Genomic DNA, 144,179 nt, shown 5'->3' with positions numbered 1-144,179 from the left:
ATTCAAGTTCAACGGCAGTTCGTTCCTAATTGGAGTGGTTGGTGTATTCCATACTTCTAGCGATTGGATTTCACTCAAAACTCACCAAATGACTCCTCCCACCATATTATGATGTTGCCCAAGTTAGGGGCTCGATCCGAAATCAATAGGTGTTCCAAATTGGACAATTCAAGTTCAACGGCAGTTCGTTCCTAATTGGAGTGGTTGGTGTATTCCATACTTCTAGCGATTGGATTTCACTCAAAACTCACCAAATGACTTCTCCCACCATATTATGATGTTGCCCAAGTTTTGGGCTCGATCCGAAATCAATAGGTGTGAGAAATTGGACAATTCAAGTGCAACGGCAGTTCGTTCCTAATTGAAGTGTTTGGTGTATTCCATACTTCTAGCGATTGGATTTCACTCAAAACTCACCAAATGACTCCTCCCACCATATTATGATGTTGCCCAAGTTTTGGTCTCGATCCGAAATCAATAGGTGTTTCAAATTGGACAATTCAAGTTCAACGGCAGTTCGTTCCTAATTGGAGTGGTTGGTGTATTCCATACTTCTAGCGATTGGATTTCACTCAAAACTCACCAAATGACTCCTCCCACCATATTATGATGTTGCCCAAGTTTTGGGCTCGATCCGAAATCAATAGGTGTGAGAAATTGGACAATTCCAGTTCAACGGCAGTTCGTTCCTAATTGGAGTGGTTGGTGTATTCCATACTTCTAGCGATTGGATTTCACTCAAAACTCACCAAATGACTCATCCCACCATATTATGATGTTGCCCAAGTTTTGGGCTCGATCCGAAATCAATAGGTGTTCCAAATTGGACAATTCAAGTTCAACGGCAGTTCGTTCCTAATTGGGGTGGTTGGTGTATTCCATACTTCTAGCGATTGGATTTCACTCAAAACTCACCAAATGACTCCTCCCACCATATTATGATGTTGCCCAAGTTTTGGGCTCGATCCGAAATCAATAGGTGTGAGAAATTGGACAATTCAAGTTCAACGGAAGTTCGTTCCTAATTGGAGTGGTTGGTGTATTCCACACTTCTAGCGATTGGATTTCACTCAAAACTCACTGCATGACTCCTCCCACCATGTTATGATGTTGCCCAAGTTTTGGTCTCGATCCGAAATCAATAGGTGTTCCAAATTGGACAATTCAAGTTCAACGGCAGTTTGTTCCTAATTGGAGTGGTTGGTGTATTCCATACTTCTAGCGATTGGATTTCACTCAGAACTCACCGAATGACTCCTCCCACCATATTATGATGTGGCCCAAGTTATGGGCTCGATCCGAAATCAATAGGTGTGAGAAATTGGACAATTCAAGTTCAACGGCAGTTCGTTCCTAATTGGAGTGGTTGGCGTATTCCATACTTCTAGCGATTGGATTTCACTCAAAACTCACTGCATGACTCCTCCCACCATATTATGATGTTGCCCAGGTTTTGGGCTCGATCCGAACTCAATAGGTGTGAGAAATTGGACAATTTAAGTTCAACGGCAGTTCGTTCCTAATTGGAGTGGTTGGTGTATAACATACTTCTAGCAATTGGATTTCACTCAAAACTCACTATATGACTCCTCCCACCATATTATGATGTTGCCCAAGTTTTGGTCTCGATCCGAAATCAATAGGTGTTTCAAATTGGACAATTCAAGTTCAACGGCAGTTCGTTCCTAATTGGAGTGGTTGGTGTATTCCATACTTCTAGCGATTGGATTTCACTCAAAACTCACCAAATGACTCCTCCCACCATATTATGATGTTGCCCAAGTTAGGGGCTCGATCCGAAATCAATAGGTGTTCCAAATTGGACAATTCAAGTTCAACGGCAGTTCGTTCCTAATTGGAGTGGTTGGTGTATTCCATACTTCCAGCGATTGGATTTCACTCAAAACTCACCAAATGACTCCTCCCACCATATTATGATGTTGCCCAAGTTTTGGGCTGTTGCTTCGATTCAGCTGCACCAAAATGGTTTCAACTGCATCCTCAACTTGTGATACTCGCAAGTGCACGAGCCGTTTGGTTGTATAGCATATGTAAGTGCGAGGTCGATCCCGCGAGGATTGGTGATTGAATGATCCAATTTGTTTCCCCTACACAAAATAGAAATGAAAAAAAGAAAATAAATAAAACAAGAAAAAAAAGAAATAACTCAAGCAAATAAGTTCCCAAGTTCAATTAGATTAATGGATTGATTCTAGCTAAAGTATGATTAAGCCATGGTGTTTGGTCAAAACCTTGTGTTCCTAATTCCCTAATTTGATCATTTGTTGTCTAACCTAAAACTAAGCATTAGGAACCCATTAAGCATAGAAGAACATTTTAAACAACCAAGTATGTATCTAATCCCTGTTGTCGAATGTCCATACATACTCTTCCTATCCATAGTTCAATTCGAATTAAAGCATGGTGTCTACTCTTAATTCAAACCAAGATAGCTAACATGCAAGCCTAAATGGTGATCAATCATTCAAACTAGCATATTAACTTATAAGCATAATGAATAAGAACAAAAATCATAATTGAAACTTGGAAACTAATTAAACTTGAATACTTAAGAAAGAATGTACATTACAAATAAAAGTAAAGTAGAACTTGAAAAACTTAAGGAGAATTTCAGCACAAATATTTCATTACAACAATTGAAAACTAGAAAGGAAACTAAGAGAATTTGAGGGAGAGAAGGGAAGGGAGCTCTAGAGAAGCGTTTGAGAGCTCCCCCCCTTGGGGTGTGTTTTGAAGCTTGAAGGCTTCTCTATTTATAGGGCTAAGAGGGAGGAACATCATGATGGATTCCCACACCATCCTTCATCTTTTGCTGCTGCACCTCAAGCATCTTCACATGGGTTCAAAGGTGATCAGATGTGGCTGCCTTTGCTGCCAACCCATGTGGTTGCCTTTTGGTTGCCAACCCATGTGGTTGCCTTTTGGTTGCTGAAAAACGAGTTTTCTGAACCAGTCTTGGTGTAGGAAGGCCAGAGGTTTCAAAACGTATCCAATGGTGCTCAAATTTGGATATGTTATACTAGACACCCATTGGAACAACTTCTATGAAGAAAGTATTCCCATCGGAGTAATAGAAGTGTGTGTTTTGGGCCTTGCAAGTTGGCAGCCGAACAGAGACTGGAATTGACTTCATTTTATTTCTTTGCTTTACATGCATGCACATGCTTTCTCTATAATAACTCCAGCATGTACCAACTTGCTCCTTTAGAATTTCATAGCTGGAATGCCTCCCCACTTCACTCATTATGTTGGATCCAAAGTCAGTTGCAGCATGGGTGAGGCACATGGCTTAAAGGAGGAGATAAGGCTCAAAGCTGGCAGCTGCAAATCCTGCTGAGCAAGGTTGGGTGTTGGACGGGCTGAGCACTCCACAAATGTCCAATTGGGCTGAAATTTGGATATGTTGTAGTAGACACCCATTGGAACAAGTTTCATGAAGATCTTCACCTCATTCGAGCCCTATAGCATGCTGATCCAAGGCCAAGAGGTTGACCTACGAAATTGGGCTGGAAAGGGGTTGTAGCCAAAATGTGTTTGTCTTTAAGCTCATATTCCTCATATGCCAATCAGCCCTTAACATGCATGGATTGCATCAAATTTTATCTCTTGCTATCTTAACCTACAAAACACACAAACATAGGTAAGTGACTCAAAATAAAGAGAAACTAAGCAAAATCACTAAGTAAAGAAGGCATGCAAGTGTATGAAATTATGGACTTATCAAAATAGAAAATGAATTAAAAGCACAAGTTTAACTCAATAACATAACCAAATCATAAGCTAGAAGGGTACAAAATGATATACAATTATGAACCGATCAAATACCCCCAAACCTAGATTTTGCTAGTCCTCGAGCAAAACAACACAAAACAAAGTTAAAAACAAAACAAGAAGTTAACTAGACCACTTTCGTAGGTAACTCGATTGCATTGAGCGTATGCAACAAGCCTTTAAACCTCTAGGCATCCCTAGTAGGAGGAGTTGTGTCTCCTGAGGGTTTAACAGAAACGATACCCACAAACGTTTTACTAACTCTACAAAACAAGGTGGTTAGAAAACTTATTAGATTTGTTAGTCCTTAAGCAAAATAAAATAAACACAAAAACCAAAATAAAAATAATTACAAAACCAAAATAAATAAATAAATAAATAAAAAAAATAAAAAGTAAACTCAAAACAATCTTTCCGAACATTTTCTGAAGAGAAATGACTCATGCACATAACTCAAAAGTTTTAACAATAAAAGCTCAATTTTAGATAATATTTACAAGGCGGCAAAGTTCAAAACACAACATGCTCAAAGTGTAGTAGTGTGATAGCCAAATGCAACAAATTCCCCAATCTTAGTTTTTACACAATTTCAAAAATCATACAAAGCACAAGTTCAACTTCAAATCTCACCAAAGTTGTCCTCTCACAAATGAATCACTCAAAAGAGGGCTACAATGCATCACTCAGTTATAAACATGAGATTAGAGTTAAACCATAAAGGACTTAACTCAAAATAGGAAGATGAAGAACTTGCATTAATATGATCTCAAGAAGGATGCCAAACACTTAAAAGTAAGAAAATGCTTGCAATTCAACCATATGACATTTAAGATCAATTTAGGTCTTTATTATAGGTTGTAATGGGGCCAAGGGTGTAAGGTGAGTGAGAAATGAAAGGTATGGATAATACAAAGTCCAAGGAACTCACAATGTAAGAGCATAAAATAAAATTGTTTACAAGACTTCGAATCATCACTATTAGATTTTTTCTTTTACATGATCAAAACTCCTTATACCTTCATTTACAATGGTTTACACTCCTTTCCAAACACCAAATTATTTTGAAGGCCCAAAAATGAATTTTTAATCAACCACCACTTAATCACAACTTTTTTTTTTTTTTTTTTTTCTTTATGTAATATCCCTTCCCAAACTTAGCATGAAAAACACATCCGAATTAGAGCTCATGAGTTCCTTAGAAAGGTAAATATTTATTTTTCGGGCTAAGGTGAGGAGATATAATTGGTAAAATGAAAGAAAAGGTTTACATGTAGGCTCAAAATGGTTAACAATGGAAAATCATGCTTAAGCATGCATAAGGTTAGCTTGAAAGGCACAAACGATCCAAAGAGGGCCTTAATATCACTTCTTAAATGTCATGAAATCAAATTGCATAAGAATGAATGACTTTTAAGTGTTCAACCAAATCAATGAATAATGAGATCAAACAACAACTTTGATGACAAGAAAATAAGAATATGTGTATAACACTCATGAAATGAAGCACAAGGCTCAAAAGCTCACATTATATGGTTATGTAAGTCTAATTTATGCTTGATACAATTCTTTGGGTCATGCAAATCCTTTAATTGGAAAATTATGAAACAAATGGTAAGTGCAAAGAAGGTTTCGAACATATCATGCTAGAACGATGCCAAATTAATTAATTTTTTATTTTTTATTTTTTTTACAACAAAAAATAATAATAAAAAATAAATAAAATTCAATTTTCATTTAAGTCATGCAAACATTTATCACAATCTCATCAAATGTGTTCGGAAAGTGAAATAAAATCAAAATAAAACAAGACTCAAAATAAAAATAAAAAATAAAAGCAAGACTTAAACAAAATAAAATAAAAATAAAAACAAGCAAATAAAAAAAAATTTAAATTAAGGAAAAACCAAATTTACAAGTTAAACTCCAATACCCCCAAACCTAGAAATGAACATTGTCCTCAATGTTTAAAATTTAGGCACAAGCAATGTCAAAAATAACAAATGAAGGTATTAAAGCAATAAAAAATCACAAAACACACAAGAGTTAAAATACAAAAACAAAATAATTACAAAATAAAAATTACAAAACAAACAAACAAAAGAAACGAAACAGTAAAACACTCGAAACAGAAAGCCCTAAACAAACAGTCTTACGCAAACCAAAACCCAAACGATTGAAAGCCCAACCCAAAAGAAAATTAACTCACTTTGAAACCTAAACAACGGTGAAAACCCGACCCACAATGAAATCCGAAGCCCACACATTTTTTTTTTTTTTTTTTTTATTTTTAAGAAGAAACGTGAATTGGGAGCGCAAAGGCGGGATTTCTGAAAAGAGAAAATGTGGTCCCTAATGCCTCGGTTCCTGGGAAGTCACGGGCAAAAGAGGTGAGGGACGTGTCGGCGCGCAGAGGCCGCTTTCACATCCCCCAAGCCAGAATTATTGGCCTCTTGGGTGAAGCGGGACGACTTTTTCACTTTGAAGGTTGTGAAAGGTGAAAATGCAATTAAGGGGAGGTTGGGAAATGGGTGCGGCGACAAATAGAGATAAGCCGTAAGGGCCGCACAGAACTCAGAACTGCAACGGCTAGGGTTTAGCAGACTAAGTCTATAAAAGGTAAAAAGAAAGGGTGAAAAACACAAACTCAGAAACACACAAAAGAGAAAAGAAAGAAGAACAAAGAGTGAGAAATCAAATGGCCTCTTCCTACCCTTTTTCGTTGGATCTCAACCTAGCTCCACCGACTCAAACACGAGGCCAAGCAGCGGCACCAGTATGGATGCCCTACTTTGCTTCCGCACGGGGGCCTGTGACAGTAACTGACTCAATACTCCTGGACAACGATGTTGCCATTGGAGTAGCTAGAAATTTAGTGACTCCTAAAGATATACGTGTGTTTGGGACAAGAGATGACAACCGGGTCGTGAGCGATGCCCTAGCACTGAGCGTGCAGAGTACGGCAACAGTCGCAAGTTTGGGTCATCGCCTACTTGCGAAGTCCCATGAGGTAGAGGTGCTAAAAGGTCAGTTGGCGGCGGAGCGAAGTATGGTTGAAGAGTGCCAGAGTGTTATAAAAAGCTTGAAAAGGGAGAGGGCAAGAATAGTGGAGGTGAATCGACACCAGCTAGAAGTATTGCGGGACGAGAATAAAAACCTATCAAAAATGGTAGAGTTGTACTCTCGCGACATGCGAAAACAGCTGGAGGACCTAGACCGACCGGGTAAACGCAAGCAAGCAGATCGTGAGAGTAGTTACGCTCAAGCTAAGATTGCGATCTTTGGGAGCTCAAGTGGTGAGCCCCAAGAGGCTGTGCATGAAGCCCAGGAAGAGGACAGCCAGAGGGCCAAACTCAAAGCTCCAATGGTCGAGACACCGAGCACTGTGAAGAAATGATTTCCTACTGCATTATTGTTGTTTTTATTTTATTTTGTTGTTTTTGTAATTTCGTTATTTTATTTCGGAAATAAAAGTAAAGTTGCAGAAGGAAAAAGAAAACGGAAAAGAAAGCACAGTTCCCTAACTAAAATAAAATAAAGATGATAGCCGAAAGGGAAAAGCAAAAACACAAAGCTCTAGAAAATGAAAGTAACGGGCAAAAACACAAAACACCAGAAAACACGGAAAAAAGAAAAGTAAAGTGAAAGTTAATGTGCTCCCCCTTGAAGCGATTAGGTCGAGCATGCCCGGGAAATCCGAAATGGTGTTGGCTCTCTCTCATCAGCATATGTCTATTTAAACCACACCTCTGCAAGCGGATGATACCCAGCATTTCTTCCTGCAAACTCAAGGAAAAACATCAAAAAATTCAGAAGCAAAACAAATGGCATCCTCATGTAGTCATCTTGATGATCTAAACCTTGAGCTCTCACTTGCACCACCGAATGCCCAGACAAGGGCTTCTCCAACTCCTGTCTTCCCAAACTCCACATATCATCACGGCACGGCCTCAAACTTTGCTGAGGCAATACCGAACTTTGCTGAGGCAATGCCGAACAGAGCAGTGCTGCTCGGTGGCATGATTGGCAGTATACTCACACCGGCAGATCATCTGCATGTGGCACGTAGGTCTGACAAGATGGCAGTGGATGAGTCCCACTCTTTATCTGTGCTCCATGCGGTCTCGGCTACCAATTTGGGCATGCGATTACTGGCGAGGATGCGGGAGTGCACAGCGCTGAACGAGGAAGTGGCTTCCTTGAAGGCTATGGTGGCAGATTTGCAGAAGCGGCTTTACTGTGCCAATCAGCATGTGGAAGCACTGCAGAGAAAGAATGAGGACCATGTAGAGCTGCTGCAGATTCTACAAGTGCGAGACAATAGAGGCAAGCCATGATGATGATGAAGATGAAGATAAAGAAGATGAAGAAGAAGAAGAAGTTTTTTTTTTGTTTTTGTTTTTGTTTTTTTTGTTTTTGTTTTTGTTTTAGTTTTTTGTTTTGTTTTTGTTTTTAATGCAGAGTTTGAAATAAAATAAAAATGTGTTTTAACACTCAGAAATAAACTAACTAACCATACCACGTAAATAAAATACATAAACTAACTTAACAAAACAAAAACAAAAACAAATACTCAACAGAAAAGATAACAAAGAAAATATAAAAAAAAACTTAATTTAAAAACACACGAATATACAAGCAACTCACGGATGACCAGTTAAGGGCCTCAGAAAACACAGCCAGGGGATCCGGGAAGGTTGGAGGGGTCACAATGGTCCCGCTTAAAACCCAAACTTCTTAGACACCGAAGGTGTCGCCTAAAGAACTCCTAGACACTGTATTGACGGAAGTGCTCACTGGGGTTACCATAAGTCAGCTCATATGAAAAATCTTTTTAAAATTTTTAAGATAAAAAAAAAACAAAAACAAATTAAGATAAAATGAAACAACAAACCATAAATGAAAATGAACTGAGTACTCTAAACAAACTCAAACAAACGAAATAAATTGTTGTACTAAAAGAAACAAACCAAGAAACCAAAGAAAAACACAAACAGCACTTTCTATCACCTATTTATCACCATTTGGACAGATTCGTTTCTCTGTTTTTCAGCTTCGACCTGTGTTCAGTTTTTAGGCCATAACTTTCCAACCGCAAGTCCAAATTTCACGTTCTTTATATGGTTGGATTCAGCACAGAAAAATAAAGAACCCAACTTGTCCATTAACGTCATTAACTTTAAAACAAGAAATTGTGCAGTTAAGAAAAAAAAATAAAATAAAGTAGGAAAGGCAAATAGAATCAAACAATGTTACCGATCCCCGGCAACGGCGCCAAAAACTTGTTGCTTCGATTCAGCTGCACCAAAATGGTTTCAACTGCATCCTCAAGTTGTGATACTCGCAAGTGCACGAGCCGTTTGGTAGTATAGCATATGTAAGTGCGAGGTCGATCCCGCGAGGATTGGTGATTGAATGATCCAATTTGTTTCCCCTACACAAAATAGAAATGAAAAAAAGAAAATAAATAAAACAAGAAAAAAAAGAAATAACTCAAGCAAATAAGTTCCCAAGTTCAATTAGATTAATGGATTGATTCTAGCTAAAGTATGATTAAGCCATGGTGTTTGGTCAAAACCTTGTGTTCCTAATTCCCTAATTTGATCATTTGTTGTCTAACCTAAAACTAAGCATTAGGAACCCATTAAGCATAGAAGAACATTTTAAACAACCAAGTATGTATCTAATCCCTGTTGTCGAATGTCCATACATACTCTTCCTATCCATAGTTCAATTCGAATTAAAGCATGGTGTCTACTCTTAATTCAAACCAAGATAGCTAACATGCAAGCCTAAATGGTGATCAATCATTCAAACTAGCATATTAACTTATAAGCATAATGAATAAGAACAAAAATCATAATTGAAACTTGGAAACTAATTAAACTTGAATACTTAAGAAAGAATGTACATTACAAATAAAAGTAAAGTAGAACTTGAAAAACTTAAGGAGAATTTCAGCACAAATATTTCATTACAACAATTGAAAACTAGAAAGGAAACTAAGAGAATTTGAGGGAGAGAAGGGAAGGGAGCTCTAGAGAAGCGTTTGAGAGCTCCCCCCCTTGGGGTGTGTTTTGAAGCTTGAAGGCTTCTCTATTTATAGGGCTAAGAGGGAGGAACATCATGATGGATTCCCACACCATCCTTCATCTTTTGCTGCTGCACCTCAAGCATCTTCACATGGGTTCAAAGGTGATCAGATGTGGCTGCCTTTGCTGCCAACCCATGTGGTTGCCTTTTGGTTGCCAACCCATGTGGTTGCCTTTTGGTTGCTGAAAAACGAGTTTTCTGAACCAGTCTTGGTGTAGGAAGGCCAGAGGTTTCAAAACGTATCCAATGGTGCTCAAATTTGGATATGTTATACTAGACACCCATTGGAACAACGTCTATGAAGAAAGTATTCCCATCGGAGTAATAGAAGTGTGTGTTTTGGGCCTTGCAAGTTGGCAGCCGAACAGAGACTGGAATTGACTTCATTTTATTTCTTTGCTTTACATGCATGCACATGCTTTCTCTATAATAACTCCAGCATGTACCAACTTGCTCCTTTAGAATTTCATAGCTGGAATGCCTCCCCACTTCACTCATTATGTTGGATCCAAAGTCAGTTGCAGCATGGGTGAGGCACATGGCTTAAAGGAGGAGATAAGGCTCAAAGCTGGCAGCTGCAAATCCTGCTGAGCAAGGTTGGGTGTTGGACGGGCTGAGCACTCCACAAATGTCCAATTGGGCTGAAATTTGGATATGTTGTAGTGGACACCCATTGGAACACGTTTCATGAAGATCTTCACCTCATTCGAGCCCCATAGCATGCTGATCCAAGGCCAAGAAGTTGACCTACGAAATTGGGCTGGAAAGGGGTTGTAGCCAAAATGTGTTTGTCTTTAAGCTCATATTCCTCATATGCCAATCAGCCCTTAACATGCATGGATTGCATCAAATTTTATCTCTTGCTATCTTAACCTACAAAACACACAAACATAGGTAAGTGACTCAAAATAAAGAGAAACTAAGCAAAATCACTAAGTAAAGAAGGCATGCAAGTGTATGAAATTATGGACTTATCAAAATAGAAAATGAATTAAAAGCACAAGTTTAACTCAATAACATAACCAAATCATAAGCTAGAAGGGTACAAAATGATATACAATTATGAACCGATCATGGGCTCGATCCGAAATCAATAGGTGTTTCAAATTGGACAATTCAAGTTCAACGGCAGTTCGTTCCTAATTGGAGTGGTTGGTGTATTCCATACTTCTAGCGATTGGATTTCACTCAAAACTCACCAAATGACTCCTCCCACCATATTATGATGTTGCCCAAGTTTGGGGTTCCATACGAAATCAATAGGTGTGAGAAATTGGACAATTCAGGTTCAACGGCAGTTCGTTCCTAATGGGACTGGTTGGTGTATTCCGTACTTCTAGCGATTGGATTTCACTCAAAACTCACCAAATGACTCCTCCCACCATATTATGATGTTGCCCAAGTTAGGGGTTCGATCCGAAATCAATAGGTGTGAGAAATTGGACAATTCAGGTTCAACGGCAGTTCGTTCCTAATGGGAGTGGTTGGTGTATTCCGTACTTCTAGCGATTGGATTTCACTCAAAACTCACCAAATGACTCCTCCCACCATATTATGATGTTGCCCAAGTTTTGGGCTCGATCCGAAATCAATAGGTGTTCCAAATTGGACAATTGAAGTTCAACGGCAGTTCGTTCCTAATTGGAGTGGTTGGGTTTTTTCATACTTCTAGTGATTGGATTTCACTCAAAACTCACCAAATGACTCCTCCCACCATATTATGATGTTGCCCAAGTTTTGGGCTCGATCCGAAATCAATAGGTGTGAGAAATTGGACAATTCAAGTTCAACGGCAGTTCGTTCCTAATTGCAGTGGTTGGTGTATTCCATACTTCTAGCGATTGGATTTCACTCAAAACTCACCAAATGACTCCTCCCACCATATTATGATGTTGCCCAAGTTAGGGGTTCGATCCGAAATCAATAGGTGTTCCAAATTGGACAATTCAAGTTCAACGGCAGTTCGTTCCTAATTGGAGTGGTTGGTGTATTCCATACTTCTAGCGATTGGATTTCACTCAAAACTAACCAAATGACTCCTCCCACCATATTATGATGTTGCCCAAGTTTTGGGCTCGATCCGAAATCAGTAGGTGTGAGAAATTGGACAATTCCAGTTCAACGGCAGTTCGTTCCTAATTGGAGTGGTTGGTGTATTCCATACTTCTAGCGATTGGATTTCACTCAAAACTCACCAAATGACTCCTCCCAACATATTATGATGTTGTCCAAGTTTTGGGCTCGATCTGAAATCAATAGGTGCGAGAAATTGGACAATTCAAGTTCAACGGCAGTTCGTTCCTAATTGGAGTGGTTGGTGTATTCCATGCTTCTAGCAATTGGATTTGACTCAAAACTCACTGCATGACTCCTCCCACCATATTATGATGTTGCCCAGGTTTTGGGCTCGATCCGAACTCAATAGGTGTGACAAATTGGACAATTTAAGTTCAACGGCAGTTCGTTTCTAATTGGAGTGGTTGGTGTATAACATACTTCTAGCGATTGGATTTCACTCAAAACTCACTATATGACTCCTCCCACCATATTATGATGTTGCCCAAGTTTTGGTCTCGATCCGAAATCAATAGGTGTTTCAAATTGGACAATTCAAGTTCAACGGCAGTTCGTTCCTAATTGGAGTGGTTGGTGTATTCCATTCTTCTAGCAATTGGATTTCACTCAAAACTCACCAAACGACTCCTCCCACCATATTATGACGTTGCCCAAATTTTGGGCTCGATCCGAAATCAATAGGTGTTCCAAATTGGACAATTCAAGTTCAACGGCAGTTCGTTCCTAACTGGAGTGGTTGGTGTATTCCATACTTCTAGCGATTGGATTTCACTCAAAAATCACCAAATGACTCCTCCCACCATATTATGATGTTGCCCAAGTTTTGGGCTCGATCCGAAATCAATAGGTGTGAAAAATTGGACAATTCAAGTTCAACGGCAGTTCGTTCCTAATTGGAGTGGTTGGTGTATTCCATACTTCTAGCGATTGGATTTCACTCAAAACTCACCAAATGACTACTCTCACCATATTATGATGTTGCCCAAGTTTTGGGCTCGATCCGAAATCAATAGGTGTTCCAAATTGGACAATTCAAGTTCAACGGCAGTTCGTTCCTAATTGGAATGGTTGGTGTATTCCATACTTCTAGCGATTGGATTTCACTCAAAACTCACCAAATGACTCCTCCCACCATATTATGATGTTGCCCAAGTTTTGGGCTCGATCCGAAATCAATAGGTGTTCCAAATTGGACAATTCAAGTTCAACGGCAGTTCGTTCCTAATTGGAGTGGTTGGTGTATTCCATACTTCTAACGATTGGATTTCACTCAAAACTCACCAAATGACTCCTCCCACCGTATTATGATGTTGCCCAAGTTTTGGGCTCGATCCGAAATCAATAGGTGTTCCAAATTGGACAATTCAAGTTCAACGGCAGTTCGTTCCTAATTGGAGTGGTTGGTGTATTCCATACTTCTAGCGATTGGATTTCACTCAAAACTCACCAAATGACTCCTCCCACCATATTATGATGTTGCCCAAGTTTTGGGCTCGATCCGAAATCAATAGGTGTGAGAAATTGGACAATTCAAGTTCAACGGCCGTTCGTTCCTAATTGGAGTGGTTGGTGTATTCCATACTTCTAGCGATTGGATTTCACTCAAAACTCACTGCATGACTCCTCCCACCATATTATGATGTTGCCCAAGTTTTGGGCTCGATCCGAACTCAATAGGTGTGAGAAATTGGACAATTTAAGTTCAATGGCAGTTCGTTCCTAATTGGAGTGGTTGGTGTATAACATACTTCTAGCGATTGGATTTCACTTAAAACTCACCAAATGACTCCTCCCACCATATTATGTTGTTACCCAAGTTTTGGGCTCGATCGGAAATCAATAGGTGTTCCAAATTGGACAATTGAAGTTCAACGGCAGTTCGTTCCTAATTGGAGTGGTTGGGTTTATCCATACTTCTAGTGATTGGATTTCACTCAAAACTCACCAAATGACTCCTCCCACCATATTATGATGTTGCCCAAGTTTTGGGCTCGATCCGAAATCAATAGGTGTTCCAAATTGGACAATTCAAGTTCAACGGCAGTTCGTTCCTAATTGCAGTGGTTGTTGTATTCCATACTTCTAGCGATTGGATTTCACTCAAAACTCACCAAATGACTCCTCCCACCATATTATGATGTTGCCCAAGTTTTTGGCTCGATCCGAAATCAATAGGTGTGAGAAATTGGACAATTCAAGTTCAACGCAGTTCGTGCCTAATTGGAGTGGTTGCTGTATTCCATACTTCTAGCGATTGGATTTCACTCAAAACTCACTGCATGACTCCTCCCACCATATTTTGATGTTGCCCAAGTTTTGGTCTCGATCCGAAATCAATAGGTGTTCCAAATTAGACAATTCAAGTTCAACGGCAGTTCGTTCCTAATTGTAGTGGTTGGTGTATTCCATACTTCTAGCGATTGGATTTCTCTCAAAACTCACTCCATGACTCCTCCCACCATGTTATGATGTTGCCCAAGTTTTGGTCTCGATCCGAAATCAATAGGTGTTCCAAATTAGACAATTCAAGTTCAACGGCAGTTCGTTCCTAACTGGAGTGGTTGGTGTATTCCATACTTCTAGCGATTGGATTTCACTCAAAACTCACTCCATGACTCCTCCCACCATATTATGATGTTGCCCAAGTTTTGGGCTCGATCCGAAATCAATAGGTGTTCCAAATTGGACAATTCAAGTTCAACGGCAGTTCGTTCCTAACTGGAGTGGTTGGTGTATTCCATACTTCTAGCGATTGGATTTCACTCAAAACTCACCAAATGACTCCTCCCACCATATTATGATGTTGCAAAAGTTTTGGGCTCGATCCGAAATCAATAGGTGTTCCAAATTGGACAATTCAAGTTCAACGGCAGTTCGTTCCTAATTGGAGTGGTTGGTGTATTCCATACTTCTAGCGATTGGATTTCACTCAAAACTCACCAAATGACTCCTCCCACCATATTATGATGTTGCCCAAGTTAGGGGTTCGATCCGAAATCAATAGGTGTGAGAAATTGGACAATTCAAATTCAACGGCAGTTCGTTCCTAATTGGAGTGGTTGGTGTATTCCATACTTCTAGCGATTGGATTTCACTCAAAACTCACCAAATGACTCCTCCCACCATATTATGATGTTGCCCAAGTTTTGGGCTCGATCCGAAATCAATAGGTGTGAGAAATTGGACAATTCAAGTTCAACGGCAGTTCGTTCCTAATTGGAGTGGTTGGTGTATTCCATACTTCTAGTGATTGGATTTCACTCAAAACTCACCAAATGACTCCTCCCACCATATTATGATGTTGCCCAAGTTTTTGGCTCGATCCGAAATCAATAGGTGTGGGAAATTGGACAATTCAAGTTCAACGCAGTTCGTGCCTAATTGGAGTGGTTGCTGTATTCCATACTTCTAGCGATTGGATTTCACTCAAAACTCACTGCATGACTCCTCCCACCATATTTTGATGTTGCCCAAGTTTTGGTCTCGATCCGAAATCAATAGGTGTTCCAAATTAGACAATTCAAGTTCAACGGCAGTTCGTTCCTAATTGTAGTGGTTGGTGTATTCCATACTTCTAGCGATTGGATTTCACTAAAAACTCACGAAATGACTCCTCCCATCATATTATGATGTTGCACAAGTTTGGGGTTCCATACGAAATCAATAGGTGTGAGAAATTGGACAATTCAGGTTCAACCGCAGTTCGTTCCTAATGGGAGTGGTTGGTGTATTCCGTACTTCTAGCGATTGGATTTCACTCAAAACTCACCAAATGACTCCTCCCACCATATTATGATGTTGCAAAAGTTTTGGGCTCGATCCGAAATCAATAGGTGTTCCAAATTGGACAATTCAAGTTCAACGGCAGTTCGTTCCTAATTGGAGTGGTTGGTGTATTCCATACTTCTAGCGATTGGATTTCACTCAAAACTCACCAAATGACTCCTCCCACCATATTATGATGTTGCCCAAGTTTTGGGCTCGATCCGAAATCAATAGGTGTGAGAAATTGGACAATTCCAGTTCAACGGCAGTTCGTTCCTAATTGGAGTGGTTGGTGTATTCCATACTTGTAGCGATTGGATTTCACTCAAAACTCACCAAATGACTCCTCCCAACATATTATGATGTTGCCCAAGTTTTGGGCTCGATCTGAAATCAATAGGTGCGAGAAATTGGACAATTCAAGTTCAACGGCAGTTCGTTCCAAATTGGAGTGGTTGGTGTATTCCATACTTCTAGCAGTTGGATTTCACTCAAAACTCACTGCATGACTCCTCCCACCATATTATGATGTTGCCCAGGTTTTGGGCTCGATCCGAACTCAATAGGTGTGAGAAATTGGACAATTTAAGTTCAACGGCAGTTCGTTCCTAATTGGAGTGGTTGGTGTATTCCATACTTCTAGCAGTTGGATTTCACTCAAAACTCACTGCGTGACTCCTCCCACCATTTTATGATGTTGCCCAAGTTTTGGTCTCGATCCGAAATCAATAGGTGTTCCAAATTAGACAATTCAAGTTCAACGGCAGTTCGTTCCTAATTGGAGTGGTTGGTGTATTCCATACTTCTAGCGATTGGATTTCACTCAAAACTCACCAAATGACTCCTCCCACCATATTATGACGTTGCCCAAATTTTGGGCTCGATCCGAAATCAATAGGTGTTCCAAATTGGACAATTCAAGTTCAACGGCAGTTCGTTCCTAACTGGAGTGGTTGGTGTATTCCATACTTCTAGCGATTGGATTTAACTCAAAACTCACCAAATGACTCCTCCCACCATATTATGATGTTGCCCAAGTTTTGGGCTCGATCCGAAATGAATAGGTGTTCCAAATTGGACAATTCAAGTTCAACGGCAGTTCGTTCCTAATTGGAGTGGTTGGTGTATTCCATACTTCTAGCGATTGGATTTCACTCAAAACTCACCAAATGACTCCTCCCACCATATTATGATGTTGCCCAAGTTTTGGGCTCGATCCGAAATCAATAGGTGTTCCAAATTGGACAATTTAAGTTCAACAGCAGTTCGTTCCTAATTGGAGTGGTTGGTGTATTCCATACTTCTAGCGATTGGATTTCACTCAAAACTCACTCCATGACTCCTCCCACCATGTTATGATGTTGCCCAAGTTTTGGTCTCGATCCGAAATCAATAGGTGTTCCAAATTAGACAATTCAAGTTCAACGGCAGTTCGTTCCTAACTGGAGTGGTTGGTGTATTCCATACTTCTAGCGATTGGATTTCACTCAAAACTCACTCCATGACTCCTCCCACCATATTATGATGTTACCCAAGTTTTGGGCTCGATCCGAAATCAATAGGTGTTCCAAATTGGACAATTCAAGTTCAACGGCAGTTCGTTCCTAACTGGAGTGGTTGGTGTATTCCATACTTCTAGCGATTGGATTTCACTCAAAACTCACCAAATGAATCCTCCCACCATATTATGATGTTGCCCAAGTTTTGGGCTCGATCCGAAATCAATAGGTGTTCCAAATTGGACAATTCAAGTTCAACGGCAGTTCGTTCCTAATTGGAGTGGTTGGTGTATTCCATACTTCTAGCGATTGGATTTCACTCAAAACTCACTCCATGACTCCTCCCACCATATTATGATGTTACCCAAGTTTTGGGCTCGATCCGAAATCAATAGGTGTTCCAAATTGGACAATTCAAGTTCAACGGCAGTTCGTTCCTAACTGGAGTGGTTGGTGTATTCCATACTTCTAGCGATTGGATTTCACTCAAAACTCACCAAATGACTCCTCCCACCATATTATGATGTTGCCCAGGTTTTGGGCTCGATCCGAAATCAATAGGTGTTCCAAATTGGACAATTCAAGTTCAACGGCAGTTCGTTCCTAATTGGAGTGGTTGGTGTATTCCATACTTCTAGCGATTGGATTTCACTCAAAACTCACCAAATGACTCCTCCCACCATATTATGATGTTGCCCAAGTTAGGGGTTCGATCCGAAATCAATAGGTGTGAGAAATTGGACAATTCAAATTCAACGGCAGTTCGTTCCTAATTGGAGTGGTTGGTGTATTCCATACTTCTAGGGATTGGATTTCACTCAAAACTCACCAAATGACTCCTCCCACCATATTATGATGTTGCCCAAGTTTTGGGCTCGATCCGAAATCAATAGGTATTCCAAATTGGACAATACAAGTTCAACGGCAGTTCGTTCCTAATTGGGGAGGTTGGTGTATTCCATACTTCTAGCGATTGGATTTCACTCAAAACTCACCAAATGACTCCTCCCACCATATTATGATGTTGCCCAAGTTTTGGGCTCGATCCGAAATCAATAGGTGTGAGAAATTGGACAATTCAAGTTCAACGGCAGTTCGTTCCTAATTGGAGTGGTTGGTGTATTCCATACTTCTAGCGATTGGATTTCACTCAAAACTCACCAAATGACTCCTCCCACCATATTATGACGTTGCCCAAATTTTGGGCTCGATCCGAAATCAATAGGTGTTCCAAATTGGACAATTCAAGTTCAACGGCAGTTCGTTCCTAACTGGAGTGGTTGTTGTATTCCATACTTCTAGCGATTGGATTTAACTCAAAACTCACCAAATGACTCCTCCCACCATATTATGATGTTGCCCAAGTTTTGGGCTCGATCCGAAATGAATAGGTGTTCCAAATTGGACAATTCAAGTTCAACGGCAGTTCGTTCCTAATTGGAGTGGTTGGTGTATTCCATACTTCTAGCGATTGGATTTCACTCAAAACTCACCAAATGACTCCTCCCACCATATTATGATGTTGCCCAAGTTAGGGGTTCGATCCGAAATCAATAGGTGTGAGAAATTGGACAATTCAAGTTCAACGGCAGTTCGTTCCTAATTGGAGTGGTTGGTGTATTCCATACTTCTAGTGATTGGATTTCCCTCAAAACTCACCAAATGACTCCTCCCACCATATTATGATGTTGCCCAAGTTTTGGGCTCGATCCGAAATCAATAGGTGTGAGAAATTGGACAATTCAAGTTCAACGGCAGTTCGTTCCTAATTGGAGTGGTTGGTGTATTCCATACTTCTAGTGATTGGATTTCACTCAAAACTTACCAAATGACTCCTCCCACCATATTATGATGTTGCCCAAATTTTGGGCTCGATCCGAAATCAATAGGTGTTCCAAACTGGACAATTCAAGTTCAACGGCAGTTCGTTCCTAACTGGAGTGGTTGGTGTATTCCATACTTCTAGCGATTGGATTTCACTCAAAACTCACCAAATGACTCCTCCCACCATATTATGACGTTGCCCAAATTTTGTGCTCGATCCGAAATCAATAGGTGTTCCAAATTGGACAATTCAAGTTCAACGGCAGTTCGTTCCTAACTGGAGTGGTTGGTGTATTCCATACTTCTAGCGATTGGATTTCACTCAAAACTCACCAAATGACTCCTCCCACCATATTATGATGTTGCCCAAGTTTTGGGCTCGATCCGAAATCAATAGGTGTTCCAAATTGGACAATTCAAGTTCAACAGCAGTTCGTTCCTAATTGGAGTGGTTGGTGTATTCCATACTTCTAGCGATTGGATTTCACTCAAAACTCACTCCATGACTCCTCCCACCATGTTATGATGTTGCCCAAGTTTTGGGCTCGATCCGAAATCAATAGGTGTGAGAAATTGGACAATTCAAGTTCAACGGCAGTTCGTTCCTAATTGGAGTGGTTGGTGTATTCCATACTTCTAGTGATTGGATTTCACTCAAAACTCACCAAATGACTCCTCCCACCATATTATGATGTTGCCCAAATTTTGGGCTCGATCCGAAATCAATAGGTGTTCCAAATTGGACAATTCAAGTTCAACGACAGTTCGTTCCTAACTGGAGTGGTTGGTGTATTCCATACTTCTAGCGATTGGATTTCACTCAAAACTCACCAAATGACTCCTCCCACCATATTATGACGTTGCCCAAATTTTGTGCTCGATCCGAAATCAATAGTTGTTCCAAATTGGACAATTCAAGTTCAACGGCAGTTCGTTCCTAACTGGAGTGGTTGGTGTATTCCATACTTCTAGCGATTGGATTTCACTCAAAACTCACTAAATGACTCCTCCCACCATATTATGATGTTGCCCAAGTTAGGGGCTCGATCCGAAATCAATAGGTGTGAGAAATTGGACAATTCAAGTTCAACGGCAGTTCGTTCCTAATTGGAGTGTTTGGTGTATTCCATACTTCTAGCGATTGGATTTCACTCAAAACTCACCAAATGACTCCTCCCACCATATTATGATGTTGCCCAAGTTAGGGGTTCGATCCGAAATCAATAGGTGTGAGAAATTGGACAATTCAAGTTCAACGGCAGTTCGTTCCTAATTGGAGTGGTTGGTGTATTCCATACTTGTAGCGATTTCATTTCACTCAAAACTCGCCAAATGACTCCTCCCAACATATTATGATGTTGCCCAAGTTTTGGGCTCGATCTGAAATCAATAGGTGCGAGAAATTGGACAATTCAAGTTCAACGGCAGTTCGTTCCTAATTGGAGTGGTTGGTGTATTCCATACTTCTAGCGATTGGATTTCACTCAAAACTCACTCCATGACTCCTCCCACCATATGATGATGTTGCCCAAGTTTTGGGCTCGATCCGAAATCAATAGGTGTTCCAAATTGGACAATTCAAGTTCAACGGCAGTTCGTTCCTAATTGGAGTGTTTGGTGTATTCCATACTTCTAGCGATTGGATTTCACTTAAAACTCACCAAATGACTCCTCCCAACATATTATGATGTTGCCCAAGTTTTGGGCTCGATCTGAAATCAATAGGTGCGAGAAATTGGACAATTCAAGTTCAACGGCAGTTCGTTCCTAATTGGAGTGGTTGGTGTATTCCATACTTGTAGCAATTGGATTTCACTCAAAACTCACTGCAAAACTCCTCCAACCATATTATGATGTTTCCCCAGTTTTGGTCTCGATCCGAAATCAATAGGTGTTCCAAATTAGACAATTCAAGTTCAACGGCAGTTCGTTCCTAATTGGAGTGGTTGGTGTATTCCATCCTTCTAGCGATTGGATTTCACTCAAAACTCACCAAATAACTCCTCCCACCATATTATGATGTTGCCCAAGTTTTCGGCTCGATCCGAAATCAATAGGTGTTCCAAATTGGACAATTCAAGTTCAACGGCAGTTCGTTCCTAATTGGAGTGGTTGGTGTATTCCATACTTCTAGCGATTGGATTTCACTCAAAACTCGTCAAATGACTCCTCCCACCATATTATGATGCTGCCCATGTTTTGGGCTCGATCCGAAATCAATAGGTGTGAGAAATTGGACAATTCAAGTTCAACGGCAGCTCGTTCCTAATTGGAGTGGTTGGTGTATTCCATACTTCTAGCGATTGGATTTCACTCAAAACTCACTCCATGACTCCTCCCACCATATTATGATGTTGCCCAAGTTTTGGTCTCGATCCGAAATCAATAGGTGTTCCAAATTAGACAATTCAAGTTCAACGGCAGTTCGTTCCTAATTGGAGTGGTTGGTGTATTCCATACTTCTAGCGATTGGATTTCACTCAAAACTCACTCCATGACTCCTCCCACCATATTATGATGTTGCCCAAGTTTTGGGCTCGATCCGAAATCAATAGGTGTTCCAAATTGGACAATTCAAGTTCAACGGCAGTTCGTTCCTAATTGGAGTGTTTGGTGTATTCCATACTTCTAGCGATTGGATTTCACTCAAAACTCACCAAATGACTCCTCCCACCATATTATGATGTTGCCCAAGTTAGGGGTTCGATCCGAAATCAATAGGTGTGAGAAATTGGACAATTCAAGTTCAACGGCAGTTCGTTCCTAATTGGAGTGGTTGGTGTATTCCATACTTGTAGCGATTTCATTTCACTCAAAACTCGCCAAATGACTCCTCCCAACATATTATGATGTTGCCCAAGTTTTGGGCTCGATCTGAAATCAATAGGTGCGAGAAATTGGACAATTCAAGTTCAACGGCAGTTCGTTCCTAATTGGAGTGGTTGGTGTATTCCATACTTGTAGCAATTGGATTTCACTCAAAACTCACCAAATGACTCCTCCCACCATATTATGATGTTGCCCAAGTTTTGGGCTCGATCCGAAATCAATAGGTGTTCCAAATTGGACAATTCAAGTTCAACGGCAGTTCGTTCCTAATTGGAGTGGTTGGTGTATTCCATAGTTCTAGCGATTGGATTTCACTCAAAACTCACCAAATGACTCCTCCCACCATATTATGATGTTGCCCAAGTTTTGGGCTCGATCCGAAATCAATAGGTGTGAGAAATTGGACAATTCAGGTTCAACGGCAGTTCGTTCCTAATTGGAGTGGTTGGTGTATTCCATATTTCTAGCGATTGGATTTCACTCAAAACTCACTCCATGACTCCTCCCACCATATTATGATGTTGCCCAAGTTTTGGGCTCGATCCGAAATCAATAGGTGTTCCAAATTGGACAATTCAAGTTCAACGGCAGTTCGTTCCTAATTGGAGTGTTTGGTGTATTCCATACTTCTAGTGATTGGATTTCACTCAAAACTAACCAAATGACTCCTCCCACTATATTATGATGTTGCCCAAGTTAGGGGTTCGATCGGAAATCAATAGGTGTGAGAAATTGGACAATTCAAGTTCAACGGCAGTTCGTTCCTAATTGGAGTGGTTGGTGTATTCCATACTTCTAGCGATTGGATTTCACTCAAAACTCACTCCATGACTCCTCCCACCATATTATGATGTTGCCCAAGTTTTGGTCTCGATCCGAAATCAATAGGTGTTCCAAATTAGACAATTCAAGTTCAACGGCAGTTCGTTCCTAATTGGAGTGGTTGGTGTATTCCATACTTCTAGCGATTGGATTTCACTCAAAACTCACTCCATGACTCCTCCCACCATATTATGATGTTGCCCAAGTTTTGGGCTCGATCCGAAATCAATAGGTGTTCCAAATTGGACAATTCAAGTTCAACGGCAGTTCGTTCCTAATTGGAGTGTTTGGTGTATTCCATACTTCTAGCGATTGGATTTCACTCAAAACTCACCAAATGACTCCTCCCACCATATTATGATGTTGCCCAAGTTAGGGGTTCGATCCGAAATCAATAGGTGTGAGAAATTGGACAATTCAAGTTCAACGGCAGCTCGTTCCTAATTGGAGTGGTTGGTGTATTCCATACTTCTAGCGAATGGATTTCACTCAAAACTCACTGCATGACTCCTCCCACCATATTATGATGTTGCCCAAGTTTTGGTCTCGATTCGAAATCAATAGGTGTTCCAAATTAGACAATTCAAGTTCAACGGCAGTTCGTTCCTAATTGGAGTGGTTGGTGTATTCCATACTTCTAGCGATTGGATTTCACTCAAAACTCACCAAATGACACCTCCCACCATATTATGATGTTGCCCAAGTTTTGGGCTCGATCCGAAATCAATAGGTGTGAGAAATTGGACAATTCAAGTTCAACGGCAGTTCGTTCCTAATTGGAGTGGTTGGTGTATTCCATACTTCTAGCGATTGGATTTCACTCAAAACTCACTCCATGACTCCTCCCACCATATTATGATGTTGCCCAAGTTTTGGTCTCGATCTGAAATCAATAGGTGTTCCAAATTAGACAATTCAAGTTCAACGGCAGTTCGTTCCTAATTGGAGTGGTTGGTGTATTCCATACTTCTAGCGATTGGATTTCACTCAAAACTCACCAAATGACTCCTCCCACCATATTATGATGTTGCCCAAGTTAGGGTCTCGATCCGAGATCAATTGGTGTGAGAAATTGGACAATTCAAGTTCAACGGCAGTTCGTTCCTAATTTGAGTGGTTGGTGTATTCCATACTTCTAGCGATTGGATTTCACTCAAAACTCACTAAATGACTCCTCCCATCATATTAAGATGTTGCACAAGTTTGGGGTTCCATACGAAATCAATAGGTGTTCCAAATTGGACAATTCAGGTTCAACGGCGGTTCGTTCCTAATTGGAGTGGTTGGTGTATTTCATACTTCTAGCGATTGGATTTCACTCAAAACTCACCAAATGACTCCTCCCACCATATTATGATGTTGCCCAAGTTGGGGGCTTGATCCGAAATCAATAGGTGTGAGAAATTGGACAATTCAAGTTCAACGGCAGTTCGTTCCTAATTGGAGTGGTTGGTGTATTCCATACTTCTAGCGATTGAATTTCAATCAAAACTCACCAAATGACTCCTCCCACCATATTATGATGTTGCCCAAGTTTTGGGCTCGATCCGAAATCAATAGGTTTTCCAAATTGGACAATTCAAGTTCAACGGCAGTTCGTTCCTAATTGGAGTGGTTGGTGTATTCCATACTTCCAGCGATTGGATTTCACTCAAAACTCACCAAATGACTCCTCCCACCATATTATGATGTCGCCCAAGTTTTGGGCTCGATCCGAAATCAATAGGTGTGAGAAATTGGACAATTCAAGTTCAACGGCAGTTCGTTCCTAATTGGAGTGGTTGGTGTATTCCATACTTCTAGCGATTGGATTTCACTCAAAACTCACCATCTCCTCCCACCATATTATGATGTTGCCCAAGTTAGGGGCTCGATCCGAAATCAATAGGTGTGAGAAATTGGACAATTCAAGTTCAACGGCAGTTCGTTCCTAATTGGAATGGTTGGTGTATTCCACACTTCTAACGATTGGATTTCACTCAAAACTCACCAAATGACTCCTCCCAACATATTATGATGTTGCCCAAGTTTTGGGCTCGATACGAAATCAATAGGTGTGAGAAATTGAACAATTCAAGCTCAACGGCAGTTCGTTCCTAATTGGAGTGGTTGGTGTATTCCATACTTCTAGCAATTGGATTTCACTCAAAACATAGCAAATGACTCCTCCCACCATATTATGATGTTGCCCAAGTTTTGGGCTGATCCGAAATCAATAGGTGTTCCAAATTGGACAATTCAAGTTCAACGGCAGTTCGTTCCTAATTGGAGTGGTTGGTGTATTCCATACTTCTAGCAATTGGATTTCACTCAAAACACAGCAAATGACTCCTCCCACCATATTATGATGTTGCACAAGTTTGGGGTTCGATCCGAAATCAACAGGTGTGAGAAATTGGACAATTCAAGTTCAACGGCAGTTCGTTCCTAATTGTAGTGGTTGTTGTATTCCATACTTCTAGCGATTCGATTTCACTCAAAACCCACCAAATGACTCCTCCCACCATACTACGATGTTGCCCAAGTTTTGGGCTCGATCGGAAATCAATAGGTGTGAGAAATTGGAAAATTCAAGTTCAACGGCAGTTCGTTCCTAATGGGAGTGGTTGGTGTATTCCATACTTCTAGCGATTGGATGTCACTCAAAACTCACCAAATGACTCCTCCCACCATATTATGATGTTGCCCAAGTTTTGGGCTCGATCCGAAATCAATAGGTGTTCCAAATTGGACAATTCAAGTTCAACGGCAGTTCGTTCCTAATTGGAGTGTTTGGTGTATTCCATACTTCTAGCGATTGGATTTCACTCAAAACTCACCAAATGACTCCTCCCACCATATTATGATGTTGCCCAAGTTAGGGGTTCGATCCGAAATCAATAGGTGTGAGAAATTGGACAATTCAAGTTCAACGGCAGCTCGTTCCTAATTGGAGTGGTTGGTGTATTCCATACTTCTAGCGAATGGATTTCACTCAAAACTCACTGCATGACTCCTCCCACCATATTATGATGTTGCCCAAGTTTTGGTCTCGATTCGAAATCAATAGGTGTTCCAAATTAGACAATTCAAGTTCAACGGCAGTTCGTTCCTAATTGGAGTGGTTGGTGTATTCCATACTTCTAGCGATTGGATTTCACTCAAAACTCACCAAATGACTCCTCCGACCATATTATGATGTTGCCCAAGTTTTGGGCTCGATCCGAAATCAATAGGTGTTCCAAATTGGACAATTTAAGTTCAACGGCAGTTCGTTCCTAATTGGAGTGGTTGCTGTATTCCATACTTCTAGCGATTGGATTTCACTCAAAACTCACCAAATGACTCCTCCGACCATATTATGATGTTGCCCAAGTTTTGGGCTCGATCCGAAATCAATAGGTGTTCCAAATTGGACAATTTAAGTTCAACGGCAGTTCGTTCCTAATTGGAGTGGTTGCTGTATTCCATACTTCTAGCGATTGGATTTCACTCAAAACTCACCAAATGACTCCTCCCACCATATTATGATGTTGCCCAAGTTTTGGGCTCGATCCGAAATCAATAGTTGTTCCAAATTGGACAATTCTAGTTCAACGACAGTTCGTTCCTAATTGGAGTGGTTGGTGTATTCCATACCTGTAGCGATTGGATTTCCCTCAAAACTTACCAAATGACTCCTCCGACCATATTATGATGTTGCCCAAGTTTTGGGCTCGATCCGAAATCAATAGGTGTTCCAAATTGGACAATTTAAGTTCAACGGCAGTTCGTTCCTAATTGGAGTGGTTGCTGTATTCCATACTTCTAGCGATTGGATTTCACTCAAAACTCACCAAATGACTCCTCCCACCATATTATGATGTTGCCCAAGTTTTGGGCTCGATCCGAAATCAATAGGTGTTCCAAATTGGACAATTCAAGTTCAACGACAGTTCGTTCCTAATTGGAGTGGTTGGTGTATTCCATACCTGTAGCGATTGGATTTACCTCAAAACTCACCAAATGACTCCTCCCACCATATTATGATGTTGCCCAAGTTTTGGGTTCGATCCGAAATCAATAGGTGTTCGAAATTGGACAATTCAAGTTCAACGGCAGTTCGTTCCTAATTGGAGTGGTTGGTGTATTCCATACTTCCAGCGATTGGATTTCACTCAACACTCACTAAATGACTCCTCCCACCATATTATGATGTTGCCCAAGTTTGGGGCCCGATCCGAAATCAATAGGTGTGAGAAATTGGACAATTCAAGTTCAACGGCAGTTCGTTCCTAATTGGAGTGGTTGGTGTATTCCATACTTCTAGCGATTGGATTTCACTCAAAACCTACCAAATGACTCCTCCCACCATATTATGATGTTGCCCAAGTTTGGGGCACGATCCGAAATCAATAGGTGTGAGAAATTGGACAATTCAAGTTCAACGACAGTTCGTTCCTAATTGGAGTGGTTGGTGTATTCCATACTTCTAGCGATTGGATTTCACTCAAAACTAACCAAATGACTCCTCCCACCATATTATGATGTTGCCCAAGTTTTGGGCTCGATCCGAAATCAGTAGGTGTGAGAAATTGGACAATTCAAGTTCAACGGCGGTTCGTTCCTAATTGGAGTGGTTGGTGTATTCCACACTTCTAGCGATTGCATTTCACTCAAAACTCACCCCCACCATATTATTATGTTGCCCAAGTTTTGGGCTCGATCCGAACTCAATAGGTGTGAGAAATTGGACAATTTAAGTTCAACGGCAGTTCGTTCCTAATTGGAGTGGTTGGTGTATTCCATACTTCGAGCGATTGGATTTCACTCAAAACTCACCAAATGCCTCCTCCCACCATATTATGATGTTGCACAAGTTTGGGGTTCGATCCGAAATCAATAAGTGTGAGAAATTGCACAATTCAAGTTCAACTGCAGTTCGTTCCTAATGGGACTGGTTAGTGTATTCCATACTTCTAGCGATTGGATTTCACTCAAAACTCACCAAATGACTCCTCCCGCCATATTATGATGTTGCCCAAGTTTTGGGCTCGATCCGAAATCAATAGGTGTTCCAAATTGGACAATTCAAGTTCAACGGCAGTTCGTTCCTAATTGGAGTGATTGGTGTATTCCATACTTGTAGCATTTGGATTTCACTCAAAACTCACCAAATGACTCCTCCCACCATATTATGATGTTGCCCAAGTTTTGGGCTCGATCCGAAAGCAATAGGTGTCAAAAATTGGACAATTCAATTTCAACGGCAGTTCGTTCCTAATTGGAGTGGTTGGTGTTTTCCATACTTCTAGCGATTGGATTTCACTCAAAACTCACCAAATGACTCCTCCCACCATATTATGATGTTGCCCAAGTTTTGGGCTCGATCCGAAATCAATAGGTGTTCCAAATTGGACAATTCAAGTTCAACGACAGTTCGTTCCTAATTGGAGTGGTTGGTGTATTCCATACCTGTAGCGATTGGATTTACCTCAAAACTCACCAAATGACTCCTCCCACCATATTATGATGTTGCCCAAGTTTTGCGCTCGATCCGAAATTAATAGGTGTTCGAAATTGGACAATTCAAGTTCAACGGCAGTTCGTTCCTAATTGGAGTGGTTGGTGTATTCCATACTTCCAGCGATTGGATTTCACTCAACACTCACTAAAGGACTCCACCCACCATGTTATGATGTTGCCCAAGTTTTGGGCTCGATCCGAAATGAATAGGTGTTCGAAATTGGACAATTCAAGTTCAACGGCAGTTCGTTCCTAATTGGAGTGGTTGGTGTATTCCATACTTCTAGCGATTGGATTTCACTCAAAACTCACCAAATGCTTCCTCCCACCATATTATGATGTTGCACAAGTTTGTGGTTCCATCCGAACTCAATAGGTGTGAGAAATTGGACAATTTAAGTTGACCGGCAGTTCGTTCCTAATTGGTGTGGTTGGTGTATTCCATACTTCTAGATCTTGGATTTCACTCAAAACTCCCCAAATGACTCCTCCCACCATATTATGATGTTGCCCAAGTTTTGGGCCCGATCCGAACTCAATTGGTGTGAGAAATTGGACAATTCAATTTCAACGGCAGTTCGTTCCTAATTGGAGTGGTTGGTGTTTTCCATACTTCTAGCGATTGGATTTCACTCAAAACTGTCCAAATGACTCCTCCCGACATATTATGATGTCGCACAAGTTTGGGGTTCGATCTGAAATCAATAGGTGTGAGAAATTGAACAATTCAAGTCCAACGGCAGTTCGTTCCTAATTGGAGTGGTTGGTGTATTCCGTACTTCTAGCGATTGGATTTCACTCAAAACTCACCAAATGACTCCTCCCACCATATTATGATGTTGCCGAAGTTTGGGGCTCGGTCCGAAATCAATAGGTGTGAGAAATTGGTCAATTCAATTTGAACGGCAGTTCGTTCCTAATTGGAGTGGTTGGTGTATTCCATACTTCTAGCGATTGGGTTTCAAGCAAAACCCACCAAATGACTTCTCCCACCATATTATGTTGTTTCCCAAGTTTTGGGCTCGATCCGAAATCAATAGGTGTCAAAAATTGGACAATTCAATTTCAACGGCAGTTCGTTCCTAATTGGAGTGCTTGGTGTTTTCCATACTTCTAGCGATTGGATTTCACTCAAAACTGTCCAAATGACTCCTCCCAACATATTATGATGTTGCCCAAGTTTTGGGCTTGATCCGAAATCAATAGGTGTGAGAAATTGGACAATTCAAGTTCAACGGCAGTTCGTTCCTAATTGGAGTGGTTGGTGTATTCCATACTTCTAGCGATTGGATTTCACTCAAAACTCACCAAATGACTCCTCCCACCATATTATGATGTTGCCAAAGTTTTGGGCTCGATCCGAAATCAATAGTTGTGAGAAATTGGACAATTCAAGTTCAATGGCAGTTCGTTCCTAGTTGGAGTGGTTGGTGTATTCCATACTTCTAGCGATTGGATTTCACTCAAAACTCACCAAAAGACTACTCCAACAATACTATGATGTTGCCCAAGTTTTGGGCTCGATCCGAAATCAATAGGTGTTCCAAATTGGACAATTCAAGTTCAACGGCAGTTAGTTCCTAATTGGAGTGGTTGGTGTATTCCATAATTCTAGCGATTGGATTTCACTCAAAACTCACCAAATGACACCTCCCACCATATTACGATGTTGCCCAAGTTTGGGGCTCGATCCGAAATCAATAGGTGTGAGAAATTGGACAATTCAAGTTCAACGGCAGTTCGTTCCTAATTGGAGTGGTTGGTGTATTCCGTACTTCTAGCGATTGGATTTCACTCAAAACTCACCACATGACTCCTCCCACCATATTACGATGTTGTCCAAGTTTGGGGCTCGATCCGAAAGCAATAGGTGTGAGAAATTGGACAATTCAAGTTCAACGGCAGTTCGTTCCTAATTGGAGTGGTTGGTGTATTCCATACTTCTAGCGATTGGATTTCACTCAAAACTCACCAAATGACTCCTCCCACCGTATTATGATGTTGCACAAGTTTTGGGCTCGATCCGAAATCAATAGGTGTGAGAAATTGGTCAATTCAATTTCAACGATAGTTTGTTCCTTATTGGAGTGGTTGGTGTATTCCATACTTCTAGCGATTGGATTTCACTCAAAACGTACCAAATGACTCCTCCCACCATATTATGATGTTGCCCAAGTTTTGGGCTCGATCCGAAATCAATAGGTGTGAGAAATTGGGCAATTCAATTTCAACGGCAGTTCGTTCCAAAATGGAGTGGTTGGTGTATTCCATACTTCTAGCGATTGGATTTCACTCAAAACTCACCAAATGACTCCTCCCACCATATTATGACGTTGCCCAAGTTTTGGGCTCGATCCGAAATCAATAGGTGTTCCAAATTGGACAATTCAAGTTCAACGGCAGTTCGTTCCTAATTGGAGTGGTTGGTGTATTCCATACTTCTAGCGATTGGATTTCACTCAAAACTCCCCAAATGACTCCTCCCACCATATTATGATGTTGCCCAAGTTTTGGGCTCGATCCGTAATCAGTAGGTGAGAGAAATTGGACAATTCAAGTTCAACGGCAGTTCGTTCCTAATGGGAGTGGTTGGTGTATTCCATACCTCTAGCGGTTGGATTTCACTCCAAACTCACCAAATGACTCCTCCCACCATATTATGATGTTGCCCAAGTTTTGGGCTCGATCCCAAATCAATAGGTGTGAGAAATTGGACAATTCAAGTTCAACGACAGTTCGTTCCTAATTGGAGTGGTTGGTGTATTCCATACTTCTAGCGATTGGATTTCACTCAAAACTCACCAAATGACTCCTCCCACCATATTATGATGTTGCCCAAGTTTTGGGCTCGATCCGAAATCAATAGGTGTGAGAAATTGGACAATTCAAGTTCAACGGCAGTTCGTTCCTAATGGGAGTGGTTGCTGTATTCCATACTTCTAGCGATTGGATTTCACTCAAAACTCACCAAATGACTCCTCCCACCATATTTTGATGTTGACCAAGTTTTCGCTCGATCCGAAATCAATAGGTGTGAGAAATTGGTCAATTCAATTTCAACGGCAGTTCGTTCCTTATTGAAGTGGTTGGTGTATTCCATACTTTTAGCAATTGGATTTCACTCAAAACTCACCAAATGACTCCTCCCACCATATTATGATGTTGCCCAAGTGTTGGGCTCGATCCGAAATCAATAGGTGTGAGAAATTGGACAATTCAATTTCAACGGCGGTTCGTTCCTAATTGAAGTGGTTGGTGTATTCCATACTTCTAGCGATTGGATTTCACTCAAAACTCACCAAATGACTCCGCCCACGATATTATGATGTTTCCCAAGTTTTGGGCTCGATCCGAAATCAATAGGTGTTCCAAATTGGACAATTCCAGTTCAACGGCAGTTCGTTCCTAATGGGAGTGGTTGGTGTATTCCATACTTCTAGCGATTGGATTTCACTCAAAACTAACCAAATGACTCCTCAAACCATATTATGATGTTGCCCAAGTTTTGGGCTCGATCCGAAATCAATAGGTGTCAAAAATTGGACAATTCAAGTTTAACGGCAGTTCGTTCCTAATTGGAGTGGTTGGTGTATTTCATACTTCTAGCGATTGGATGTCACTCAAAACTCACCAAATGACTCCTCCCACCATATTATGATGTTGCCCAAGTTTTGGGCTCGATCCGAAATCTATAGGTCTTCCAAATTGGACAATTCAAGTTCAACGGCAGTTCGTTCCTAATTGGAGTGGTTTGTTTATTCCATACTTCTAGCGATTGGATTTCACTCAAAACTCACCAAATGACTCCTCCCACCATATTATGATGTTGCCCAAGTTTTGGGCTCGATCCGAAATCAATAGGCGTTCGAAATTGGACAATTCAAGTTCAACGGCAGTTCGTTCCTAATTGGAGTGGTTGGTGTATTCCACACTTCTACCGATTGGATGTCACTCAAAACTCACCAAACGACTCCTCCCACCATATTATGATGTTGCCCAAGTTTTGGGCTCGATCTGAAATCAATAGGTTTGAGAAATTGGACAATTCAATTTCAACGGCAGTTCGTTCCTAATTGGAGTGGTTGGTGTATTCCATACTTCTAGCGATTGGATTTCACTCAAAACTCACCCAATGACTCCTCCCACCATATTATGATGTTGCCCAAGTTTTGGGCTCGATACGAAATCAAAAGGTGTGAGAAATTGGACAATTCAAGTTCAACGGCAGTTCGTTCCTAATTGGAGTGGTTGGTGTATTCCATACTTCTAGCGATTGGATTTCACTCAAAAGTCACACAATGACTCCTCCAACCATATTATGATGTTGCCCAAGTTTTGGGCTCGATCCGAAATCAATAGGTGTGAGAAATTGGACAATTCAAGTTCGACGGCAGTTCGTTCCTAATTGGTGTGGTTGGTGTGGCGATTGGATTTCACTCAAAACTCACCAAATGACTCCTCCCACCATATTATGATGTTGCCCATGTTTTGGGCTCGATCCGAAATCAATAGGTGTTCCAAATTGGACAATTCAAGTTCAACGGCAGTTCGTTCCTTATTGGAGTGGTTGGTGTATTCCATACTTCTAGCGATTGGATTTCACTCAAAACTCATCAAATGACTCCTCCCACCATATTATGATGTTGCACAAGTTTGGGGTTCAATCCGAAATCAATAGTTGTGAGAAATACGACAATTCAAGTTCAACGACAATGCGTTCCTAATGGGAGTGGTTGGTGTATTCCATACTACTAGCGATTGGATTTCACTCAAAACTCACCCAATGACTCCTCCCACCATATTATGATGTTGCCCAAGTTTTGGGTTCGATCCGAAACCAATAGGTGTGAGAAATTGGACAATTCAAGTTCAACGGCAGTTTGTTCCTAATTGGAGTGGTTGATGTATTCCACACTTTTAGCGATTGGATTTCACTCAAAACTCACCAAATGACTCCTCCCACCATATTATGATGTTGCCCAAGTTTGGGGCTCGGTCCGAAATCAATAGGTGTGAGAAATTGGACAATTCAAGTTCAACGGCAGTTCGTTCCTAATTGGAGTGGTTGGTGTATTCCATACTTCTAGCGATTGGATTTCAATCAAAACTCACCTAATGAATCCTCCCACCAGATTATGATGTTGCCCAAGTTTTGGGCTCGATCCGAAATTAATAGGTGTTCGAAATTGGACAATTCAAGTTCAACGGCAGTTCGTTCCTAATTGGAGTGGTTGGTGTATTCCATACTTCCAGCGATTGGATTTCACTCAAAACTCACCAAAGGACTCCACCCACCATGTTATGATGTTGCCCAAGTTTGGGGCTCGATCCGAAATCAATAGGTGTTCCAAATTGGACAATTCAAGTTCAACGGCAGTTCGTTCCTAATTGGAGTGGTTGGTGTATTCCATACTTCTAGCGATTGGATTTCACTCAAAACTCACCAAATGACTCCTCCCACCTTATTATGATGTTGCCCAAGTTTTGGGCTCGATCCGAAATCAATAGGTGTGAGAAATTGGACAATTCAAGTTCAACGGCAGTTCGTTCCTAATTGGAGTGGTTGGTGTATTCCATACTTCTAGCGATTGGATTTCACTCAAAACTCACACAATGACTCCTCCAACCATATTATGATGTTGCCCAAGTTTTGGGCTCGATCCGAAATCAATAGGTGTGAGAAATTGGACAATTCAAGTTCGACGGCAGTTCGTTCCTAATTGGTGTGGTTGGTGTGGCGATTGGATTTCACTCAAAACTCACCAAATGACTCCTCCCACCATATTATGATGTTGCCCATGTTTTGGGCTCGATCCGAAATCAATAGGTGTTCCAAATTGGACAATTCAAGTTCAACGGCAGTTCGTTCCTTATTGGAGTGGTTGGTGTATTCCATACTTCTAGCGATTGGATTTCACTCAAAACTCATCAAATGACTCCTCCCACCATATTATGATGTTGCACAAGTTTGGGGTTCAATCCGAAATCAATAGTTGTGAGAAATAGGACAATTCAAGTTCAACGACAATTCGTTCCTAATGGGAGTGGTTGGTGTATTCCATACGTCTAGCGATTGGATTTAACTCAAAACTCACCAAATGACTCCTCCCACCATATTATGATGTTGCCCAAGTTTTGGGCTCGATCCGAAATCAATAGGTGTGAGAAATTGGACAATTCAATTTCAACGGCAGTTCGTTCCTAGTTGGAGTGGTTGGTGTATTCCATAATACTAGCGATTGGATTTCACTCAAAACTCACCCAATGACTCCTCCCACCATATTATGATGTTGCCCAAGTTTTGGGTTCGATCCGAAACCAATAGGTGTGAGAAATTGGACAATTCAAGTTCAACGGCAGTTTGTTCCTAATTGGAGTGGTTGGTGTATTCCACACTTTTAGCGATTGGATTTCACTCAAAACTCACCAAATGACTCCTCCCACCATATTATGATGTTGCCCAAGTTTGGGGCTCGGTCCGAAATCAATAGGTGTGAGAAATTGGACAATTCAAGTTCAACGGCAGTTCGTTCCTAATTGGAGTGGTTGGTGTATTCCATACTTCTAGCGATTGGATTTCACTCAAAACTCACCTAATGACTCCTCCCACTAGATTATGATGTTGCCCAAGTTTTGGGCTCGATCCGAAATTAATAGGTGTTCGAAATTAGACAATTCAAGTTCAACGGCAGTTCGTTCCTAATTGGAGTGGTTGGTGTATTCCATACTTCCAGCGATTGGATTTCACTCAAAACTCACCAAAGGACTCCACCCACCATGTTATGATGTTGCCCAAGTTTTGGGCTCGATCCGAACTCAATAGGTGTTCGAAATTGGAAAATACAAGTTCAACGGCGGTTCGTTCCTAATTGGAGTGGTTGGTGTATTCCATACTTCTAGCGACTGGATTTCACACAAAACTCACCAATGACTCCTCCCACCATATTATGATGTTGCCCAAGTTTTGGGCTCGATCCGAAATCAATAGGTGTTCCAAATTGGACAATTCAAGTTCAACGGCAGTTCGTTCCTAATGGGAGTGGTTGGTGTATTCCATACTTCTAGCGATTGGATTTCACTCAAAACTCACCAAATGACTCCTCCCACCATATTATGTTGTTGCCCAAGTTTGGGGCTCGGTCCGAAATCAATAGGTGTGAGAAATTGGTCAATTCAATTTCAACGGCAGTTCGTTCCTAATTGGAGTGGTTGGTGTATTCCATACTTCTAGCGATTGGATTTCACACAAAACTCACCAAATGACTCCTCCCACCATATTATGATGTTGCCCAAGTTTTGGGCTCGATCCAAAATCAATAGGTCTTCCAAATTGGACAATTCAAGTTCAACGGCAGTTCGTTCCTAATTGGAGTGGTTGGTGTATACCGTACTTCTAGTGATTGGATTTCACTCAAAACTCACCAAATGACTCCTCCCACCATATTACGATGTTGCCCAAGTTTGGGGCTCGATCCGAAATCAATAGGTGTGAGAAATTGGACAATTCAAGTTCAACGGCAGTTCGTTCCTAATTGGAGTGGTTGGTGTATTCCATACTTCTAGCGATTGAATTTCACTCAAAACTCACCAAATGACTCCTCCCACCATATTATGATGTTGCCCAAGTTTTGGGCTCGATCCGAAATCAATAGGTGTGAGAAATTGGACACTTCAAGTTCAATGGTAGTTCGTTCCTAGTTGGAGTGGTTGGTGTATTCCATACTTCTAGCGATTGGATTTCACTCAAAACTCACCAAATCACTACTCCAACAATATTATGATGTTGCCCAAGTTTTGGGCTCGATCCGAACTCACTAGGAGTGAGAAATTGGACAATACAAGTTCAACGGCAGTTTGTTCCTAATTGGAGTGGTTGGTGTATTCCATACTTCTAGCGATTGGATTTCACTGAAAACTGTCCAAATGACTCCTCCAACCATATTATGATGTTGCCCAAGTTTTGGGCTCGATCCGAAGTCAATAGGTGTGAGAAATTGGACAATTCAAGTTCGACGGCAGTTCCTTCCTAATTGGAGTGGTTGGTGTATTCCATACTTCTAGCGATTGGATTTCACTGAAAACTTTCCAAATGACTCCTCCCAACATATTATGATGTTGCCCAAGTTTTGGGCTCGATCCGAAATCAATAGGTGTGAGAAATTGGACAATTTAAGTTCAACGGCAGTTCGTTCTTAATTGGAGTGGTTGGTGTATTCCGTACTTCTAGCGATTGGATTTCACTCAAAAATCACCAAATGACTTCTCCCACCATATTATGATGTTGCCCAAGTTTTGGGCTCGATCCGAAATCAATAGGTGTTCAAAATTGGACAATTCAAGTTCAACGGCAGTTCGTTCCTAATTGGAGTGGTTGCTGTATTCCATACTTCTAGCGATTGGATTTCACTCAACACTCACCAAATGAGTCCTACCACCGTATTATGATGTTGCACAAGGTTTGGGCTCGATCTGAAATCATTAGGTGTGAGAAATTGGTCAATTCAATTTGAACGAAAGTTTGTTCCTAATTGGAGTGGTTGTTATATTCCATACTTCAAGCGATTGGATTTCGCTCAAAACGCACCAAATGACTCCTCCCACCATATTATGATGTTGTCCAAGTTTTGGGCTCGATCCGAAATCAATAGGTGTTCCAAATTGGACAATTCAAGTTCAACGGCAGTTCGTTCGTAATTGGAGTGGTTGGTGTATTCCATACTTCTAGCGATTGGATTTCACTCAAAACTCACCAAATGACTCCTCCCACCATATTATGATGTTGCCCAAGTTTGGGGCTCGATCCGAAGTCAATAGGTGTGAGAAATTGGACAATTCAAGTTCAACGGCAGTTCGTTCCTAATTGGAGTGGTTGGTGTATTCCAAACTTCTAGCGATTGGATTTCACTCAAAACTCACCAAATGACTACTCCCACCATAATATGATGTTGCACAAGTTTGGGGTTCGATCCGAAATCAATAGGTGTGAGAAATTGGACAATTCAAGTTCAACGGCAGTTCGTTCCTAATGGGAGTGGTAGGTGTATTCCATACTTCTAGCGATTGGATTTCCCTCAAAACTCAACAAATGACTCCTTCCACCATATTATGATGTTGCCCAAGGTTTGGGCTCGATCCGAAATCAATAGGTGTGAGACATTGGAAAATTCAAGTTCAACGGCAGTTCGTTCCTAAATGGAGTGGTTGGTGTATTCCATACTTCTAGCGATTGGATTTCACTCAAAACTCACCAAATGACTCCGCCCCCCATATTATGATGTTGCCCAAGTTTTGGGCTCGATCCGAAATCAATAGGTGTTCCAAATTGGACAATTCAAGTTCAACGGCAGTTCGTTCCTAATGGGAGTGGTTGGTGTATTCCATACTTCTAGCTGTTGGATTTCACTCAAAACTCACCAAATGACTCCTCCCACCATATTATGATGTTGCCCAAGTTTTGGGCTCGATCCGAAATCAATAGGTGTTCCAAATTGGACAATTCAAGTTCAACGGCAGTTCGTTCCCAATTGGTGTGGTTGGTGTATTCCATACTTCTAGCGATTGGATTTCACTCAAAACTCACGAAATGACTCCTCCCACCATATTATGATGTTGCCCAAGTTTTGGGCTCGATACGAAATCAATAGGTGTGAGAAATTGGACAATTTAAGTTCAACGGCAGTTCGTTCCTAATTGGAGTGGTTGGTGTATTCCATACTTCTAGCGATTGGATTCCACTGAAAACTCACCGATTGACTACTCCCAACATATTATGATGTTGCCCAAGTTTTGGAATCGATCCGAAATCAATAGGTGTGAGAAATTGGTCAATTCAATTTCAAGGACAGTTCGTTCCTAATTGGAGTGGTTGGTGTATTCCTTACTTCTAGCGATTGGACTTCACTCAAAACTCACCAAACGACTCCTCCCACCATATTATGATGTTGCCCAAGTTTTGGTCTCGATCCGAAATCAATAGGTATGAGAAATTGGACAATTCAAGTTCAACGGCAGTTCGTTCCTAATTGGAGTAGTTGGTGTATTCCATCCTTCCAGCGATTGGATTTCACTCAAAACTCACCAAATGACTCCTCCCACCATATTATGATGTTCCCCAGGTTTGGGGCTCGATCCGAAATCAATAGGTGTGAGAAATTGGACAATTCAAGTTCAACGGCAGTTCATTCCTAATTGCAGTGGTTGATGTATTCCATACTTCTAGTGATTGGATTTCACTCAAAACTCATCAAATGACTCCTCCCACCATATTATGATGTTGCCCAAGTTTTGGGCGCGATCCGAAATCAATACGTGTGAGAAATTGGACAATTTAAGTTCAACGGCAGTTCGTTCCTAATTGGAGTGGTTGGTGTATTCCATACTTCTAGCGATTGGATTTCACTCAAAACTCAACAAAGGACTCCAACTACCATATTATGATGTTGCCCAAGTTTTGGGCTCGATCCGAAATCAATAGGTGTTCCAAATTGGACAATTCAAGTTCAACTACAGTTCGTTCCTAATAGGAGTGGTTGGTGTATTCCATACTTCTAGCGATTGGATTTCACTCAAAACTCACCAAATGACTCCTCCCACCATATTATGATGTTGCCCAAGTTTTGGGCTCGATCGGAAATCAATAGGTGTTCCAAATTGGACAATTCAAGTTCAACGGCAGTTCGTTCCTAATTGGAGTGGTTGGTGTTTTCCATACTTCTAGCGATTGGATTTCACTCAAAACTCACCAAATGACTCCTCCCACTATATTATGACGTTGCCCAAATTTTGGGCTCGATCCGAAATCAAATGGAGTTCCAAATTGGACAATTCGAGTTCAACGGCAGTTCGTTCCTAATTGGAGTGGTTGGTGTATTCCATACTTCTAGCAATTTGATTTCACTAAAAACTCACCAAATGACTCCTCCCACCATATTATGATGTTGCCCAAGTTTTGGGCTCGATCTGAACTCAATAGGTGTGAGAAATTGGACAACTTAAGTTCCACGGCAGTTCGTTCCTAACTGGAGTTGTTGGTGTATTCCATACTTCTAGCGATTGGATTTCACTCAAAACTCACCAAATGACTCCTCCCATCATATTATGATGTTGCACAAGTTTGGGGTTCCATACGAAATCAATAGGTGTGAGAAATTGGACAATTCAAGTTCAACGGCAGTTCATTCCTAATTGCAGTGGTTGATGTATTCCATACTTCTAGTGATTGGATTTCACTCAAAACTCATCAAATGACTCCTCCCACCATATTATGATGTTGCCCAAGTTTTGGGCGCGATCCGAAATCAATACGTGTGAGAAATTGGACAATTTAAGTTCAACGGCAGTTCGTTCCTAATTGGAGTGGTTGGTGTATTCCATACTTCTAGCGATTGGATTTCACTCAAAACTCAACAAAGGACTCCAACTACCATATTATGATGTTGCCCAAGTTTTGGGCTCGATCCGAAATCAATAGGTGTTCCAAATTGGACAATTCAAGTTCAACTACAGTTCGTTCCTAATAGGAGTGGTTGGTGTATTCCATACTTCTAGCGATTGGATTTCACTCAAAACTCACCAAATGACTCCTCCCACCATATTATGATGTTGCCCAAGTTTTGGGCTCGATCGGAAATCAATAGGTGTTCCAAATTGGACAATTCAAGTTCAACGGCAGTTCGTTCCTAATTGGAGTGGTTGGTGTTTTCCATACTTCTAGCGATTGGATTTCACTCAAAACTCACCAAATGACTCCTCCCACTATATTATGACGTTGCCCAAATTTTGGGCTCGATCCGAAATCAAATGGAGTTCCAAATTGGACAATTCGAGTTCAACGGCAGTTCGTTCCTAATTGGAGTGGTTGGTGTATTCCATACTTCTAGCAATTTGATTTCACTAAAAACTCACCAAATGACTCCTCCCACCATATTATGATGTTGCCCAAGTTTTGGGCTCGATCTGAACTCAATAGGTGTGAGAAATTGGACAACTTAAGTTCCACGGCAGTTCGTTCCTAACTGGAGTTGTTGGTGTATTCCATACTTCTAGCGATTGGATTTCACTCAAAACTCACCAAATGACTCCTCCCATCATATTATGATGTTGCACAAGTTTGGGGTTCCATACGAAATCAATAGGTGTGAGAAATTGGACAATTCAAGTTCAACGGCAGTTCGTTCCTAATTGCAGTGGTTGGTGTATTCCATACTTCTAGCGATTGGATTTCACTCAAAATTCACCAAATGACTCCTCCCACCATATTATGATGTTGCCCAGGTTTTGGGCTCGATCCGAAATCAATAGGTGTGAGAAATTGGACAATTCAAGTTCAACGACAGTTCGTTCCTAATTGGAGTGGTTGGTGTATTCCATACTTCTAGCGATTGGATTTCACTCAAAACTCACCAAATGACTCCTCCCGCCATATTATGATGTTGCCCAAGTTTTGGGCTCGATCCGAACTCAATAAGTGTGAGAAATTGGACACTTTAAGTTCAACGGCAGTTCGTTCCTAACTGGAGTGGTTGGTGTATTCCATACTTCTAGAGATTGGATTTCACTCAAAACTCACCAAATGACTCCTCCCATCATATTATGATGTTGCACAAGTTTGGGGTTCCATACGAAATCAATAGGTGTGAGAAATTGGACAATTCAAGTTCAACGGCAGTTCGTTCCTAATTGGAGTGGTTGGTGTATTCCATACTTGTAGCGATTGGATTTCACTCAAAATTCACTAAATAACTCCTCCGACCATATTATGATGTTGCCCAAGTTTTGGGCTCGATCCGAAATCAATAGGTGTGAGAAATTGGACAATTCAAGTTCAACGGCAGTTCGTTCCTAATTGGAGTGGTTGGTGTATTCCATACTTCTAGCGATTGGATTTCGCTCAAAACTCACCGAATGACTCCTCCCACCATATTATGATGTTGCCCAAGTTTGGGGCTCGATCCGAAATCAATAGGTGTGAGAAATTGGACAATTCAAGTTCAACGGCAGTTCGTTCCTAATTGGTGTGGTTGGTGTATTCCATACTTCTAGCGATTGGATTTCACTCAAAACTCACCAAATGACTCCTCCCACCATATTATGATGTTGCCCGAGTTTTTGGCAGGATCCGAAATGAATAGGTGTGCGAAATTGGACAATTCAAGTTCAACGGCAGTTCGTTCCTAATTGGAGTGGTTGGTGTATTCCATACTTCTAGCGATTGGATTTCACTCAAAACTCACCAAATGACTCCTCCCACCATATTATGATGTTGCCCGAGTTTTTGGCAGGATCCGAAATGAATAGGTGTGCGAAATTGGACAATTCAAGTTCAACGGCAGTTCGTTCCTAATTGGAGTGGTTGGTGTATTCCATACTTCTAGCGATTGGATTTCACTCAAAACTCACTAAATGACTCCTCCCACCATATTATGATGTTGCCCAAGTTTTGGTCTCGATCCGAAATCAATAGGTGTTCCAAATTGGACAATTCAAGTTCAACGGCAGTTCGTTCCTAATTGGAGTGGTTGGTGTATTCCATACTTCTAGCGATTGGATTTCACTCAAAACTCACCAAATGACTCCTCCCACCATATTATGATGTTGCCCAAGTTTTGGGCTCGATCTGAACTCAATAGGTGTGAGAAATTGGACAATTTAAGTTGAATGGCAGTTCGTTCCTAATTGGAGTTCTTGGTGTATTCGATACTTCTAGCGATTGGATTTCACTCAAAACTCACCAAATGACACCTCCCACCATATTATGATGTTGCCCAAGTTTTGGGCTCGATCCAAAATCAATAGGTGTGAGAAATTGGACAATTCAAGTTCAACGGCAGTTCGTTCCTAATTGGAGTGGTTGGTGTATTCCATACTTCTAGCGATTGGATTTCACTCAAAACTCACCAAATGACTCCTCCCACCATATTATGATTTTGCCCAAGTTTTGGGCTCGATCCGAACTCAATAGGTGTGAGAAATTGGACAATTTAAGTTCAATGGCAGTTCGTTCCTAATTGGAGTTGTTGGTGTATTCCATACTTCTAGCGATTGGATTTCACTCAAAACTCACCAAATGACTCCTCCCACCATATTATGATTTTGCCCAAGTTTTGGGCTCGATCCGAAATCAATAGGTGTTCGAAATTGGACAATTCAAGTTCAACGGCAGCTCGTTCCTAATTGGAGTGGTTGGTGTATTCCATACTTCTAGCGATTGGATTTCACTCAAAACTCACCAAATGACTCCTCCCACCATATTATGATGTTGCCCGAGTTTTTGGCAGGATCCGAAATGAATAGGTGTGCGAAATTGGACAATTCAAGTTCAACGGCAGTTCGTTCCTAATTGGAGTGGTTGGTGTATTCCATACTTCTAGCGATTGGATTTCACTCAAAACTCACTAAATGACTCCTCCCACCATATTATGATGTTTCCCAAGTTTTGGTCTCGATCCGAAATCAATAGGTGTTCCAAATTGGACAATTCAAGTTCAACGGCAGTTCGTTCCTAATTGGAGTGGTTGGTGTATTCCATACTTCTAGCGATTGGATTTCACTCAAAACTCACCAAATGACTCCTCCCACCATATTATGATGTTGCCCAAGTTTTGGGCTCGATCTGAACTCAATAGGTGTGAGAAATTGGACAATTTAAGTTGAATGGCAGTTCGTTCCTAATTGGAGTTCTTGGTGTATTCGATACTTCTAGCGATTGGATTTCACTCAAAACTCACCAAATGACACCTCCCACCATATTATGATGTTGCCCAAGTTTTGGGCTCGATCCAAAATCAATAGGTGTGAGAAATTGGACAATTCAAGTTCAACGGCAGTTCGTTCCTAATTGGAGTGGTTGGTGTATTCCATACTTCTAGCGATTGGATTTCACTCAAAACTCACCAAATGACTCCTCCCACCATATTATGATTTTGCCCAAGTTTTGGGCTCGATCCGAACTCAATAGGTGTGAGAAATTGGACAATTTAAGTTCAATGGCAGTTCGTTCCTAATTGGAGTTGTTGGTGTATTCCATACTTCTAGCGATTGGATTTCACTCAAAACTCACCAAATGACTCCTCCCACCATATTATGATGTTGCCCAAGTTTTGGGCTCAATCCGAAATCAATAGGTGTGAGAAATTGGACAATTCAAGTTCAACGGCAGTTCGTTCCTAATTGGAGTGGTTGGTGTATTCCATACTTCTAGCGATTGGATTTCACTCAAAACTCACCAAATGACTCCTCCCACCATATTATGATGTTGCCCAAGTTTTGGGCTCGATCCGAAATCAATAGGTGTGAGAAATTGGACAATTCAAGTTCAACGGCAGTTCGTTCCTAATTGGAGTGGTTGGTGTATTCCATACTTCTAGCGATTGGATTTCACTCAAAACTGACCAAATGACTCCTCCCACCATATTATGATGTTGCCAAAGTTTTGGGCTCGATCCGAACTCAAGAGGTGTGAGAAATTGGACAATTTAAGTTCAACGGCAGTTCGTTCGAAATTGGAGTGGTTGGTGTATTCCATACTTCTAGCGATTGGATTTCACTCCAAACTCACCAAATGACCCCTCCCACCATATTGTGATGTTGCCCAAGTTTTGGGTTCGATCCGAAATCAATAGGTGTTCCAAATTGGACAACACAAGTTCACCGGCAGTTCGTTCCTAATTGGTGTGGTTGGTGTATTCCATACTTCTAGCTATTGTATTTCTCTCAAAACTCACCAAATGACTCCTCCCACCATATTATGATGTTGCCAAAGTTTTGGGCTCGATCCGAAATCAATAGGTGTTCCAAATTGGTCAATTCAAGTTCAACGGCAGTTCGTTCCTAATTGGAGTGGTTGGTGTATTCCATACTTCTAGCGATTGGATTTTACTCAAAACTCACCAAATGACTTCTCCCACCATATTATGATGTGGCCCAAGTTTTAGGCTCGATCCGAAATCAATAGGTGTTCCAAATTGGACAATTCAAGTTCAACGGCAGTTCGTTCGTAATTGGAGTGGTTGGTGTATTCCATACTTCTAGCGATTGGATTTTACTCAAAACTCACCAAATGACTTCTCCCACCATATTATGATGTGGCCCAAGTTTTAGGCTCGATCCGAAATCAATAGGTGTTCCAAATTGGACAATTCAAGTTCAACGGCAGTTCGTTCGTAATTGGAGTGGTTGGTGTATTCCATACTTCAAGCGATTGGATTTCACTCAAAACGCACCAAATGACTCCCCCCACCATATTATGATGTTGCCCAAGTTTGGGGCTCGATCCGAAATCAATAGGTGTGAGAAATTGGACAATTCAAGTTCAACGGCAGTTCGTTCCTAATTGGAGTGGTTGGTGTATTCCATACTTCTAGCGATTTGATTTCACTCAAAACTCACCAAAGGACTCCTCCCACCATATTATGATGTTGCGCAAGTTTTGGGCTCGATCCGAAATCAATAGGTGTTCGAAATTGGACATTTCAAGTTCAACGGCAGTTCGTTCCTAATTGGAGTGGTTGGTGTATTCCATACTTCTAGCGATTGGATTTCACTCAAAACTAACCAAATGACTCCTCCCACCATATTATGATGTTGCCCAAGTTTTGGGCTCGATCCGAAATCAATAGTTGTGAGAAATTGGACAATTCAAGTTCAACGGCAGTTCGTTCCTAAATCGAGTGGTTGGTGTATTCCATACTTCGAGCGATTGGATTTTACTGAAAACTCACCAAATGACTCCTCCCATGATATTATGATGTTTTCCAAGTTTTGGGCTCGATCCGAAATCAATAGTTGTTCCAAATTGGACAATTCAAGTTCAACGGCAGTTCGTTCCTAATTGGAGCGGTTGGTGTATTCCATACTTCTAGCGATTTGATTTCACTCAAAACTCACAAAATGACTCCTCCCACCATATTATGATGTTGCCCAAGTTTGGGGCTCGTTCCGAAATCACTAGGTGTGAGAAATTGGACAATTCAAGTTCAACGGCAGTTCGTTCCTAATTGGAGTGGTTGGTGTATTCCATACTTCTAGCAATTGGATTGCACTCAAAACTCACCAAACGACTCCTCCCACCATATTATGATGTTGTCCAAGTTTTGGGCTCGATCCGAAATCAATAGGTGTTCGAAATTGGACAATTCAAGTTCAACGGCAGTTCGTTTCAAATTGGAGTGGTTGGAGTATTCCATACTACTAGCGATTGGATTTCACTGAAAACTCACCAAATGACTCCTCCCACCATGTTATGATGTTGCCCAAGTTTTGGGCTCGATCCGAAATCAATAGGTGTTCGAAATTGGACAATTCAAGTTCAACGGCAGTTCGTTCCTAATTGGAGTGGTTGGTGTATTCCGTACTTCGAGCGATTGGATTTCACTGAAAACTCATCAAATGACTCCTCCCACGATATTATGATGTTGCCCAAGTTTTGGGCTCGATCCGAAGTCAATAGGTGTTCCAAATTGGACAATTCATGTTCAACGGCAGTGCGTTCCTAATTCGAGTGGTTAGTGTATTCCATACTTCGAGCGATTGGATTTCACTCAAAACTCACCAAATGACTCCTCCCACCATATTATGATGTTGCCTAAGTTTTGGGCTCGATCCGAAATAAATAGGTGTGAGAAATTAGACAGTTCAAATTCAACGGCAGTTCGTTCCTAATTGGAGTGGTTGGTGTATTCCATACTTCTAGCGATTGGATTTCACTCAAAACTCCCCAAATGACTCCTCCCACCATATTATGATGTTGCCCAAGTTTGGGGCTCGATCCGAAATCAATTGGTGTGAGAAATTGGACAATTCAAGTTCAACGGCAGTTCGTTCGTAATTGGAGTGGTTGGTGTATTCCATACTTCTTGCGATTGGATTTCACTCAAAACTCACCAAATGACTCCTCCCACCATATTATGATTTTGCCCAAGTTTTGGGCTCGATCCGAAATCAATAGGTGTTCCAAATTGGACAATTCAAGTTCAACGGCAGTTCGTTCCTAATTGGAGTGGTTGGTGTATTACATACTTCTAGCGATTGGATTTCACTCAAAACTCACCAAATGACTCCTCCCACCATATTATGATGTTGCCCAAGTTTTTGGCTCGATCCGAAATCAATAGGTGTGAGAAATTGGACAATTCAAGTTCAACGGCAACTCGTTCCTAAATGTAGTGGTTGGTGTATTCCATACTTCTAGCGATTGGATTTCACTCAAAACTCACCCAATGACTCCTCCCACCATATTATAATCTTGCCCAAGTTTTGGGGTCGATCCGAAATCAATAGGTGTGAGAAATTGGACAATTCAGGTTCAACGGCCGTTCGTTCCTAATTGGAGTGGTTGGTGTATTCCAAACTTCTAGCGATTGGATTTCACTGAAAACTCACCAAATGACTCCTCCCACCATATTATGATGTTGCCCAAGTTTTGGGCTCAATCCGAAATCAATAGGTGTTCCAAATTGGACATTTCAAGTTCAACAGCAGTTCGTTCCTAATTGGAGTGGTTGGTGTATTCCATACTTCTAGCGATTTGAATTCACTCAAAACTCACCAAAGGACTCCTCCCACCATATTATGATGTTGCCCAAGTTTGGGGCTCGATACGAAATCAATAGGTGTGAGAAATTGGACAATTCAAGTTCAACGGCAATTCGTTCCTAATTGGAGTGGTTGGTGTATTCCATACTTCTAGCGATTGGATTTCACTCAAAACTCACTAAATGACTCCTCCCACCATATTATGATGTTGCCCAAGTTTTGGGCTCGACCCGAAATCAATAGGTGTGAGAAATTGGTCAATTCAATTCCAACGACAGTTCGTTCCTAATTGGAGTGGTTGGTGTATTACGTACTTCTAGCGATTGGATTTCACTCAAAACTCACCGAATCACTACTCCCACCATATTATGATGTTGCCCAAGTTTTTGGCTCGATCCGAAATCAATAGGTGTGAGAAATTGGACAATTCAAGTTCAACGGCAATTCGTTCCGAAATGGAGTGGTTGGTGTATTCCATACTTCTAGCGATTTGATTTCACTCAAAACTCACCAAATGACCCCTAACTCCATATTACGATGTTGCCCAAGTTTTGGGCTCGATCCGAAATCAATAGGTGTTCCAAATTGGACAATTCAAGTTCAACGGCAGTTCGTTCCTAATTGGAGTGGTTGGTGTATTACATACTTCTAGCGATTGGATTTCACTCAAAACTCACCAAATGACTCCTCCCACCATATTATGATGTTGCCCAAGTTTTTGGCTCGATCCGAAATCAATAGGTGTGAGAAATTGGACAATTCAAGTTCAACGGCAATTCGTTCCTAAATGTAGTGGTTGGTGTATTCCATACTTCTAGCGATTGGATTTCACTCAAAACTTACCAAATGACCCCTCCCTCCATATTACGTTGTTGCCCAAGTTTTGGGCTCGATCCGAAATCAATAGGTGTGAGAAATTGGACAATTCAAGTTCAACGGCAGTTCGTTCCTAATTGGAGTGGTTGGTGTAGTCCATACTTCTAGCGATTGGATTTCATTCAAAACTCCCCAAATGACTCCTCCCACCATATTATGATGTTGCCCAAGTTTGGGGCTCGATACGAAATCAATAGGTGTGAGAAATTGGACAATTCAAGTTCAACGACAATTCGTTCCTAAATGGAGTGGTTGGTGTATTCCATAATTCTAGCGATTGGATTTCACTCAAAACTCACCAAATGACCCCTCCCTCCATATTACGATGTTGCCCAAGTTTTGGGCTCGATCCGAAATGAATAGGTGTTCGAAATTGGACAATTCAAGTTCAACGGCAGTTCGTTCCTCATTGGAGTGGTTGGTGTATTCCATACTTCACGCGATTGGATTTCACTCAAAATTCACCAAATGTCTCCTCCCACCATATTATGATGTTGCCCAAGTTTTGGGCTCGATCCGAAATCAATAGTTGTGAGAAATTGGACAATTCAAGTTTAATGGCAGTTCGTTCCTAATTGGAGTGGTTGGTGTATTCCATACTTCTAGCGATTGGATTTCACTCAAAACTCACCAAATGACTCCTCCCACCATATTATGATGTTGCCCATGTTTTGGGCTCGATCCGAAATCAATAGGTGTTCCAAATTGGATAATTCAAGTTCAACGGCAGTTCATTCCTAATTGGAGAGGTTGGTGTATTCCATACTTCTAGCGATTGGATTTCACTCAAAACTCACCAAATAACTCCTCCCACCATATTATGATGTTGCCCAAGTTTGGGGCTCGATCCGAAATCAATAGGTGTGAGAAATTGGACAATTCAAGTTCAAAGGCAGTTCGTTCCTAATTGGAGTGGTTGGTGTATTCCATACTTCTAGCGATTGGATTTCACTCAAAACTCACCAAATGACTCCTCCCGCCATATTATGTTGTTGCCCAAGTTTTGGGCTCGATCCGAAATCAATAGGTGTGAGAAATTGGACAATTCAAGTTCAACGGCAGTTCGTTCCTAATTGGAGTGGTTGGTGTATTCCATACTTCTAACGATTGGATTTCACTCAAAACTCACCAAATGACACCTCCCACCATATGACGATGTTGCCCAAGTTTGGGGCTCGATCCGAAATCAATAGGTGTGAGAAATTGGACAATTCAAGTTCAACGGCAGTTCGTTCCTAATTGGAGTGGTTGGTGTATTCCATACTTCTAACGATTGGATTTCACTCAAAACTCACCAAATGACACCTCCCACCATATTATGATGTTGCCCAAGTTTTGGGCTCGATCCGAAATTAATAGGTGTGACAAATTGGACAATTCAAGTTCAACGGCAGTTCGTTCATAATTGGAGTGGTTGGTGTATTCCATACTTCTAGCGATTGGATTTCACTCAAAACTCACCAAATGACACCTCCCACCATATTACGATGTTGCCCAAGTTTTGGGCTCGATCCGAAATCAATAGGTGTGAGAAATTGGACAATTCAAGTTCAACGGCAGTTCGTTCCTAAGTGGAGTGGTTGGTGTATTCCATACTTCTAGCGACTGGATTTCACTCAAAACTCACCAAATGACTCCTCCCAACATATTATGATGTTGCCCAAGTTTTGGGCTCGATCCAAACTCAATAGGTGTCAGAAATTGGACAATTTAAGTTCAACGGCAGTTCGTTCCAAATTGGAGTGGTTGGTGTATTCCACACTTCTAGCAATTGGATTTCACTCAAAACTCACCAAATGACTGCTCCCAACATATTATGATGTTGCCCCTGCTTTGGGCTCGATCCGAAATCAATAGGTGTGATAAATTGGACAATTCAAGTTCAACGGCAATTCGTTCCTAATTGGAGTGGTTGGTGTATTCCATACTTCTAGCGATTGGATTTCACCCAAAACTCACCAAATGACTCCTCCCACCATATTATGATGTTGCCCAAGTTTTGGGCTCGATCCGAAATCAATAGGTGTGAGAAATTGGACAATTCAAGTTCAACGGCAGTTCGTTCCTAAGTGGAGTGGTTGGTGTATTCCATACTTCTAGCGATTGGATTTCACTCAAAACTAACCAAATGACTCCTCCCACCATATTATGATGTTGCCCAAGTTTTGGGCTCGATCCGAAATCAATAGGTGTGAGAAATTGGACAATTGAAGTTCAACGGCAATTCGTTCCTAATTGGAGTGGTTGGTGTATTCCATACTTCAAGTGATTGGATTTCACTCAAAACTCACCAAATGACTCCTCCCACCATATTATGATGTTGCCCAAGTTTTGGGCTCGATCCGAAATCAATAGTTGTGAGAAATTGGACAATTCAAGTTTAATGGCAGTTCGTTCCTAATTGGAGTGGTTGGTGTATTCCATACTTCTAGCGATTGGATTTCACTCAAAACTCACCAAATGACTCCTCCCACCATATTATGATGTTGCCCATGTTTTGGGCTCGATCCGAAATCAATAGGTGTTCCAAATTGGATAATTCAAGTTCAACGGCAGTTCATTCCTAATTGGAGAGGTTGGTGTATTCCATACTTCTAGCGATTGGATTTCACTCAAAACTCACCAAATAACTCCTCCCACCATATTATGATGTTGCCCAAGTTTGGGGCTCGATCCGAAATCAATAGGTGTTCCAAATTGGACAATTCAAGTTCAACGGCATTTCTTTCCTAATTGGAGTGGTTGGTGTATTCCATACTTCTAGTGATTGGATTTCACTCAAAACTCACCAAATGACTCCTCCCACCATATTATGATGTTGCCCAGGTTTTCGGCTCGATCCGAAATCAATAGGTGTGAGAAATTGGACAATTCAAGTTCAACGGCAGTTCGTTCCAAATTGGAGTGGTTGGTGTATTCCGTACTTCTAGCGATTGGATTTCACTCAAAACTCACCAAATGACTGCTCCCAACATATTATGATGTTGCCCCTGCTTTGGGCTCGATCCGAAATCAATAGGTGTGATAAATTGGACAATTCAAGTTCAACGGCAGTTCGTTCCTAATTGGAGTGGTTGGTGTATTCCACACTTCTAGCGATTGGATTTCACTCAAAACTCACCAAATGACTCCTCCCGCCATATTATGATGTTGCCCAAGTTTTGGGCTCGATCCGAAATCAATAGGTGTGAGAAATTGGACAATTCAAGTTCAACGGCAGTTCGTTCCTAATTGGGGTGGTTGGTGTATTCCATACTTCTAGGGATTGGATTTCACTCAAAACTCACCAAATGACACCTCCCACCATATGACGATGTTGCCCAAGTTTGGGGCTCGATCCGAAATCAATAGGTGTGAGAAATTGGACAATTCAAGTTCAACGGCAGTTCGTTCCTAATTGGAGTGGTTGGTGTATTCCACACTTCTAGCGATTGGATTTCACTCAAAACTCACCAAATCACTCCTCCCACCACATTATGATGTTGCCCAAGTTTTGGTCTCGATCCGAAATCAATAGGTGTTCCAAAATGGACAATTCAAGTTCAACGGCAGTTCGTTCCTAATTGGAGTGGTTGGTGTATTCCATACTTCTAGCGATTGGATTTCACTCAAAACTCACCAAATGACTCCTCCCACCATATTATGATGTTGCCCAAGTTTTGGGCTCGATCGGAAATCAATAGGTGTGACAAATTGGACAATTCAAGTTCAACGGCAGTTCGTTCCTAAGTGGAGTGGTTGGTGTATTCCATACCTCTAGCGACTGGATTTCACTCAAAACTCACCAAATGACTCCTCCCAACATATTATGATGTTGCCCAAGTTTTGGGCTCGATCCAAACTCAATAGGTGTCAGAAATTGGACAATTTTAGTTCAACGGCAGTTCGTTCCAAATTGGAGTGGTTGGTGTATTCCATACATCTAGCGATTGGATTTCACTCAATACTCACCAAATGACTCCTCCCACCATATTATAATGTTGCCCAAGTTTTCGGCTCGATCCGAAATCAATAGGTGTTCCAAATTGGACAATTCAAGTTCAACGGCAGTTCGTTCCTAATTGGAGTGGTTGGTGTATTCTATACTTCTAGCGATTGGATTTCACTCAAAACTCACCAAATGACTCCTCCCACCATATTATGATGTTGCACAAGTTTTGGGCTCGATCCGGAATCAATAGGTGTGAGAAATTGGACAATTCAAGTTCAACGGCAGTTCGTTCCTAATTGGAGTGGTTGGTGTATTCCACACTTCTAGCGATTGGATTTCACTCAAAACTCACCAAATGACTCCTCCCACCATATTATGATGTTGCCCAAGTTTTGGTCTCGATCCGAAATCAATAGGTGTTCCAAATTGGACAATACAAGTTCCGGCAGTTCGTTCCTAATTGGAGTGGTTGGTGTATTCCATACTTCTAGCGATTGGATTTCACTCAAAACTCACCAAATGACTCCTCCCACCATATTATGATGTTGCCCAAGTTTTGGTCTCGATCCGAAATCAATAGTTGTTCGAAATTGGACAATTCAAGTTCAACGGCAGTTCGTTCCTAATTGGAGTGGTTGGTGTATTCCACACTTCTAGCAATTGGATTTCACTCAAAACTCACCAAATCACTCCTCCCACAGTATTATGATGTTGCACAAGTTTGGGGCTTGATCCCAAAGCAATAGGAGTGAGAAATTGGACAATTCAAGTTCAACGGCAGTTCGTTCCTAATTGGAGTGGTTGGGGTATTCCATACTTCTAGCAATCGGATTTCACTCAAAACTCCCCAATTGACTCCTCCCACCGTATTATGATGTTGCCCAAGTTTGGGGTTCCATCCGAAATCAATAGGTGTGAGAAATTGGACAATTCAAGTTCAACGGCAGTTCGTTCCTAATTGGAGTGGTTGGTGTATTCCATACTTCTAGCGATTGGATTTCACTCAAAACACACCAAATGACTCCTCCCACCATATTATGATGTTGCTCAAGTTTTCGGCTCGATCCGAAATCAATAGGTGTTCCAAATTGGACAATTCAAGTTCAACGGCAGTTCGTTCCTAATTGGAGTGGTTGGTGTATTCCATACTTCTAGCGATTGGATTTCACTCAAAATTCTCCAAATGACTCCTCCCACCATATTATGATGTTGCACAAGTTTTGGGCTCGATCCGAAATCAATAGGTGTTCCAAAATGGACAATTCAAGTTCAACGGCAGTTCGTTCCTAATTGGAGTGGTTGGTGTATTCCATACTTCTAGCGATTGGATTTCACTCAAAACTCACCAAATGACACCTCCCACCATATTATGATGTTGCCCAAGTCTTGGGCTCGATCCGAAATCAATAGGTGTGAGAAATTGGACAATTCAAGTTCAACGGCAGTTCGTTCCTAATTGGAGTGGTTGGTGTATTCCATACTTCTAGCGATTGGATTTCACTCAAAACACACCAAATGACACCTCCCACCATATTACGATGTTGCCCAAGTTTTGGGCTCGATCCGAAATCAATAGGTGTGAGAAATTGGACAATTCAAGTTCAACGGCAGTTCGTTCCTTGTTGGAGTGGTTGGTGTATTCCACACTTCTAGCGATTGGATTTCACTCAAAACTCACCAAATGACTCCTCCCACCATATTATGATGTTGCCCAAGTTTTGGTCTCGATCCGAAATCAATAGGTGTTCCAAATTGGACAATTCGAGTTCAACGGCAGTTCGTTCCTAATTGGAGTGGTTGGTGTATTCCATACTTCTAGCGATTGGATTTCACTCAAAACTCACCAAATGACTCCTCCCACCATATTGTGATGTTGCCCAAGTTTTGGGCTCGATCCGAAATCATTAGGTGTGAGAAATTGGACAATTGAAGTTCAACGACAATTCGTTCCTAATTGGAGTGGTTGGTGTATTCCATACTTCTAGTGATTGGATTTCACTCAAAACTCGCCAAATGACTCCTCCCACCATATTATGATGTTGCTCAAGTTTTGGGCTCGATCCGAAATCAATAGGTGTTCCAAATTGGACAATTCAAGTTCAACGACAGTTCGTTCCTAATTGGAGTGGTTGGTGTATTCCATACTTCTAGCGATTGGATTTCACTCAAAACTCACCAAATGACACCTCCCACCATATTATGATGTTGCCCAAGTTTTGGGCTCGATCCGAAATCAATAGGTGTTCCAAATTGGACAATTCAAGTTCAACGGCAGTTCGTTCCTAATTGGAGTGGTTGGTGTATTCTATACTTCTAGCGATTGGATTTCACTCAAAACTCACCAAATGACTCCTCCCACCATATTGTGATGTTGCCCAAGTTTTGGGCTCGATCCGAAATCAATAGGTGTGAGAAATTGGACAATTGAAGTTCAACGGCAATTCGTTCCTAATTGGAGTGGTTGGTGTATTCCATAATTCTACTGATTGGATTTCACTCAAAACTCACCAAATGACTCCTCCCACCATATTATGATGTTGCCCAAGTTTTGGGCTCGATCCGAAATCTATAGGTGTTCCAAATTGGACAATTCAAGTTCAACGGCAGTTCGTTCCTAATTGTAGTGGTTGGTGTATTCCATACTTCTAGCGATTCGATTTCACTCAAAACTCACCAAATGAATGCCACCACCATATTATGTTGTTGCCCAAGTTTTGGGTTCGATCCGAAATCAATAGGTGTGAGAAATTGGACAATTCAAGTTCAACGGCAGTTCGTTCCTAATTGGAGTGGTTGGTGTATTCCATACTTCTAGCGATTGGATTTCACTCAAAACTCACCAAATGACACCTCCCACCATATTACGATGTTGCCCAAGTTTTGGGCTCGATCCGAAATCAATAGGTGTGAGAAATTGGACAATTCAAGTTCAACGGCAGTTCGTTCCTAATTGGAGTGGTTGGTGTATTCCACACTTCTAGAGATTGGATTTCACTCAAAACTCACTAAATGACTCATCCCACCATATTATGATGTTGCCCAAGTTTTGGTCTCGATCCGAAATCAATAGGTGTTCCAAATTGGACAATTCAAATTCAACGGCAGTTCGTTCCTAATTGGAGTGGTTGGTGTATTCCATACTTCTAGCGATTGGATTTCACTCAAAACTCACCAAATGACTCCTCCCAACATATTATGATGTTGCCCAAGTTTTGGGCTCGATCCAAACTCAATAGGTGTCAGAAATTGGACAATTTAAGTTCAACGGCAGTTCGTTCCGAATTGGAGTGGTTGGTGTATTCCATACTTCTAGCGATTGGATTTCACTCAAAACTCACCAAATGACTCCTCCCACCATATTATAATGTTGCCCAAGTTTTGGGCTCGATCCGAAATCAATAGGTGTTCCAAATTGGACAATTCAAGTTCAACGGCAGTTCGTTCCTAATTGGAGTGGTTGGTGTATTCCATACTTCTAGCGATTGGATTTCACTCAAAACTCACCAAATGACACCTCCCACCATATTATGATGTTGCCCAAGTTTTGGGCTCGATCCGAAATCAATAGGTGTTCCAAATTGGACAATTCAAGTTCAACGGCAGTTCGTTCCTAATTGGAGTGGTTGGTGTATTCTATACTTCTAGCGATTGGATTTCACTCAAAACTCACCAAATGACTCCTCCCACCATATTGTGATGTTGCCCAAGTTTTGGGCTCGATCCGAAATCAATAGGTGTGAGAAATTGGACAATTGAAGTTCAACGGCAATTCGTTCCTAATTGGAGTGGTTGGTGTATTCCATACTTCTACTGATTGGATTTCACTCAAAACTCACCAAATGACTCCTCCCACCATATTATGATGTTGCCCAAGTTTTGGGCTCGATCCGAAATCTATAGGTGTTCCAAATTGGACAATTCAAGTTCAACGGCAGTTCGTTCCTAATTGGAGTGGTTGGTGTATTCTATACTTCTAGCGATTGGATTTCACTCAAAACTTACCAAATGACTCCTCCCACCATATTATGATGTTGCACAAGTTTTGGGCTCGATCCGAAATCAATAGGTGTGAGAAATTGGACAATTCAAGTTCAACGGCAGTTCGTTCCTAATTGGAGTGGTTGGTGTATTCCATACTTCTAGCAATTGGATTTCACTCAAAACTCACCAAATGACTCCTCCCACCATATTATGATGTTGCCCAAGTTTTGGGCTCGATCCGAAATCAATAGGTGTGAGAAATTGGACAATTCAAGTTCAACGGCAGTTCGTTCCTAATTGGAGTGGTTGGTGTATTCCACACTTCTAGCGATTGGATTTCACTCAAAACTCACCAAATGACTCCTCCCACCATATTATGATGTCGCCCAAGTTTTGGTCTCGATCCGAAATCAATAGGTGTTCCAAATTGGACAATACAAGTTCACCGGCAGTTCGTTCCTAATTGGAGTGGTTGGTGTATTCCATACTTCTAGCGATTGGATTTCACTCAAAACTCACCAAATGACTCCTCCCACCATATTACGATGTTGCCCAAGTTTTGGTCTCGATCCGAAATCAATAGTTGTTCGAAATTGGACAATTCAAGTTCAACGGCAATTCGTTCCTAATTGGAGTGGTTGGTGTATTCCACACTTCTAGCAATTGGATTTCACTCAAAACTCACCAAATGACTCCTCCCACAGTATTATGATGTTGCACAAGTTTGGGGCTTGATCCGAAATCAATAGGAGTGAGAAATTGGACAATTCAAGTTCAACGGCAGTTCGTTCCTAATTGGAGTGGTTGGTGTATTCCATACTTCTAGCGATTGGATTTCACGCAAAACTCACCAAATGACTCCTCCCACCATATTATGATGTTGCCCAAGTTTTGGTCTCGATCCGAAATCAATAGGTGTTCCAAATTGGACAATACAAGTTCACCGGCAGTTCGTTCCTAATTGGAGTGGTTGGTGTATTCCATACTTCTAGCGATTGGATTTCACGCAAAACTCACCAAATGACTCCTCCCACCATATTATGTTGTTGCTCAAGTTTTCGTCTCGATCCGAAATCAATAGGTGTTCCAAATTGGACAATTCAAGTTCAACGGCAATTCGTTCCTAATTGGAGTGGTTGGTGTATTCCACACTTCTAGCAATTGGATTTCACTCAAAACTCACCAAATGACTCCTCCCACAGTATTATGATGTTGCACAAGTTTGGGGCTTGATCCGAAATCAATAGGAGTGAGAAATTGGACAATTCAAGTTCAACGGCAGTTCGTTCCTAATTGGAGTGGTTGGTGTATTCCATACTTCTAGCGATTGGATTTCACGCAAAACTCACCAAATGACTCCTCCCACCATATTATGATGTTGCCCAAGTTTTGGTCTCGATCCGAAATCAATAGGTGTTCCAAATTGGACAATACAAGTTCACCGGCAGTTCGTTCCTAATTGGAGTGGTTGGTGTATTCCATACTTCTAGCGATTGGATTTCACTCAAAACTCACCAAATGACTCCTCCCACCATATTACGATGTTGCCCAAGTTTTGGTCTCGATCCGAAATCAATAGTTGTTCGAAATTGGACAATTCAAGTTCAACGGCAATTCGTTCCTAATTGGAGTGGTTGGTGTATTCCACACTTCTAGCAATTGGATTTCACTCAAAACTCACCAAATGACTCCTCCCACAGTATTATGATGTTGCACAAGTTTGGGGCTTGATCCGAAATCAATAGGAGTGAGAAATTGGACAATTCAAGTTCAACGGCAGTTCGTTCCTAATTGGAGTGGTTGGTGTATTCCATACTTCTAGCGATTGGATTTCACGCAAAACTCACCAAATGACTCCTCCCACCATATTATGATGTTGCCCAAGTTTTGGTCTCGATCCGAAATCAATAGGTGTTCCAAATTGGACAATACAAGTTCACCGGCAGTTCGTTCCTAATTGGAGTGGTTGGTGTATTCCATACTTCTAGCGATTGGATTTCACTCAAAACTCACCAAATGACTCCTCCCACCATATTATGATGTCGCCCAAGTTTTGGTCTCGATCCGAAATCAATAGGTGTTCCAAATTGGACAATACAAGTTCACCGGCAGTTCGTTCCTAATTGGAGTGGTTGGTGTATTCCATACTTCTAGCGATTGGATTTCACTCAAAACTCACCAAATGACTCCTCCCACCATATTACGATGTTGCCCAAGTTTTGGTCTCGATCCGAAATCAATAGTTGTTCGAAATTGGACAATTCAAGTTCAACGGCAATTCGTTCCTAATTGGAGTGGTTGGTGTATTCCACACTTCTAGCAATTGGATTTCACTCAAAACTCACCAAATGACTCCTCCCACAGTATTATGATGTTGCACAAGTTTGGGGCTTGATCCGAAATCAATAGGAGTGAGAAATTGGACAATTCAAGTTCAACGGCAGTTCGTTCCTAATTGGAGTGGTTGGTGTATTCCATACTTCTAGCGATTGGATTTCACGCAAAACTCACCAAATGACTCCTCCCACCATATTATGATGTTGCCCAAGTTTTGGTCTCGATCCGAAATCAATAGGTGTTCCAAATTGGACAATACAAGTTCACCGGCAGTTCGTTCCTAATTGGAGTGGTTGGTGTATTCCATACTTCTAGCGATTGGATTTCACGCAAAACTCACCAAATGACTCCTCCCACCATATTATGTTGTTGCTCAAGTTTTCGTCTCGATCCGAAATCAATAGGTGTTCCAAATTGGACAATTCAAGTTCAACGGCAGTTCGTTCCTAATTGGAGTGGTTGGTGTATTCTATACTTCTAGCGATTGGATTTCACTCAAAACTCACCAAATGACTCCTCCCACCATATTATGATGTTGCACAAGTTTTGGGCTCGATCCGAAATCAATAGGTGTGAGAAATTGGACAATTCAAGTTCAACGGCAGTTCGTTCCTAATTGGAGTGGTTGGTGTATTCCATACTTCTAGCAATTGGATTTCACTCAAAACTCACCAAATGACTCCTCCCACCATATTATGATGTTGCCCAAGTTTTGGGCTCGATCCGAAATCAATAGGTGTGAGAAATTGGACAATTCAAGTTCAACGGCAGTTCGTTCCTAATTGGAGTGGTTGGTGTATTCCACACTTCTAGCGATTGGATTTCACTCAAAACTCACCAAATGACTCCTCCCACCATATTATGATGTCGCCCAAGTTTTGGTCTCGATCCGAAATCAATAGGTGTTCCAAATTGGACAATACAAGTTCACCGGCAGTTCGTTCCTAATTGGAGTGGTTGCTGTATTCCATACTTCTAGCGATTGGATTTCACTCAAAATTATCCAAATGACTCCTCCCACCATATTATGATGTTGCACAAGTTTTGGGTTCGATGCGAAATCAATAGGTGTTCCAAATTGGACAATTCAAGTTCAACGGCAGTTCGTTCCTAATTGGAGTGGTTGGTGTATTCCATACTTCTAACGATTGGATTTCACTCAAAACTCACCAAATGACTCCTCCCACCATATTATGATGTTGCCCAAGTTTTGCGCTCGATCCGAAATCAATAGGTGTGAGAAATTGGACAATTCAAGTTCAACGGCAGTTCGTTCCTAATTGGAGTGGTTGGTGTATTCCACACTTCTAGCGATTGGATTTCACGCAAAACTCACCAAATGACTCCTCCCACCATATTATGATGTTGCCCAAGTTTTGGGCTCGATCCGAAATCAATAGGTGTTCCAAATTGGACAATTCAAGTTCAACGGCAGTTCGTTCCTAATTGGAGTGGTTGGTGTATTCCATACTTCTAGCGATTGGATTTCACTCAAAATTCTCCAAATGACTCCTCCCACCATATTATGATGTTGCCCAAGTTTTGGGCTCGATCCGAAATCAATAGGTGTGAGAAATTGGACAATTCAAGTTCAACGGCAATTCATTCCTAATTGGAGTGGTTGGTGTATTCCACACTTCTAGCGATTGGATTTCACTCAAAACTCACCAAATGACTCCTCCCACCATATTATGATGTTGCCCAAGTTTTGGGCTCGATCCGAAATCAATAGTTGTGAGAAATTGGACAATTCAAGTTCAACAGCAATTCGTTCCTAATTGGAGTGGTTGGTGTATTTCATACTTCTAGCGATTTGATTTCACTCAAAACTCACCAAATGACTCCTACCACCATATTATGATGTTGCCCAAGTTTTGGGCTCGATCCGAAATCAATAGGTGTTCCAAATTGGACAATTCAAGTTCAACGGCAGTTCGTTCCTAATTGGAGTGGTTGGTGTTTTCCATACTTCTAGCGATTGGATTTCACTCAAAATTCTCCAAATGACTCCTCCCACCATATTATGATGTTGCACAAGTTTTGGGCTCGATACGAAATCAATAGGTGTTCCAAATTGGACAATTCAAGTTCAACGGCAGTTCGTTCCTAATTGGAGTGGTTGGTGTATTGCATACTTCTAGCGATTGGATTTCACTCAAAACTCACCAAATGACTCCTCCCACTATATTATGATGTGGCACAAGTTTTGGGCTCGATCCGAAATCAATAGGTGTGAGAAATTGGACAATTCAAGTTCAACGGCAGTTCGTTCCTAATTGGAGTGGTTGGTGTATTCCATACTTCTAGCGATTGGATTTCTCTCAAAACTCACCAAATGACTCCTCCCACCATATTATGATGTTGCCCAAGTTTTGGGCTCGATCCGAAATCAATAGGTGTGAGAAATTGGAGAATTCAAGTTCAACGGCAGTTCGTTCCTAATTGGAGTGGTTGGTGTATTCCACACTTCTAGCGATTGGATTTCACTCAAAACTCACCAAATGACTCCTCCCACCATATTATGATGTTGCCCAAGTTTTGGGCTCGATCCAACATCAATAGGTGTGAGAAATTGGACAATTCAAGTTCAACGGCAATTCATTCCTAATTGGAGTGGTTGGTGTATTCCACACTTCTAGCGATTGGATTTCACTCAAAACTCACCAAATAACTCCTCCCACCATATTATGATGTTGCCCAAGTTTTGGGCTCGATCCGAAATCAATAGGTGTGAGAAATTGGACAATTGAAGTTCAACGGCAATTCGTTCCTAATTGGAGTGGTTGGTGTATTCCATACTTCTGGTGATTGGATTTCACTCAAAACTCACCAAATGACTCCTCCCACCATATTATGATGTTGCCCAAGTTTTGGGCTCGATCCGAAATCAATAGGTGTTCCAAATTGGACAATTCAAGTTCAACGGCAGTTCGTTCCTAATTGGAGTGGTTGGTGTATTCCATACTTCTAGCGATTGGATTTCACTCAAAACTCACCAAATGACTCCTCCCACCATATTATGATGTTGCCCAAGTTTTGGGCTCGATCCGAAATCAATAGGTGTTCCAAATTAGACAATTCAAGTTCAACGGCAGTTCGTTCCTAATTGGAGTGGTTGGTGTATTCCATACTTCTGGCGATTGGATTTCACTCAAAACTCACCAAATGACTCCTCCCACCATATTATGATGTTGCCCAAGTTTTGGGCTCGATCCGAAATGAATACGTGTTCCAAATTGGACAATTCAAGTTCAACGGCAGTTCGTTCCTAATTGGAGTGGTTGGTGTATTGCATACTTCTAGCGATTGGATTTCACTCAAAACTCACCAAATGACTCCTCCCACCATATTATGATGTTGCACAAGTTTTGGGCTCGATCCGAAATCAATAGGTGTGAGAAATTGGACAATTCAAGTTCAACGGCAGTTCGTTCCTAATTGGAGTGGTTGGTGTATTCCATACTTCTAGCGATTGGATTTCTCTCAAAACTCACCAAATGACTCCTCCCACCATATTATGATGTTGCCCAAGTTTTGGGCTCGATCCGAAATCAATAGGTGTGAGAAATTGGAGAATTCAAGTTCAACGGCAGTTCGTTCCTAATTGGAGTGGTTGGTGTATTCCACACTTCTAGCGATTGGATTTCACTCAAAACTCACCAAATGACTCCTCCCACCATATTATGATGTTGCCCAAGTTTTGGGCTCGATCCAACATCAATAGGTGTGAGAAATTGGACAATTCAAGTTCAACGGCAATTCATTCCTAATTGGAGTGGTTGGTGTATTCCACACTTCTAGCGATTGGATTTCCCTCAAAACTCACCAAATAACTCCTCCCACCATATTATGATGTTGCCCAAGTTTTGGGCTCGATCCGAAATCAATAGGTGTGAGAAATTGGACAATTGAAGTTCAACGGCAATTCGTTCCTAATTGGAGTGGTTGGTGTATTCCATACTTCTAGTGATTGGATTTCACTCAAAACTCACCAAATGACTCCTCCCACCATATTATGATGTTGCCCAAGTTTTGGGCTCGATCCGAAATCAATAGGTGTTCCAAATTGGACAATTCAAGTTCAACGGCAGTTCGTTCCTAATTGGAGTGGTTGGTGTATTCCATACTTCTAGCGATTGGATTTCACTCAAAACTCACCAAATGACTCCTCCCACCATATTGTGATGTTGCCCAAGTTTTGGGCTCGATCCGAAATTAATAGGTGTGAGAAATTGGACAATTCAAGTTCAACGGCAGTTCGTTCATAATTGGAGTGGTTGGTGTATTCCATACTTCTAGCGATTGGATTTCACTCAAAACTCACCAAATGACACCTCCCACCATGTTACGTTGTTGCCCAAGTTTTGGGCTCGATCCGAAATCAATAGGTGTGAGAAATTGGACAATTCAAGTTCAACGGCAGTTCGTTCCTAATTGGAGTGGTTGGTGTATTCCATACTTCTAGCGATTGGATTTCACTCAAAACTAACCAAATGACACCTCCCACCATATTACGATGTTGCCCAAGTTTTGGGCTCGATCCGAAATCATTAGGTGAGAGAAATTGGACAATTCAAGTTCAACGGCAGTTCGTTCCTAATTGGAGTCGTTGGTGTATTCCACACTTCTAGCGATTGGATTTCACTCAAAACTCACTAAATGACTCGTCCCACCATATTATGATGTTGCCCAAGTTTTGGTCTCGATCCGAAATCAATAGGTGTTCCAAATTGGACAATTCAAATTCAACGGCAGTTCGTTCCTAATTGGAGTCGTTGGTGTATTCCATACTTCTAGCGATTGGATTTCACTCAAAACTCAGCAAATGACTCCTCCCACCATGTTGTGATGTTGCGCAAGTTTTGGGCTCGATCCGAAATCAATAGGTGTGAGAAATTGGACAATTCAAGTTCAACGGCAGTTCGTTCCTAAGTGGAGTGGTTGGTGTATTCCATACTTCTAGCGACTGGATTTCACTCAAAACTCACCAAATGACTCCTCCCAACATATTATGATGTTGCCCAAGTTTTGGGCTCGATCCAAACTCAATAGGTGTCAGAAATTGGACAATTTAAGTTCAACGGCAGTTCGTTCCTAATTGGAGTGGTTGGTGTATTCTATACTTCTAGCGATTGGATTTCACTCAAAACTCACCAAATGACTCCTCCCATCATATTATGATGTTGCACAAGTTTGGGGTTCCATCCGAAATCAATAGGTGTGAGAAATTGGACAATTCAAGTTCAACGGCAGTTCGTTCCTAATTGGAGTGGTTGGTGTATTCCATACTTCTAACGATTGGATTTCACTCAACACTCACCAAATGACTCCTCCCACCATATTGTGATGTTGCCCAAGTTTTGGGCTCTATCCGAAATCAATAGCTGTGAGAAATTGGACAATTCAAGTTCAACGGCAGTTCGTTCCTAATTGGAGTGGTTGGTGTATTCCATACTTCTAGCGATTGGATTTCTCTCAAAACTCACCAAATGACTCCTCCCACCATATTATGATGTTGCCCAAGTTTTGGGCTCGATCCGAAATCAATAGGTGTGAGAAATTGGAGAATTCAAGTTCAACGGCAGTTCGTTCCTAATTGGAGTGGTTGGTGTATTCCACACTTCTAGCGATTGGATTTCACTCAAAACTCACCAAATGACTCCTCCCACCATATTATGATGTTGCCCAAGTTTTGGGCTCGATCCAACATCAATAGGTGTGAGAAATTGGACAATTCAAGTTCAACGGCAATTCATTCCTAATTGGAGTGGTTGGTGTATTCCACACTTCTAGCGATTGGATTTCCCTCAAAACTCACCAAATAACTCCTCCCACCATATTATGATGTTGCCCAAGTTTTGGGCTCGATCCGAAATCAATAGGTGTGAGAAATTGGACAATTGAAGTTCAACGGCAATTCGTTCCTAATTGGAGTGGTTGGTGTATTCCATACTTCTAGTGATTGGATTTCACTCAAAACTCACCAAATGACTCCTCCCACCATATTATGATGTTGCCCAAGTTTTGGGCTCGATCCGAAATCAATAGGTGTTCCAAATTGGACAATTCAAGTTCAACGGCAGTTCGTTCCTAATTGGAGTGGTTGGTGTATTCCATACTTCTAGCGATTGGATTTCACTCAAAACTCACCAAATGACTCCTCCCACCATATTATGATGTTGCCCAAGTTTTGGGCTCGATCCGAAATTAATAGGTGTGAGAAATTGGACAATTCAAGTTCAACGGCAGTTCGTTCATAATTGGAGTGGTTGGTGTATTCCATACTTCTAGCGATTGGATTTCACTCAAAACTCACCAAATGACACCTCCCACCATGTTACGTTGTTGCCCAAGTTTTGGGCTCGATCCGAAATCAATAGGTGTGAGAAATTGGACAATTCAAGTTCAACGGCAGTTCGTTCCTAATTGGAGTGGTTGGTGTATTCCATACTTCTAGCGATTGGATTTCACTCAAAACTAACCAAATGACACCTCCCACCATATTACGATGTTGCCCAAGTTTTGGGCTCGATCCGAAATCATTAGGTGAGAGAAATTGGACAATTCAAGTTCAACGGCAGTTCGTTCCTAATTGGAGTCGTTGGTGTATTCCACACTTCTAGCGATTGGATTTCACTCAAAACTCACTAAATGACTCGTCCCACCATATTATGATGTTGCCCAAGTTTTGGTCTCGATCCGAAATCAATAGGTGTTCCAAATTGGACAATTCAAATTCAACGGCAGTTCGTTCCTAATTGGAGTCGTTGGTGTATTCCATACTTCTAGCGATTGGATTTCACTCAAAACTCAGCAAATGACTCCTCCCACCATGTTGTGATGTTGCGCAAGTTTTGGGCTCGATCCGAAATCAATAGGTGTGAGAAATTGGACAATTCAAGTTCAACGGCAGTTCGTTCCTAAGTGGAGTGGTTGGTGTATTCCATACTTCTAGCGACTGGATTTCACTCAAAACTCACCAAATGACTCCTCCCAACATATTATGATGTTGCCCAAGTTTTGGGCTCGATCCAAACTCAATAGGTGTCAGAAATTGGACAATTTAAGTTCAACGGCAGTTCGTTCCTAATTGGAGTGGTTGGTGTATTCTATACTTCTAGCGATTGGATTTCACTCAAAACTCACCAAATGACTCCTCCCATCATATTATGATGTTGCACAAGTTTGGGGTTCCATCCGAAATCAATAGGTGTGAGAAATTGGACAATTCAAGTTCAACGGCAGTTCGTTCCTAATTGGAGTGGTTGGTGTATTCCATACTTCTAACGATTGGATTTCACTCAACACTCACCAAATGACTCCTCCCACCATATTGTGATGTTGCCCAAGTTTTGGGCTCTATCCGAAATCAATAGCTGTGAGAAATTGGACAATTCAAGTTCAACGGCAGTTCGTTCCTAATTGGAGTGGTTGGTGTGTTCCATACTTCTAGCGATTGGATTTCACTCCAAACTCACCAAATGACTCCTCCCACCATATTATGATGTTGCCCAAGTTTTGAGCTCAATCCGAAATCAATAGGTGTTCCAAATTGGACAATTCAAGTTCAACGGCAGTTCGTTCCTAATTGGAGTGGTTGGTGTCTTCTATACTTCTAGCGATTGGATTTCACTCAAAACTCACCAAATGACTCCTCCCACCATATTATGACGTTGCACAAGTTTTGGGCTCGATCCGAAATCAATAGGTGTGAGAAATTGGACAATTCAAATTCAACGGCAGTTCGTTCCTAATTCGAGTGGTTGGTGTATTCCATACTTCTAGCGATTGGATTTGACTCAAAACTCACCAAATGACTCCTCCCATCATATTATGATGTGGCACAAGTTTGGGGTTCCATCCGAAATCAATAGGTGTGAGAAATTGGACAATTCAAGTTCAACGGCACTTCGTTCCTAATTGGAGTGGTTGGTTTATTCCATACTTCTAACGATTGGATTTCACTCAACACTCACCAAATGACTCCTCCCACCATATTATGATGTTGCCCAAGTTTTGGGCTCGATCCGAAATCAATAGGTGTTCCAAATTGGACAATTCAAGTTCAACGGCTGTTCGTTCGTAATTGGAGTGGTTGGTGTATTCCGTACTTCTAGCGATTGGATTTCACTCAAAACTCACCAAATGACTCCTCCCATCATATTATGATGTTGCACAAGTTTGGGGTTCCATCCGAAATCAATAGGTGTGAGAAATTGGACAATTCAAGTTCAACGGCAGTTCGTTCCTAATTGGAGTGGTTGGTGTATTCTATACTTCTAGCGATTTGATTTCACTCAAAATTCACCAAATGACTCCTCCCACCATATTATGATGTTGCACAAGTTTTGGGCTCGATCCGAAATCAATAGGTGTGAGAAATTGGACAATTCAAGTTCAACGGAAGTTCGTTCCTAATTGGAGTGGTTGGTGTATTCCATACTTCTAGCGATTGGATTTCACTCAAAACTCACCAAATGACTCCTCCCATCATATTATGATGTTGCACAAGTTTGGGGTTCCCTCCGAAATCAATAGGTGTGAGAAATTGGACAATTCAAGTTCAACGGCAGTTCGTTCCTAATTGGAGTGGTTGGTTTATTCCATACTTCTAACGATTGGATTTCACTCAACACTCACCAAATGACTCCTCCCACCATATTATGATGTTGCCCAAGTTTTGGGCTCCATCCGAAATCAATAGGTGTTCCAAATTGGACAATTCAAGTTCAACGGCAGTTCGTTCCTAATTGGAGTGGTTGGTGTATTACATACTTCTAGCGATTGGATTTCACTCAAAATTCTCCAAATGATTCCTCCCACCATATTATGATGTTGCCCAAGTTTTGGGCTCGATCCGAAATCAATAGGTGTGAGAAATTGGACAATTGAAGTTCAACGGCAATTCGTTCCTAATTGGAGTGGTTGGTGTATTCCATACTTCTAGCGATTGGATTTCACTCAAAACTCACCAAATGACTCCTCCCACCATGTTATGATATTGCCCAAGTTTTGGGCTCGATCCGAAATCAATAGGTGTGAGAAATTGGACAATTCAAGTTCAACGGCAGTTCGTTCCTAATTGGAGTTGTTGGTGTATTCCATACTTCTAGCGATTGGATTTCACTCAAAATTCTCCAAATGACTCCTCCCACCATATTGTGATGTTGCCCAAGTTTTGGGCTCAATCCGAAATCAATAGGTGTGAGAAATTGGACAATTGAAGTTCAACGGCAATTCGTTCCTAATTGGAGTGGTTGGTGTATTCCATACTTCTAGCGATTGGATTTCACTCAAAACTCACCAAATGACTCCTCCCACCATGTTATGATATTGCCCAAGTTTTGGGCTCGATCCGAAATCAATAGGTGTGAGAAATTGGACAATTCAAGTTCAACGGCAGTTCGTTCCTAATTGGAGTTGTTGGTGTATTCCATACTTCTAGCGATTGGATTTCACTCAAAATTCTCCAAATGATTCCTCCCACCATATTATGATGTTGCCCAAGTTTTGGGCTCGATCCGAAATCAATAGGTGTTCCAAAGTGGACAATTCAAGTTCAACGGCAGTTCATTCCTAATTGGAGTGGTTGGTGTATTCCATACTTCTAGCGATTGGATTTCACTCAAAACTCACCAAATGACTCCTCCCACCATATTGTGATGTTGCCCAAGTTTTGGGCTCAATCCGAAATCAATAGGTGTGAGAAATTGGACAATTGAAGTTCAACGGCAATTCGTTCCTAATTGGAGTGGTTGGTGTATTCCATACTTCTAGCGATTGGATTTCACTCAAAACTCACCAAATGACTCCTCCCACCATATTGTGATGTTGCCCAAGTTTTGGGCTCGATCCGAAATCAATAGGTGTTCCAAAGTGGAAAATTCAAGTTCAACGGCAGTTCATTCCTAATTGGAGTGGTTGGTGTATTCCATACTTCTAGCGATTGGATTTCACTCAAAACTCACCAAATGACTCCTCCCACCATATTGTGATGTTGCCCAAGTTTTGGGCTCAATCCGAAATCAATAGGTGTGAGAAATTGGACAATTGAAGTTCAACGGCAATTCGTTTCTAATTGGAGTGGTTGGTGTATTCCATACTTCTAGCGATTGGATTTCACTCAAAACTCACCAAATGACTCCTCCCACCATATTGTGATGTTGCCCAAGTTTTGGGCTCAATCCGAAATCAATAGGTGTGAGAAATTAGACAATTGAAGTTCAACGGCAATTCGTTCCTAATTGGAGTGGTTGGTGTATTCCATACTTCTAGCGATTAGATTTCACTCAAAACTCACCAAATGACTCCTCCCACCATATTGTGATGTAGCCCAAGTTTTGGGCCCGATCCGAAATCAAGAAGTGTTCCAAAGTGGACAATTCAAGTTCAACGGCAGTTCATTCCTAATTTTAGTGGTTGGTGTATTCCATACTTCTAGCGATTGGATTTCACTCAAAACTCACCAAATGACTCCTCCCACCATATTGTGATGTTGCCCAAGTTTTGGGCTCAATCCGAAATCAATAGGTGTGAGAAATTGGACAATTGAAGTTCAACGGCAATTCGTTCCTAATTGGAGTGGTTGGTGTATTCCATACTTCTAGCGATTGGATTTCACTTAAAACTCACCAAATGACTCGTCCCACCATATTGTGATGTTGCCCAAGTTTTGGGCTCAATCCGAAATCAATAGGTGTGAGAAATTGGACAATTGAAGTTCAACGGCAATTCGTTCCTAATTGGAGTGGTTGGTGTATTCCATACTTCTAGCGATTGGATTTCACTCAAAACTCACCAAATGACTCCTCCCACCATATTGTGATGTTGCCCAGGTTTTGGGCTCGATCCGAAATCAATAGGTGTTCCAAAGTGGACAATTCAAGTTCAACGGCAGTTCATTCCTAATTGGAGTGGTTGGTGTATTCCATACTTCTAGCGATTGGATTTCACTCAAAACTCACCAAATGACTCCTCCCACCATATTGTGATGTTGCCCAAGTTTTGGGCTCAATCCGAAATCAATAGGTGTGAGAAATTGGACAATTGAAGTTCAACGGCAATTCGTTCCTAATTGGAGTGGTTGGTGTATTCCATACTTCTAGCGATTGGATTTCACTCAAAACTCACCAAATGACTCCTCCCACCATATTGTGATGTTGCCCAAGTTTTGGGCTCAATCCGAAATCAATAGGTGTGAGAAATTGGACAATTGAAGTTCAACGGCAATTCGTTCCTAATTGGAGTGGTTGGTGTATTCCATACTTCTAGCGATTGGATTTCACTCAAAACTCACCAAATGACTCCTCCCACCATGTTATGATATTGCCCAAGTTTTGGGCTCGATCCGAAATCAATAGGTGTGAGAAATTGGACAATTCAAGTTCAACGGCAATTCGTTCCTAATTGGAGTGGTTGGTGTATTCCATACTTCTAGCGATTGGATTTCACTCAAAACTCACCAAATGACTCCTCCCATCGTATTATGATGTTGCACAAGTTTGGGGTTCCATCCGAAATCAATAGGTGTGAGAAATTGGACAATTCAAGTTCAACGGCAGTTCGTTCCTAATTGGAGTGGTTGGTGTATTCCATACTTCTAACGATTGGATTTCACTCAACACTCACCAAATGACTCCTCCCACCATATTGTGATGTTGCCCAAGTTTTGGGCTCAATCCGAAATCAATAGGTGTGAGAAATTGGACAATTGAAGTTCAACGGCAATTCGTTCCTAATTGGAGTGGTTGGTGTATTCCATACTTCTAGCGATTGGATTTCACTCAAAACTCACCAAATGACTCCTCCCACCATATTGTGATGTTGCCCAAGTTTTGGGCTCAATCCCAAATCAATAGGTGTGAGAAATTGGACAATTGAAGTTCAACGGCAATTCGTTCCTAATTGGAGTGGTTGGTGTATTCCATACTTCTAGCGATTAGATTTCACTCAAAACTCACCAAATGACTCCTCCCACCATATTGTGATGTAGCCCAAGTTTTGGGCCCGATCCGAAATCAAGAAGTGTTCCAAAGTGGACAATTCAAGTTCAACGGCAGTTCATTCCTAATTTTAGTGGTTGGTGTATTCCATACTTCTAGCGATTGGATTTCACTCAAAACTCACCAAATGACTCCTCCCACCATATTGTGATGTTGCCCAAGTTTTGGGCTCAATCCGAAATCAATAGGTGTGAGAAATTGGACAATTGAAGTTCAACGGCAATTCGTTCCTAATTGGAGTGGTTGGTGTATTCCATACTTCTAGCGATTGGATTTCACTCAAAACTCACCAAATGACTCGTCCCACCATATTGTGATGTTGCCCAAGTTTTGGGCTCAATCCGAAATCAATAGGTGTGAGAAATTGGACAATTGAAGTTCAACGGCAATTCGTTCCTAATTGGAGTGGTTGGTGTATTCCATACTTCTAGCGATTGGATTTCACTCAAAACTCACCAAATGACTCCTCCCACCATATTGTGATGTTGCCCAGGTTTTGGGCTCGATCCGAAATCAATAGGTGTTCCAAAGTGGACAATTCAAGTTCAACGGCAGTTCATTCCTAATTGGAGTGGTTGGTGTATTCCATACTTCTAGCGATTGGATTTCACTCAAAACTCACCAAATGACTCCTCCCACCATATTGTAATGTTGCCCAAGTTTTGGGCTCAATCCGAAATCAATAGGTGTGAGAAATTGGACAATTGAAGTTCAACGGCAATTCGTTCCTAATTGGAGTGGTTGGTGTATTCCATACTTCTAGCGATTGGATTTCACTCAAAACTCACCAAATGACTCCTCCCACCATATTGTGATGTTGCCCAAGTTTTGGGCTCAATCCGAAATCAATAGGTGTGAGAAATTGGACAATTGAAGTTCAACGGCAATTCGTTCCTAATTGGAGTGGTTGGTGTATTCCATACTTCTAGCGATTGGATTTCACTCAAAACTCACCAAATGACTCCTCCCACCATGTTATGATATTGCCCAAGTTTTGGGCTCGATCCGAAATCAATAGGTGTGAGAAATTGGACAATTCAAGTTCAACGGCAATTCGTTCCTAATTGGAGTGGTTGGTGTATTCCATACTTCTAGCGATTGGATTTCACTCAAAACTCACCAAATGACTCCTCCCAACGTATTATGATGTTGCACAAGTTTGGGGTTCCATCCGAAATCAATAGGTGTGAGAAATTGGACAATTCAAGTTCAACGGCAGTTCGTTCCTAATTGGAGTGGTTGGTGTATTCCATACTTCTAACGATTGGATTTCACTCAACACTCACCAAATGACTCCTCCCACCATATTATGATGTTGCCCAAGTTTTGGGCTCGATCCGAAATCAATAGCTGTGAGAAATTGGACAATTCAAGTTCAACAGCAGTTCGTTCCTCATTGGAGTGGTTGGTGTATTCCATACTTCTAGCGATTGGATTTCACTCAAAACTCACCAAATGACTCCTCCCACCATGTTATGATATTGCCCAAGTTTTGGGCTCGATCCGAAATCAATAGGTGTGAGAAATTGGACAATTCAAGTTCAACGGCAGTTCGTTCCTAATTGGAGTTGTTGGTGTATTCCATACTTCTAGCGATTGGATTTCACTGAAAACTCACCAAATGACTCCTCCCACCATGTTATGATGTTCCCCAAGTTTTGGGCTCGATCCGAAATCAATAGGTGTGAGAAATTGGACAATTTAAGTTCAACGGCAGTTCGTTCCTCATTGGAGTGGTTGGTGTATTCCATACTTCTAGCAATTGGATTTCACTCAAAACTCACCAAATGACTCCTCCCACCATATTATGATGTTGCCCAAGTTTTGGGCTCGATCCGAAATCAATAGGTGTTCCAAATTGGACAATTTAAGTTCAACGGCAGTTCGTTCCTAATTCGAGTGGTTGGTGTATTCCATACCTCTAGCGATTGGATTTCATTCAAAACTCACCAAATGACTCCTCCCACCATATTATAATGTTGCCCAAGTTTTGGGCTCCATCCGAAATCAATAGGTGTTCCAAATTGGACAATTCAAATTCAACGGCAGTTCGTTCCTAATTGGAGTGGTTGGTGTATTCTTTACTTCTAGCGATTGGATTTCACTCAAAACTCACCAAATGACTCCTCCCATCATATTATGATGTTGCACAAGTTTGGGGTTCCATCCGAAATCAATAGGTGTGAGAAATCGGACAATTCAAGTTCAACGGCAGTTCGTTCCTAATTGGAGTGGTTGGTGTATTCCACACTTCTAGCAATTGGATTTCACTCAAAACTCACCAAATGACTCCTCCCACAGTATTATGATGTTGCACAAGTTTGGGGCTTGATCCGAAATCAACAGGAGTGAGAAATTGGACAATTCAAGTTCAACGGCAGTTCGTTCCTAATTGGAGTGGTTGGTGTATTCCACATTTCTAGCGATTGGATTTCACTCAAAACTCCCCAATTGACTCCTCCCACCGTATTATAATGTTGCCCAAGTTTGGGGTTCCATCCGAAATCAATAGGTGTGAGAAATTGGACAATTCAAGTTCAACGGCAGTTCGTTCCTAAGTGGAGTGGTTGGTGTATTCCATACTTCTAGCGACTGGATTTCACTGAAAACTCACCAAATGACTCCTCCCAACATATTATGATGTTGCCCAAGTTTTGGGCTCGATCCAAACTCAATAGGTGTCAGAAATTGGACAATTTAAGTTCAACGGTAGTTCGTTCCTAATTGGAGTGGTTGGTGTATTCCATTCTTGTAGTGATTGGATTGCACTCAAAACTCACCAAATGACCTCTCCGATCATATTATGATGTTGCACAAGTTTGGGGTTCCATCCAAAATCAATAGGTGTGAGAAACTGGACAATTCAAGTTCAACGGCAGTTCGTTCCTAATTGGAGTGGTTGGTGTATTCCATACTTCTAACGATTGGATTTCACTCAAAACTCACCAAATGACTCCTCCCACCATATTATGATGTTGCCCAAGTTTTGGGCTCGATCCGAAATCAATAGGTGTGAGAAATTGGACAATTCAAGTTCAACGGCAGTTCGTTCTTAATTGGAGTGGTTGGTGTATTCTATACTTCTGGCGATTGGATTTCACGCAAAACTCACCAAATGACTCCTCCAACCATATTATGGTGTTGCCCAAGTTTTGGGCTCGATCCGAAATCAATAGGTGTGAGAAATTGGACAATTCAAGTTCAACGGCAGCTCGTTCCTACTTGGAGTGGTTGGAGTATTCCATACTTCTAGCAATTGTATTTCACTCAAAACTCACCAAATGACTCCTCCCACCATATTATGATGTTGCACAAGTTTGGGGTTCCATCCGGAATCAATAGGTGTGAGAAATTGGACAATTCAAGTTCAACGGCAGTTCGTTTCTAATTGGAGTGGTAGGTGTATTCCACACTTCTAGCAATTGGATTTCACTCAAAACTCACCAAATGACTCCTCCCACAGTATTATGATGTTGCACAGGTTTGGGGTTTGATCCGAAATCAATAGGTGTGGGAAATTGAACAATTCAAGTTCAACTGCAGTTCGTTCCTCATTGGAGTGGTTGGTGTATTCCATACTTCTAGCGATTGGATTTCACTCAAAACTCACCAAATGACTCCTCCCACCATATTATGATGTTGCCCAAGTTTTGGGCTCGATCCGAAATCAATTGGCCTTCCAAATTGGACAATTCAAGTTCAACGGCAGTTCGTTCCTAATTGGAGTGGTTGGTGTATTCCATACTTCTAGCGATTGGATTTCATTCAAAACTCACCAAATGACTCCTCCCACCGTATTATGATGTTGCACAAATTTGGGGTTCCATCCGAAATCAATAGGTGTGAGAAATTGGACAATTCAAGTTCAACGGCAGTTCGTTCCTAATTGGAGTGGTTGGTGTATTCCATACTTCTAGCGGTTGGATTTCACTCAAAACTCACCACATGACTCCTCCCACCATATTATGATGTTGCCCAAATTTTGGGCTCGATCCGAACTCAATAGGTGTGAGAAATTGGACAATTTAAGTTCAACGGCAGTTCATTCCTAATTGGAGTGGTTAGTGTATTCCATACTTCTAGCGATTGGATTGCACTCAAAACTCGCCAAATGACTCCTCCCACCATATTATGATGTTGCCCATGTTTGGGGCTCGATCCGAAATCAATAAGTGTGAGAAATTGGACAATTCAAGTTCAACGGCAGTTCGTTCCTAATTGGAGTGGTTCGTGTATTCCATACTTCTAGCTATTGGATTTCACTCAAAACTCTCCAAATGACTTCTCCCACCATATTATGATGTGGCCCAAGTTTTGGCTTCGATTCGAACTCAATAGGTGTGAGAAATTGGACAATTCAAGTTCAACGGCAGTTCGTTCCTAATTGGAGTGGTTTGTGTATTCTATACTTCTGGCGATTGGATTTCACTCAAAACCCACCAAATGACTCCTCCCACCATATTATGATGTTTCCCAAGTTTTGGGCTCGATCCGAAATCAATAGGTGTGAGAAATGGGACAAGTCAAGTTCAACGGCAGTTCGTTCCTAATTGGAGTGCTGTATTCCATACTTCTAGCAATTGGATTTCACTCAAGACTCACCAAATGACTCCTCCCACCATATTATGATGTTGCACAAGTTTGGGGTTCCATCCGTAATCAATAGGTGTGAGAAATTGGACAATTCAAGTTCAACGGCAGTTCATTCCTAATTGGAGTGGTTGATGTATTCCATACTTCTAGTGATTGGATTTCACTCAAAACTCATCAAATGACTCCTCCCACCATATTATGATGTTGCCCAAGTTTTGGGCGCGATCCGAAATCAATACGTGTGAGAAATTGGACAATTTAAGTTCAACGGCAGTTCGTTCCTAATTGGAGTGGTTGGTGTATTCCACACTTCTAGCAATTGGATTTCACTCAAAACTCACCAAATGACTCCTCCCACTGTATTATGATGTAGCACAGGTTTGGGGTTTGATCCGAAATCAATACGTGTGAGAAATTCGACAATTCAAGTTCAACTGCAGTTCGTTCCTAATTGGAGTGGTTGGTGTATTCCATACTTCTAGCGATTGGATTTCACTCAAAACTCACCAAATGACTCCTCCCACCGTATTATGATGTTGCACAAATTTGGGGTTCCATCCGAAATCAATAGGTGTTCCAAATTGGACAGTTCAAGTTCAACAGCAGTTCGTTCGTAATTGGAGTGGTTGGTGTATTCCATACTTCTAGCAATTGGATTTCACTCAAAACTCACCAAATGACTCCTCCCACCATATTATGATGTTGCCCAAGTTTTGGGCTCGATCCGAAATCAATAGGTGTTCCAAATTGGACAATTCAAGTTCAACGGCAGTTCGTTCCTAATTGGAGTGGTTGGTGTATTCCGTACTTCTAGCGATTGGATTTCACTCAAAACTCACCAAATGACTCCTCCCACCATATTATGATGTTGCACAAGTTTTGGGCTCGATCCGAAATCAATAGGTGTTCCAAATTGGACAATTCAAGTTCAACGGCAGTTCGTTCCTAATTGGAGTGGTTGGTGTATTCCATACTTCTAGCGATTGGATTTCACTCAAAACTCACCAAATGACTCCTCCCACCATATTATGATGTTGCCCAAGTTTTGGGCTCGATCCGAAATGAATACGTGTTCCAAATTGGACAATTCAAGTTCAACGGCAGTTCGTTCCTAATTGGAGTGGTTGGTGTATTCCATACTTCTAGCGATTGGATTTCACTCAAAACTCTCCAAATGACTCCTCCCACCATATTATGATGTTGCCCAAGTTTTGGGCTCGATCCGAAATGAATAGGTGTGAGAAATTGGACAATTCAAGTTCAACGGCAGTTCGTTCCTAATTGGAGTGGTTGGTGTATTCCATACTTCTAGCGATTGGATTTCACTCAAAACTCACCAAATGACTCCTCCCACGATATTATGATGTTGCCCAAGTTTTGGGCTCGATCCGAAATGAATAGGTGTTCCAAATTGGAAAATTCAAGTTCAACGGCAGTTCGTTCCTAATTGGAGTGGTTGGTGTATTCCATACTTCTAGCGATTGGATTTCACTCAAAACTCACCAAATGACTCCTCCCACCATATTATGATGTTGCCCAAGTTTGGGGCTCGATCCGAAATCAATAGGTGTGAGAAATTGGACAATTCAATTTCAACGGCAGTTCGTTCCTAATTGGAGTGGTTGGAGTATTCCATACTTCTAGCAGTTGGATTTCACTCAAAACTCACCAAATGACTCCTCCCACCATATTATGATGTTGCACAAGTTTGGGGTTCCATCCGGAATCAATAGGTGTGAGAAATTGGACAGTTCAGGTTCAACGGCAGTTCGTTCCTAATTGGAGTGGTTGGTGTATTCCACACTTCTAGCAATTGGATTTCACTCAAAACTCACCAAATGACTCCTCCCACAGTATTATGATGTTGCACAGGTTTGGGGTTTGATCCGAAATCAATAGGTGTGAGAAATTGGACAATTCAAGTTCAACTGCAGTTCGTTCCTAATTGGAGTGGTTGGTGTATTCCATACTTCTAGCGATTGGATTTCACTCAAAATTCACCAAATGAGTCCCCCCACCATGTTATCATGTTGCCCAAGTTATGGGCTCGATCCGAAATCAATAGGTGTTCGAAACTGGACAATTCAAGTTCAACGGCAGTTCGTTGCTAATTTGAGTGGTTGGTGTATTCCATACTTCTAGCGATTGTTCATTCCTAATCCTTTTAATTCCATTTCAAGTTTGTGTGTTGGTTTTAGCAATTCATGACAGCTTAATAAAAATGGAGAGAGATGGCAACCTCAATCGTAAGAATGGGAAGTGTGGAGCAATGGGAGAAGTCGACCTCCAAGTGCATCCTGATCGGTTCATAATTGTATATCATTTTGTACCCTTCTAGCTTATGATTTGGTTATGTTATTGAGTTAAACTTGTGCTTTTAATCCATTTTCTGTTTTGATAAGTCCATAATTTCATACACTTGCTTGCCTTCTTTACTTAGTGATTTTGCTTAGTTTCTCTTTATTTTGAGTCACTTACCTCTATTTGTGTGTTTTGTAGGTTAAGATAGCAAGAGATCACATTTGATGCAATCCATGCATGTTAAGGGCTGATTGGCAAAGAGCAAGAGCTTAAAGACAAAACCAAAGTTGGGCCACACTTCTTGTCAGTCCAGTTTCGTAAGTCACCTTGCAGGTCTCATTTCAGCAATCTGCACAACTCGGATGAGGAGACATTCTTCATAGAAGTTGTTCAATTGGGTGTCTAGTATAACATATCCAAAATTCAGCCCAATTGAACATATGTGGAGTCCTTAGCCCGTCCAACACTGAACCATGCTCAGGAGGATTTGCAGCTGCCAGCTTTGAGCCTTGTCTCCTCCTTTAAGCCATGTGCCTCACCCATGCTGCAACTGACTTTGGATCCAACATAATGAGTGAAGTGGGGAGGCATTCCAGCTATGAAATTCTAAAGGAGCAAGTTGGTACATGCTGGAGCTATTATAGAGAAAGCATGTGCATGCATGTAAAGCAAAGAAATGAAATGAAGTCAATTCCAGTCTCTGTTCGGCTGCCAACTTGCAAGGCCCAAAACGCACACTTCTACTGCTCCGATGGGAATACTTTCTTCATAGAAGTTGTTCCAATGGGTGTCTAGTATAACATATCCAAATTTGAGCACCATTGGATACGTTTTGAAACCTCTGGCCTTCCTACACCAAGACTGGTTCAGAAAACTCGTTTTTCAGCAACCAAAAGGCAACCACATGGGTTGGCAACCAAAAGGCAACCACATGGGTTGGCAGCAAAGGCAGCCACAACTGATCACCTTTGAACCCATGTGAAGATGCTTGAGGTGCAGCAAAAGATGAAGGATGGTGTGGGAGTTCATCATGATGTTCCTCCCTCTTAGCCCTATAAATAGAGAAGCCTTCAAGCTTCAAAACACACCCCAAGGGGGGGAGCTCTCAAACACTTCTCTAGAGCTCCCTTCCCTTCTCTCCCTCAAATTCTCTTAGTTTCTCTTTCTAAGTTTTCAATTGTTGTAATGAAATTCTGAAATTCTGAAATTCTGATTAAGTTTTTCTTAGTTTCACTTTACTTTTCATTGTAATGTACATTCTTTCTTAAGTTTCAAGTTTAATTAGTTTCCAAGTTTCAATTATGGTTTTTGTTCTTATTCATTATGCTTATAAGTTAATAGGCTAGTTTGAATGATTGATCACCATTTAGGCTTGCATGTTAGCTATCTTGGTTTGAATTAAGAGTAGACACCATGCTTTAATTCGAATTGAACTATGAATAAGAAGAGTATGTATGGACATTCGACAACAGGGATTAGATACATGCTTGGTTGTTTAAATTGTTCTTCTATGCTTAATGGGTTCCTAATGCTTAGTTTTAGGTTAGACAACAAATGATCAAATTAGGGAATTAGGAACACAAGGTTATGACCACACACCATGGCTTAATCATACTTTAGCTAGAATCAATCCATTAATCTAATTGAGCTTGGGAACTTATTTGCTTGAGTTATTTCCTTTGTTCTTGTTTTATTTATTTTCTTTTTCATTTCTATTTTGTGTAGGAGAAATGAATTGGATCATTCAATCACCAATCCTCGTGGGATCGACCTCGCACTTACATATGCTATACTACCAAACGGCTCGTGCACTTGCGAGTATCACAAGTTGAGGATGCAGCTGAATCCATTTTGGTGCAGCTGAATCGACGCAACACATCCATGCTCGACCTAATCGCTTCAAGGGGGAGCATTTCAATCCTTTCTCTTCTTTGATTTCTGTTTATTTCCGTAATGGTGATAAATAGGTGATAGAAAGTGCTGTTTGTGTTTTTCTTTGGTTTCTTGGTTTGTTTCTTTTAGTACAACAATTTATTTCGTTTGTTTGAGTTTGTTTAGAGTACTTAGTTCATTTTCATTTATGGTTTGTTGTTTCATTTTATCTTAATTTGTTTTTGTTTTTTATCTTAAAAATTTTAAAAAGAAAAGATTTTTCATATAAGCTAACTTTTGGTAACCCCAGTGAGCACCTTCGTCAATACAGTGTCTAGGAGTTCTTTAGGCGACACCTTCGGTGTCTAAGAAGTTTGGGTTTTAAGCGGGACCATTGTGACCCCTCCAACCTTCCCGGATCCCCTGGCTGTGTTTTCTGAGGCCCTTAACTGGTCATCCGTGAGTTGCTTGTATATTCGTGTGTTTTTAAATTAAGTTTTTTTTTTTTTTTCTTTGTTTTCTTTTCTGAGTTAGTTTATGTATTTATTTATGTGGTATGGTTAGTTAGTTTATTTCTGAGTGTTAAAACACATTTTTATTTCACTTCAAACTCTGCATTACAAAAAAACAAAACAAAACAAAACAAAACAAAACAAAACGAAAAAAAAAAAAAAAACAATAACAACAACTTCTTCTTTTTCTTCTTCTTCTTCATCTTCATCATCTTCATCCTCATCATCATGGCTTGCCTCTATTGTCTCGCACTTGTAGAATCTGCAGCAGCTCTACATGGTCATCATTTTTCCTCTGCAGTGCTTCCACATGCTGAGTGGCACAATAGAGCCGCTTCTGCAAGTCCGCCACCATAGCCTTCAAGGCAGCCACCTCCTCGCTCAGAACTGTACACTCCCGTGTCCTCGCCAGTAGGCGCAAGCCCAGATTTGTGGCCGAGACCGCTTGGAGCGCGGTATAAGTGTGGGACTCATCCACTGCCACCTTGTCAGACCTGTGTGCTATATGCCAATGATCTGCCGGTGTGAGCTTGCTGCCAATCATGCCTCCCAGCAGCACTGCTCTGTTCGGCCTTGCCTCAGCAAAGTTCGGTATTGCCTCAGCAAAGTTTGAGGCCGTGCCGTGATGATATGTGGAGTTTGGGAAGACAGGAGTTGGAGGAGCCCTTGTCTGGGAATTCGGTGGTGCAAGTGAGAGCTCAAGGTTGAGATCATCAAGGTGAGTGCATGAGGATGCCATTTGTTTTGCTTCTGAATTTTTTGATGTTTTTCCTTGAGTTTGCAGGAAGAAATGCTGGGTATCATCCGCTTGCAGAGGTGTGGTTTAAATAGACATATGCTGATGAGAGAGAGCCAACACCATTTCGGATTTCCCGGGCATGCTCGACCTAATCGCTTCAAGGGGGAGCACATTAACTTTCACTTTACTTTTCTTTTTTCCGTGTTTTCTGGTGTTTTGTGTTTTTGCCCGTTACTTTCATTTTCTAGAGCTTTGTGTTTTTGCTTTTCCCTTTCGGCTATCATCTTTATTTTATTTTAGTTAGGGAACTGTGCTTTCTTTTCCGTTTTCTTTTTCCTTCTGCAACTTTACTTTTATTTCCGAAATAAAATAACGAAATTACAAAAACAACAAAATAAAATAAAAACAACAATAATGCAGTAGGAAATCATTTCTTCTCGGTGCTTGGTGTCTCGACCATTGGAGCTTTGAGTTTGGCCCTCTGGCTGTCCTCTTCCGGGGCTTCACGCACAGCTTCTTGGGGCTCATCACTTGAGCTTCCAAAGATCGCAATCTTAGCTTGAGCGTAACTACTCTCGCGATCTGCTTGTTTGCGTTTACCCGGTCGGTCTAGGTCCTCCAGCTGTTTTCGCATGTCGCGAGAATACAACTCTACCATCTTTGATAGGTTTTTATTCTCGTCCCGCAATACTTCTAGCTGGTGTCGATTCACCTCCACTATCCTTGCCCTCTCCCTTTTCAAGCTTTTTATAGCAGTCTGACACTCTTCAACCATACTTCGCTCCGCCGCCAACTGACCTTTCAGCACCTCTACCTCATGGGACTTCGCAAGTAGGCGATGACCCAAACTTGCGACTGTTGCCGTACTCTGCACGCTCAGTGCCAGGGCATCGCTCACGACCCGGTTGTCATCCCTTGTCCCCAGCACACGTATATCTTTAGGAGTCACTAAATTTCTAGCCACTCCAATGGCAACATCGTTGTCTAGGAGTATTGAGTCAGTTACTGTCACAGGCCCCCGTGCGGAAGCAAAATAAAAAATAATAATAATAAAAAATGTGTGGGCTTCGGATTTCATTGTGGGTCGGGTTTTCACCGTTGTTTAGGTTTCAAAGTGAGTTAATTTTCTTTTGGGTTGGGCTTTCAATCGTTTGGGTTTTGGTTTGCGTAAGACTGTTTGTTTAGGGCTTTCTGTTTCGAGTGTTTTACTGTTTCGTTTCTTTTGTTTGTTTGTTTTGTAATTTTTATTTTGTAATTATTTTGTTTTTGTATTTTAACTCTTGTGTGTTTTGTGATTTTTTATTGCTTTAATACCTTCATTTGTTATTTTTGACATTGCTTGTGCCTAAATTTTAAACATTGAGGACAATGTTCATTTCTAGGTTTGGGGGTATTGGAGTTTAACATGTAAATTTGGTTTTTCCTTAATTTAATTTTTTTTTATTTGCTTGTTTTTATTTTTATTTTATTTTGTTTAAGTCTTGCTTTTATTTTATTTTTTTATTTTGAGTCTTGTTTTATTTTGATTTTATTTCACTTTCCGAACACATTTGATGAGATTGTGATAAATGTTTGCATGACTTAAATGAAAATTGAATTTTATTTATTTATTATTATTATTTTTTATTGTAAAAAAAAATAAAAAATAAAAAATTAATTAATTTGGCATCGTTCTAGCATGATATGTTCGAAACCTTCTTTGCACTTGCCATTTGTTTCATAATTTTCCAATTAAAGGATTTGCATGACCCAAAGAATTGTATCAAGCATAAATTAGACTTATATAACAATATAATGTGAGCTTTTGAGCCTTGTTCTTCATTTCATGAGTGTTATACACATACTCTTATTTTCTTGTCATCAAAGTTGTTGTTTGATCTCATTATTCATTGATTTGGTTGAACACTTAAAAGTCATTCATTCTTTTGCAATTTGATTTCATGACATTTAAGAAATGATATTAAGGCCCTCTTTGGATCGTTTGTGCTTTTCAAGCTAACCTTATGCATGCTTAAGCATGATTTTCCATTGTTAACCATTTTGAGCCTACATGTAAACCTTTTCTTTCATTTTACCAATTATATTTCCTCACCTTAGCCCGAAAAACAAATATTTACCTTTCTAAGGAACTCATGAGCTCTAATTCGGATGTGTTTTTCATGCTAAGTTTGGGAAGGGATATTACATAAAAAAAAATTAATAAAAAAAAATAAATAAATAAAAAAAAGAAGAAGAGAAATTCACACAATTGGTGAAAGAAAAGAAAAAAAAAAAAAAGTTGTGATTAAGTGGTGGTTGATTAAAAATTCATTTTTGGGCCTTCAAAATAAATTGGCATTTGGAAAGGAGTATGAATCATTGTAAATGAAGGTATAAGGAGTTTTGATCATATAAAAGAAAAAAATCTAATCGTGATGATTCGAAGTCTTGTAAACAATTTTATTTTATGCTCTTACATTGTGAGTTCCTTGGACTTTGTATTATCCATACCTTTCATTTCTCACTCACCTTACACCCTTGGCCCCATTACAACCTATAATAAAGACCTAAATTGATCTTAAATGTCATGTGGTTGAATTGGATTCATTTTTCTACTTTTAAGTGTTTGGCATCCTTCTTGAGATCATATTAATGCAAGTTCTTCATCTTCCTATTTTTGAGTTAAGTCCCTTATGATTTAACTCTAATCTCATGTTTATAATTGAGTGTTGCATTGTAGCCCTCTTCTGAGTGATTCATTTGTGAGAGGACAACTTTGGTGAGATTTGAAGTTGCATTTGTGTTTGGTATGATTTTTGAAATTGTGTAAAAACTAAGATTGGGGAATTTGTTGCATTTGGCTATCACACTACTACACTTTGAGCATGTTGTGTTTTGAACTTTGCCACCTTGTAAATATTGTCTAAAAACTGAGCTTTTATTTTTGAGTCATGCGCATGAGTCATCTCTCTTCAGAAAATGTTCGGAAAGATTGTTTTGAGTTTACCTTTTACATTATTTATTTATTTATTTATTTTGGTTTTGTAATTATTTTTATTTTGGTTTTTGTGTTTATTTTATTTTGCTTAAGGACTAACAAATCTAATAAGTTTTCTAACCACCTTGTTTTGTAGAGTTAGTAAAACGTTTGTGGGTATCGTTTCTGTTAAACCCTCAGGAGACACAACTCCTCCTACTAGGGATGCCTAGAGGTTTAAAGGCTTGTTGCATATGCTCAATGCAATCGAGTTACCTGCGGAAGTGGTTTACTTAACTTCTTGTTTTGTTTTTATCTTTGTTTTCCTTTTGTTTTGCTCGAGGACTAGCAAAATCTAGGTTTGGGGGTATTTGATCGGTTCATAATTGTATATCATTTTGTACCCTTCTAGCTTATGATTTGGTTATGTTATTGAGTTAAACTTGTGCTTTTAATCCATTTTCTGTTTTGATAAGTCCATAATTTCATACACTTGCTTGCCTTCTTTACTTAGTGATTTTGCTTAGTTTCTCTTTATTTTGAGTCACTTACCTCTATTTGTGTGTTTTGTAGGTTAAGATAGCAAGAGATCACATTTGATGCAATCCATGCATGTTAAGGGCTGATTGGCAAAGAGCAAGAGCTTAAAGACAAAACCAAAGTTGGGCCACACTTCTTGTCAGTCCAGTTTCGTAAGTCACCTTGCAGGTCTCATTTCAGCAATCTGCACAACTCGGATGAGGAGACATTCTTCACAGAAGTTGTTCAATTGGGTGTCTAGTATAACATATCCAAAATTCAGCCCAATTGAACATATGTGGAGTCCTTAGCCCGTCCAACACTGAACCATGCTCAGGAGGATTTGCAGCTGCCAGCTTTGAGCCTTGTCTCCTCCTTTAAGCCATGTGCCTCACCCATGCTGCAACTGACTTTGGATCCAACATAATGAGTGAAGTGGGGAGGCATTCCAGCTATGAAATTCTAAAGGAGCAAGTTGGTACATGCTGGAGCTATTATAGAGAAAGCATGTGCATGCATGTAAAGCAAAGAAATGAAATGAAGTCAATTCCAGTCTCTGTTCGGCTGCCAACTTGCAAGGCCCAAAACGCACACGTCTACTGCTCCGATGGGAATACTTTCTTCATAGAAGTTGTTCCAATGGGTGTCTAGTATAACATATCCAAATTTGAGCACCATTGGATACGTTTTGAAACCTCTGGCCTTCCTACACCAAAACTGGTTCAGAAAACTCGTTTTTCAGCAACCAAAAGGCAACCACATGGGTTGGCAACCAAAAGGCAACCACATGGGTTGGCAACCAAAAGGCAACCACAACTGATCACCTTTGAACCCATGTGAAGATGCTTGAGGTGCAGCAAAAGATGAAGGATGGTGTGGGAGTTCATCATGATGTTCCTCCCTCTTAGCCCTATAAATAGAGAAGCCTTCAAGCTTCAAAACACACCCCAAGGGGGGGAGCTCTCAAACACTTCTCTAGAGCTCCCTTCCCTTATCTCCCTCAAATTATCTTAGTTTCCTTTCAAGTTGTAAATTGTTGTAACAAAATGAGTTTACTAAATTTTCCTTCAAGTTTTCTTAGTTCCACTTTACTTTTATTTGTAATGTACATTCTTTCTTAAGTATTCAAGTTTAATTAGTTTCCAAGTTTCAATTATGGTTTTTGTTCTTATTCATTATGCTTATAAGTTAATATGCTAGTTTGAATGATTGATCACCATTTAGGCTTGCATGTTAGCTATCTTGGTTTGAATTAAGAGTAGACACCATGCTTTAATTCGAATTGAACTATGGATAAGAAGAGTATGTATGGACATTCGACAATAGGGATTAGATACATGCTTGGTTGTTTAAATTGTTCTTCTATGCTTAATGGGTTCCTAATGCTTAGTTTTAGGTTAGACAACAAATGATCAAATTAGGGAATTAGGAACACAAGGTTATGACCAAACACCATGGCTTAATCATACTTTAGCTAGAATCAATCCGTTAATCTAATTGAACTTGGGAACTTATTTGCTTGAGTTATTTCCTTTTTTCTTGTTTTATTTATTTTCTTTTTCATTTCTATTTTGTGTAGGGGAAACAAATTGGATCATTCAATCACCAATCCTCGTGGGATCGACCTCGCACTTACATATGCTATACTACCAAACGGCTCGTGCACTTGCGAGTATCACAAGTTGAGGATACAGCTGAATCCATTTTGGTGCAGCTGAATCGAAGCAACAATTGGATTTCACTCAAAACTCACTAAATGACTCCTCCCACCATATTATGATGTTGCCCAAGTTTTGGTCTCGATCCGAAATCAATAGGTGTTCCAAATTAGACAATTCAAGTTCAACGACAGTTCGTTCCTAACTGGAGTGGTTGGGGTATTCCATACTTCTAGCGATTGGATTTCACTGAAAACTCACCAAATGACTCCTCCCACCATATTATGATGTTGCCCAAGTTTTGGGATCGATATGAAATGAATAGGTGTGCGAAATTGGACAATTCAAGTTCAACGGCAGTTCGTTCCTAATTGGAGTGGTTGGTGTATTCCATACTTCTAGCGATTGGATTTCACTCATAACTCACCAAATGACTCCTCCCGCCATATTATGATGTTGCCCAAGTTTGGGGCTCGATCCGAAATCAATAGATGTGAGAAATTGGACAATTCAAGTTCAACGGCAGTTCGTTCCTAGTTGGAGTGGTTGGTGTATTCCATACTTCTAGCGATTTGATTTCACTCAAAACTCACCAACTGACTCCTCCCACCATATTATGATGTTGCCCAAGTTTTGGGCTCGATCCGAAATCATTAGGAGTGAGAAATTGGACAATTCAAGTTCAACGGCAGTTCGTTCCTAATTGGAGTGGTTGGTGTATTCCATACTTCTAGCGATTGGATTTCACTCAAAACTCACCAAATGACTCCTCCCACCATATTATGATGTTGCCCAAGTTTTGGGCTCGATCCGAAATCAATAGGTGTGAGAAATTGGACAATTCAAGTTCAACGGAAGTTCGTTCCTAATTGGAGTGGTTGGTGTATTCCATACTTCTAGCGATTGGATTTCACTCAAAACTCACCAAATGACTCCTCCCACCATATTATGGTGTTGCCCAAGTTTTGGGCTCGATCCGAAATCAATAGGTGTGAGAAATTGGACAATTGAAGTTCAACGGAAGTTCGTTCCTAATTGGAGTGGTTGGTGTATTCCATACTTCTAGCGATTGGATTTCACTCAAAACTCACCAAATGACTCCTCCCACCATATTATGATGTTGCCCAAGTTTGGGGCTCGATCCGAAATCAATAGGTGTGAGAAATTGGACAATTCAAGTTCAACGGCAGTTCGTTCCTAATTGGAGTGGTTGGAGTATTCCATACTTCTAGCAATTGGATTTCACTCAAAACTCACCAAATGACTCCTCCCACCATATTATGATGTTGCACAAGTTTGGGGTTCCATCCGGAATCAATAGGTGTGAGAAATTGGACAGTTCAGGTTCAACGGCAGTTCGTTCTTAATTGGAGTGGTTGGTGTATTCCACACTTCTAGCAATTGGATTTCACTCAAAACTCACCAAATGACTCCTCCCACAGTATTATGATGTTGCACAAGTTTGGGGTTTGATCCGAAATCAATAGGTGTGAGAAATTGGACAATTCAAGTTCAACTGCAGTTCGTTCCTAATTCGAGTGGTTGGTGTATTCCATACTTCTAGCGATTGGATTTCACTCAAAATTCACCAAATGACTCCCCCCACCATGTTATGATGTTGACCAAGTTTTGGGCTCGATCCGAAATCAATAGGTGTTCGAAATTGGACAATTCAAGTTCAACGGCAGTTCGTTCCAAATTGGAGTGGTTGGTGTATTCCATACTTCTAGCGATTGGATTTCACTCAAAACTCACCAAATGACTCCTCCCACCATATTATGATGTTGCCCAAGTTTTGGGCTCGATCCGAAATCAGTAGGTGTGAGAAATTGGACAATTGAAGTTCAACGGAAGTTCGTTCCTAATTGGAGTGGTTGGTGTATTCCATACTTCTAGCGATTGGATTTCACTCAAAACTCACCAAGTGACTCCTCCCACCATATTATGATGTTGCCCTAGTTTGGCGCTCGATCCGAAATCAATAGGGGTGAGAAATTGGACAATTCAAGTTGAACGGCAGTTCGTTCCTAATTGGAGTGGTTGGTGTATTCCATACTTCTAGCGATTGGATTTCACTCAAGACTCACCAAATGACTCCTCCCACCATATTATGGTGTTGCCCAAGTTTTGGGCACGATCCGAAATCAATAGGTGTTCGAAATTGGACAATTCAAGTTCAACGGTAGTTCGTTCCTAATTGGAGTGGTTGGTGTATTCCATACTTCTAGCGATTGGATTTCCCCCAAAACTCACCAAATGACTCCTCCCACCATATTATGTTGTTGCCCAAGTTTTGGGCTCGATCCGAAATCAATAGGTGTTCGAAATTGTACAATTCAATTTCAACGGCAGTTCGTTCCTAATTGGAGTGGTTGGTGTATTCCATACTTCTAGCGATTGGATTTCACTCAAAACTCACCAAATGACTCCTCCCACCATATTATGGTGTTGCCCAAGTTTTGGGCTCAATCCGAAATCAATAGGTGTGAGAAATTGGACAATTGAAGTTCAACGGAAGTTCGTTCCTAATTGGAGTGGTTCGTGTATTCAGTACTTCTAGCGATTGGATTTCACTCAAAACTCACCAAGTGACTCCTCCCACCATATTATGATGTTGCCCAAGTTTGGGGCTCGATCCGAATTCAATAGGGGTGAGAAATTGGACAATTCAAGTTCAACGGCAGTTCGTTCCTAATTGGAGTGGTTGGTGTATTCCATACTTCTAGCGATTGGATTTCACTCAAAACTCACCAAATGACTCCTCCCACCATATTATGATGTTGCCCAAGGTTTGGGCACGATCCGAAGTCAATAGGTGTTCGAAATTGGACAATTCAAGTTCAACGGCAGTTCGTTCCTAATTGGAGTGGTTGGTGTATTCCATACTTCTAGCGATTGGATTTCACTCAAAACTCACCAAGTGACTCCTCCCACCATATTATGATGTTGCCCAAGTTTTGTTCTCGAACCGAAATCAATAGGTGTTCCAAATTGGACAATTCAAGTTCAACGGCAGTTCGTTCCTAATTCGAGTGGTTGGTGTATTCCATACTTCTAGCGATTGGATTTCACTCAAAACTCACTAAAAGACTCCTCCCACCATATTATGATGTTGCCCAAGTTTTGGTCTCGATCCGAAATCAATAGGTGTTCCAAATTAGACAATTCAAGTTCAACGACAGTTCGTTCCTAATTGGAGTGGTTGGGGTATTCCATACTTCTAGCGATTGGATTTCACTGAAAACTCACCAAATGACTCCTCCCACCATATTATGATGTTGCCCAAGTTTTGGGCTCGATATGAAATGAATAGGTGTGCGAAATTGGACAATTCAAGTTCAACGACAGTTCGTTCCAAATTGGAGTGGTTGGTGTATTCCATACTTCTAGCGATTGGATTTCACTCAAAACTCACCAAATGACTCCTCTCGCCATATTATGATGTTGCCCAAGTTTGGGGCTCGATCCGAAATCAATAGATGTGAGAAATTGGACAATTCAAGTTCAACGGCAGTTCGTTCCTAGTTGGAGTGGTTGGTGTATTCCATACTTCTAGCGATTTGATTTCACTCAAAACTCACCAAATGACCCCTCCCACCATATTATGATGTTGCCCAAGTTTTGGGCTCGATCCGAAATCAATAGGTGTGAGAAATTGGACAATTCAAGTTCAACGGCAGTTCGTTCCTAATTGGAGTGGTTGGTGTATTGCATACTTCTAGCGATTGGATTTCACTCAAAACTCACCAAATGACTCCTCCCACCATATTATGATGTTGCCCAAGTTTGGGGCTCGATCCGAAATCAATAGGTGTGAGAAATTGGACAATTCAAGTTCAACGGCAGTTCGTTCCTAATTGGAGTGGTTGGAGTATTCCATACTTCTAGCAATTGGATTTCACTCAAAACTGACCAAATGACTCCTCCCACCATATTATGATGTTGCACAAGTTTGGGGTTCCATCCGGAATCAATAGGTGTGAGAAATTGGACAGTTCAGGTTCAACGGCAGTTCGTTCCTAATTGGAGTGGTTGGTGTATTCCACACTTCTAGCAATTGGATTTCACTCAAAACTCACCAAATGACTCCTCCCACAGTATTATGATGTTGCACAGGTTTGGGGTTTGATCCGAAATCAATAGGTGTGAGAAATTGGACAATTCAAGTTCAACGGCAGTTCGTTCCAAATTGGAGTGGTTGGTGTATTCCATACTTCTAGCGATTGGATTTCACCCAAAACTCACTAAATGACTTCTCCCACCATATTATGATGTTGCCCAAGTTTTGGTCTCGATCCGAAATCAATAGGTCTTCCAAATTGGACAATTCAAGTTGAACGGCAGTTCGTTCCTAATTGGAGTGGTTGATGTATTCCACACTTCTAGCGATTGGATTTCACTCAAAACTCACCAAATGACTCCTACCACCATATTATGATGTTGCCGAAGTTTTGGGCTCGATCCGAACTCAATAGGTGTGAGAAATTGGAAAATTTAAGTTCAATGACAGTTCGTTCCTAATTGGAGTTGTTGGTGTATTCCGTACTTCTTGCGATTGGATTTCACTCAAAACTCACCAAATGACTCCTCCCACCATATTATGATGTTGCCAAAGTTTTGGGCTCGATCCAAAATCAATAGGTGTGAGAAATGGGACAATTCAAGTTCAACGGCAGTTCGTTCCTAATTGGAGTAGTTGGTGTATTCCGTACCTCTAGCGATTGGATTTCACTCAAAACTCACCAAATGACTCCTCCCGCCATATTATGATGTTGCCCAAGTTTTGGGCTCGATCCGAACTCAATAGGTGTGAGAAATTGGACAATTCAAGTTCAACGGCAATTAGTTCCTAATTGGAGTGGTTGGTGTATTCCATACTTCTAGCGATTGGATTTCACTCAAAACTCACCAAATGACTCCTCCCACCATATTATGATGTTGCCCAAGTTTTGGGCTCGATCCGAACTCAATAGGTGTGAGAAATTGGACAATTCAAGTTCAATGGCAGTTTGTTCCTAATTGGAGTTGTTGGTGTATTCCGTACTTCTAGCGATTGGATTTCACTCAAAACTCACCAAACGACTCCTCCCACCGTATTATGATGTTGCCCAAGTTTTGGGCTCGATCCGAAATCAATAGGTGTGAGAAATTGGACAATTCAAGTTCAACGGCAGTTCGTTCCTAATTGGAGTGGTTGGTATATTCCATACTTCTAGCGATTGGATTTCACTCAAAACTCACCAAATGACTCCTCCCACCATATTATGATGTTGCCCAAGTTTTGGGCTCAATCCGAAATCAATAGGTGTGAGAAATTGGACAATTCAAGTTCAACGGCAGTTCGTTCCTAATTGGAGTGGTTGGTGTATTCCGTACTTCTAGTGATTGGATTTCACTCAAAACTCACCAAATGAGTCCTCCCACCATATTATGATGTTGCCCAAGTTTTGGGCTCGATCTGAAATCAATAGGTGTGAGAAATTGGACATTTCAAGTTCAACGGCAGTTCGTTCCTAATTGGAGTGGTTGGTGTATTCCATACTTCTAGCGATTGGATTTCACTCAAAACTCACCAAATGACTCCTCCCACCATGTTATGATGTTGCCCAAGTCTTGGGCTCGATCCGAAATCAATAGGTGTGAGAAATTGGAAAATTCAAGTTCAACGGCAGTTCGTTCCTAATTGGAGTGGTTGGTGTATTCCATACTTCTAGCGATTGGATTTCACTCAAAACTCACCAAATGACTCCTCCCACCATATTATGATGTTGCCCAAGTTTTGGGCTCGATCCGAAATCAATAGGTGTGAGAAATTGGACAATTCAAGTTCAACGGCAGTTCGTTCCTAATTGGAGTGGTTGGTGTATTCCATACTTCTAGCGATTGGATTTCACTCAAAACTCACTAAATGACTCCCCCCACCATATTATGATGTTGCCCAAGTTTTGGTCGCGATCCGAAATCAATAGGTGTTCCAAATTGGACAATTCAAGTTCAACGGCAGTTCGTTCCTAATTGGATTGGTTCGTGTATTCCATACTTCTAGCGATTGGATTTCACTCAAAACTCACCAAATGACTCCTCCCACCATATTATGATGTTGCCCAAGTTTTGGGCTCGATCCGAACTCAATAGGTGTGAGAAATTGGACAATTTAAGTTCAATGGCAGTTCGTTCCTAATTGGAGTGGTTGGTGTATTCCGTACTTCTAGTGATTGGATTTCACTCAAAACTCACCAAATGAGTCCTCCCACCATATTATGATGTTGCCCAAGTTTTGGGCTCGATCTGAAATCAATAGGTGTGAGAAATTGGACAATTCAAGTTCAACGGCAGTTCGTTCCTAATTGGAGTGGTTGGTGTATTCCATACTTCTAGCGATTGGATTTCACTCAAAACTCACCAAATGACTCCTCCCACCATGTTATGATGTTGCCCAAGTCTTGGGCTCGATCCGAAATCAATAGGTGTGAGAAATTGGAAAATTCAAGTTCAACGGCAGTTCGTTCCTAATTGGAGTGGTTGGTGTATTCCATACTTCTAGCGATTGGATTTCACTCAAAACTCACCAAATGACTCCTCCCACCATATTATGATGTTGCCCAAGTTTTGGGCTCGATCCGAAATCAATAGGTGTGAGAAATTGGACAATTCAAGTTCAACGGCAGTTCGTTCCTAATTGGAGTGGTTGGTGTATTCCATACTTCTAGCGATTGGATTTCACTCAAAACTCACTAAATGACTCCTCCCACCATATTATGATGTTGCCCAAGTTTTGGTCGCGATCCGAAATCAATAGGTGTTCCAAATTGGACAATTCAAGTTCAACGGCAGTTCGTTCCTAATTGGATTGGTTCGTGTATTCCATACTTCTAGCGACTGGATTTCACTCAAAACTCACCAAATGACTCCTCCCACCATATTATGATGTTGCCCAAGTTTTGGGCTCGATCCGAACTCAATAGGTGTGAGAAATTGGACAATTTAAGTTCAATGGCAGTTCGTTCCTAATTGGAGTTGTTGGGGTATTCCGTACTTCTAGCAATTGGATTTCACTCAAAACTCACCAAATGACTCCTCCCACCATATTATGATGTTGCCCAAGTGTTGGGCTCGATCCGAAATCAATAGGTGGGAGATATTGGACAATTCAAGTTCAACGGCAGTTCGTTCCTAATTGGAGTGGTTGGTGTATTCCGTACTTCTAGCGATTGGATTTCACTCAAAACTCACCAAATGACTCCTCCCACCATGTTATGATGTTGCCCACGTTTTGGGCTCGATCCGAAATCAATAGGTGTGAGAAATTGGACAATTCAAGTTCAACGTCAGTTCGTTCCTAATTGGAGTGGTTGGTGTATTCCATACTTCTAGCGATTGGATTTCACTCAAAACTCACCAAATGACTCCTCCCACCATATTATGATGTTGCCCAAGTTTTGGGCTCGATCCGAAATCAATAGGTGTGAGAAATTGGACCATTCAAGTTCAACGGCAGTTCGTTCCTAATTGGAGTGGTTGGTGTATTCCATACTTCTAGCGATTGGATTTCACTCAAAACTCACTAAATGACTCCTCCCACCATATTATGATGTTGCCCAAGTTTTGGTCGCGATCCGAAATCAATAGGTGTTCCAAATTGGACAATTCAAGTTCAACGGCAGTTCGTTCCTAATTGGAGTGGTTCGTGTATTCCATACTTCTAGCGATTGGATTTCACTCAAAACTCACCAAATGACTCCTCCCACCATATTATGATGTTGCCCAAGTTTTGGGGTCGATCCGAAATCAATAGGTGTGAGAAATTGGACAATTCAAGTTCAACGGCAGTTCGTTCCTAATTGGAGTGGTTGGTGTATTCCATACTTCTAGCGATTGGATTTCACTCAAAACTCACTAAATGACTCCTCCCACCATATTATGATGTTGCCCAAGTTTTGGTCGCGATCCGAAATCAATAGGTGTTCCAAATTGGACAATTCAAGTTCGACGGCAGTTCGTTCCTAATTGGAGTGGTTGGTGTATTCCATACTTCTAGCGATTGGATTTCACTCAAAACTCACCAAATGACTCCTCCCACCATATTATGATGTTGCCCAAGTTTTGGGCTCGATCCGAACTCAATAGGTGTGAGAAATTGGACAATTTAAGTTCAATGGCAGTTCGTTCCTAATTGGAGTTGTTGGTGTATTCCGTACTTCTAGCGATTGGATTTCGCTCAAAACTCACCAAATGACTCCTCCCACCATATTATGATGTTGCCCAAGTTTTGGGCTCGATCCGAAATCAATAGGTGTGAGATATTGGACAATTCAAGTTCAACGGCAGTTCGTTCCTAATTGGAGTGGTTGGTGTATTCCGTACTGCTAGCGATTGGATGTCACTCAAAACTCACCAAATGACTCCTCCCACCGTATTATGATGTTGCCAAAGTTTTGGGCTCGATCCGAAATCAATAGGTGTTCCAAATTGGACAATTCAAGTTCAACGGCAATTCGTTCCTAATTGGAGTGGTTGGTGTATTCCATACTTCTAGCGATTGGATTTCACTCAAAACTCACCAAATGACTCCTCCCACCATATTATGATGTTGCCCAAGTTTTGGGCTCGATCCGAACTCAATAGGTGTGAGAAATTGGACAATTTAAGTTCAATGGCAGTTCGTTCCTAATTGGAGTTGTTGGTGTATTCCGTACTTCTAGCGATTGGATTTCACTCAAAACTCACCAAATGACTCCTCCCACCATATTATGATGTTGCCCAAGTTTTGGGCTCGATCCGAACTCAATAGGTGTGAGAAATTGGACAATTTAAGTTCAATGGCAGTTCGTTCCTAATTGGAGTTGTTGGTGTATTCCATACTTCTAGCGATTGGATTTCACTCAAAACTCACTAAATGACTCCTCCCACCATATTATGATGTTGCCCAAGTTTTGGTCGCGATCCGAAATCAATAGGTGTTCCAAATTGGACAATTCAAGTTCAACGGCAGTTCATTCCTAATTGGAGTGGTTCGTGTATTCCATACTTCTAGCGATTGGATTTCACTCAAAACTCACGAAATGACTCCTCCCACCATATTATGATGTTGCCCAAGTTTTGGTCTCGATCCGAAATCAATAGGTGTTCCAAATTGGACAATTCAAGTTCAACGGCAGTTCATTCCTAATTGGAGTGGTTGGTGTATTCCATACTTCTAGCGATTGGATTTCACTCAAAACTCACGAAATGACTCCTCCCACCATATTATGATGTTGCCCAAGTTTGGGGCTCGATCCGAAATCAATAGGTGTGAGAACTTGGACAATTCAAGTTCAACGGCAGTTCGTTCCTAATTGGAGTGGTTGGAGTATTCCATACTTCTAGCAATTGGATTTCACTCAAAACTCACCAAATGACTCCTCCCACCATATTATGATGTTGCCCAAGTTTGGGGCTCGATCCGAAATCAATAGGTGTGAGAAATTGGACAATTCAAGTTCAACGGCAGTTCGTTCGTAATTGGAGTGGTTGGAGTATTCCATACTTCTAGCAATTGGATTTCACTCAAAACTCACCAAATGACTCCTCCCACCATATTATGATGTTGCCCAAGTGTTGGGCTCGATCCGAAATCAATAGGTGTGCGAAATTGGACAATTCAAGTTCAACGGCAGTTCGTTCCTAATTGGAGTGGTTGGTGTATTCCATACTTCTAGCGATTGGATTTCACTCAAAACTCACTAAATGACTCCTCCCACCATATTATGATGTTGCCCAAGTTTTGGTCGCGATCCGAAATCAATAGGTGTTCCAAATTGGACAATTCAAGTTCAACGGCAGTTCATTCCTAATTGGAGTGGTTCGTGTATTCCATACTTCTAGCGATTGGATTTCACTCAAAACACACGAAATGACTCCTCCCACCATATTATGATGTTGCCCAAGTTTTGGTCTCGATCCGAAATCAATAGGTGTTCCAAATTGGACAATTCAAGTTCAACGGCAGTTCATTCCTAATTGGAGTGGTTGGTGTATTCCATACTTCTAGCGATTGGATTTCACTCAAAACTCACGAAATGACTCCTCCCACCATATTATGATGTTGCCCAAGTTTGGGGCTCGATCCGAAATCAATAGGTGTGAGAAATTGGACAATTCAAGTTCAACGGCAGTTCGTTCCTAATTGGAGTGGTTGGAGTATTCCATACTTCTAGCAATTGGATTTCACTCAAAACTCACCAAATGACTCCTCCCACCATATTATGATGTTGCCCAAGTTTGGGGCTCGATCCGAAATCAATAGGTGTGAGAAATTGGACAATTCAAGTTCAACGGCAGTTCGTTCGTAATTGGAGTGGTTGGAGTATTCCATACTTCTAGCAATTGGATTTCACTCAAAACTCACCAAATGACTCCTCCCACCATATTATGATGTTGCCCAAGTGTTGGGCTCGATCCGAAATCAATAGGTGTGCGAAATTGGACAATTCAAGTTCAACGGCAGTTCGTTCCTAATTGGAGTGGTTGGTGTATTCCATACTTCTAGCGATTGGATTTCACTCAAAACTCACTAAATGACTCCTCCCACCATATTATGTTGTTGCCCAAGTTTTGGTCGCAATCCGAAATCAATAGGTGTTCCAAATTGGACAATTCAAGTTCGACGGCAGTTCGTTCCAAATTGGAGTGGTTGGTGTATTCCATACTTCTAGCGATTGGATTTCTCTCAAAACTCACCAAATGACTCCTCCCACCATATTATGATGTTGCCCAAGTTTTGGGCTCGATCCGAACTCAATAGGTGTGAGAAATTGGACAATTTAAGTTCAATGGCAGTTCGTTCCTAATTGGAGTTGTTGGTGTATTCCGTACTTCTAGCGATTGGATTTCACTCAAAACTCACCAAATGACTCCTCCCACCATATTATGATGTTGCCCAAGTTTTGGGCTCGATCCGAAATCAATAGGTGTGAGAAGTTGGACAATTCAAGTTCAACGGCAGTTCGTTCCTAATTGGAGTGGTTGGAGTATTCCATACTTCTAGCAATTGGATTTCACTCAAAACTCACCAAATGACTCCTCCCACCATATTATGATGTTGCCCAAGTTTGGGGCTCGATCCGAAATCAATAGGTGTGAGAAATTGGACAATTCAAGTTCAACGGCAGTTCGTTCGTAATTGGAGTGGTTGGAGTATTCCATACTTCTAGCAATTGGATTTCACTCAAAACTCACCAAATGACTCCTCCCACCATATTATGATGTTGCCCAAGTGTTGGGCTCGATCCGAAATCAATAGGTGTGCGAAATTGGACAATTCAAGTTCAACGGCAGTTCGTTCCTAATTGGAGTGGTTGGTGTATTCCATACTTCTAGCGATTGGATTTCACTCAAAACCCACTAAATGACTCCTCCCACCATATTATGATGTTGCCCAAGTTTTGGTCGCAATCCGAAATCAATAGGTGTTCCAAATTGGACAATTCAAGTTCGACGGCAGTTCGTTCCTAATTGGAGTGGTTGGTGTATTCCATACTTCTAGCGATTGGATTTCACTCAAAACTCACTGCATGACTCCTTCCACCATATTATGATGTTGCACAAGTTTTGGTCTCGATCCGAAATAAATAGGTGTTCCAAATTAGACAATTCAAGTTCAACGGCAGTTCGTTCCTAATTGGAGTGGTTGGTGTATTCCGTACTTCTAGCGATTGTATTTCACTCAAAACTCACCAAATGACTCCTCCCACCATATTATGATGTTGCCCAAGTTTTGGGCTCGATCCGAAATCAATAGGTGTGAGAAATTGGACAATTCAAGTTCAACGGCAGCTCGTTCCTAATTGGAGTGGTTGGTGTATTCCATACTTCAAGCGATTGGATTTCACTCAAAACTCACTGCATGACTCCTCCCACGATATTACGATGTTGCCCAAGTTTTGGTCTCGATCCGAAATCAATAGGTGTTCCAAATTAGACAATTCAAGTTCAACGGCAGTTCGTTCCTAATTGGAGTGGTTGGTGTATTCCATACTTCAAGCGATTGGATTTCACTCAAAACTCACTGCATGACTCCTCCCACGATATTATGATGTTGCCCAAGTTTTGGTCTCGATCCGAAATCAATAGGTGTTCCAAATTAGACAATTCAAGTTCAATGGCAGTTCGTTCCTAATTGGAGTGGTTGGTGTATTCCATACTTCTAGCGATTGGATTTCACTCAAAACTCACCAAATGACTCCTCCCACCATATTATGTTGTTGCCCAAGTTAGTGGCTCGATCCGAAATCAATAGGTGTGAGAAATTGGACAATTCAAGCTCAACGGCAGTTCGTTCCTAATTGGAGTGGTTGGTGTATTCCATACTTCTAGCGATTGGATTTCACTCAAAACTCACTAAATGACTCCTCCCATCATAGTATGATGTTGCACAAGTTTGGGGTTCCATACGAAATCAATAGGTGTTCCAAATTGGACAATTCAGGTTCAACGGCAGTTCGTTCCTAATTGGAGTGGTTGGTGTATTCCATACTTCTAGCGATTGGATTTCACTCAAAACTCACCTAATGACTCCTCCCACCATATTATGATGTTGCCCAAGTTAGGGGCTCGATCCGAACTCAATAGGTGTGAGAAATTGGACAATTCAAGTTCAACGGCAGTTCGTTCCTAATTGGAGTGGTTGGTGTATTCCATACTTATAGCAATTGGATTTCACTCAAAACTCACCAAATGACTCCTCCCACCATATTATGATGTTGCCCAAGTTTGGGGCTCGATCCGAAATCAATAGGTGTTCCAAATTGGACAATTCATGTTCAACGGCAGTTCGTTCCTAATTGGAGTGGTTGGTGTATTCCATACTTCTAGCGATTGGATTTCACTCAAAACTCACCAAATGACTCCTCCCACCATATTATGATGTTGCCCAAGTTTTGGGCTCGATCCGAAATCAATAGGTGTGAGAAATTGGACAATTCAAGTTCAACGGCAGTTCGTTCCTAATTGGAGTGGTTGGTGTATTCCATACTTCTAGCGATTGGATTTCACTCAAAACTCACTGCATGACTCCTCCCACTATATTACGATGTTGCCCAAGTTTTGGGCTCGATCCGAAATCAATAGGTGTGAGAAATTGGACAATTCAAGTTCAACGGCAGTTCGTTCCAAATTGGAGTGGTTGGTGTATTCCATACTTCTAGCGATTGGATTTCACTCAAAACTCACTAAATGACTCCTCCCATCATAGTATGATGTTGCACAAGTTTGGGGTTCCATACGAAATCAATAGGTGTTCCAAATTGGACAATTCAGGTTCAACGGCAGTTCGTTCCTAATTGGAGTGGTTGGTGTATTCCATACTTCTAGCGATTGGATTTCACTCAAAACTGACCAAATGACTCCTCCCACCATATTATGATGTTTCCCAAGTTAGGGGCTCGATCCGAACTCAATAGGTGTGAGAAATTGGACAATTCAAGTTCAACGGCAGTTCGTTCCTAATTGGAGTGGTTGGTGTATTCCATACTTCTAGCGATTGGATTTCACTCAAAACTCACTAAATGACTCCTCCCACCATATTATGATGTTGAACAAGTTTTGGTCTCGATCCGAAATCAATAGGTGTTGCAAATTGGACAATTCAAGTTCAACGGCAGTTCGTTCCTAATTGGAGTGGTTGGTGTATTCCATACTTCTAGCGATTGGATTTCACTCAAAACTCACCAAAGGACTCCTCCCACCATATTGTGATGTTGCCCAAGTTAGGGGCTCGATCCGAAATCAATAGGTGTGAGAAATTGGACAATTCAGGTTCAACGGCAGTTCGTTCCTAATTGGACTGGTTGGTGTATTCCATACTTCAAACGATTGGATTTCACTCAAAACTCACCAAATGACTCCTCCCACCATATTATGATGTTGCCCAAGTTTTGGGATCGATCCGAAAAAAATAGGTGTTCCAAATTGGACAATTCAAGTTCAACGGCAGTTCGTTCCTAATTGGAGTGGTTGGTGTATTCCATACTTCTAGCGATTGGATTTCACTCAAAACTCACTAAACGACTCCTCCCACCATATTGTGATGTTGCCCAAGTTTTGGTCTCAATCCGAAATCAATAGGTGTTCCAAATTGGACAATTCAAGTTCAACGGCAGTTCGTTCCTAATTGGAGTGGTTGGTGTATTCCATACTTCTAGCAATTGGATTTCACTCAAAACTCACCAAATGACTCCTCCCACCATATTATGATGTTGCCCAAGTTTGGGGCTCGATCCGAAATCAATAGGTGTTCCAAATTGGACAATTCATGTTCAACGGCAGTTCGTTCCTAATTGGAGTGGTTGGTGTATTCCATACTTCTAGCGATTGGATTTCACTCAAAACTCACCAAATGACTCCTCCCACCATATTATGATGTTGCCCAAGTTTTGGGCTCGATCCGAAATCAATAGGTGTGAGAAATTGGACAATTCAAGTTCAACGGCAGTTCGTTCCTAATTGGAGTGGTTGGTGTATTCCATACTTCTAGCGATTGGATTTCACTCAAAACTCACTGCATGACTCCTCCCACTATATTACGATGTTGCCCAAGTTTTGGGCTCGATCCGAAATCAATAGGTGTGAGAAATTGGACAATTCAAGTTCAACGGCAGTTCGTTCCAAATTGGAGTGGTTGGTGTATTCCATACTTCTAGCGATTGGATTTCACTCAAAACTCACTAAATGACTCCTCCCATCATAGTATGATGTTGCACAAGTTTGGGGTTCCATACGAAATCAATAGGTGTTCCAAATTGGACAATTCAGGTTCAACGGCAGTTCGTTCCTAATTGGAGTGGTTGGAGTATTCCATACTTCTAGCGATTGGATTTCACTCAAAACTGACCAAATGACTCCTCCCACCATATTATGATGTTTCCCAAGTTAGGGGCTCGATCCGAACTCAATAGGTGTGAGAAATTGGACAATTCAAGTTCAACGGCAGTTCGTTCCTAATTGGAGTGGTTGGTGTATTCCATACTTCTAGCGATTGGATTTCACTCAAAACTCACTAAATGACTCCTCCCACCATATTATGATGTTGAACAAGTTTTGGTCTCGATCCGAAATCAATAGGTGTTCCAAATTGGACAATTCAAGTTCAACGGCAGTTCGTTCCTAATTGGAGTGGTTGGTGTATTCCATACTTCTAGCGATTGGATTTCACTCAAAACTCACCAAAGGACTCCTCCCACCATATTGTGATGTTGCCCAAGTTAGGGGCTCGATCCGAAATCAATAGGTGTGAGAAATTGGACAATTCAGGTTCAACGGCAGTTCGTTCCTAATTGGACTGGTTGGTGTATTCCATACTTCAAACGATTGGATTTCACTCAAAACTCACCAAATGACTCCTCCCACCATATTATGATGTTGCCCAAGTTTTGGGATCGATCCGAAATAAATAGGTGTTCCAAATTGGACAATTCAAGTTCAACGGCAGTTCGTTCCTAATTGGAGTGGTTGGTGTATTCCATACTTCTAGCGATTGAATATTAGTCAAAACTCACCAAATGACTTCTCCCACCATATTATGATGTTTCCCAAGTTTTGGGCTCGATCCGAAATCAATAGGTGTGTGAAATTGGACAATTCAAGTTCAACGGCAGTTCGCTCCTAATTGGAGTGGTTGGTGTATTCCATACTTCTACCGACTGGATTTCACTCAAAACTCACCAAATGACTCCTCCCACCATATTATGAAGTTGCCCAAGTTTGGGGCTCGATCTGAAATCAATAGGTGTGAGAAATTGGACAATTCAAGTTCAACGGCAGTTCGTTTCTAATTGGAGTGGTTGGTGTATTCCATACTTCTACCAACTGGATTTCACTCAAAACTCACCAAATGACTCCTCCCACCATATTATGATGTTGCCCAAGTTTGGGGCTCGATCCCAAATCAATAGGTGTGAGAAATTGGACAATTCAAGTTCAACGGCAGTACGTTCCTAATTGGAGTGGTTGGTATATTCCATACTTCTACCGACTGGATTTCATTCAAAAATTACGAAATGACCCCTCCCACCATATTATGATGTTGCCCAAGTTTTGGGCTCGATCCGAAATCAATAGGTGTGAGAAATTGGGCAATTCAAGTTCAACGACAGTTCGTTCCTAATTGGAGTGGTTGGTGTATTCCATACATCTAGCAATTGGATTTTACTCAAACTCACCAAATGACTCCTCCCACCATATTATGATATTGCCCAAGTTTTGGGCTCGATCCGAAATCAATAGGTGTGAGAAATTGGACAATTCAATTTCAACGGCAGTTCGTTCCATATTGGAGTGGTTGGTGTATTCCATACTTCTAGCGATTGGATTTCACTCAAAACTCACCAAATGACTCCTCCCCCCATATTATGATGTTGCCCAAGTTTTGGGCTCGATCCGAACTCAATAGGTGTGAGAAATTGGACAATTCAATTTCAACGGCAGTTCGTTCCTAATTGGAGTGGATGGTGTATTCCATACTTCTAGCGATTGGATTTCACTCAAAACTCACAAAATGACTCCTCCCCCCATATTATGATGTTGCCCAAGTTTTGGGATCGAGACGAAATCAATAGGTGTGAGAAATTGGACAATTCAATTTCGACGGCAGTTCGTTCCTAATTGGAGTGGTTGGTTTATTCCACACTAGTAGCGATTGGATTTCACTCAAAACTCACCAAATGACTCCTCAAACCATATTATGATGTTGCCCAAGTTTTGGGCTCGATCCGAAATCAATAGGTGTTCCAAATTGGACAATTCCAGTTCAACGGCAGTTCGTTCCTAACTGGAGTGGTTGGTGTATTCCATACTTCTAGCGATTGGATTTCACTCAAAACTAACCAAATGACTCCTCCCACCATATTATACTGTTGCCCAAGTTTTGGGCTCGATCCGAAATCAATAGGTGTTCCAAATTGGACAATTCAAGTTCAACGGCAGTTCGTTCCTAATTGGAGGGGTTGGTGTATTCCATACTTCTAGCTGTTGGATTTCACTCAAAACTCCCCAAATAACTCCTCCCACCATATTATGATGTTGCCCAAGTTTTGGGCTCGATCCGAAATCAATAGGTGTGAGAAATTGGACAACTTAAGTTCAACGGCAGTTCGTTCCTAATTGGAGTTGTTGGTGTATTCCATACGTCTAGCGATTGGATTTCACTCACCAAATGACTCCTCAAACCATATTATGATGTTGCCCAAGTTTTGGGCTCAATCCGAAATCAATAGGTGTGAGAAATTGGACAATTCAAGTTCAACGGCAGTTCGTTCCTAATTGGAGTGGTTGGTGTATTCCATACTTCTAGCTGTTGGATTTCACTCAAAACTCATCAAATGACTCCTCCCACCATATTATGATGTTGCACAAGTTTGGGGTTCGATCCGAAATCAACAGGTGTGAGAAATTGGACAATTCAAGTTCAACGGCAGTTCGTTCCTAATTGGAGTGGTTGGTGTATTCCATACTTCTATCGATTGGATGTCACTCAAAACTCACCAAATGACTCCTCCCAACATATTATGATGTTGCCCAAGTTTTGGGCTCGATCCGAAATCAATAGGTGTTCCAAATTGGACAATTCAAGTTCAACGGCAGTTCGTTCCTAATTGGAGTGGTTGGTGTATTCCATACTTCTAGCGACTCGATTTCACTCAAAACTCACCAAATGACTCCTCCCACCATACTACGATGTTGCCCAAGTTTTGGGCTCGATCAGAAATCAATAGGTGTGAGAAATTGGAAAATTCAAGATCAACGGCAGTTCATTCCTAGTGGGAGTGGTTGGTGTATTCCATACTTCTAGGGATTGGATGTCACTCAAAACTCACCGAATGACTCCTCCCACCATATTATGATGTTGCCCAAGTTTTGGTCTCGATCCGAAATCAATAGGTGTTCCAAATTGGACAATTCAAGTTCAACGGCATTTCGTTCCTAATTGGAGTGATTGGTGTATTCCATACTTCTAGCGATTGGATTTCACTCAAAACTCACCAAATGACTCCTCCCACCATATTATGATGTTGCACAAGTTTGGGGTTCGATCCAAAATCAACAGGTGTGAGAAATTGGACAATTCAAGTTCAACGGCAGTTCTTTCCTAATGGGAGTGGTTGGTGTATTCCATACCTCTAGCGATTGGATTTCCCTCAAAACTCACCAAATGAGTCCTCCCACCATATTATGATGTTGCCCAAGTTTTGGGCTGGATCCGAACTCAATAGGTGTGAGAAATTGGACAATTAAAGTTCAACGGCAGTTCGTTCCTAATTGGAGTGGTTGGTGTATTCCATACTTCTATCGATTGGATGTCACTCAAAACTCACCAAATGACTCCTCCCAACATATTATGATGTTGCCCAAGTTTTGGGCTCGATCCGAAATCAATACGTGTTCCAAATTGGACAATTCAAGTTCAACGGCAGTTCGTTCCTAATTGGAGTGGTTGGTGTATTCCATACTTCTAGCGATTGGATTTCACTTAAAACTCCCCACATGACTCCTCCCACTATATTACGATGTTGCCCAAGTTTGGGGCTCGATCCGAAATCAATAGGTGTTCGAAATTGGACAATTCAAGTTCAACGGCAGTTCGTTCCTAATTGGAGTGGTTGGTGTATTCCATACTTCTAGCGATTGGATGTCACTCAAAACTCACCAAATGACTCCTCCCAACATATTATGATGTTGCCCAAGTTTTGGGCTCGATCCGAAATCAATAGGTGTTCCAAATTGGACAATTCAAGTTCAACGGCATTTCGTTCCTAATTGGAGTGGTTGGTGTATTCCATAGTTCTAGCGATTGGATTGCACTCAAAACTCACCGAATGACTCCTCCCACCATATTACCATGTTGCCAAAGTTTTGGGCTCGATCCGAAATCAATAGGTCTTCCAAATTGGACAATTCAAGTTCAACGGCAGTTCGTTCCTAATGGGAGTGGTTGGTGTATTCCATACCTCTAGCCATTGGATTTCCCTCAAAACTCACCAAATGAGTCCTCCCACCATATTATGATGTTGCCCAAGTTTTGGGATCGATACGAAATCAATAGGTGTCAGAAATTGGACAATTCAATTTCGACGGCAGTTCGTTCCAAATTGGAGTGGTTGGTTTATTCCACACTAGTAGCGATTGGATTTCACTCAAAACTCACCAAATGACTCCTCAAACCATATTATGATGTTGCCCAAGTTTTGGGCTCGATCCGAAATCAATAGGTGTTCGAAATTGGACAATTCAAGTTCAACGGCAGTTCGTCCCTAATTGGAGTGGTTGGAGTATTCCACACTTCTAGCGATTGGATTTCACTCAAAACTCACCAAATGACTCCTCCCACCATATTATCATGTTGCCCAAGTTTTGGGATCGATCCTAAATCAATAGGTGTGAGAAATTGGACAATTAAAGTTCAACGGCAGTTCGTTCCTAATTGGAGTGGTTGGTGTATTCCATACTTCTTGCGATTGGATTTCACTCAAAACTCAGCAAATGACTCCTCCCACCATATTATGATGTTGCCCAAGTTTTGGGCTCGATCCGAAATCAATAGGTGTTCCAAATTGGACAATTCAAGTTCAACGGCAGTTCGTTTCTCATTGGAGTGGTTGGTGTATTCCATACTTCTAGCGATTGGATTTCACTCAAAACTCACCAAATGACTCCTCCCACCATATTATGATGTTGCACAAGTTTGGGGTTCGATCCGAAATCAATAGGTGTGAGAAATTGCACAATTCAAGTTCAACGGCAGTTCGTTCCTAATGGGAGTGGTTAGTGTATTCCATACTTCTAGCGATTGGATTTCACTCAAAACTCACCAAATGACTCCTCCCACCATATTATCATGTTGCCCAAGTTTTGGGATCGATCCTAAATCAATAGGTGTGAGAAATTGGACAATTAAAGTTCAACGGCAGTTCGTTCCTAATTGGAGTGGTTGGTGTATTCCATACTTCTTGCGATTGGATTTCACTCAAAACTCAGCAAATGACTCCTCCCACCATATTATGATGTTACACAAGTTTGGGGTTCGATCCGAAATCAACAGGTGTGAGAAATTGGACAATTCAAGTTCAACGGCAGTTCGTTCCTAATTGGAGTGGTTGGTGTATTCCATACTTCTATCGATTGGATGTCACTCAAAACCCACCAAATGACTCCACCCAACATATTATGATGTTGCCCAAGTTTTGGGCTCGATCCGAAATCAATAGGTGTTCCAAATTGGACAATTCAAGTTCAACGGCATTTCGCTCCTAATTGGAGTGGTTGGTGTATTCCATACTTCTAGCGATTGGATTTCACTCAAAACTCACCAAATGACTCCTCCCACCATATTACGATGTTGCCCAAGTTTTGGGCTCGATCCGAAATCAATAGGCCTTCCAAATTGGACAATTCAAGTTCAACGGCACTTCGTTCCTAATGGGAGTGGTTGGTGTATTCCATACCTCTAGCCATTGGATTTCCCACAAAACTCACCAAATGAGTCCTCCCACCATATTATGATGTTGCCGAAGTTTTGGTCTCGATCCGAAATCAATAGGTGTGATAAATTGGACAATTCAAGTTCAACGGCAGTTCGTTCCTAATGGGAGTGGTTAGTGTGTTCCATACTTCTAGCGATTGGATTTCACTCAAAACTCACCAAATGACTCCTCCCACCATATTATGATGTTGCCCAAGTTTTGGGCTCGATCCGAAATCAATAGGTGTTCCAAATTGGACAATTCAAGTTCAACGGCAGTTCGTTCCTAATTGGAGTGGTTGGTGTATTCCATACTTCTAGCAATTGGATTTCACTCAAAACTCACCAAATGACTCCTCCCGCCACATTATCATGTTGCCCAAGTTTTGGGCTTGATCCGAAATCAAAAGGTCTTCCAAATTGGACAATTCAAGTTCAACGGCAGTTCGTTCCTAATTGGAGTGGTTGGTGTATTCCATACTTCCAGCGATTGAATTTCACTCAAAACTCAACAAATGACTCCTCCCACCATATTATGATGTTGCACAAGTTTGGGGTTCGATCCGAAATCAACAGGTGCGAGAAATTGGACAATTCAAGTTCAACGGCAGTTCGTTCCTAATGGGAGTGGTTAGTGTGTTCCATACTTCTAGCTATTGGATTTCACTCAAAACTCACCAAATGACTCCTCCCACCATATTATGATGTTGCCCAAGTTTTGGGCTCGATCCGAAATCAATAGGTGTTCCAAATTGGACAATTCAAGTTCAACGGCAGTTCGTTCCTAATTGGAGTGGTTGGTGTATTCCATACTTCTAGCAATTGGATTTCACTCAAAACTCACCAAATGACTCCTCCCGCCACATTATCATGTTGCCCAAGTTTTGGGCTTGATCCGAAATCAATAGGTCTTCCAAATTGGACAATTCAAGTTCAACGGCAGTTCGTTCCTAATTGGAGTGGTTGGTGTATTTCTAGCGATTGAATTTCACTCAAAACTCAACAGATGACTCCTCCCACCATATTATGATGTTGCACAAGTTTGGGGTTCGATCCGAAATCAACAGGTGTGAGAAATTGGACAATTCAAGTTCAACGGCAGTTCGTTCCTAATTGGAGTGGTTGGTGTATTCCACACTTCTAGCAATTGGATTTCAATCAAAACTCACCAAATGACTCGTCCCGCCATATTATCATGTTGCCCAAGTTTTGGGCTTGATCCGAAATCAATAGGTCTTCCAAATTGGACAATTCAAGTTCAACGGCAGTTCGTTCCTAATTGGAGTGGTTGGTGTATTCCATACTTCTAGAGATTGGATTTCACTCAAAACTCACCCAATGACTCCTCCCACCATATTATGATGTTACCCAAGTTTTGGGCTCGATCCGAAATCAATAGGTGTTCCAAATTGGACAATTCAAGTTCAACGGCAATTCGTTCCTAATTGGAGTGGTTGGTGTATTCCATACTTCTAGCGATTGGATTTCACTCAAAACTCACCAAATGACTCCTCCCACCATATTATGATGTTGCCCAAGTTTTGGGCTCGATCCGAAATCAATAGGTGTTCGAAATTGGACAATTCAAGTTCAACGGCAGTTCGTCCCTAATTGGAGTGGTTGGAGTATTCCACACTTCTAGCGATTGGATTTCACTCAAAACTCACCAAATGACTCCTCCCACCATATTATGATGTTGCCCAAGTTTTGGGCTCGATCCGAAATCAATAGGTTTGAGAAATTGGACAATTCAATTTCAACGGCAGTTCGTTCCAAATTGGAGCGGTTGGTGTATTCCATACTTCTAGCGATTGGATTTCACTCAAAACTCACCAAATGACTCCTCCCACCATATTATGATGTTGCCCAAGTTTTGGGCTCGATCCGAAATCAATAGGTGTTCCAAATTGGACAATTCAAGTTCAACGGCAGTTCGTTCCTCATTGGAGTGGTTGGTGTATTCCATACTTCTAGCGATTGGATTTCACTCAAAACTCACCAAATGACTCCTCCCACCATATTATGACGTTGCACAAGTTTGGGGTTCGATCCGAAATCAATAGGTGTGAGAAATTGCACAAATCAAGTTCAACGGCAGTTCGTTCCTAATGGGAGTGGTTAGTGTATTCCATACTTCTAGCGATTGGATTTCACTCAAAACTCACCAAATGACTCCTCCCACCATATTATGATGTTGCCCAAGTTTTGGGCTTGATCCGAAATCAATAGGTGTTCCAAATTGGACAATTCAAGTTCAACGGCAGTTCGTTCCTAATTGGAGTGGTTGGTGTATTCCATACTTCTAGCAATTGGATTTCACTCAAAACTCACCAAATGACTCCTCCCGCCATATTATCTTGTTGCCCAAGTTTTGGGCTCGATCCGAAATCAATAGGTCTTCCAAATTGGACAATTCAAGTTCAACGGCAGTTCGTTCCTAATTGGAGTGGTTGGTGTATTCCATACTTCTAGCGATTGGATTTCACTCAAAACTCACCAAATGACTCCTCCCACCATATTATGATGTTGCACAAGTTTGGGGTTCGATCCGAAATCAACAGGTGTGAGAAATTGGACAATTCAAGTTCAACGGCAGTTCGTTCCTAATGGGAGTGGTTGGTGTATTCCATACCTCTAGCGATTGGATTTCCCTCAAAACTCACCAAATGAGTCCTCCCACCATATTATGAAGTTGCCCAAGTTTGGGCTCGATCCGAAATCAATAGGTGTGAGAAATTGGACAATTCGAGTTCAACGGCAGTTCGTTCCTAATTGGAGTGGTTGGTGTATTCCATACTTCTAGCGATTGGATTTCACTCAAAACTCACCCAATGACTCCTCCCACCATATTATGATGTTACCCAAGTTTTGGGCTCGATCCGAAATCAATAGGTGTTCCAAATTGGACAATTCAAGTTCAACGGCAGTTCGTTCCTAATTGGAGTGGTTGGTGTATTCCATACTTCTAGCGATTGGATTTCACTCAAAACTCACCAAATGACTCCTCCCACCATATTATGATGTTGCCCAAGTTTTGGGCTCGATCCGAAATCAATAGGTGTTCGAAATTGGACAATTCAAGTTCAACGGCAGTTCGTCCCTAATTGGAGTGGTTGGAGTATTCCACACTTCTAGCGATTGGATTTCACTCAAAACTCACCAAATGACTCCTCCCACCATATTATGATGTTGCCCAAGTTTTGGGCTCGATCCGAAATCAATAGGTTTGAGAAATTGGACAATTCAATTTCAACGGCAGTTCTTTCCTAATTGGAGCGGTTGGTGTATTCCATACTTCTAGCGATTGGATTTCACTCAAAACTCACCAAATGACTCCTCCCACCATATTATGATGTTGCCCAAGTTTTGGGCTCGATCCGAAATCAATAGGTGTTCCAAATTGGACAATTCAAGTTCAACGGCAGTTCGTTCCTCATTGGAGTGGTTGGTGTATTCCATACTTCTAGCGATTAGATTTCACTCAAAACTCACCAAATGACTCCTCCCACCATATTACGATGTTGCACAAGTTTGGGGTTCGATCCGAAATCAATAGGTGTGAGAAATTGCACAATTCAAGTTCAACGGCAGTTTGTTCCTAATGGGAGTGGTTAGTGTATTCCATACTTCTAGCGATTGGATTTCACTCAAAACTCACCAAATGACTCCTCCCACCATATTATGATGTTGCCCAAGTTTTGGGCTTGATCCGAAATCAATAGGTGTTCCAAATTGGACAATTCAAGTTCAACGGCAGTTCGTTCCTAATTGAAGTGGTTGGTGTATTCCATACTTCTAGCGATTGGATTTCACTCAAAACTCACCAAATGACTCCTCCCACCATATTATGATGTTGCCCAAGTTTTGGGGTTGATCCGAAATCAATAGGTGTGAGAAATTGGACAATTCAAGTTCAACGGCAGTTCGTTCCTAATTGGAGTGGTTGGTGTATTCCATACTTCTAGCGATTGGATTTCACTCAAAACTCACCAAATGACTCCTCCCACCATATTATGATGTTGCCCAAGTTTTGGGCTCGATCCGAAATCAATAGGTGTGAGAAATTGGACAATACAAGTTCAACGGCAGTTCGTTCCTAATTGGAGTGGTTGGTGTATTCCATACTTCTAGCGATTGGATTTCACTCAAAAATCACGAAATGACTCCTCCCACCATATTATGATGTTGCCCAAGTTTGGGGCTCGATCCGAAATCAATAGGTGTGAGAAATTGGACAATTCAAGTTCAACGGCAGTTCGTTCCTAATTGGAGTGGTTGGTGTATTCCATACTTCTAGTGATTGGATTTCACTCAAAACTCACCAAATGACTCCTCCCACCATATTACGATGTTGCCCAAGTTTTGGGCTCGATCCGAAATCAATAGTAGTGAGAAATTGGACAATTCAAGTTCAACGGCAGTTCGTTCCTCATTGGAGTGGTTGGTGTATTTCATACTTCTAGCGATTGGATTTCACTCAAAACTCACCAAATGACTCCTCCCCCCATATTATGATGTTGCACAAGTTTGGGGTTCGATCCGAAATCAACAGGTGTGAGAAATTGGACAATTCAAGTTCAACGGCAGTTCGTTCCTAATGGGAGTGGTTGGTGTATTCCATACCTCTAGCGATTGGATTTCCCTCAAAACTCACCAAATGAGTTCTCCCACCATATTATGAAGTTGCCCAAGTTTGGGCTCGATCCGAAATCAATAGGTGTGAGAAATTGGACAATTCAAGTTCAACGGCAGTTCGTTCCTAATTGGAGTGGTTGGTGTATTCCATACTTCTAGCGATTGGATTTCACTCAAAACTCGCCAAATGACTCCTCCCGCCATATTATCATGTTGCCCAAGTTTTGGGCTCGATCCGAAGTCAATAGGTCTTCCAAATTGGACAATTCAAGTTCAACGGCAGTTCGTTCCTTATTGGAGTGGTTGGTGTATTCCATACTTCTAGCGATTGGATTTCACTCAAAACTCACCAAATGACTCCTCCCACCATATTATGATGTTGCACAAGTTTGGGGTTCGATCCGAAATCAACAGGTGTGAGAAATTGGACAATTCAAGTTCAACGGCAGTTCGTTCCTAATGGGAGTGGTTGGTGTATTCCATACCTCTAGCGATTGGATTTCCCTCAAAACTCACCAAATGAGTCCTCCCACCATATTATGAAGTTGCCCAAGTTTGGGCTCGATCCGAAATCAATAGGTGTGAGAAATTGGATAATTCAAGTTCAACGGCAGTTCGTTCCTAATTGGAGTGGTTGGTGTATTCCATACTTCTAGCGATTGGATTTCACTCAAAACTCACCCAATGACTCCTCCCACCATATTATGATGTTACCCAAGTTTTAGGCTCGATCCGAAATCAATAGGTGTTCCAAATTGGACAATTCAAGTTCAACGGCAGTTCGTTCCTAATTGGAGTGGTTGGTGTATTCCATATTTCTAGCGATTGGATTTCACTCAAAACTCACCAAATGACTCCTCCCACCATATTATGATGTTGCCCAAGTTTTGGGCTTGATCCGAAATCAATAGTAGTGAGAAATTGGGCAATTCAATTTCAACGGCAGTTCGTTCCAAAATGGAGTGGTTGGTGTATTCCATACTTCTGGCGATTGGATTTCACTCAAAACTCACCAAATGACTCCTTCCACCATATTATGATGTTTCCCAAGTTTTGGGCTCTATCCGAAATCAATAGGTGAGAGAAATTGGACAATTCAAGTTCAACGGCAGTTCGTTCCTAATTGGAGTGGTTGGTGTATTCCATACTTCTAGCGATTGGATTTCACTCAAAACGCACCAAATGACTCCTCCCACCATATTATGATGTTGCCCAATTTTTGGGCTCGATCCGAAATCAATAGGTGTTCCAAATTGCTGAATTGAAGTTCAACGGCAGTTCGTTCCTAATTGGAGTGGTTGGTGTATTCCATACTTTTAGCGATTGGATTTCACTCAAAAATCACGAAATGACTCCTCCCACCATATTATGATGTTGCCCAAGTTTGGGGCTCGATCCGAAATCAATAGGTGTGAGAAATTGGATAATTCAAGTTCAACGGCAGTTCGTTCCTAATTGGAGTGGTTGGTGTATTCCATACTTCTAGCGATTGGATTTCACTCAAAACTCACCAAATGACTCCTCCCACCATATTACGATGTTGCCCAAGTTTTGGGCTCGATCCGAAATCAATAGTAGTGAGAAATTGGACAATTCAAGTTCAACGGCAGTTCGTTCCTCATTGGAGTGGTTGGTGTATTTCATACTTCTAGCGATTGGATTTCACTCAAAACTCACCAAATGACTCCTCCCCCCATATTATGATGTTGCCCAAGTTTTGGGCTCGATCCGAAATCAATAGGTGTGAGAAATTGGACAATACAAGTTCAACGGCAGTTCGTTCCTAATTGGAGTGGTTGGTGTATTCCATACTTCTAGCGATTGGATTTCACTCAAAACTCACCAAATGACTCCTCCCACCATATTATGATGTTGCCCAAGTTTTGGGCTCGATCCGAAATCAATAGGTGTTCCAAATTGGACAATTCATGTTCAACGGCAGTTCGTTCCTAATTGGAGTGGTTGGTGTATTCCTTACATCTAGCGATTGGATTTCACTCAAAACTCACCAAATGACTCCTCCCATCATATTATGATGTTGCACAAGTTTGGGGTTCCATCCGAAATCAATAGGTGTGAGAAATTGGACAATTCAAGTTCAACGGCAGTTCGTTCCTAATTGGAGTGGTTGGTGTATTGCATACTTCTAGCGATTGGATTTCACTCAAAACACACTAAATGACTCCTCCCAACATATTATGATGTTGCCCAAGTTTTGGTGTCGATCCGAAAGCAATAGGTGTTCCAAATTGGACAATTCAAGTTCAACGGCAGTTCGTTCCTAATTGGAGTGTTTTGTGTATTCCATACTTCTAGCGATTGGATTTCACTCAGAACTCACCAAATGACTCCTCCCACCATATTATGATGTTGCCCAAGTTTTGGGCTCGATCCGAAATCAATAGGTGTTCCAAATTGGACAATTTATGTTCAACGGCAGTTCGTTACTAATTGGAGTGGTTGGTGTATTCCATACTTCTAGCGATTGGATTTCACTCAAAACTCACCGAATGACTCCTCCCACCATATTATGACGTTGCCCAAGTTTTGGGCTCGATACGAAATCATTAGGTGTTCCAAATGGGACAATTCAAGTTCAACGGCAGTTCGTTCCTAATTGGTGTGATTGGTGTATTCCATACTTCTAATGATTGGATTTCACTGAAAACTCACCAAATGACTCCTCCCACCATATTATGTTGTTGCCCAAGTTTGGGGCTCGATCCGAAATCAATAGGTGTGAGAAATTGGACAATTCAAGTTCAACGGCAGTTCATTCCTAATTGGAGTGGTTGGTGTATTCCATACTTCTAGCGATTGGATTTCACTCAAAACTCACCAAATGACTCCTCCCACCATATTATGATGTTCCCCAAGTTTTGGTCTCGATACGAAATTAATAGGTGTTCCAATTGGACAATCCAAGTTCAACGGCAGTTCGTGCCTAATTGGAGTGGTTGGTGTATTCCATACTTCTAGCGATTGGATTTCACTCAGAACTCACCAAATGACTCCTCCCACCATATTATGATGTTGCCCAAGTTTTGGGCTCGATCCGAAATCAATAGGTGTTCCAAATTGGACAATTCATGTTCAACGGCAGTTCGTTACTAATTGGAGTGGTTGGTGTATTCCATACTTCTAGCGATTGGATTTCACTCAAAACTCCCCAAATGAGTCCTCCCACCATATTATGATGTTGCCCAAGTTTTGGGCTCGATCCGAAATCAATAGGTGTGAGAAATTGGACAATTCAAGTTCAACGGCAGTTCGTTCCTAATTGGAGTGGTTGGTGTATTCCATACTTCTAGCGATTGGATTTCACTCAAAACTCACGAAATGACTCCTCCCACCATATTATGATGTTGCCCAAGTTTGGGGCTCGATCCGAAATCAATAGGTGTGAGAAATTGGACAATTCAAGTTCAACGGCAGTTCGTTCCTAATTGGAGTGGTTGGTGTATTCCATACTTCTAGCGATTGGATTTCACTCAAAACTCACCAAATGACTCCTCCCACCATATTACGATGTTGCCCAAGTTTTGGGCTCGATCCGAAATCAATAGTAGTGAGAAATTGGACAATTCAAGTTCAACGGCAGGTCGTTCCTCATTGGAGTGGTTGGTGTATTTCATACTTCTAGCGATTGGATTTCACTCAAAACTCACCAAATGACTCCTCCCCCCATATTATGATGTTGCCCAAGTTTTGGGCTCGATCCGAAATCAATAGGTGTGAGAAATTGGACAATACAAGTTCAACGGCAGTTCGTTCCTAATTGGAGTGGTTGGTGTATTCCATACTTCTAATGATTGGATTTCACTGAAAACTCAGCAAATGACTCCTCCCACCATATTATGATGTTGCCCAAGTTTGGGGATCGATCCGAAATCAATAGGTGTGAGAAATTGGACAATTCAAGTTCAACGGCAGTTCGTTCCTAATTGGAGTGGTTGGTGTATTCCATACTTCTAGCTATTGGATTTCACTCAAAACTCACCAAATGACTCCTCCCATCATATTATGATGTTGCACAAGTTTGGGGTTCCATACGAAATCAATAGCTGTTCGAAATTGGACAATTCAAGTTCAACGGCAGTTCGTTCCTAATTGGAGTGGTTGGTGTATTCCATACTTCTAGCGATTGGATTTCTCTCAAAACTCACCAAATGACTCCTCCCATCATATTATGATGTTGCACAAGTTTGGGGTTCCATACGAAATCAATAGGTGTGAGAAATTGGACAATTCAAGTTCAACGGCAGTTCGTTCCTAATTGGAGTGGTTGGTGTATTCCATACTTCTAGCGATTGGATTTCACTCAAAACTCACCAAATGACTCCTCCCACCATATTATGATGTTGCCCAAGTTTTGGGCTCGATCCGAAATCAATAGGTGTGAGAAATTGGACAATTCAAGTTCAACGACAGTTCGTTCCTAATTGGAGTGGTTGGTGTATTCCATACTTCTAGCGATTGGATTTCACTCAAAACTCACCAAATGACTCCTCCCGCCATATTATGATGTTGCCCATGTTTTGGGCTCGATCCGAACTCAATAGGTGTGAGAAATTGGACAATTTAAGTTCAACGGCAGTTCGTTCCTAACTGGAGTGGTTGGTGTATTCCATACTTCTAGCTATTGGATTTCACTCAAAACTCACCAAATGACTCCTCCCATCATATTATGATGTTGCACAAGTTTGGGGTTCCATACGAAATCAATAGGTGTGAGAAATTGGACAATTCAAGTTCAACGGCAGTTCGTTCCTAATTGGAGTGGTTGGTGTATTCCATACTTCTAGCGATTGGATTTCACTCAAAACTCACCAAATGACTCCTCCCACCATATTATGATGTTGCCCAAGTTTTGGGCTCGATCCGAAATCAATAGGTGTGAGAAATTGGACAATTCAAGTTCAACGACAGTTCGTTCCTAATTGGAGTGGTTGGTGTATTCCATACTTCTAGCGATTGGATTTCACTCAAAACTCACCAAATGACTCCTCCTGCCATATTATGATGTTGCCCAAGTTTTGGGCTCGATCCGAACTCAATAGGTGTGAGAAATTGGACAATTTAAGTACAACGGCGGTTCGTTCCTAACTGGAGTGGTTGGTGTATTCCATACTTCTAGCGATTGGATTTCACTCAAAACTCACCAAATGACTCCTCCCACCATATTATGATGTTGCCCAAGTTTTGGGCTCGATCCGAAATCAATAGGTGTGAGAAATTGGACAATTCAAGTTCAACGACAGTTCGTTCCTAATTGGAGTGGTTGGTGTATTCCATACTTCTAGCGATTGGATTTCACTCAAAACTCACCAAATGACTCCTCCTGCCATATTACGACGTTGCCCAAGTTTTGGGCTCGATCCGAACTCAATAGGTGTGAGAAATTGGACAATTTAAGTACAACGGCAGTTCGTTCCTAACTGGAGTGGTTGGTGTATTCCATATTTCTAGCGATTGGATTTCACTCAAAACTCACCAAATGACTCCTCCCACCATATTATGATGTTGCCCAAGTTTTTGGCTCGATCCGAAATGAATAGGTGTGCGAAATTGGACAATTCAAATTCAACGGCCGTTCGTTCCTAATTGGAGTCGTTGGTGTATTCCATACTTCTAGCGATTGGATTTCACTCAAAATTCACCAAGTGACTCCTCCCACCATATTATGATGTTGCCCAAGTTTGGGGCTCGATCCGAAATCAATAGGTGTTCGAAATTGTACAATTCAATTTCAACGGCAGTTCGTTCCTAATTGGAGTGGTTGGTGTATTCCATACTTCTAGCGATTGGATTTCACTCAAAATTCACCAAGTGACTCCTCCCACCATATTATGATGTTGCCCAAGTTTGGGGATCGATCCGAAATCAATAGGGGTGAGAAATTGGACAATTCAAGTTCAACGGCAGTTCGTTCCTAATTGGAGTGGTTGGTGTATTCCGTACTTCTAGCGATTGGATTTCACTCAAAACTCACCAAATGACTCCTCCCACCATATTATGATGTTGCCCAAGTTTTGGGCTCGATCCGAAATTAATAGCTGTTCCAAATTGGACAATTCAAGTTCAATGGCAGTTCGTTCCTAATTGGAGTGGTTGGTGTGTTCCATACTTCTAGCGATTGGATTTCACTCAAAACTCACCAAATGACTCCTCCCACCATATTATGGTGTTGCCCAAATTTTGGGCTTGATCCGAAATCTATAGGTGTCCGAAATTGGACAATTCAAGTTCAACGGCAGTTCGTTCCTAATTGGAGTGGTTGGTGTATTCCATACTTCTAGCGATTGGATTTCACTCAAAACTCACTGAATGACTCCTCCCATCATATTATGATGTTGCCCAAGTTTTGGTCTCGAACCGAAATCAATAGGTGTTCCAAATTGGACAATTCAAGTTCAACGGCAGTTCGTTCCTAATTGGAGTGGTTGGTGTATTCCATACTTCTAGCGATTGGATTTCACTCAAAACTCACCAATGACTCCTCCCACCATATTATGATGTTGCCCAAGTTTTGGGCTCATTCCGAAATCAATAGGTGTGAGAAATTGGACAATACAAGTTCAACGGCAGTTCGTTCCTAATTGGAGGTGTTGGTGTATTCCATACTTCTTGCGATTGGATTTCACTCAAACCCCACTAAATGACTCCTCCCACCATATTATGATGTTGCACAAGTTTGGGGTTCCATCCGAACTCAATAGGTGTGAGAAATTGGACAATTTAAGTTCACCGGCAGTTCGTTCCTAATTGGTGTGGTTGGTGTATTCCATACTTCTAGCGATTGGATTTCACTGAAAACTTTCCAAGTGACTCCTCCCAACATATTATGATGTTGCCCAAGTTTGGGGCTCGGTCCGAAATCAATAGGTGTGAGAAATTGGACAATTCAAGTTCAATGGCAGTTCGTTCCTAATTGGAGTGGTTGGTGTATTCCATACTTCTAGCGATTCGATTTCACTCAAAACTCACCAAATGACACCTCCCACCATTTTATGATGTTGCCCATGTTTTGGGCTCGATCCGAAATCAATAGGTGTGAGAAATTGGACAATTCAAGTTCAACGGCAGTTCGTTCCAAATTGGAGTGGTTGGTGTATTCCATACTTCTTGCGATTGGATTTCACTCAAAACTCACCAAATGACTCCACCCACCATATTATGATGTTGCCCAAGTCTTGCGATTGGACAATTCATGTTCAACGGCAGTTCGTTCCTAATTGGGGTGGTCGGTGTATTCCATACTTCTAGCGATTGGATTTCAGTCCAAACTCACCAAATGACTCCTGCCACCATATGATGATGTTGCCCAAGTTTGAGGCTCGATCCGAAACCAATAGGTGTTCCAAATTGGACAATTCAAGTTCAACGGCAGTTCGTTCCTAATTGGAGTGGTTGGTGTATTCCATACTTCTAGCGATTGGATTTCACTCAAAACTCACCAAATGACTCCTCCCACCATATTATGATGTTGCCAAAGTTTTGGGCTCGATCCGAAATGAATAGGTGTTCCAAATTGGACAATTCAAGTTCAACGGCAGTTCGTTCCTAATTGGAGTGGTTGGTGTATTCCATAATTCTAGCGATTGGATTTCACTCAAAACTCACCAAATGACTCCTCCCACCATATTATGATGTTGCCCAAGTTTTGGGCTCGATCCGAAATCAATAGGTGTTACAAATTGGACAATTCAAGTTCAACGGCAGTTCGTTCCCAATTGGAGTTGTTGGTGTATTCCATACTTCTAGCGATTGGATTTCACTCAAAACTCACCAAATGACTCCTCCCACCATATTCTGTTGTTGCCCAAGTTTTGGGCTCGATCCGAAATCAATAGGTGTGAGAAATTGGACAATTCAAGTTCAACGGCAGTTCGTTCCTAATTGGAGTTGTTGGTGTATTCCATACTTCTAGCGTTTGGATTTCACACAAAACTCACCAAATGACTCCTCCCACCATATTATGATGTTGCCCAAGTTTTGGAATCGATCCGAAATCAATAGGTGTGAGAAATTGGACGATTCAAGTTCAACGACAGTTCGTTCCTAATTGGAGTGGTTGGTGTATTCCATACTTCTAGCGATTGGATTTCACTCAAAACTCACCAAATGACTCCTCCCACCATATTATGATGTTCCCCATGTTTGGGGCTTGATCCGAAATCAATAGGTGTGAGAAATTGAACAATTCAAGTTCAACGGCAGTTCGTTCCTAATTGGAGTGGTTGGTGTATTCCGTACGTCTAGCGATTGGATTTCACTCAAAACTCACCAAATGACTCCTCCCACCTTATTATGATGTTGCCCAAGTTTTGGGCTCGGTACGAAATCAATTGGTGTGAGAAATTGGACAATTCAAGTTCAACGGCAGTTCGTTCCTAATTGGAGTGGTTGGTGTATTCCATACTTCTAGCGATTGGATTTCACTGCAAACTTTCCAAATGACTCCTCCCAACATATTATGATGTTGCCCAAGTTTGGGGCTCGGTCCGAAATCAATAGGTGTGAGAAATTGGACAATTCAAGTTCAACGGCAGTTCGTTCCTAATTGGATTGGTTGGTGTATTCCATACTTCTAGCGATTGGATTTCACTCAAAACTCGACAAATGACACCTCCCACCATTTTATGATGTTGCCCATGTTTTGGGCTCGATCCGAAATCAATAGGTGTGAGAAATTGGACAATTCAAGTTCAACGGCAGTTCGTTCCTAATTGGAGTGGTTGGTGTATTCCATACTTCTTGCGACTGGATTTCACTGAAAACTCACCAAATGACTCCTCCCACCATATTATGATGTTGCCCAAGTTTGGGGCTCGGTCCGAAATCAATAGGTGTGAGAAATTGGACAATTCATGTTCAACGGCAGTTCGTTCCTAATTGGGGTGGTCGGTGTATTCCATACTTCTAGCGATTGGATTTCACTCCAAACTCACCAAATGACTCCTGCCACCATATGATGATGTTGCCCAAGTTTGAGGCTCGATCCGAAACCAATAGGTGTTCCAAATTGGACAATTCAAGTTCAACGGCAGTTCGTTCCTAATTGGAGTGGTTGGTGTATTCCATACTTCTAGCGATTGGATTTCACTCAAACCCCACTATATGACTCCTCCCACCATATTATGATGTTGCACAAGTTTGGGGTTCCATCCGAACTCAATAGGTGTGAGAAATTGGACAATTTAAGTTCACCGGCAGTTCGTTCCTAATTGGTGTGGTTGGTGTATTCCATACTTCTAGATCTTGGATTTCACTCAAAACTCACCAAATGACTCCTCCCACCATATTATGATGTTGCACAAGTGTGGGGTTCCATCCGAAATCAGTAGGTGTGAGAAATTGAACAATTCCAGTTCAACGGCAGTTCGTTCCTAATTGGAGTGGTTGGTGTATTCCATACTTCTAGCGATTGGATTTCACTCAAAACTCACCAAATGACTCCTCCAACCATATTATGATGTTGCACAAGTTTGGGGTTCCATCTGAACTCAATAGGTGTGAGAAATTGGACAATTTAAGTTCACCGGCAGTTCGTTCCTAATTGGTGTGGTTGGTGTATTCCATACTTCTAGATCTTGGATTTCACTCAAAACTCATCAAATGACTCCTCCCACCATATTATGATGTTGCACATGTTTGGGGTCCCATCCGAAATCAATAGGTGTGAGAAATTGGACAAGTCAAGTTCAACGGCAGTTCGTTCCTAATTGGAGTGGTTGGTGTATTCCATATTTCTGGCGATTGGATTTCACTCAAACCTCACAAAATGACTCCTCCCACCATATTACGATGTTGCCCAAGTTTGGGGTTCGATCCGAAATCAATAGGTGTGAGAAATTGGACAATTCAAGTTCAACGGCAGTTCGTTCCTAATTGGAGTGGTTGGTGTGTTCCGTACTTCTAGTGATTGGATTTCACTCAAAACTCACCAAATGACTCCTCCCACCATATTACGATGTTGCCCAAGTTTGGGGCTCGATCCGAAATCAATGGGTGTGAGAAATTGGACAATTCAAGTTCAACGGCAGTTCGTTCCTAATTGGAGTGGTTGGTGTATTCCATACTTCTAGCGATTGAATTTCAATCAAAACTCACCAAATGACTCCTCCCACCATATTATGATGTTGCCCAAGTTTTGGGCTCGATCCGAAATCAATAGGTGTGAGAAATTGGACAATTCAAGTTCAAGGGCAGTTCGTTCCTAGTTGGAGTGGTTGGTGTATTCCATACTTCTGGCGATTGCATTTCACTCAAAACTCACCAAATGACTACTCCAACAATATTATGATGTTGCCCAAGTTTTGGGCTCGATCCGAACTCACTAGGAGTGAGAAATTGGATAATTCAAGTTCAACGTCAGTTTGTTCCTAATTGGAGTGGTTGGTGTATTCCATACTTCTAGCGATTGGATTTCACTGAAAACTGTCCAAATGACTCCTCCCACCAGATTATGATGTTGCCCAAGTTTTGGGCTCAATCCGAACTCAATAGGTGTGAGAAATTGGACAATTCAAGTTCAACGGCAGTTCGTTCCTAATTGGAGTGGTTGGTGTATTCCATACTTCTAGCGGTTGGATTTCACTCGAAACTCACCAAATGACACCTCCCACCATATTACGATGTTGCCCAAGTTTGGGGCTCGATCCGAAATCAATAGGTGTTCCAAATTGGACAATTCAAGTTCAACGGCAGTTCGTTCCTAATTGGAGTGGTTGGTGTATTCCGTACTTCTAGTGATTGGATTTCACTCAAAACTCACCAAATGACTCCTCCCACCATATTACGATGTTGCCCAAGTTTGGGGCTCGATCCGAAATCAATAGGTGTGAGAAGTTGGACAATTCAAGTTCAACGGCAGTTCGTTCCTAATTGGAGTGGTTGGTGTATTCCGTACTTCTAGTGATTGGATTTCACTCAAAACTCACCAAATGACTTCTCCCACCATATTACGATGTTGCCCAAGTTTGGGGCTCGATCCGAAATCAATAGGTGTGAGAAATTGGACAATTCAAGTTGAACGGCAGTTCGTTCCTAATTGGAGTGGTTGGTGTATTCCATACTTCTAGCGATTGAATTTCACTCAAAACTAACCAAATGACTCCTCCCACCATATTATGATGTTGCCCAAGTTTTGGGCTCGATCCGAAATCAATAGGTGTGAGAAATTGGACAATTCAAGTTCAATGGCAGTTCGTTCCTAGTTGGAATGGTTGGTGTATTCCATACTTCTAGCGATTGGATTTCACTCAAAACTCACCAAATGACTCCACCAACCATATTATGGTGTTGCCCAAGTTTGGGGCTCGGTCTGAAGTCAATAGGTGTTCGAAATTGGACAATTCAAGTTCAACGGCCGTAAGTTCCTAATGGGAGTGGTTGGTGTATTCCATACCTCTAGCGATTGGATTTCACTTAAAACTCACCAAATGACTCCTCCCACCATATTATGATGTTGCCCAAGTTTTGGGCTCGATCCGAAATCAATAGGTGTGAGAAATTGGACAATTCAAGTTCAACGGCAGTTCGTTCCTAATTGGAGTGGTTGGTGTATTCCATACTTCTAGCGATTGGATTTCACTCAAAACTCAACAACTGACTCCTCCCACCATATTATGACGTTGCCCAAGTTTGGGGCTCGATCCGAAATCAATAGGTGTTCCAAATTGGACAATTCAAGTTCAACGGCAGTTCATTCCTTATTGGAGTGGTTGGTGTATTCCATACTTCTAGCGATCGGATTTCACTCAAAACTCACCAAATGACTCCTCCCACCATATTATGATGTTACCCAAGTTTTGGACTCGATCCGAAATCAACAGGTGTGAGAAATTGGACAATTCAAGTTCAACGGCGGTTCGTTCCTAATGGGAGTGGTTGGTGTATTCCGTACTTCTAGCGATTGGATTTCACTCAAAACTCACCAAATGACTCCTACCACCATATTATGATGTTGCACAAGGTTTGGGCTCGATCTGAAATCATTAGGTGTGAGAAATTGGTCAATTCAATTTCAACGAAAGTTTGTTCCTAATTGGAGTGGTTGGTGTATTCCATACTTCTAGCGATTGGATTTCACTCAAAACTCACCAAATGACTCCTCCCACCATATTATGATGTTGCCCAAGTTTGGGGCTCGATCCGAAGTCAATAGGTGTGAGAAATTGGACAATTCAAGTTCAACGGCAGTTCGTTCCTAATGGGAGTGGTAGGTGCATTCCATACTTCTAGCGATTGGATTTCCCTCAAAACTCAACAAATGACTCCTTCCACCATATTATGATGTTGCCCAAGTTTTGGGCTCGATCCGAAATCAATACGTGTGAGACATTGGAAAAATAAAGTTCAACGGCAGTTCGTTCCTAAATGGAGTGGTTGGTGTATTCCATACTTCTAGCGATTGGATTTCACTCAAAACTCACCAAATGACTCCGCCCACCATATTATGATGTTGCCCAAGTTTTGGGCTCGATCCGAAATCAATAGGTGTTCCAAATTGGACAATTCAAGTTCAACGGCAGTTCATTCCTAATGGGAGTGGTTGGTGTATTCCATACTTCTAGCGATTGGATTTCACTCAAAACTCACCAAATGACTCCGCCCACCATATTATGATGTTGCCCAAGTTTTGGGCTCGATCCGAAATCAATAGGTGTTCCAAATTGGACAATTCAAGTTCAACGGCAGTTCGTTCCTAATTGGAGTGGTTGTTGTATTCCGTACTTCTAGCGATTGGATTTCACTCAAAACTCACCAAATGACGCCTCCCACCATATTATGATGTTGCCCAAGTTTTGGGCTCGATCCGAAATCAAGAGGTGTGAGAAATTGGACAATTCAAGTACAACGGCAATTCGTTCCTAATTGGAGTGGTTGGTGTATTCCATACTTCTAGCGATTGGATTTCACTCAAAACTCACCAAATGACTCCTCCCACCATATTACGATGTTGCCCAAGTTTTGGTCTCGATCCGAAATCAATAGGTGTTCCAAATTGGACAATTCAAGTTCAAGGATAGTTCGTTCCGAATTGGAGTGGTTGGTGTATTTCATACTTCTAGCGATTGGATTTCACTCAAAACTCACCAAATGACTCCTCCCACCATATTATGATGTTGCCCAAGTTTTGGGCTCGATCCGAACTCAATAGGTGTGAGAAATTGGACAATTTAAGTTAAATGGCAGTTCGTTCCTGATTGGAGTTGTTGGTGTATTCCGTACCTCTAGCGATTGGATTTCACTCAAAACTCACCAAATGACTCCTCCCACCATATTATGATGTTGCCCAAGTTTTGGGCTCGATCCGAAATCAATAGGTGTGAGAAATTGGACAATTCAAGTTCAACGGCAGTTCGTTCCTAGTTGGAGTGGTTGGTGTATTCCGTACTTCTATCGATTGGATTTCACTCAAAACTCACCAAATGACTCTTCCCACCATATTATGATGTTGCCCAAGTTTTGGGCTCGATCTGAAATCAATAGGTGTGAGAAATTGGACAATTCAAGTTCAACGGCAGTTCGTTCCGAATTGGAGTGGTTGGTGTATTACATACTTCTATCGATTGCATTTCACTCAAAACTCACCAAATGACTCCTCCCGCCATATTATGATGTTGCCCAAGTTTTGGGCTCGATCCGAACTCAGTAGGTGTGAGAAATTGGACAATTTAAGTTAAATGGCAGTTCGTTCCAAATTGGAGTTGTTGGTGTATTCCGAACTTCTAGCGATTGGATTTCACTCAAAACTCTCCAAATGACTCCTCCCACCATATTATGATGTTGCCCCAGTTTTGGGCTCGATCCGAACTCAATAGGTGTGAGAAATTGGACAATTTAAGTTCAATGGCAGTTCGTTCCTAATTGGAGTTGTTGGTGTATTCCGTACTTCTAGCGATTGGATTTCACTCAAAACTCACCAAATGAGTCCGCCCACCATATTATGATGTTGCCCAAGTTTTGGGCTCGATCCGAAATCAATAGGTTTGAGAAATTGGACAATTCAAGTTCAACGGCAGTTCGTTCCTAATTTTAGTGGTTAGTGTATTCCGTACTTCTAGCGATTGGATTTCACTCATAACTCACCAAATGACACCTCCCACCATATTATGATGTTGCCCAAGTTTTGGGCTCGATCCGAAATCAATAGATGTGAGAAATTGGACAATTCAAGTTCAACGACAGTTTGTTCCAAATTGGGGTGGTTGGTGTATTCCATACTTCTAGCGATTGGATTTCACTCAAAACTCACCAAATGACTCCTCCCACCATATTATGATGTTGCCCAAGTTTTGGGCTCGATCCGAAATCAATAGGTGTGAGAAATTGGACAATTCAAGTTCAACGGCATTTCGTTCCTAATTGGAGTGGTTGGTGTGTTCCATACTTCTAGCGATTGGATTTCACTCAAAACTCACCAAATGACTCCTCCCACCATATTATGATGTTGCCCAAGTTTGGGGCTCGATCCGAAATCAATAGGTGTGAGAAATTGGACAATTCAAGTTCAACGGCAGTTCGTTCCTAATTGGAGTGGTTGGTGTATAACATACTTCTAGCGATTGGATTTCACTCAAAACTCACTATATGACTACTCCCACCATATTATGATGTTGCCCAAGTTTTGGTCTCGAACCGAAATCAATAGGTGTTTCAAATTGGACAATTCCAGTTCAACGACAGTTCGTTCCTAATTGGGGTGGTTGTTGTATTCCATACTTCTAGCGATTGGATTTCACTCAAAACTCACCAAATGACTCCTCCCACCATATTATGATGTTGCCCAAGTTTTGGGCTCGATCTGAAATCAATAGGTGTGAGAAATTGGACAATTCAAGTTCAACGGCAGTTCGTTCCGAATTGGAGTGGTTGGGGTATTACATACTTCTATCGATTGCATTTCACTCAAAACTCACCAAATGACTCCTCCCGCCATATTATAATGTTGCCCAAGTTTTGGGCTCGATCCGAACTCAGTAGGTGTGAGAAATTGGACAATTTAAGTTAAATGGCAGTTCGTTCCTAATTGGAGTTGTTGGTGTATTCCGAACTTCTAGCGATTGGATTTCACTCAAAACTCACCAAATGACTCCTCCCACCATATTATGATGTTGCCCAAGTTTTGGGCTCTATCCGAACTCAATAGGTGTGAGAAATTGGACAATTTAAGTTCAATGGCAGTTCGTTCCTAATTGGAGTTGTTGGTGTATTCCGTACTTCTAGCGATTGGATTTCACTCAAAACTCACCAAATGAGTCCGCCCACCATATTATGATGTTGCCCAAGTTTTGGGCTCGATCCGAAATCAATAGGTTTGAGAAATTGGACAATTCAAGTTCAACGGCAGTTCGTTCCTAATTTTAGTGGTTGGTGTATTCCGTACTTCTAGCGATTGGATTTCACTCATAACTCACCAAATGACACCTCCCACCATATTATGATGTTGCCCAAGTTTTGGGCTCGATCCGAAATCAATAGGTGTGAGAAATTGGACAATTCAAGTTCAACGACAGTTCGTTCCTAATTGGGGTGGTTGGTGTATTCCATACTTCTAGCGATTGGATCTCACTCAAAACTCACCAAATGACTCCTCCCACCATATTATGATGTTGCCCAAGTTTTGGGCTCGATCTGAAATCAATAGGTGTGAGAAATTGGACGATTCAAGTTCAACGGCAGTTCGTTCCTAATTGGACTTGTTGGTGTATTCCATACTTCTAGTGATTGGATTTCACTCAAAACTCACCAAATGACTCCTCCCACCATATTATATTGTTGCCCAAGTTTTGGGCTCGATTCGAAATCAATAAGTGTGAGAAATTGGACAATTCAAGTTCAACGGCAGTTAATTCCTAATTGGTGTGGTTGGTGTATTCCGTACTTCTAGCGATTGGATTTCACTCAAAACTCACCAAATGACTCCTCCCACCATATTATGATGTTGCCCAAGTTTGGGGCTCAATCCGAAATCAATAGGTGTGAGAAATTGGACAATTCAAGTTCAACGGCAGTTCGTTCCTAATTGGAGTGGTTGGTGTATTACATACTTCTATCGATTGCATTTCACTCAAAACTCACCAAATGACTCCTCCCACCATATTATGATGTTGCCCAAGTTTTGGGCTCGATCTGAAGTTAATAGGTGTGAGAAATTGGACAATTCAAGTTCAACGACAGTTCGTTCCTAATTGGGGTGGTTGTTGTATTCCATACTTCTAGCGATTGGATTTCACTCAAAACTCACCAAATGACTCCTCCCACCATATTATGATGTTGCCCAAGTTTTGGGCTCGATCCGAAATCAATAGGTGTTCGAAATTGGACAATTCAAGTTCAACGACAGTTCGTTCCTAAATGGAGTGGTTGCTGTATTCCATACTTCTAGCGATTGGATTTCACTCAAAACTAACCAAATGACTCCTCCCACCATATTATGATGTTGCCCAAGTTTTGGGCTCGATTCGAAATCAATAGGTGTGAAAAATTGGACAATTCAAATTCAACGGCAGTTCGTTCCTAATTGGAGTGGTTGGTGTATTCCATACTTCTAGCGATTGGATTTCACTCAAAACTCACCAAATGACTCCTCCCACCATATTATGATGTTGCCCAAGTTTTGGGCTCGATCCGAAATCATTAGGTGTGAGAAATTGGACAATTCAAGTTCAACGGCAGTTCGTTCCTAATTGGAGTGGTTGGCGTATTCCACACTTCGAGCGATTGGATTTCACTCAAAACTCACCAAATGACTCCTCCCACCATATTATGGTGTTGCCCAAGTTTTGGGCTCGATCCGAAATCAATAGGTGTGAGAAATTGGACAATTCAAGTTCAACGGCAGTTCGTTCCTAATTGGTGTGGTTGGTGTATTCCGTACTTCTAGCGATTGGATTTCACTCAAAACTCACCAAATGACTCCTCCCACCTTATTATGATGTTGCCCAAGTTTGGGGCTCGATCCGAAATCAATAGGTGTGAGAAATTGGACAATTCAAGTTCAACGGCAGTTAATTCCTAATTGGAGTTGTTGGTGTATTCCGTACTTCTAGCGATTGGATTTCACTCAAAACTCACCAAATGACTCCTCCCACCATATTATGATGTTGCCCAAGTTTTGGGCTCGATCCGAACTCAATAGGTGTGAGAAATTGGACAATTGAAGTTCAACGGCAGTTCGTTCCTAATTGGAGTTGTTGGTGTATTCCGTACTTCTAGCGATTGGATTTCACTCAAAACTCACCAAATGACTCCTCCCACCATATTATGATGTTGCCCAAGTTTTGGGCTCGATCCGAAATCAATAGGTGAGAGAAATTGGACAATTCAAGTTCAACGGCAGTTCGTTCAAATTGGAGTGGTTGGTGTATTCCATACTTCTAGCGATTGGATTTCACTCAAAACTCACCAAAAGACTCCTCCCACCATATTATGATGTTGTCCAAGTTTTGGGCTCGATCCGAAATCAACAGGTGTTTGAAATTGGACAATTCAAGTTCAACGGCAATTCGTTCCTAATTGGAGTGGTTGGTGTATTCCATACTTCTAGCGATTGGATTCCACTCAAAACTCACCAAATGACTCCTCCCACCATATTATGATGTTGCCCAAGTTTGGGGCTCGATCCGAAATCAATAGGTGTGAGAAATTGGACAATTCAAGTTCAACGGCAGTTCGTTCCTAATTGGTGTGGTTGGTGTATTCCATACTTCTGGCGATTGGATTTCACCCAAAACTCACCAAACGACTCCTACCACCATATTATGATGTTGTCCAAGTTTTAGGCTCGATCTGAAATCAATAGGTGTTCGAAATTAGACAATTCAAGTTCAACGGCAGTTCGTTTCTAATTGGAGTGGTTGGAGTATTCCATACTTCTAGCGATTGGATTTCACTCAAAACTCACCAAATGACTCCTCCCACCATATTTTGATGTTGCCCAAGTTTTGGGCTCGATCCCAAATCAATAGGTGTTCGAAATTGGACAATTCAAGTTCAACGGCAGTTCGTTCCTAATTGGAGTGGTTGGTGTATTCCGTACTTCTAGCGATTGGATTTCACTCAAAACTCACCGAATGACTCCTCCCACCATATTATGATGTTGCCCAAGTTTGGGGCTCGATACGAAATCAATAGGTGTGAGAAATTGGACAATTCAAGTTCAACGGCATTTCGTTCCTAAATGGAGTGGTTGGTGTATTCCATACTTCTAGCGATTAGATTTCACTCAAAACTCACCAAACGCCCCCTCCCACCATATTATGATGTTGCCCAAGTTTTGGGCTCGATCCGAAATCAGTAGGTGTTCCAAATTGGTCAATTCAAGTTCAACGGCAGTTCGTTCCTAATTGGAGTGGTTGGTGTATTCCATACTTCTAGCGATTGGATTTCACTCAAAACTCACCCAATGACTCCTCCCACCATATTATGATGTTACCTAAGTTTTGGGCTCGATCCGAAATCAATAGGTGTTCCAAATTGGACAATTCAAGTTCAACGGCAGTTCGTTCCTAATTGGAGTGGTTGGTGTATTCCGTACTTCTAGCGATTGGATTTCACTCAAAACTCAACGAATGACTCCTCCCACCATATTATGATGTTGCCCAAGTTTTGGGCTCGATCCGAAATCAATAGGTGTTCCGAATTGGACAATTCAAGTTGAACGGCAGTTCGTTCCAAATTGGAGTGGTTGGTGTATTCCATACTTCTAGCGATTGGATTTCACTCAAAACTCACCAAATGACTCCTCCCACCATATTATGATGTTGCCCAAGTTTGGGGCTCGATCCGAAATCACTAGGTGTGAGAAATTGGACAATTCAAGTTCAACGGAAGTTCGTTCCTAATTGGAGTGGTTGGTGTATTCCATACTTCTAGCAATTGGATTGCACTCAAAACTCACCAAACGACTCCTCCCACCATATTGTGATGTTGTCCAAGTTTGGGGCTCGATCCAAAATCAATAGGTGTTCGAAATTGGACAATTCAAGTTCAACGGCAGTTCGTTCCTAATAGGAGTGGTTGGTGTATTCCGTACTTCTAGCGATTGGATTTCACTCAAAACTCACCAAATGACTCCTCCCACCATATTATGATGTTGCCTATGTTTGGGGCTCGATCCGAAATCAATAGGTATGAGAAATTGGACAATTCAAGTTCAACCGCTGTTCGTTCCTAAATAGAGTGGTTGATGTATTCCATACTTCTAGCGATTGGATTTCACTCGAAACTCACCAAATGACCCCTCCCACCATATTATGATGTTGCCCAAGTTTTGGGCTCGATCCGAAATCAATAGGTGTGAGAAATTGGACAATTCAAGTTCAACGGCAGTTCGTTCCTAATTGGAGTGGTTGGTGTATTCCACACTTCGAGCGATTGGATTTCACTCAAAACTCACCAAATGACTCCTCCCACCATATTATGATGTTGCCAAAGTTTGGGGCACGATCCGAAATCAATAGGTGTGAGAAATTGGACAATACAAATTCAACGGCAGTTCGTTGCTAATTGGAATGGTTGGTGTATTTCATACTTCTAGCGATTGGATTTCACTCAAAACTCACCAAATGACTCCTCCCACCATATTATGATGTTGCCAAAGTTTGGGGCTCGATCCGAAATCACTAGGTGTGAGAAATTGGACAATTCAAGTTCAACGGCAATTCGTTCCTAATTGAAGTGGTTGGTGTATTCCACACTTCTAGCAATAGGATTGCACTCAAAACTCACCAAACGACTCCTCCCACCATATTATGATGTTGTCCAAGTTTTGGGCTCGATCCGAAATCAATAGGTGTTCGAAATTGGACAATTCAAGTTCAACGGCAGTTCGTTTCTAATTGGAGTGGTTGGAGTATTCCATACTTCTAGCGATTGGATTTCACTCAAAACTCACCAAATGACTCCTCCCACCATATTATGATGTTGCCCAAGTTTTGGGCTCGATCCGAAATATTAGGTGTGAGAAATTGGAGAATTCAAGTTCAACAGCAGTTCGTTCCTAATTGGAGTGGTTGTCGTATTCCATACTTCTAGCGATTGGATTTCACTCAAAACTCACCAAATGACTCCTCCCACCATATTATGATGTTGCCCAAGTTTTGGGCTCGATCCGAAATCAATAGGTGTTACAAATTAGACAATTCAAGTTCAACGGCAGTTCGTTCCTAATTGGAGTGGTTGGTGTATTCCGTACTTCTAGCGATTGGATTTCACTCAAAACTCACCAAATGACTCCTCACACCATATTATGATGTTGCCCAAGTTTGGGGCTCGATCCGAAATCAATAGGTGTGAGAAATTGGACAATTCAAGTTCAACGGCAGTTCGTTCCTAAATGAAGTGGTTGGTGTATTCCATACTTCTAGCGATTGGATTTCACTCAAAACTCACCCAATGACTCCTCCCTCCATATTACGATGTTGCCCAAGTTTTGGGCTCGATCCGAAATCAATAGGTGTTCCAAATTGGACAATTCAAGTTCAACGGCAGTTCGTTCCTAATTGGAGTGGTTGGTGTATTTCATACTTCTAGCGATTGGATTTCACTCAAAACTCCCCAAATGACTCCTCCCACCATATTATGATGTTGCCCAAGTTTGGGGCTCGATACGAAATCAATAGGTGTGAGAAATTGGACAATTCAAGTTCAACGGCAATTCGTTCCTAAATGGAGCGGTTGGTGTATTCCATACTTCTAGCGATTGGATTTCACTCAAAACTCACCAAATGACCCCTCCCTCCATATTACGATGTTGCCCAAGTTTTGGGCTCGATCCGAAATCAATAGGTGTTCCAAATTGGACAATTCAAGTTCAACGGCAGTTCGTTCCTAATTGGAGTGGTTGGTGTATTCCATACTTCTAGCGATTGGATTTCACTCAAAACTCACCAAATGACTCCTCCCACCATATTATGATGTTGCCCAAGTTTGGGGATCGATACGAAATCAATAGGTCTAAGAAATTGGACAATTCAAGTTCAACGGCAATTCGTTCCTTAATGGAGTGGTTGGTCTATTCCACACTTCTAGCGATTAGATTTCACTCAAAACTCACCAAATGACCCCTCCCACCATATTATGATGTTGCCCAAGTTTTGGGCTCGATCCGAAATCAATAGGTGTTCCAAATTGGACAATTCAAGTTCAACGGCAGTTCGTTCGTAATTGGAGTGGTTGGTGTATTCCATACTTCTAGCGATTGGATTTCACTCAAAACTCACCAAATGACTCTTCCCACCATATTATGATGTTGCCCAAGTTTTGGGCTCGATCCGAAATCAATAGGTGTGAGAAATTGGACAATTCAAGTTCAACGGCAGTTCGTTCCTAAATGAAGTGGTTGGTGTATTCCATACTTCTAGCGATTGGATTTCACTCAAAACTCACCAAATGACCCCTCCCACCATATTATGATGTTGCCCAAGTTTTGGGCTCGATCCGAAATCAATAGGTGTTCCAAATTGGACAATTCAAGTTCAACGGCAGTTCGTTCGTAATTGGAGTGGTTGGTGTATTCCATACTTCTAGCGATTGGATTTCACTCAAAACTCACCAAATGACTCTTCCCACCATATTATGATGTTGCCCAAGTTTTGGGCTCGATCCGAAATCAATAGGTGTGAGAAATTGGACAATTCAAGTTCAACGGCAGTTCGTTCCTAAATGAAGTGGTTGGTGTATTCCATAATTCTAGCGATTGGATTTCACTCAAAACTCACCAAATGACCCCTCCCACCATATTATGATGTTGCCCAAGTTTTGGGCTCGATCCGAAATCAATAGGTGTTCCAAATTGGACAATTCAAGTTCAACGGCAGTTCATTCCTAATTGGAGTGGTTGGTGTATTCCATACTTCTAGCGATTGGATTTCACTCAAAACTTACCAAATGACTCCTCTCACCATATTATGATGTTGCCCAAGTTTGGGGCTCGGTCCGAAATCAATAGATGTGAGAAATTGGACAATTCAAGTTCAACGGCAGTTCGTTCCTAATGGGAGTGGTTGGTGTATTCCATACTTCTAGCGATTGGATTTCACTCAAAACTCACCAAATGACCCCTCCCACCATATTATGATGTTGCCCAAGTTTTGGGCTCGATCCGAAATCAATAGGTGTTCCAAATTGGAGAATTCAAGTTCAACGGCAGTTCGTTCCTAATTGGAGTGGTTGGTGTATTCCATACTTCGAGCAATTGGATTTCACTCAAAACTCACCAAATGACTCCTCCCACCATATTATGATGTTGCCCAAGTTTTGGGCTCGATTCGAAATCAATAGGTGTGAGAAATTGGACAATTCAAGTTCAACGGCAGTTCGTTCCTAATTGGAGTGGTTGGTGTATTCCACACTTCTAGCGGTTGGATTTCACTCAAAACTCATCAAATGACTCCTCCCACCATATTATGACGTTGCCCAAGTTTTGCGCTCGACCCGAAATCAATAGGTGTGAGAAATTGGACAATTCAAGTTCAACGGCAGTTCGTTCCTAATTGGAGTGGTTGGTGTATTCCATACTTCTAGCGATTGAATTTCACTCAAAACTCACCAAATGACGACTCCCACCATATTAGGATGTTGCCCAAGTTTGGGGCTCGATCCGAAATCAATAGGTGTGAGAAATTGGACAATTCAAGTTCAACGGCAGTTCGCTCCTAATTGGAGTGGTTGGTGTACTGTTGTTAATATTAGTTTAACTCGCAATTGTACGGGGCAATTAGTAGTATAGCAAGACAAGTACGAGGTCGTACCCACGAAGACTGAGAAGTTAAAACTAGTTATGTACTTAGATTACCAAATTCAAGAAAGTAGGAGGTTATGTCTAAAACAGAATTTAGAACAAGAGTGGTTGTGATTGTTGAACAAAAGAAGCAAAATGAAATTGCAAACAAAAACAAGTAAACAAATGTAACAAAGAGTGGTTTTAAGAGTTGGAAAACAGATTTTGAGACTAGGGCATTCGAATCCCCATAACAATTCAATTCTGGGTTATAAAGATTCAAGTAACAAGTCTAATTCAGATTCAAAGATTGATTCTAGCTAAAGTATGATTAGGCCATGGTGTTTGGTCCTAACCTTGTGTTCCTAATTCCCTAATTTGATCATTTGTTGTCTAACCTAAAATTAAGCATTAGGAACCCATTAAGCATAGAAGAACATTTTAAACAACCAAGTATGTATCTAATCCCTGTTGTCGAATGTCCATACATACTCTTCCTATTCATAGTTCAATTCGAATTAAAGCATGGTGTATACTCTTAATTCAAACCAAGATAGTTAACAAACAAGTTCTAATGGTGATCAATCATTCAAACAAGCATGTTAACTTATAAGCATAATGAATAAGAACATGAATCATGAATCAAACTTGAAACTCCAAACTTATAAACCCAGAATATTCATGTTAGGTTACATCGAAGCCCTAGTTATGGATTTAGCTACTCATAATGGAAAAGAGACTTGAACAGAAATGAGAAAACATAATGAATGCAATAAGAGTAGAAAAACCCTTTTTCTGAAGTTCTTGTGGTGTCCAAGGCTTCTCCAAGTGCTTCTCCACTTCTAATGCTTCTCCAAGAGCTTCCCCACTTCTAGAAAGATGTATGAAGGATATGGAGGTGATTTGGGATGAGTTTGAGTGAGTGGTGATGGCTAAGGAAGATGAAATTCGTAGGGAAATGGAAGAGAAGTTTGCTGGAGTTGTTTTGGTGATTGTTGGAGTGTTTGGGATTGTGAGAGTGTTTGAGGATGGTTGGAGTGAATTGTGGGGTTGTGAATCCCAAGATTTGTTGTGTCTTGAATGTGGAATGGATGTGGTATTTATAGGGAGAGGGGAGTGATAAATCTGAATTCAATATGGCTAATGCATTCAACACTTGCATTATACAATCTAAATTGGTTGATGCACTTCACTAATGCATACAACACTTGCAATATAAAATCTGAATTGGTTGATGCACTTCACCAATAAATCCCACCAGCAGCCCTAGCTCATCTTCATGTCACCATGACCAAGCTTCCAACAAGCTCAATAGCTCATGCCTAGCTCACCATGACCAAGCTTCCAACCAGAAACAATAGCTCATCCTGAGGTCAGCATGACCAGAAACTTCAAGGGCTTACGAATTGGGCTTCCCTTAAGCAAATTAAGACTTTAAGCACTCAAACTTGAAGTTCAGAATGTCTTCTTTCCAGCCATATTTCATTTGGGCCAATCCAAGGTCGGAGGAGGAAGTTAAGGCCAAAACAAATTGCTAACTCATTTTGCGCGCTGATAAAATCCATCCTGATCATGGCTCTGTGTTTGCTAGGTAACAGACTCCATATTTATCCAATGGGGCTGAATTTTGGATATGTTATAGTACACACCCATTGGAACAACTTTCATGAAGAATGCTGCCTCATCCGAGCTGTGTAGATTGCTGAAACAAAGCTTGCAATATGACCCATGAAACTGGACTGGCAAGAGGCTGTAGGAAAAATGAGTTTGTCTTTAAGCTCTTCTTCCATTCATCCAAATTAGGCCTTAACATGCTTGAATTGCATGAATTATGCTCTCTTGCTCTATTGGCCTACAAAACACACAAAGGGAGGGAAATAACTTAGAATTATAGGAACTAAGCAAAAGAAGTAAGTAAATTGGGCATGTATATGTATGAAATTATGAGCTTAACACACCCCCAAACTTAGATTTTGCTAGTCCTCGAGCAAAACAAAAGAGAAACAAAGATAAAAACAAAACAAGAAGTTAACTAGACCACTTTCGTAGGTAACTCGATTGCATTGAGCGTATGCAACAAGCCTTTAAACCTCTAGGCATCCCTAGTAGGAGGAGTTGTGTCTCCTGAGGGTTTAACAGATACGATACCCACAAACGTTTTTCTAACTCTACAAAACAAAATGGTTAGAAAAACAACTTTGAAATCAACTAATGAAAATGAAAGAAAGTTTTAGTCATACCTCCAACACCATAGAGTTGCCAAGATAGGTCATCAATCAGTGTGTACAAGTGGAAGCTATAGCTCAAAGGCACACAGTTTCAAAGCAAGCACACTCAAACCTTGAATAGAGAACATGCTTCGACTCTAATTCTCACAGATAACACTCAATCACTCAGAACCTATGTTTTAATTCTCTCAAGAAAGCATAAGTGAGTGTATGAAATAGAAGCACAAATTTGGTTAGATCTCATGAAAGGAATTAAATACTAAGAATAGAGATACACACATACTTACCAGCACCCATGAATACATCCTCAAAGATCAGCTAGGTCTTTCACAATGTTGTAATGAAAGGCTAAGGTTTAGGGGAAATGGAAGAATTGGAAGGAAAAACAAATAACTTAAGAACATACCAAGGTTGCATGCTTCATTAATCTGCAAGGCATCATTGATTTAGATTGGCATGGCAGCAAACTTCATGGTATCACCTGGCATAGACTTTATTTTTCACACTTAGATCAAATCGAAACACTTTCATCTTCGTTGATTTGATCTGCATCTTCATTAACTTCATTGCACAGATTCACATCATCTTTATTTAGGTACATGGCTGCAACTTCCTTGCTTCAAACTTTATCTTGGCACACCTTGGTATATTTCTAAGCTATAGGGTATGGCTACAATAGGTCAAGTATCTCAGATTGAGATACAAAGGTAGGGAAATGATGAGGGTGATAGAAGAAAAGGCTTTAAGTGTTTGGCTTCAAGAGGGTTGATGGAACACACATATAGGTAGGGTGAAAAGAAAGCACATAGAATGGTTATGCACACATAGCCTAGCATCACTTCAATGAGTTCATTCATGAATGAGAGCAAGCACATGATATCTGCAAAAGAGAATCATCCTTAGTATTCAATCAAAATGGAATAATGAGATCAATTAGAGTGAATTGAAGAAAATAAGTATGGATGAGAAATAGAACACTTTAAACCCTCTCAAGAAAGCAATTAGGCTCGATATAGCTCACTAGGGTAGTCTCCACTATTTTCCTTCAAGAATTTGAGCGTGGTACTTTAGCCACCAGAATTCTAAGAGCAAAAGCTTTGTGAAGTGCAAAATTCTGATATGAAAACCTCAAATAGCAGCTCCATAGCATTGATTGTATGACATTCTTTAAAAAAATAAAAAAAAAATAAAAAAAAAATAGTGACAAGAGAACGAAAATTGAAAACACAAATGGATAAGAAAATTGAAATTGAAAACCTTCCCCCCAGACCTGAATTGAACATTGTCCTCAATGTGAAAGCATACAAAAGATGATTGAGAACAAACAAATGATAAAGGGAAAAGTTTAGAAGAAGGTTTAGGAAAAATAAAAAATAAAAAAAATGAATATATAAGCAACTCATGGATGACCAGTTAAGGGCCTCAGAAAACACAGCCAGGGGATCCGGGAAGGTTGGAGGGGTCACAATGGTCCCGCTTAAAACCCAAACTTCTTAGACACCGAAGGTGTCGCCTAAAGAACTCCTAGACACTGTATTGACGGAGGTGCTCACTGGGGTTACCAAAAGTTAGCTTATATGAATTTTTTTATTTTATTTTATATATTTATTTATTTATAAAAAGGAACATAAACTTAAAATGACTAAAATAAAAACAAAACAAGTAAAGAGAAAGGATTGAAATGCTTCCCCTTGATGCGATTAGGTCGATTGCTACCGAGCACCTTCTTCTTGAACACATGGGTTGCCTCCCAAGAAGCGCCTTAGTTACTGTCTTGGCAAGACATTGTGCAATCAGCTAAGTTGATGGTACGAAGGGAAGTTGATCTACCACATGGCCAGTTTGGATGCCAGCTGAAACTCCCTCATAGAATGGCTTTAAACGTTGTCCATTTACTTTGAAAGTCGAGCCATCTTTAGGGTTTTGAATCTCCACAGCTCCATAGGGAGAAACATTGACCACGGTGAATGGGCCTTGCCATCTAGACTTCAATTTTCCTGGAAAGAGACGCAAACGTGAGTTAAACAAAAGAACTGACATACCTTTGGAGAACTCTTTCCGTTGAATGTTTCTGTCATGGTAACTCTTGGTTCGTTCTTTGTAAAGCTTTGCATTCTCATAAGACTCATGTCTAATTTCTTCCAATTCATTGAGCTGAAACTTTCTTGCATGGCCTGCCTTGTCTAGATCAAAATTCAACTTCTTGATGGCCCAAAAAGCATTGTGTTCAAGCTCCATTGGCAGGTGACAAGCTTTCCCAAACACAAGACGATAAGGGCTCATTCCAATGGGAGTCTTATATGCAGTCCTATAAGCCCATAATGAATCATTGAGCTTAGCTGCCCAATCTTTCCTTGTATTGTTCACCACCTTCTCCAGGATGTGCTTAATTTCTCTATTGCTTATTTCCACTTGACCAGAAGTTTGCGGATGATATGGTGTAGAGACTCGATGGGTGATGTTGTACTTCTTCATGAGTGCTTCGAATGGCTTGTTACAGAAGTGGCTGCCTCCATCACTAATGACAGCCCTTGGAGTACCAAACCTTGTGAAAATATTATCCTTCAAGAACTTCAGCACCACCTTATAATCATTGGTTTTGGTGGCTATGGCTTCCACCCATTTAGACACATAATCAACAGCAACAAGTATGTAAGTATAACCAAAGGAAGATGGGAATGGTCCCATGAAATCAATACCCCACACATCGAAGAGGTCCACAACAAGTATGTTATTCAATGGCATTTCATTCCTGCGACTTATGTTCCCCATCCTTTGGCACCTATCACACTTAACACAAAAATTAAACGCATCTTTGAATAGAGTGGGCCAAAAGAAACCAGATTGCAGAATTTTAAGTGCTGTTTTCTTAGCTCCAAAGTGACCTCCACAAGCCAATTCGTGGCTATGCCTAAGTATGCTTTCTTGCTCTTCTTCTGGAACACATCTTCTGATGAGTTGATCCGGGCAATGCTTGAATAAGAAAGGTTCATCCCAGACATAATGTTTCACCATGGAAAAGAACTTCTTCTTGTCCTGAGAAGTTAGATCATTTCTAAGAACACCACAAGCAAGATAATTAACAAAATCAGCATACCATGGCTCTTTGACTTGGGCAGCATATAGTTGTTCATCAGGGAAAGTCTCATTCAAGGGTAGCACTACTCCTCCTTTTTCTTCAACCACAATTCTGCTCAAATGATCAGCTACCACATTCTCACATCCCTTCTTATCTCGAATCTCCAAATCGAATTCTTGCAGCAAGAGAATCCATCTAATCAAGCGTGGTTTGGCATCCTTCTTAGTGAGCAAGTATCTAAGAGCTGCATGGTCAGAATAAACAATTACTTTAGAACCAACAAGGTAAGAACGAAATTTTTCTAAAGCAAAAACCACAGCAAGCAACTCCTTCTCTGTTGTGGAGTAGTTGATTTGAGCATCATTCAAGGTCCGGCTAGCATAATGAATCACATGGGGCAGCTTGTTCTTCTTTTGACCTAAAACTGCACCAATAGCAAAGTCAGAGGCATCACACATTATTTCAAATGGTAAAGACCAATCCGGAGCTATGATAATAGGGGCTGAAGTTAGCTCCCTCTTCAAGGTAGTAAAAGCTTCCATGCAAGCTTCATTAAACTCAAAAACAGCATCCTTAGCAAGGAGATTACACAATGGCCTTGTAATGCTTGAGAAATTTTTGATGAACCTTCTATAGAATCCAGCATGACCTAGAAAGCTTCTAATTCCTTTAACAGAGGTAGGGGGTGGAAGATTTGAGATGAGGTCGATCTTGGCTTTATCCACTTCGATTCCCTTGCTTGAAATCACATGGCCTAGCACAATGCCTTGTCTCACCATGAAGTGACACTTCTCCCAATTCAAAATCAGATTTGTTTCCTGGCATCTTTTAAGCACTAGAGACAAGTGGTGAAGACAATTATCAAAAGAGGAACCAAAAACTGAAAAATCATCCATAAATACCTCAATGAATCGTTCCACCATATCTGAAAAGATTGACATCATGCATCTTTGGAAATCAATAGGTGTTCCAAATTATGATGTTGCCCAAGTTTTGGTCTCGATCCGAAATCAATAGGTGTTCCAAATTGGACAATTCAAATTCAACGGCAGTTCGTTCCTAATTGGAGTGGTTGGTGTATTCCATACTTCTAGCAATTGGATTTCACTCAAAACTCACCAAATGACTCCTCCCACCATGTTATGATGTTGCGCAAGTTTTGGGCTCGATCCGAAATCAATAGGTGTGAGAAATTGGACAATTCAAGTTCAACGGCAGTTCGTTCCTAAGTGGAGTGGTTGGTGTATTCCATACTTCTAGCGACTGGATTTCACTCAAAACTCACCAAATGACTCCTCCCAACATATTATGATGTTGCCCAAGTTTTGGGCTCGATCCAAACTCAATAGGTGTCAGAAATTGGACAATTTAAGTTCAACGGCAGTTCGTTCCTAATTGGAGTGGTTGGTGTATTCCATACTTCTAGCGATTGGATTTCACTCAAAACTCACCAAATGACTGCTCCCAACATATTATGATGTTGCAAAAGTTTTGGGCTCGATCTGAAATCAATAGGTGTGATAAATTGGACAATTCAAGTTCAACGGCAGTTCGTTACTAATTGTAGTGGTTGGTGTATTCCATACTTCTAGCGATTGGATTTCACTCAAAACTCACCAAATGACTCCTCCCACCATATTATGATGTTGCCCAAGTTTGGGGCTCGATCCGAAATCAATAGGTGTGAGAAATTGGACACTTCAAGTTCAACGGTAGTTCGTTCCTAATTGGAGTGGTTGATGTATTCCATACTTCTAGCGATTGGAATTCACTCAAAACTCACTAAATGACTCCTCCCACCATATTATGTTGTTGCCCAAGTTTTGGTCTCGATCCGAAACCAATAGGTGTTTCAAATTGGACAATTCAAGTTCAACGGCAGTTCGTTCCTAATTGGAGTGGTTGGTGTATTCCATACTTCTAGCGATTGGATTTCACTCAAAACTCACCAAATGACTCCTCCCACCATATTATGATGTTGCCCAAGTTTTGGGCTCGATCCGAACTCAATAGGTGTTCCAAATTGGACAATTCAAGTTCAACGACAGTGCGTTCCTAATTGGAGTGGTTGGTGTATTCCATACTTCTAGCCATTGGATTTCACTCAAAACTCACCAAATGACTCCTCCCACCATATTATGATGTTGCCCAAGTTTTGGGCTCGATCCGAAATCAATAGGTGTTCCAAATTGGACAATTCAAGTTCAACGGCAGTTTGTTCCTAATTGGAGTGGTTGGTGTATTCCATACTTCTAGCGATTGGATTTCACTCAAAACTCACCAAATGACTCCTCCCACCATATTATGATGTTGCCCATGTTTTGGGCTCGATCCGAAATCAATAGGTGTTCCAAATTTGACAATTCAAGTTCAACGACAGTGCGTTCCTAATTGGAGTGGTTGGTGTATTCCATACTTCTAGCGATTGGACTTCACTCAAAATTCACCAAATGACTGCTCCCAACATATTATGATGTTGCCCAAGTTTTGGGCTCGATCCGTAATCAATAGGTGTGAGAAATTGGACAATTCAAGTTCAACGGCAGTTCGTTCTAATTGGAGTGGTAGGTGTATTCCGTACTTGTAGCGATTGGATTTCACTCAAAACTCACCAAATTACTCCTCCCACCATATTATGATGTTGCCCAAGTTTTGGGCTCTATCCGAAATCAATAGGTGTTCCAAATTGGACAATTCAAGTTCAACGGCAGTTTGTTCCTAATTGGAGTGGTTGGTGTATTCCATACTTCTAGCGATTGGATTTCACTCAAAACTCACCAAATGACTCCTCCCACCATATTATGATGTTGCCCAAGTTTTGGGCTCGATCCGAACTCAATAGGTATTCCAAATTGGACAATTCAAGTTCAACGACAGTGCGTTCCTAATTGGAGTGGTTGGTGTATTCCATACTTCTAGCCATTGGATTTCACTCAAAACTCACCAAATGACTCCTCCCACCATATTATGATGTTGCCCAAGTTTTGGGCTCGATCCGAAATCAATAGGTGTTCCAAATTGGACAATTCAAGTTCAACGGCAGTTTGTTCCTAATTGGAGTGGTTGGTGTATTCCATACTTCTAGCGATTGGATTTCACTCAAAACTCACCAAATGACTCCTCCCACCATATTATGAGGTTGCCCATGTTTTGGGCTCGATCCGAAATCAATAGGTGTTCCAAATTTGACAATTCAAGTTCAACGACAGTGCGTTCCTAATTGGAGTGGTTGGTGTATTCCATACTTCTAGCGATTGGATTTCACTCAAAACTCACCAAATGACTGCTCCCAACATATTATGATGTTGCCCAAGTTTTGGGCTCGATCCGTAATCAATAGGTGTGAGAAATTGGACAATTCAAGTTCAACGGCAGTTCGTTCTAATTGGAGTGGTTGGTGTATTCCGTACTTGTAGCGATTGGATTTCACTCAAAACTCACCAAATGACTCCTCCCACCATATTATGATGTTGCCCAAGTTTTGGGCTCGATCCGAAATCAATAGGTGTTCCAAATTGGACAATTCAAGTTCAACGGCAGTTTGTTCCTAATTGGAGTGGTTGGTGTATTCCATACTTCTAGCGATTGGATTTCACTCAAAACTCACCAAATGACTCCTCCCACCATATTATGATGTTGCCCAAGGTTGGGCGCAATCCGAAATCAATAGGTGTTCCAATTTGGACAATTCAAGTTCAACGGCAGTTCGTTCTAATTGGAGTGGTTGGTGTATTCCATACTTCTAGCGATTGGATTTTACTCAAAACTCACCAAATGACTCCTCCCACCATATTATGATGTTGCCCAAGTTTGGGGCTCGATCCGAAATCAATAGGTGTGAGAAATTGGACAATTCAAGTTCAATGGCAGTTCGTTCCAAATTGGAGTGGTTGGTGTATTTCATACTTCTAGCGATTGGATTTCACTCAAAACTCACCAAATGACTCCTCCCACCATATTATGATGTTGCCCAAGTTTTGGGCTCGATCCGAAATCAATAGGTGTTCCAAATTGGACAATTCAAGTTCAACGGCAGTTCGTTCCTAATTCTGGTTGGTGTATTCCATACTTCTAGCGATTGGATTTCACTCAAAACTCACCAAATGACTCCTCCCACCATATTATAATGTTGTCCAAGTTTTGGGCTTGATCCGAAATTAATAGGTGTGAGAAATTGGACAATTCAAGTTCAACGGCAGTTAGTTCCTAATTGGAGTGGTTGGTGTATTCCATACTTCTAGCAATTGGATTTCACTCAAAACTCACCAAATGACTCCTCCCACCATATTATGATGTTGCCCAAGTTTTGGGCTCGATCCGAACTCAATAGGTGCGAGAAATTGGACAATTTAAGTTCAACGATAGTACGTTCCTAATTGGAGTTGTTGGTGTATTGCATACTTCTAGCGATTGGATTTCACTCAAAACTCACCAAATAACTCCTCCCACCATATTATGATGTTGCCCAAGTTTTGGGCTCGATCCGAAATCAATAGGTGTTCCAAATTGGACAATTCAAGTTCAACGGCAGTTCGTTCCTAATTGGAGTGGTTGGTGTATTGCATACTTTGAGTGATTCGATTTCACTCAAAACTCACAAAATGACTCCTCCCACCATATTATGATGTTCCCCAAGTTTTGGGCTTGATCCGAAATCAATAGGTGTGAGAAATTGGACAATTCAAGTTCAGTGGCAGTTCGTTCCTAATTGGAGTGGTTGGTGTATACCATACTTCTAGCGATTTGATTTCACTCAAAACTCACCAAATCACTCCTCCCACCATATTATGTTGTTGCCCAAGTTTTGGGCTCGATCCGAAATCAATAGGTGTTCAAAATTGGACAATTGAAGTTCAACGGCAGTTCGTTCCTAATTGGAGTGGTTGGTGTATTCCACACTTCGAGCGATTGGATTTCACTCAAAACTCACCAAATGACTCCTCCCACCATATTATGGTGTTCCCCAAGTTTTGGGCTCGATCCGAACTCAATAGGTGTGAGAAATTGGACAATTTAAGTTCAACGACAGTACGTTCCTAATTGGAGTTGTTGGTGTATTGCATACTTCTAGCGATTGGATTTCACTCAAAACTCACCAAATGACTCCTCCCACCATATTATGATGTTGCACAAGTTTGGGGTTCCATCCGAAATCAATAGGTGTGAGAAATTGGACAATTTAAGTTCAACGACAGTACGTTCCTAATTGGAGTTGTTGGTGTATTGCATACTTCTAGCGATTGGATTTCACTCAAAACTCACCAAATGACTCCTCCCACCATATTATGATGTTGCCCAAGTTTTGGGCTCGATCCAAAATCAATAGGTGTTCCAAATTGGACAATTCAAGTTCAACGGCAGTTCGTTCCTAATTGGAGTGGTTTGTGTATTCCATACTTCTAGCGATTGGATTTCACTCAAAACTCACAAAATGACTCCTCCCACCATATTATGTTGTTGCCCAAGTTTTGGGCGCAATTCGAAATCAATAGGTGTTCCAATTTGGACAATTCAAGTTCAACGGCAGTTCGTTCCTAATTGGAGTGGTTGGTGTATTCCATACTCCTAGCGATTGGATTTTACTCAAAACTCACCAAATGACTCCTCCCACCATATTATGATGTTGCCCAAGTTTGGGGCTCGATCGGAAATCAATAGGTGTGAGAAATTGGACAATTCAAGTTCAATGGCAGTTCGTTCCTAATTGGAGTGGTTGGTGTATTCCATACTTCTAGCGATTGGATTTCACTCAAAACTCACCAAATGACTCCTCCCACCATATTATGATGTTGCCCAAGTTTTGGGCTCGATCCGAAATCAATAGGTGTTCCAAATTGGACAATTCAAGTTCAACGGCAGTTCGTTCCTAATTCTGGTTGGTGTATTCCATACTTCTAGCGATTGGATTTCACTCAAAACTCACCAAATGACTCCTCCCACCATATTATGATGTTGCCCAAGTTTTGGGCTCGATCCGAACTCAATAGGTGTGAGAAATTCGACAATTTAAGTTCAACGATAGTAC

Source organism: Prunus avium, chromosome 8 (genome assembly GCF_965620075.1).
Source record: "Prunus avium chromosome 8, drPruAviu1.hap1.1, whole genome shotgun sequence".
NCBI classification, from domain to species: domain Eukaryota; kingdom Viridiplantae; phylum Streptophyta; class Magnoliopsida; order Rosales; family Rosaceae; genus Prunus; species Prunus avium.
This window is presented reverse-complemented; position numbering follows the sequence as displayed.